The 124,997-nt window shown below is 50.9% G+C and overlaps 3 protein-coding genes and 1 long non-coding RNA gene across 62 annotated transcripts; 2 read left to right on the top strand and 2 right to left on the bottom strand.

The window, feature by feature from the left end:
• Positions 1-27,495: 27,495 nt before the first annotated feature.
• SPINDOC (spindlin interactor and repressor of chromatin binding) lies at positions 27,496-39,770 on the top strand. Of its 2 annotated transcripts, XM_081532819.1 has the most exons (7): positions 27,496-27,930; positions 31,382-31,464; positions 31,594-31,711; positions 31,786-31,917; positions 32,066-32,203; positions 32,351-32,551; positions 39,020-39,770. In XM_081532819.1, exons 1-7 carry the CDS (start codon positions 27,804-27,806, stop codon positions 39,202-39,204), a joined length of 984 nt encoding a protein of 327 aa, XP_081388945.1. In that variant the 5' UTR covers positions 27,496-27,803; the 3' UTR covers positions 39,205-39,770. The 2 variants fall into 2 exon arrangements, with proteins under 2 accessions (XP_081388945.1, XP_081388943.1); XM_081532817.1 differs by having other exon boundaries at positions 31,382-31,711.
• A 17,990-nt stretch (positions 39,771-57,760) lies between these two features.
• Positions 57,761-111,595, top strand: MARK2 (microtubule affinity regulating kinase 2). Of its 50 annotated transcripts, none has more exons than XM_081532763.1 (22): positions 91,404-91,908; positions 91,997-92,189; positions 93,716-93,760; positions 96,166-96,345; positions 96,585-96,638; positions 99,544-99,592; positions 99,908-99,973; positions 100,063-100,133; positions 100,351-100,407; positions 101,072-101,308; positions 101,746-101,865; positions 101,964-102,063; positions 102,141-102,253; positions 102,932-103,064; positions 103,316-103,494; positions 103,807-103,904; positions 104,679-104,840; positions 105,468-105,725; positions 106,771-106,797; positions 107,499-107,684; positions 108,771-108,815; positions 109,449-111,595. In XM_081532763.1, the coding sequence occupies exons 3-22, from the start codon at positions 93,758-93,760 to the stop codon at positions 109,807-109,809; spliced, it is 2,499 nt and encodes an 832-aa protein (XP_081388889.1). In that variant the 5' UTR covers positions 91,404-91,908; positions 91,997-92,189; positions 93,716-93,757; the 3' UTR covers positions 109,810-111,595. The 50 variants fall into 50 exon arrangements, 47 of the variants coding, with proteins under 47 accessions (XP_081388885.1, XP_081388883.1, XP_081388891.1 ...); XM_081532762.1 differs by having other exon boundaries at positions 103,313-103,494; XR_014066328.1 differs by lacking the exons at positions 91,404-91,908; positions 91,997-92,189; positions 93,716-93,760 and adding exons at positions 57,761-58,196; positions 108,080-108,167 and having other exon boundaries at positions 109,449-109,786.
• On the bottom strand, positions 87,626-92,727 carry LOC145523057 (uncharacterized). Its single transcript, XR_014066331.1, has 3 exons — positions 92,446-92,727; positions 90,499-90,581; positions 87,626-89,826 (listed from the first exon to the last, which is right to left on the bottom strand). It is a non-coding gene; the product is annotated as an uncharacterized LOC145523057 (long non-coding RNA).
• A 195-nt stretch (positions 111,596-111,790) lies between the features above and the next one.
• On the bottom strand, positions 111,791-119,920 carry RCOR2 (REST corepressor 2). Of its 9 annotated transcripts, none has more exons than XM_081532816.1 (12): positions 119,896-119,920; positions 116,185-116,425; positions 115,417-115,473; positions 115,052-115,132; positions 114,762-114,814; positions 114,513-114,674; positions 114,277-114,401; positions 114,114-114,186; positions 113,810-114,028; positions 113,409-113,486; positions 113,216-113,273; positions 111,791-113,076 (listed from the first exon to the last, which is right to left on the bottom strand). In XM_081532816.1, exons 2-12 carry the CDS (start codon positions 116,309-116,311, stop codon positions 112,415-112,417), a joined length of 1,695 nt encoding a protein of 564 aa, XP_081388942.1. In that variant the 5' UTR covers positions 116,312-116,425; positions 119,896-119,920; the 3' UTR covers positions 111,791-112,414. The 9 variants fall into 9 exon arrangements, with proteins under 9 accessions (XP_081388942.1, XP_081388934.1, XP_081388938.1 ...); XM_081532808.1 differs by lacking the exon at positions 119,896-119,920 and adding an exon at positions 118,072-118,151 and having other exon boundaries at positions 114,114-114,183; positions 116,185-116,419; XM_081532812.1 differs by lacking the exon at positions 119,896-119,920 and having other exon boundaries at positions 111,791-112,729; positions 112,847-113,076; positions 114,114-114,183; positions 116,185-117,121.
• Between the last annotated feature and the right edge of the window lie 5,077 nt (positions 119,921-124,997).

The following is a 124,997-nucleotide window of genomic DNA, read 5'->3' as shown; positions in this document are numbered from 1 at the left end:
TTAAGTCTGTGTTTGGTGAGAGCCCTAGGATAGCTTCTGGTTTTAGTGGATAGTGAGGCAATGTAGGCAGGACTTTGGAATGTTCTGTTTGGATTTTTTATGGATTCAGTGCTCTTAATTTTGCCTATGTCACTTGAGGAAGAAGCATACAGGCATTCAGGCACTTCTGAGAGTTAAAGGTTTTCATACTTTAGAATCTCAGTAGCATCAGTTCCTGCTTGCAGAGAGCAAGACACCTCAGGTTCAGGGGGTCAGAAAATTCTAAGATCGTTTTACCTTCTGAGTTAAATTTTCTATAGCTCTTCATTTTTAGAAAGCAAACCTCATCCTAACAGGCTTATGGGGGCCAGGTCACACAGAAGGAAAGTATGGTTTCCCAAAAATGTCATCTGGTTCAGTTTAGGTTAGACACAAATACATTTTGCACTTGGTTAGAAAATCCCAATATGGAAATATTCTCTTTACTCCAAGGGAGTTGCTGTTTTATGAAAGGAAGTTTTAATAGCGATAAAGTGGCAATGGTAAACCCCAATACTGTGTAGTATTCTCCACTGTTTATCTTAGGTTCTGTTTGCTCATTTAGAGGAATCCTGGGGAGCAACTTACAGGAGGACCCCTCAGAGCCCCATCGGTGTTTATTATCATGTCAGTAATCAACTTTTGAATTCTCTCAATGGAAAAGCAGTCTGGATTAATAAATGGAGGTCTATTAAACAATGGGTTCTGCCGGGGGCATTGCTTTTTTCAGTGCCCCAGTTGTGCACAGTGAAAGGAGACACTTCAGAGCAGAGTACTCCTGAATGGGGGATCTCTGGGTTCTGGCTTGAAGTGTGTTTGTGGAGGTCCCCTGGGCCCTTGGAGCTGTTATAACTTCAGGGCCATAAATTGGTTGGCTTTTTAAATTTTATCTTTCCCCAAGGTTTTTTCAAAATGCTTAGCTAGGTCTATTAATTCAGCAAGAAAAGTAGCTTCCCCGCCCAGCCATGTCTCTTAACTAGGCTACTTGGTTCAGCCAGAGGTTCCTAATGAATAAGGAAGTAAGAGTGTTTTCTGAACCTGCGTTTAATAAAGAATGTTTCAAACACAGGGTTTCCAATTTTTGTCTTATAATCTGAGACTGCTTCATTCTTTTCTTGTTTGTTTGCAAGACTGATAGACTAGTCAGTCTCTCTGGGAAATGCCTTTTCCATACTTTCAAGTAGGTGTTCAGCTATTTTTCTAGTGCCTTTTGGGCCATCTCTGGCAAACCACAGTTTGTATGTAGGTCTTTATCATCAGTCTCAGGATCTTACCATTTGGCTTCAGTCATCCATTTGGGGGCATTGCCACATCCTGATTCATTTGAATAAACTGGCAGAGGTCCAGGAGCCCCATATGATAGGCTCTAGTTGGACTTCTAAATTCCTCATAAAAATTTTTGAGGATTCTCTTGAGGGTCTGAAGAACTTTGATGATGGCCCGGATTCAGCCTTTGACCAGGAGAAAATATGGTTACATTTGGTATTCCAGGCTTAGCAAAAGGCCTCACTTTAAAAGGTAATTGAGGGGACGTCCCTGGTGGCTCAGCAGTAAAGAATCCACCTGCCGATGCAGGAGACACAGGTTTGATCCTTGATCTGGAAAGATCCCACATGCCCTGGAACAACTAAGCCCACAAACCATAACTACTGAGCCCGTGCTCTAGAGCCCGAGAGCTGCAACTACTGAAGTCCACGCACCCTAGAGCCTGTGCTCCACAGCAAGAGAAACTACCGCAGTGAGAAGCCCATGCACCGCAACTAGGGAGTAGCCCCTGCAACTAGGGAAAAGCCCGTGCAGCAGCAAAGACCCAGCACAGCCAAAAATAAATCAGGTTATTAAAAAAAAAAAAGACCACTGAGGGACTTCCCTGACGGTCCAGTGGTTAAGACTCCATGCTCCTAGTGCAGGGGGCCTGAGTTCAAACCTTGGTCAGGGAACTGGATCCTGCATGCCACAACTAAAGATCCCATGTGCCGCAACTAAGACCTGGTGCAGCCAAATAAATAAATGCATGCGTGCTCAGTTATGTCTAACTCTTTGCGACCCCATGAACTGCAACCTGCCAGGCTCCTCTGTCCATGGAATTCTCCAGCCAAGAATACTGGAGTGGGTTGCCATGCCCTCCTCCAAGGGATCTTCCCAACCCAGGAATCAAGCCCACATCTCCTGTTTGGCAGGCAGATTCTTTACCACTGGGCTACCTGGGAAGCCCAAAAGAAAGATAGACACAGCCCTTGCTCCCAAGGAGGTGTAGACTACTGGGCATAAATATGTCGTGATCCTGGACCGGTTCCCTGCAAGGTATTGATGCTGATGTTGTTCAGTCTCTAAATTGTGTCCGAGTCTTTTTGCGACCCCATGGACTGTAGCCCACAAGACTCTGCTGTCCATGGGATTTCCCAGGCAAGAATACTGAAGTGGGTTGCCATTTCATTCTCCAGGAATCTTCCGGACCATCTCCTGTGTTGCCAGGTGGATTCTTTACCACTGAGCCACCAGGGAAGCCGCCAAATAAATAAATATATTTAGAAAATAAAAGGCAATTGAGTAAAGGGATTAGTAGGTTCAGGAAATTTAGGGAGGGGAGGGATACCAGAAGGAACAATTGGAGTCAAGTCAGGCCGTATGCACTTCTTTTTAGATTCACCATCAACTTGTTGCTTAAACTTTTCAATTGTGTTTTGTAAAGAACCTTTTAAAGAGGTAATTTTGATTCCTTTCATTTTTAAGAAGCTTCTGAATATCCATAAAAAAAAAGTGCACCACACTGTTTTGGGGGAGATTTGGAACTCTTTTTTTCTCTGGAGCACCTTGTAAAGATATGCTTATCTAGGTTAAAAATTTCCTTCTATAGCCACTGTAATTCAAGGTTGTCTTTGATAAGATAATCCATAATTTTATACATGTAGTTAGCCAGCACCACAGGTGGAGGAGTCCCAGATGTTTTGGACTCAAGGAAAATTTTCTTTCTATCTCTCTTTTTTCTTTTATGTTTTGTCCATGACACGTGGCATGCAGAATCTTAGTTCTCCAACCAGGGATCAAACTTGTGCCCCCTGCAGTGGAAGCAAGGAGTCTTAACCACTAGATTACCAGGGAAGACTCCCCTAGTCCAGTTCCTTTTAAGTCAGTTGATCCCCAGGCCTAATCCAGAGAAAGAAATCCTCAAATAAATTCAGAGGGTTCTTTCAAACACAAAAACTGCAAAGCTCAAATAGGAAAGTAACTTACCTACAACTTCCAGAGGTAGCAAGAAAGCAGTGAGCCCAGTGGGCTCAGTGGGTAACTCTGCCTGGTTGCTTGCTCCTGGGGCAATTTGGCATCTCCTTTGGATTCCACTTCTGACACCAGAACAGTTAAAAGATAAACTGAGGCATACTAAATTTTTAGGAAATTTATTTGAGCAAAAATATATTCAAATAAGGCCGTGCCAAACTGGAAGCAGTTAGAAGTACTCTGTTGATAGGAGCTGAAGAAAAGCTTTTACAGAGAAAAACTGGAAGTAAAGTAAGGAAAGTATTGATTGGCTATAATTTTAAATGTAGTTGGCTCTTTGTCCTTAGGTTCTGCTTTCATAACCTTGAGGTATTCACAGGCTTAGATTTGGCTTTGCTTCCGTAGATGATGTGGGCTTCCCTTGTGGCTCAGCTGGTAAAGAATCAGCCTGCAATGTGGGAGACCTAGGTTTGATCCCTGGGTTGGGAAGATTCCCTGGAGAAGGGAAAGGCTACCCACTCCAATATTCTGGCCTGGAGAATTCCATGGACTGTATAGTCCATGGGATCACAAAGAGTCGGATACGACTGAGTGACTTTCTCTTTCACTTCACTTTCACTTTCCATAGATGATGTAGCATTAGAGCCCCCTCAGTCTAATGGCCTCCTTGTTGAACTGATTTAACACCATCATCTGTCCTCCTCTATCTCCCTACCCCAGTGTTGTCCCCTGCAACCCACTCTGCACGCAACATTAGAATGATCTTTCTAAAGCAAATCTGGTGCAGTATCTCCCTTGCTTAAAGCCCCCCCACTGGCTTCCCATTGCCCTCAGAATCAGAATCCATTCCTTCACAGCCCACCTTACCCCTTATTCTTATCTCACCACCAGCACTCCAGGACCCCTCAAGGAGGAGGCTGTGTATATACAGAGCCCTCTGCCTGGAGTGCATTTCTCTCTCTGTTCCTGGTTCCAACTTCCTCATCCTTTAGGTTACCTGAAGGGCTCCCCAGGTGACTCAGTGGTAAAGAATCCACCTGCCAATTCAGGAGAGAGATATAGGTTCGATCCTTGGGTCTGGAAGATCCCCTGGAGAAGGAAATGGCAACCCACTCCAGTATTCTTGCCTGCGAAATCCCATGGACAGGGGAGCCAGGTGGGCTACAGTCCCTGGGGTCACAAAAGAGTCGGACGCGACTCAGTAACTAAGCGAGGCATTTCAAGGACCTCCCGTGTCTGGGATGGTCTGCCTGTGCATGTGCATGCTCAGTCGTGAGTCCTGTGCTCTTTGTGAGTCAGACTGACACCTTCACTTCTTTCAATTGCCTTCTTATTCGTATGTCAAGATAATGTACTGAAATGTTGATTTGCCTTTTGTTCTCATTGCTGTGGGAGAATTAGCAGGTCATTGACTTGAAAACTTGGGTTCACAGAAGCAAGGTGGCAGGATTGTCCCAGAGGGAAGGGGTCTCGACTGTTGAAGGGAATCCTGGTGGGATTCCAGGGGAGGCAGGGAAGAAATCAGTTCATCATCAGTTCAGTTGCTTCGTAGTGTCCGATTCTTTGCAAACCCATGGACTGCAGCACTCCAGGCTTCCCCGTCCATCACCAACTCCCAGAGCTTGCTCAAACTCATGCCCATAGAGTCTGTGATGCCATCCAACCATCTCATCCTCTGTTGTCCCCTTCTCCTCCTGCCTTCAATCTCTCTCAGCATCAGAGTCTTTTCCAATGAGTCGACTCTTCACATCAGGTGACCAAGGTATTAGAGCTTCAGCTTCAGCATCAGTCTTTCCAATGAATTGAAAAGGACTGATTTCCTTTAGAATTGACTGGTTGGATCTCCTTGCCATCCAAGGGACTCTCAAGAGTCTTCTCCAACACCACAGTTCAAAAGCATCAATTCTTCGGTGCTCGGCTTTCTTTATGGTCCAACTCTCAATCCATAGATGACTAGCTGTGGACATCTCCTAGGTGTTGAGAGCAATGGGGAGGGTCTCTGAGGACAGGAAAAGACTCACCTGCAAAGCAAGGGTAATACGGAGATCTGAAGGCAGGGCAGGAGTGGGTAAGGGGAATGGAGATGGAGAAGATCATTCTAGGCATCCCAGCATGTACAAAGGTTCTGTAGTAGAAGGGGGCAGACTCATATAAGAGGGAAGTAGCATGGGTGAGGTATGGCTTGAGGCACGGTCAAGCACACAGGGTTTTAAAGGCTTTGTTAAGGATTTTGATCTTTTTTCTAAGAGCAAGAATGTTAGGGGAAATACACTGACTGAAACTGCCCACCCAGACTAGGCACCATAGTAACCATCTGCAAGAGTTACTTTACGACAGGAGGTCCTGGTAAGGAACTCTGAACTACTAGGAGCTAATAAGCCACCACCAACTGGAAGAATCTGGGAAAGGTCAAAAGGAGACTCCACATGTCCTACCTCCTCCCAGAATCCCTCTCACTGGCATCCATCTTGGCTGAGCAATGTGCACACCACCAAGAAGGGCCCTGAGTCAGAATGTTCGGCCAGAGCCAACCTGGAAACTAATCCCATCAATATAAAACCTGAGACTGTGAGCCATGCGGCAGAGCAGTTCTTCTGCGATCCCTTACTCTCCTGCTCTCTGCCCAGGGACCCCTTCCCAATAAAGTCTCTTGCTTGGTCAGCACGTGTATCTCCTTGGACAATCCATTTCCCAGTGGAAATGAGCCCCCTTTCAGACTCTGGAAGAGATCCCCCTTGCTGCAACAAGAGGAGGTTTTAAACATTCGCGGGGGGTCAGGATGGGGCAGGGGTTGACCTTATCAGATTTATATTTAGAAAAGACAACTGTGAAAATATATTGCAGGGGAACAAAGAGTAGAGGCACGCGGTAGATAGAAAGCCTTTGAATTGGACCAGGAGAGAACTGAGGAGCTTCCAGCAATACAACAACATACGTGGAAATGTTAAAAGGAGGCAGAGTCCACAGTTCCTGAGGATAGTCAGCAAAAATGGGGGAGGGAAGGGGGGAGGAGAGGGAGGCTCCAGTGATGACACTGAAATTTTGGTTTGCAGGAAGGGAAAGGTGCTGGTATTATTCACTGAGCCCTGGGACCTCAGGAGAAAAGCAGGCTGGGGCTGGGGAGGGGGCCGGGGAGGAGCAGATCAACTGGGGAGCGTGTGTCTGCAAGTACCAGAAGGCGGAGGCTGAACTATAAGAGTGTCTATTGTTTACAGAAGAATCCCAGAGATTAGAGTTTCCTGAGGTTTCTCAGACTCTTCCCACTATTCAGCTCCGTCCCTTCTTGCGGGCTGGTTTTTTAGTCCTATGTTTGTTGTCTCATGACTGACATAGCTCCAAATATCATGTGCTCACACCAGCGTTACAAGTAAGAAGTGAGGTGCAGGGGCTCTGTCTTTTTATCTGGAAGGCAAGATCTTCAAAAACTCCCCAGCAAATTTCCCATTGCCTCTCATGGGCCAGAATTGGCTGCCTTACCATAGCTGAACCCAAAGGAGCTAGGAAGATTTGTATTAGTGACAAAAAGTCTTCCTTGACAAACTCCAATCAAGCTCCTTTGAAGCCTCTTCTCAGCTGTGCCCTGACTTTTGGACTTGTGTGTTCATCTCTGCACCGTTCATTTTTAACAAGAATCTGTTGGGTCGGTCTAGCCAGAATCTCGCCCTTACCCCCTGAGTTTTTCACTTAGTAATTTTCCATCCACTGACCCCCACCCTGATCCTTGGCTGTAAAACCCTACTTTTCTTTATTGTGTTTGAAGTTGACCCCTAATACACACCCTCATTGTAGTAGCTCCTTGGAAAAGGCCACCTGATGATCATCAACAAATGTAACGATTGATTTTTTTCCTTTGACATCAATCATTTGGCAAAAAAAAAAAACAACATATATATATATATATCATTGGTAGTTTAGAGTAATCATAATTTATCCCCCAGGCCGAGGGCAGAGCCTGTACTCCTAAAATCAAGGGAGCCCATAAAGGAGATGGGGATGGCTAATGGGTTGCAGTGAACTGGATGTACACAGACAGTGTCAAGGTCAACTATCATCTGTGCAGCTCACATCCGAGCTTCTTTCTGGAAACAGCACTTCCACTTTTTCTTTCGGGATTGTGTTTCTCACTCCCAAACTAAGTGGGTGTGGCTGATCTCGTCCCCCACATGGTGGGGTTGGTGTATGACCCAGGTGAGGTCGCCAGCACAGGATCCAAACTTGGGACGTATGGATCTTCACATTTTATTCATTATTTATCTAAAATTCAAACGTAGCTGAATGTCTCATTAAAAAAATTTTTTTTTATTGACATGTACACACTGCTTTATTATTTTTTGTCTGTGCTGGGTCTGCATAGCTGCACATGGGCTCTCTCTCGTGGTGAACAGCAGGGGCTATTCTCTAGATGCGGTGCACGGGCCTCTCATTGCGGTGGCTTCTCTTACTGCGGAGCGTGGGCTCTAGGTGCATGGGCTTCAGTAGTTGTGGCATAGATGCTCATTAGTTGTGGCCCCCAGGCCCTAGAGTGCAGGCTTCAGTAGTTGTGGCACATGGGCTTGGTTGCTTGGCTGCACGAGGAACCCTCCTGGACAAGGGATCAAATCCATGTCCCCGGCATTGACAGGCTGGTTCTTACCCACTGCACCATCAGGGAAGTCCTGAATGTCTCATTTTTTAAAACTTTTTATTTTATACTGGAGTATACCCAATTAACAATATTGTGATAGTTTCAGGTGCACAGCAGAGCAGCTCAGCCATACCTATACATGCATCCATTCTCCTCCAAACTCCCCTCCCATCCAGGCTGCCACCTAACATTGAGCAGAGTTCCCTGTGCTACACAGTAGGTCCTTGTTGATTATCCATTTTAAATATACATGTGTGTACATGTCTGTCCCAAACTCTCTAACTATCCATTCTGCCCATCCTTACCCCTAGCAAGCATAAGTTCCTTCTCAAAGACTGTGAGTCTATTTCTGTCTTGTAAATACGTTCATTTGTATCATTTCTTTTTAGATTCCTCATAGAAGGAATATCATATGATATTTCTCTTTCTCTGTCTGACTTACTTCACTCAGTATGACAATCTCTAGGTCCATCCATGTTGCTGCAAATGTTATTTCATTCTTTTTGTGGCTGAGCAATATTCCACTGTATATATGTACCACATCTTCCTTATACTCATATTTTTATTCATTAAATCTGGCAACTCCAGATCCAGGCCTACTAACAGGACACTGATATCGATTTGGAAAAGACCGTGAGTCCTAAGCCAGGCTGATGAGAGTCCCCCTTCAAACATTTGATGGAGCACTCAGGAAAAAGACTTTTTTAATTCCACTGGGTTGCAAAGCTAGAAGAACATAACTTCAGCTGCAGGAGTGGACCTCAGACCTAGATCTGGCCCGTCCAAAGATTCCTTCTCCAAATTAAAATGACTGGGTCATAACTAGGCACAAAATCCAAGCAGAGTCAACATGACACAAGCCTGGAGCTGATGATGGAATTACTGGGATAGAGAAATCTCGGTTTGTCTGCTGGATATGCTGAGCTGGAAGCATGGAAGCCTGTGATGCCGGTGATTATCTCACCCCCATGTGAGGGAGGGTAAGCGTAGACGTTAAGTCAGCAGAGGGGATTCCCTGGCAGTCCAGTGGTTAGGACTCTGCGTTTCACTGCTGAGGGACTGTGTCCAATCTCTGGTCCAGGATGGAAGAGCCCACAAGTGATGTCAGCAGGGAAAAAAGCAGAAGCAAGAGATGGAAAAACAGATACTGAGTCCTGTCAATATCATTGAACCTTTAATATCAATCAGCCAGGCCTCAAACCATCCTTCCTCTGGACTTTTCAGTTACCTGAACCATTAACTTTGGTTTATGGCTTAAACTAGTGTGACTTGGAGTTCTGTGACTTGCCACCAAGGGAATACTGATTAGGGGAAGGTCCCTGATTCAATTCTGGACATGCTGAGTTGCCTCTGATGTCAAGTAGCCTGTGTTGCACATGTGAATCTGAGCTAGAGGTTTAAATTAATAAGGCTACTTTGCATAGATGGTGATGGAATTCCCCATGCCTAGAACCCAGCTAGGCAAAAGGTAGGCATTCAATGAATATTTGTTGAATATGTGAATGAATGAATATAGCAAGCTGGTTAATTCTTAGTAGCCCTTCAAAACCAGAAGTGCTGATCAGTCCAGGTAAATAGGATAAATAGAATGAATACCACTGAAGAAAATGTTAGTGAACAGGAAGACCAAATTGAATAACTTTCCCAGATGGGAGAGTTTTTAAAAATTAGAAAATATAAAAAAAAATTTATCCTCTGTATCTATAAGATACAGAGGATAAAAGTAGAAGTAAAAATATCCAGATAATAAGATTTCAGAAAGAGAAATATAAAGTTGGAGAAAAAAATATTTGAAGAGATAATGAAAGTAAATTTACAGAATATAAGAAAAGATCAAAAGACTTCTGTTTGCAACCAGGATATAGAAATTTTCAGCAGGCCAATGCTCCCACTGCAGAAATTAGAAGAAAAACGAAACAAAAAAACAAGAAAATTGCAAGAATCATCTTTTTGAAATCAGCAGAGTTACGAATGCAAAGCTATGAATGAATGAGATGAAGATTCCAGACATGAACCTACATTCCTGAATAGGCTGAGAGTCACAGGTCAAATATTTTTCTCTGGAGGCATTTGCCAATTCTGGGGAAAAGCTTAGCTCAGGCAAAGGAACACTATGGGGAGGAAGAGAAGCCAGCAGAGCTTTGGGTGGTCATGAGGAACTGGAGATTCCTGGAAGTCCCTAAACTTGGGAGTGAAGTCTTTTGCAGTCTCATGGGTGTTCAGGAGACCACAGTGTTTAGGAGACCATGAGACTCCTAAATTAGAGAAAGAGGGCCTGCCTCAAACAAAGGGCACTTGCTATGTTGTAAAGATGTGTGGGGTGGGAGATGGGAGTTGTTGGTGTTGGAGGTGGGAGAGTTAAAGCTCAAAACTTCCAAAGGCAGAATAAAACCTCCCACAGCCCAAAGGCAAGACAGAGACCTTCAAGGCTCTCATTCAAAAGCCCCAGAATGGAAGATTCCCTGGTGGTCCAATGGTTAACAACCTACCTTCCAAAGCAGAGGGTGCTGGTCAGGGAATTAGATCCCACATGTTGTGGGGCAACTAACTCAGTGTGGGCAACTAGAGAACACACACACTGCAACTAAGACCCAACACAGTCAAATAGTTGTTTTGTTTTTTTTTTAATTAAGTCTTTAAAAATAAAAATAATAAACAGAAACGGAAGTCCAGAATGCTCATGCCTAAGAAACAAGGATGAAACAAAAGTAGATAGAATATTCATAAAATTGAAATGTATCCCCAATTTGGTTAATCCTTAACTAACTAAATGTGATCAGTCTTAGTGCAGGAGCCCCACAGAGTGAATGCAGTACATCCTCTAGTGGAGGATAACATTATCTGTATAAAAGATCATGGTCCTTTGGGAAGTTGCTAGTCTGTCCTAACAGCAAATAGAAAGCTGAGCAAACTGAGAAATCAGCAACTCTTCTTAGATGTGTAAAAGAAGTGAGGTCACCGCAAGTGACGGAAGGTCACACAGGGCCGGGGACCTGTGACAGTGAGGTTGCAGAAGTGAGGGCAGCAAACTGCCGTACCCCAAGTTGGAGAGACAGACAGGTGAATACAGAGAATCAGATCACCTGAGCAGAAACCCACAAGCTGAAAGCTCCATGTGAACCCATGCCAGGTAGGGAAATCTGAAGTGTAGTTGATGAATTGCTAGCAGTTCAGTGTGGATGGCCATGGCATCACCGACTCGACGGACGTGAGTTTGAGCAAGCTCCAGGAGTTGGTGATGGACAGGGAAGCCTGGCGTGCTGCAGTCCATGGGGTCACAAAGAGTCGGACACAACTGAGCGATTGAACTGAATGGGAATATTAGAAAAAGGAGAAAGAGTGAAAGGAGCAGAAGAAATACTGGAAACAACAATGACTTTCCCCAACTGAATGTCAGATACCAAACCAGTAGACTTGTCATTGCTAAGAAATGTTAAAAGAAGTTCTTCAGAGAAAAGGAAAATAATATAGGTCAGAAAGTTGGATCTACATAAAGAAAGGAAGAATATGGAAGAAAGAATAATGAAGGTAAAATTAAAACTTTCATTTTTCTTATTCTTAATTGATCTAACAGATAACAGTTTGTTCAAATATATATACATATACACACACATAATGTATGTTTATATATAAGTGACATGAATGACAGTGAAGGAACAGGAGAGAAGTTATGATTATTTTGATATTATAGGAAACTCGTTACTGAGACTTCCTGGTGGTCCAACAGTTAAGATTCCAGGCCCCTAAGGAAGGGGGCCTGGGTTCTGATCCTTGTCAGGGAATTAGATACTACATGCCTCAACAAAGATTGAAGATCCCAAATGCTGCAGCTGAGACCTGGCACAGCCAAATGAAAAAAATGCTAAAAAAAAGAAAAACTCATTACCCATGAGGTTGTATAGTGTTATTAGAAAGTGGATCTGGACTTCCCTGGTGGTACAGTGGATAAGAATCTGACTACTAATGCAGGGGACATGGGTTTGATCCTTGGTCCGGGAAGAGTCCACATGCCACGGAGCAACTAAGTCCGTTTGCCACAACTACTGAGCCCGAATGCTGCCACTGCTGAAGCCCTTGCAACTAGAGCCTGTGCTCCCCAACAAGAGAAGCCACTGCAATGAGAAGCCTGTGCACTGCAAGGAAGACTAGGCCCCTCCCACCACAACTAGAGAAAGCCCGCACCCAGCAACGAAGACCCAGTGCAACTCAAAATAAAACTAACTAAATGAAATTTTTAAAAAAGAAAATGGACCTGGATTCGTTGTAAATGGATATTGCAAACTCTACGGCAACCACTAAAAAACTAAAAAAAAGATTTTTCTTTATGCTGGGAAAGGAGAGAAACTGGAGTCATATAAAATGCTCAGTTAAAATCATGAAAGGTAGGAGAAGAATGGAATATAAAAATAGGAATAAGGAAGAAGGGCAATAAGTAGGAAACAGTAGCAAATACGGTACATATGAATACAGCTATACCAGTAACCACTTTTTGAATGTCAGTGGTCTAAAGGAACTAATCAAAGGACAGATATTGTGAGAGTGGCTCACACCACTGATGAGAAGGGAAATGCAAATAAAAACTACAATGAGACACCACCTCATATCCATTAGGATAGCTACTAATAAACAAACAAACAGGAAATAAGTGTTGATGAGGATATGGAGAAATGGAACCTTTGTGTGCTATTGGTAAAAATGTAAATGGTACATCTGTGGAAAACAGTACAGCATTTGCTCAAAAAATTAAATATAGAATTACCTTATGACCCAGCAATTCCATTTCTGGGTATATACCCAAAAGAATTGAAAGCAGGGTCTTGAAGAGATATTTGTACACCCATGTTCATAGTAGCATTATTTACAATATGTGGAAGCAACACAAGTGTCTATCGACAGAAGAATAAGTGAGTGGGGTGTATACATACAACAGAATATTACTCAGTCTTTCAAAAAAATTTTAATTGATGTGTGATTGACATATAACATTATGTTAGTTTCTGGTGTACAACGTAATGATTCAATGTTTGCACATTGATAAATCATCACCACAATAAGTCTAGTTAGCATCTTTTCAGTCTTCAAAAGGAAGGTAATACTGATATATACTACATGGTTGAGCCTTGAAGATCTTATGCTAAGTAAAATAAGTCAGTCACAAAGGGCAAATACTGTTAATATATGATTCCCTTCTGTTTATATGAGAGTAGAAGGGGTAGTCAAGTTCATAGAGACAAAAAGTAAGATGGTGATTGCTAGGGGCTGGGCAGAAGAGAAAATAAGGGGATTTTGTTTAATAAGTACAGGGATTCCATTTTATAAGGTGAAAAGATTTATGGAGATGAATGGTGCTGATGGTTGTATAACATTATGAATGTATTTAATACCACTGAACCATAAACATAAAATGGTTAACATGATAAGCTTTATGTGTATTTTACCACAATAAAATAATTGGAAAAAAAAGATCTATGAGAGGAAAACTACACAATCTGATGAAAGAAATCAAAGAGCTAAATAAATGGAGAGATATTCCATGTTCATAAATAGGAAGACTCAGTATTGTAAAACTGCAGTAATCAAGACAGTGTATTATTGATGAAGGAATAGACAAATAGATCAGCAGATCAGAACAGAGAGCATATAAACAGACCCCCATAAATGTGGTCAATTCATCTTTGATAAAGGGGCAAAGGCAATACAATGGATGGAAGATAGTCTCTTCAATAAATAGAACAACTGGACATCCACAAATAAAAAAATAAAGACACAAACCTTACGCCCTCCACAAAAATTAACTCAAAATGGATCACTGACCTCAATGTAAAATGCAAAGCTATAAAACTCCAAGAAGATAACATAAGAGAAGATCTAGATGGCCTTAGGTTTCTAAATGACTTTAAATATGACCCAAGGGCACAATCCATGAGGAAAAAATTGAAATCCTGGGCATAATTAAAATTAAAAATTTCTTCTAAGTAAAAGACATGCTTGGGACTTCCCTAGCAGTCCAGTGGCTTAGATTCTGCGCTTCCAGTGTGGAAGGTGGGCAGAGGCTTCTCTGATGAGGCTCCAACCTGTGCCCCTGCAGAAGTGCAGAGTGTTAACCACTGGACTGCCAGGCAGGTACCATCACTCATTTTCTCAGGGAGGAACATATTTCCCAAGGGTCCTCAGCAGCCTACCCTTTATGTTCTCACTGGCTAAATCCAAGTCACAACCCACAAACCAATCACTGCAGTAGGAATGGGATTCCAGGCCTTTGTTGTTGTTGATGTTCAGTTGCTAAGTTGTATCTGACTTTGTGACCCCATGGATTGCAGCACACCGGGCTCCCCTGTCCTTCACTATCTCCTGGAGCTTGCTCAATTTCGCGTCCACTGACTCAGTGATTCCAGGGCTTGGGTTAAACCAATTATGATTCATGCCCTGCAGCTGAGTGAGGGGCTCTCCTTCCCTTAGCTTCTTGCTACCCAACAATATTTGGATTCTGTTAGCAAAGAAGAAGAGGAACACCTCTATTTGTTAGGTGATGGCACATGCCATATCCTCCTCTTAAAATAATGTCATCCCAAATGTTCTCTGTAAATATTCATACATCACTCTCAAAAAGTGATGAGAGTTCAACTGGGGTGACCCAGTTGGGTGACCCCACCCCCAAGCATCAGGAGTGGACAGTAAGCCACAAGGGTGGTCCAAGGATGAGCATATGACCTATTCTCACTGATAACAGGCATCCTCTGAACTCCCCTGGAACTTTCTGGACAAGCATTCACTCTCCATCGAGCTTGCTGAACTACCAGGTTATAAACCTGAAGGCACTATGGTGTTTCATCTCTGCCACATAGTAGATTCTCCCTGAAAAGGAAGCCAATACAGAGGACAGAGCCTGGAGATGGAGGGAAATGACATTCCCAAAAACATGTGTACTCCTGAATCCAGCTGTGCCTGAAGTCAGTGTTGTTCAGGACTTTTCATATACTTTTTCACCTGACCCAGTGACAAAGAGAAAATCGGTTTCTGTCACGTGCAATTGAAGAGTCCTAACAAAACAGAAGACAAGCAGGGGCCAGATCATAAAAGGCCTGAGTGTGAGGCTAATATTCATCGGAAGGACAGATGCTGAAGCTGAAGCTCCAATACTTTGACCACTTGAGGCAAACAAGCTGACTCATGAAAAAGACCCTGCTTCTGGGAAAGTTTGAGAGCAGCAGAAGAAGGGGGTGACAGAGGATGAGATGGTGGGATGGCATCTTCAACTCAATGGACTTGAGTTTGAGCAAACTCTGGGAGATAGTGAAGGACAGGGATGCCTGGCGTGCTGCAGTCCATGGGGTCACAAAGAGTCAGACACAACTTAGCAACTGAACAACAACTGGGAAACATGGATGAGTTTTAAGTAAGGGAAAGACATGACCAGATATGTGAGACATGGTCCCTATTGTAGAAACTGGGGAGCCTCTCCCTCTGCCCTTGAATAGGCCAAAGTCAGATCTGCCACACGTTATACTGTTTAAATCAGGAAAGTGAAAATGTTAGTCGCTCAGTCGTGTCTGACTCTTTGTGACCCCATGAACTATCCAGACTCCTCTGTCCATGGGATTCTCCAGGCAAGAATACTGGAGTGGGTTGCCATTTCCTTCTCCAGGGGATCTTCCCAATACAGGGATCAAACCTAGGTCTTCCACATTGCAGGCAGATTTTTTACCATCTGAGCCAAATCAGGAAGAGGTACCAAATTTCCCAACCCCACCACTATCAACTTTACCAGAAGACTCTAAATCAAAAGAATTGAATGAAAACCACTCCCTGAGTCATAAGCAAATTAGCCATTGAAAGTGGGTATGGATTGGGACTTCTCTGGTGGTCCAGTGGTTGGGACTCTGAGCTTCCAGTGCAGGGGGCACAGGTTCAGTCCCTGGTCAGGGAACTCAGATCCTGCATGCTGTGCAGTGTGCCCATAAACAAACAAAGGAAAGTGGATGTGGATTAAAGATGCCCCCAAGACCCAGGCAGTGCAGGAAGGAATACTTTCTGAGAAGAGAGCTAGCCATGCAAATGGGGAAAACATCTTTCTAGACATATATCTTTACTGCCTCTAGAAACTTTTTTTTGGTGGGGGGGAGGTCTTTGAAAGATGTTCTTACTTAGGAAGAAATCTAATAAGGGAGCCAGCAGGCCCTGTAGCTTTCACTCTTCCAACTGAGTTAAAATTGGTGGGTCCACTGAGGCATCCTTGCTCTGGGTCCTGGAAGCCATTCATCACCTGGGTTGGACTAGCAGGAAGCAAACATCAGTGCCCTTCCGGCTGAAGTGCAGGACCCTGCTCTCTTTAGACCACAGGATACAGGAAGGAACCCAGAAGCAAAACCTTCTCCCGTGGAAAAGGAACGGAGCCTTCCTTCGGAAGAGAGCAGTCATCTTACTGAGACACTTGGAAGGAAGTTCATGTACATAGGCTGGGCGTACCTAGGATGGGGATGCCAAGTCAGAAGAGATGAATGACATAGAGATGGAGACAGACAGTCATATAATGCTGTTTTGTGACACAAAGGAATGCTCAAGTGTGCCAGAATTGTAATCTCTGCTCCTCTTATAATGTAAATTCCTTCAGAAAATGCCCTAATTCTATGTTTTGCAAACTTTTCTTAAGAGTGCATAGGAGTCCCCTACAGGGCTTATTACACATCTAGATTTCTGGGATCCTTCTAAAGATTCTTTTTGAGTAAAAAACGTGGGTAGCTGTTGTTTATACCTGTTCAGCATCCTTCACCCCTTCCTTGGGTATCCTTGGGCAAACAAAGTGAAGGACAAATGCGTAAGCACTTATTCACTAGCTTCCATCCCTGTTGGTCAATCATGGCTCCAGGGGCATCCATTCCACCCACTTCTAGGATGTGCAAGTGTTAGGGCTGAATAGGGCTCCAGGTACCCGCCACTGAGGGGTCAGAGAAGCGAGAGGTGCAAAGTGTGGGCAGGGTGCAGTCAGGCTGCTTCTGTATGAAGGGAAGTTGGCAACAGTGACTGGAAAAGAGGTGTAACTGATAAGATGTGAAGTCATGTGCCAGAGTTTCCTGTATGGTCCACATCCTGAACTCTCAGATCTGTTCAGGCCCTCCATTAAGTCCAATCCATTATGAGGATACACAGAAGAAGCTATATTAATTGTCCTCCTGGTCTATCTTCATTCTTTTTTAAAAATTTATGTATTTATTTCTTTGTGGCTGCACTGGGTCTTTGTTGCCGTGTGCGGGCTTTCTCTCACTGCGGTGAGCAGGCTTCTCATTGCGGTGGCTTCTCTTGTTTCAGAGCACGTGCTCTAGAGCACAGGCTCAGTAGTTGCGGCACACAGGCTTAGTTGCTCCACGGCATGTGGAATCTTCCCGGACCAGGGATCGAACCCGTGACCCCTGAATTGGCAGATGGATTCTAAACCTCTAGACCACGGAGAAGTCCCATCTATCCCTGTTTGTGATTTCTCTCACCTACACCCAGCATTGGTATAGAATTGATGCTTTTGAACTGGGGTGTTGAAGAAGATTTGAGAGTCCCTTGGACTGCAAGGAGATCAAACCAGTCCATCCTAAAGGAGATCAGTCCTGAATATTCACTGGAAGGACTGATGTTGAAGCTGAAGCCCCAATACTTTGGCCACCTGATGTGAAGAACTGACTCATTGGAAAAGACCTTGATGCTGGGAAAGATTGAAGGCAGGAGGAGAAGGGGAGGACAGAGGATGAGATGGCCGGATGGCATCACCAACTTGATGGACGTGAGTTTGAGCAAGTTCCAGGAGTTGGTGATGGACAGGGAAGCCTGGCGTGCTGCAGTCCATGGGGTGGCAAAGAGTCGGATACGACTGAGCGACTGAACTGAACACTCAGCATTGTGCTCACCTGGCAGTGACCCTGCTGCTGCTGCTGCTGCTGCTGCTAAGTCACCTCAGTCGTGTCCAACTCTGTGCGATCCCATAGACGGCAGCCCACCAGGCTCCGCCATCCCTGGGATTCTCTAGGCAGAAATACTGGAGTGGGTTGCCATTTCCTTCTCCAGTGCATGAAAGGGAAAAGTGAAAGTGAAGTTGCTCAGTCATGTCCGACTCTTAGCGACCCCATGGACTGTAGCCTACCAGGCTCCTCTGTCCATGGGATTTTCCAGGCAAGAGTACTGGAGTGGGGTGCCATTGCCTTCTCCGGCAGTGACCCTAGGGTAGAGAAAACACCATCATTAAGTGGTAGCTCTAGTGGGGATTTGAACCCGCGCAGTTTGTCTCCAGAGCAGGGGCTTTTAACCACTACAGAGCCTATAGCACAATGTCGAGGAAAGCTTCAGGGTAGGTGGCATCCAGTTTCAGTGATTAAAAAACCCCACCATAACTGCTTAGGGATGTTGACTACGAACGAGGAAGCTGGTAGACACACCACCAAAAGCAAAAGTGACCAAAGGAAAATAGATTCATTGGACCACATCAAAATTTAAAACTTTCTTGCTGCAAATTAAGAGAGTAAAAAGGCACCCTCACAGACGAGAAAATATTTACAAATTGTATAGCAGAGAAAGGTCTACTTTCCAGAATATATAATGAACCCTTACAACTCAAACGTACAAAGACTAATAACCTAATTTTAAAATGAGCAAAGGATTTGCATAGACATTTTTCCAAAGAAAGTATACAAATGGGGAATGGGCACACGAAAAGATGTTCAACATCATTAGTCATTTAGAGAAATGAAAATCAAAACTATGTTACACCAGTGTGTGCCCACTAGGATAGCTGTAATAGAAAAGATGGACAATAACAAGTGTTGGCAAGGATGTGGAGAAATTGGATCCCTCTTACACTGCGGGTAGGAATCTACCTCAGAGCAGCTGTAGGAAACAGTTTGGCAGCTCCTCAATCAGTTAAACATAGAATTACCATATCACTCAGCAATTCCACTCCTAGGCATACACCCAAAACAACTGAAAACAGATGTGCAAACAAAGACTCCTACATAAATGTTCATACCAGCGCTATTCACAGCAGCCCAAGGTGGAAACACCCAAATGTCCACCACTGATAAACAGATGAGTAAAATGTGGTCTATACATACAACTGAATTTTTCCCAGCAATAAAAAGAAATGAATACTGATACATGTTACAACAAGGATGAACCTAGGAAACATTATGTTAGTTAAGAGAAAAACAGTCACAAAAGGCTGTACTGTCGGATTCCATTTACATGAAATATCCAAAATATACAAATTGACAGAGACAGGAAGTAGATTAGTGGTTGCTGTGGGATTGGAGGGGAACAATAGGGAGTGACTGCTGATGAGTCTGGAACTTCTTTTAGGAGGAGGGACAAAAATGTTTTAAAATTAGATTTTTGTGATGGTTGTACAACTCTGTGACTATACTAAAAAAAACATTGAATTGTACACTGTAAATGTGTGAATTGTATGGGATATAAATTCTATCTCAATAAAGCTATTTTTGAAAATCTGAAAGTCCTATGTCCTAGGAAACCCCTCAATCATTCAGGAATACCAAGATGGTTGTTCCCCCTAATGCCACTCTCAGCCATATAAAATTTTATTCAAAAAAGAACAAGGGGCTTGGGGAGAAAAGGCAAGGTCTGGGGTATTAGTCAGCTTCTTGCTGTGGCAAGGCTGTGTAACAAACAACCCCAAAATGCAGTTGTTTAGAAAAGCAAACATTCATTTCTCGCTCATGGGTCTTTGGGTCACCTGTGCCTCTACTGGGCCAGCTGTGCTCAACTGGACTTGGATGTCTCCCATTCTAGGACCCAGGCTGAAGGAGCAGCATTTCCCTGGGGCATGCTCTTCTCATGGTGGGTGGCACAGGCAGAGAAGGCCAAGGCGTGCCACACACAAATGCAGGAATCCTCAGCTAGAATATAGATTATCTCATGCCTGCTCACATTTCATTGGCCAAGGCAAGTCCCTCTGCCAAGCTCAAAGTCAGTGGGATGGGTAAATATTCACTGCCTAGTAAGAGGCGCTAGAAAGTCTCCAGGCATAGGGGCTAGGCCTGTAATCTTATTATAGGGGGAGTGGAATAGTTGGAAATAAGCCAATCTACCACAGTTACTGGGCCAAATTCTTGTCATTCCTGCATTATGAGACATTTGTCTAATATCTGCTGCATTGGAAGTCTTTTTTCTTTAATAGAAGTGACTATATTTTAAATTCTGATTACAAAAGTAAATCATACAATACAGAAAACTTTAAAATATAAAAACTATAATCCCACCATTCAGGCTTAACCAGTGTTAACAGTGTTTATTTTTATACAATTTCTTACATATACATAATCACACTGATGTTTTAACATAATTATGATGTACACTGTGTTGCAACTCTCAGTTAAAATTTCATGACTACCTTTTTATATAACAATGTATATCACCGCTATTTTTTATCACTGCTGTTTTTAATGTTCATGTGAATTTCATGATACTTACATATTTTGATTGTTTACATATTTTTTCACCAATAATTCTGCCATCATAACAGATTTATTTCCATTTCTCAGGTTTACCTCCAATCTGTATTAATGTTATTCAATGTTTTGCTTCAACATAATCATAGTATACAGACTTCCCAGGTAGCGTTAGTGGTAAAGAACCTGCCTGCCAATGCAGATGTAAGAGATGCTGGTTCAATCCCTGGGTCAGGAAGATCCCCTGGAGGAGGGCATGGCAACCCACTCCAGTATTCTTGCCTGGAGAATGCCATGGACAGAGGAGCCTGGCAGGCTATGGTCCATAGGGTCGCAAAAAGTCAGACACAACTGAAGCAAGACTTAGCACGCATGCATGTAATCATAGTGTATAGGTGATCCCCAGCTCACGATGGTTTGAGTGAAGATGTTCAACTTTATGATGGTTGAAAAACAATATGCATTCAGTAGAAACCATACTTTGAGTTTTGACTTTTGATCTTTTCCCAGACTAGCAATATGCAGCCTCTGTCATGATGCTGGGGAGTGGCAGCCACCGCTCCGAGTCAGTCATGCGATCACAAGGGTAAAAAACTGATACACTTCCAACCATTCTGCACCCAGATAACCATTCTGTTTTTCACTTTCAGAACAGTATTCAATAAATTACATGAGATATTCAACACTTTATTAGAAAATAGTTGTTATTGTTGTTCAGTCACTAAGTTGTGTCCAACTCTTGTGACCCCATGGACTGTAGCCCACCAGGCTCCTCTGTCCATGGGATTTCCGAGGCAAGAATACTGGAGTGGGTTGCCATTTCCTTATCTAGGGGATCTTCTCTACCCAGGAATAGAACCTGCATTCCCTGCAAGTCTCCTGCATTGCAGGTGGACTCTTTACCTCTGAGCCACTGGGGATGCTCTTGACATAGCCATAGCACATGACAGAAACTGGTTAGAACCAGCTAGGTCCAAGATGGCAGACAAGTTGACTTCCAGTAGACCTTGAGCCTCAAATGACACACCCATCGGGACCAGGACAGTTCAGAAGCTAACCATAAAAGGCCAAAAAGTGGGTGATGGCCCAGTCTCTGGCAATCTCCATCCCCTTCCTAAAATAGCCAGAATAATCCTCCCATTTGTTGGCCTATGAAATTATGCAGCCCATAAAAACTAAGCACATTGTATTTTGGGGCCTCTCGCCTTTTGAGATAGCCCACGCGCTGTCTATGGAGTGTGTTTCTCCCAAGGTCGTTCTTGCCTTTTGAGACAGACTGCATTCTATCTGTGGAATGTGTATCTCTCTAAATAAGTCCACTTCTTAATAAATCGCTTTATCTCTCACTGAATTCTTTCTGTGATGAGACATGAGCAACCTGAGCTTCATTAAGTCCTAAGACCAGGTGTGTTATCTCAATGAAAAGACTCAGATTAAAAGACAATCTGAGTTGTACCATTTCAAACTTATGATAGGTTTATGGGAATAAACCTGTAAGTCAAGGAATATCTGTGTATGTTTGTGGGTTTGCACACTTAACATTATTCCATAAATGCTTTTCTATGTTGTTACAGTCTGGAAATTTGTTCTTTGTGGTGCTATCACACCATCATTTAATTAGCCAATTCCTGTTACTGGCTGTTGTGATTTTTAGTATTTTACAATTATATTAATTTATTCCCAAAATTCCTGTTGCATTCGAATGGCTATTTGTTTTTTTAATATTTATGTATTTATTTGGCTGCATCGGGTCTTAGTTGTGCCTCGTGGAACTTTCGTTGAGTCACGTGGGATCCATGCCAGACTCTCTAGTTGCCCTTTGGCATGTGGGATCTTAGTTCCCTGACCAGGGATTAAACCTGTGTCCCCTGCATTGCAAGGCAGATTCTTAACCCCTGGACCACCAGGGAAGTCTCTGGCTGAGTTTTTCTGCTGCCTTTTCCACCATTCTTCCCCTCACGTCAAGTGGAGGAGGGATGGCCATTGGCAGTTTCGACTGTTGAGTTCAGCAGCTGTGTAGTAGATCAGTGGGAGGAGTTGTATAAATACACTGCTATAGATGTGTACGTTCATAGCCACTTCCCTGTCTGGTTACTAAGAACGGTCCTGAGTGGGCACAGCTTCCAGAAATTCTCCGAATGCCCACTAAGCAGACTCGGCTCACTTTGTGACACCAAAGTGCAGGATCAGAAGTCTTCTGCTGATAAGAGTGTGTTCTACAGCGCCTGGCACCCAAGGCGCACGTGGGCAGTGGAGGACAAACAAGGTTTGAAATGTACCCAGTCCCTGGTGTCTCAGACAGTAAAGAGTCCGCCTGCAATGTGGGAGACCTAGGTTCGATCCCTGGGTTGGGAAGATCCCCTGGAGGAGGGCATAGCAACCCACTCCAGTACTCTTGCCTGGAGAATCCCCATGGACAGAGGTGCCCGGTGGGCTACAGTGCATGGGGTCGCAAGGAGTCGGACACGACTGAGTGACTAAGCACAGAAGCTAGTAGATAGGAAATGGTGGGAAATCTCCTGCTATGTTGGGAAAAAACGATCTACAAGGAGAGACTAAGGCTGATGCACAGAAAAAGGCAGAGACCAGGAACGGAAAGACTGGACTGCTGGTGTTCGCATCCTGCCTGTCTCCCTGCCCTTTGCATGATCGAGTGCTCAACCCGTCCCTGAATTCCATGAGCCAATAGATCCCCCATTTTGGTTTTTGTTTATTTCCTTATTTGACTGTGCTAGGTCTTCGTTGCTGCCTGGGCTTTTCTCTAGTTGTGATGAGCGGGGGCTACTCTCCAGTTGCAGTGCTCTGGGTTCTCATTGCGGTAGCATCTCTTGTTGCTGAGCACAGGCTCTAGGGCGTGCAGGCCTCAGTAGCTGCAGCTCAAGGGCTCAGCCGTTGCACTCCTGAGCTCTACAGCACAGGCTCAGTAGTTGCAGTGCATGGGCTTAGTTCCCGGGCCAGGGATCAAACTCGTGTCTCCTGCATTGGCAGGCAGATTCTTTTCCACTGAGCCAGCAGGGAAGCTGCTCCCCGACGCCCCCACCCTGCCTCCTGCCCATTTTGTTTGAACAAGACCCTTGCAGTGTAGGCACCAAGCTGGTGCTAACACCACAGCTTCTGGGCCAGGGCTGGAACTAGAAAGGTGGATGAGAAATGGACCTGCCCTCTGGCAACCCACAGACCAAGAGACTGGGAGATGCTGACAAGTGATTAGAGCAGGAGTTTCACAATAGAAGTGTTGCTATGAGTACAGAATGCCAAGTCCGTTAAAAGTGCAGCCCCACACACCCACTTTTAGCCTTCAAACAGCCCTCTCTTTACTTAGAGCTCTGGCTGGCTTTATTTCCCACAGCAGCCCACTCCTTGTCCCCTCTCATCACCAAGGCCCCAAATGCCAACAGTAAGAACTGGATCAAAAGGAAATGCTTCTATTCAATGTCTAATAGTAACCTATCATGGAAAAGAATCTGAAAAAGTATATATGCAAATGGAATAATATAATTAAAAAAAAAATATATATATATATATATAACTGAATCGGGGCTTCCTAGGAGGCTCAATGGTAAAAAAATCCACCTGCAATGCAGGAGACTTCCAGGAGACATGGGTTTGATCCCTGGGTCAGGAAGATGCCCTGGAGAAGGGCATGGCAACCCACTCCAGTATTCTTGCCTGGAGAATTCCAGAGACAGAGGAGCCTAACGGGCTACAGTCCATGGGGTCACAAAAGTCAGACAGGACATCGTGAGTAAACAACAACATAAGTGAATCACTTTGCTGTACACCCGAAGCTAACACACCATTGTAACTTAACTATACTTAAATCTTTTTAAAAAGTTAAAAAAAAAAAGGCAATGCTTCCTCCCAGCTTGGGCCTCCAGCCCCGGGGGTGACGTGGGGAACGGCCTGGAACAGCTAACTACTGGGACAGAGGCCACTGTTTTCACGGCTCTAATCTCCAGTCCGTCCTTCCCCTGCTCTAGGAATCTCATAATCCAAGGCCAAATTCACGAGTTGCAGACATACTTGCCTAGCAAATCTCTACCCTCTCTCCTCCACACAGGCCAGCTCAGCAATTCAAGTCTCAATTCCTTCAAAAAGGACTCAGCACAGACTATGTGTCCGATAGATGGGAACTGGTAACAGCTTCATTTAAGCTGGTCCTGGAGTTTCCCCTCAGATGCTCTGTGCAGGGAGGGCTCCCTCACCAGTAGGTATGATGGAAAAGAGCCCTGGCTTGGCAGTCAGAATCGCTCTGTGACTTGCAAGCTGTTTGATCTCAAGTGACTTATTTCTCTTGGATTCAGTTTCTTTGTATGCATGTATCAGAGCTAATAATATCTACCCTTTCATTCATTTAACAACTATTTAAAGTTCCCAGTGAGGTAGTGTGGTGCTGTAGTGGATAGAGCAAGGCCAGTGGATGGGTAGAATGGGCAGAACAGGAGTTGAGTCCTGCTTTTGCAACTGGATTTCACTCAATAGAGCCCAAGATGTAAGATGAACCATTATTTTAGGCAACCCTAAAAAAAAAAATGCTGCCAAGTTCTGACACAGTGATTTCTTATCTCTTGGAATTGTATAGTTATTTAAACAGCTCTTTGAGACTGACATCATGACATAGACTTTTATTATGTATCACTCGTTATATGTATAAAAATGGAAAATGTAAGCAAAATGAATTGGTTAAGGTTGTCAAAGCCCTTGACCAAAGACCACTAGAAACACACCTGTAGTCAAAAAAAGTCAGGTTTATTTAACTTGCAGGCAGTTAGGAGAGCTTATCCTGAGAACACTGTGTGTGTGTCTTTAAATGTGGGCTTTTCCCCCTGGTTCTGTGGAGGGATTAGCGAAGTGGGGACCAGGCCTGGATTGAAGGCTATCAAGAAGCAGAGGCAATTCAGAGACTGGGTATCTTTACAATGCTTACCTAGGAGGCAGGAAGATTCAAACAGGGCTAGATTTGTATCTTCGGTAAAGAAGCACCAATTGGGAATTCCCTGGTGGCCTAGTGGTTAGGATTCTGGGGGCCCCGGTTCAATCCCTAGTTGAGGAACATCCCACAAGCCACGTGGTGTGGCAAAAACAAAACAAAACAAAAAAACCAAAAAAAAAAAAAAGAAAACCACCAGCAATCACTCAGAGAAAGGCCAAGTCATTTTTGTGGTCACAAAGTGGCCCCATGTGAGCATCTAAGCATGTCTCATTGTAAGCACTGATAAATAACAAAATTCAACTGAGTAAATTTGAATATTTAATTGGCTTTATCTAATGATTCAGCATCCCATCTAGGGAACAGAAAAGTGCTCCAAGGAACTGTACAAAAAGGAAGGGTTTTACAAAAGGAAGGAGGGGTGAGTGGGGAAGTTATTAGCAAAGAAAGAACTTTTTCAGCCCAGGTTATCGTCTTTTCAGGAGAAAGGGGACAGAAGGGGTCTTTTATGCAGATTACCTGACTAGTACTGATCAGGAAATTTCAGATTTTCTATTTATAGATCACATTCCTAGGAAAGGATGAAACTGCAATTAAGCCTTGATTTGCTGTCCTGAGGGCAAATGGCTCCATTTTGGGCCTGTTTCTTACTCTTCTTCTTAAAATAGCAATGGTTTATGTTCTGCTGGAATCATCACTATATCTGAATATCAGAAGGGCCATCTTATGCTTTCTTGATAGTCCTAAAACTTCCCACTGGTGTCCATTAGAGAAAAAAGTACCCCCACTGCAAAGATGTTAAAATGCAGGGGGAAATGCTCATGCTAGATTTGATGAAATAGGATTCATGCTGATTAACTTGGGCAAGTAATAAAACCCTGTAAGGCTCAACTTCCTGGTAGGTAAAATGGGAACAATAGAATCTACCACATAAGACTTGTAAGGTCTAAGAAATAATGTCTACAAAGTGCCTGGTATGATACTGGGTGTATCACTCAAGGTCCAACCAGGCAAACAGGAACCACTCTAAGTAGGTAAACCAGAAAATCCAGTGCCCCGTATTGGTGACACAATGACAGGGGTGATGGAAGGGCTGAGAAACCCAACAGGGGACAATGAAGCGACCCAAAGATTAGCAAAAACAAGAAGCTGCCCACACTCCTAAACTGGAGGGACAAATGGAGGAGGCGGAATTAATGGAGAGTGGGGGAGAGGGTCATCCTTGAAAAGCTGGCACCACGGGCAAGAGAAATAACCTGGCTTTTTCCTGCCTTCTACCTTCCAGTCTCCTGCCTCTGTCTCCGTTTCGCCAAACCCAAGGCTGAAGGAAGGCAGCTGTCCCGGAAGCCTGAGAAACTGCACCCTGCAGGGCGATACAGAGCAAAGCAGAAAGGCAAGGAAGGGGTCTGCAGTAAAGGGAGCGAACAACCTTAAGATAGAATTAGAATAAACAGACTTAGTAATACCCTTATTCTGATCTGGTACAGTGGCATTTTAAGAAGGATTTTCAGTGTCAGGCATGTCCTCCACTGAATTCTCCTGAGGGCTTCTACAGCAGATGGAGATGCCCATTCTCTGTCGCAGAGGTCAGAGCTCAGCCAGACCGGAATCATGATACAGTAGCGTCATGGCAACTGGACTCTGGTCCGGGGCTCTCAAGGGCTCCCGAGTGACCTTAGCGGGGAGGAGCACGATGTCTGGACTCAAGTTTAAAAGATGGAAATCACAACCCTCGGCCGGTTGACGCGCGCTCACAACACTCCATTTGGCATCTTCATCCTTGCCCAGAAGGCTCCACAATGGTTTTTGTTTATTTTTTTTTAATAAAGGATAAAATAGTCTAAGAAAACAGATAATGTACCCAAGGTCCCAGAGCTGGCAAATCTTAAGGAATTCAGTCTCTACTCTTCCCACGCCACAGCCCTTTCCGCTCCCCTACCGGTTCTTCCCTCGTCCGGGGGCATCTTCTGGCTGAGGAAGGCTTGTTCAGGGAAAGGCTAGAGTCGGGGTCGATCAAAACCGTGGGGCGCCTGGTAGCGCTCTACGTGCAGACAACGTGCCAGATCGGCGTCTCAAATGGCGGGAGACCTGTCAGGCTCAGCTGGCCGGCTCCAGACGCTCCCGGCCGCAGGAGCTCACGGTCGTCTCCCGCGGGCCAGCGACCCCCACCTTTGCGCCCTGGGGCAGCCGGAAGCCCGCAGGTCCCGGGGATTCTAACGGAGCCGCGTGCCCGGGGCGGGGCCACACGCGATTGGCCGCGCGGAGTCGGGGGCGGGCCCGCGGCGGGCCGGCCGGGCGGGCGCCGACAATGAGCCTCCATAAAAGGGAGCGGCGGGGGGCTGGGGCCCCGGATTGAGCCCTCCCCCCCCCACTCCTGGGGTCCCAACGGTCTAGGTCTCTGGGAGGCCCAGACGCACCCGTCCGCAGGCTGGGCCGGCGAGCGGCGGGCGGCGGGGAGGGGGCCGCACGGGGCGCGAGGTGGCAGCCGCCCTCGGCGCCCAGGCCTGCCCGTCCGTTTTCGGCGTCCGGTCACCAAGATCCCACCCCACCCCACCCCCCCGGCCGCGCCATGGCCCTGAAGGCCGAGGGCGCCGCGCTCGACTGCTTTGAGGTGACGCTCAAATGCGAGGAAGGGGAGGATGACGAGGAGGCCATGGTGGTGGCCGTAATTCCGCGGCCCGAGCCGATGCTCAGAGGTGAGGAGGGGAGGGACCCCACTTCCGCGTCACGGTCCGGGCTCGGCGTCCCCTCCTCAGTCGGGGGTCCGGGTGCCCCTCCCCCACCTCCAGTCTGGTGTCCAACCGCCCCGACCCGACTCCAGCCTGAGGCCTGTGCGCCCCCTTCCTCCTAAAGTCTGAGGCCCTGGCGCGCTTTCGCTCCACCCCCACACCAGGGTTTGGAATCTCAGGCCTCCCCGAACTCCCCCTCCCCCGCCCCTGCCCGGGGTCTGGAGCCTTCGATCCACGCCCGGCGCGCTCCGGATCTTCCGGTGCCCGAGCGGCCCCTCGCCCGGGCCCAGCACGACGGCTTCGAGGTTACGCTGGCGGGTCCCCCGCCCAGGGAGGCGGAGGCAGGCCCGGGGGCCAGGCTGTGTTCTAGGCCGAGGGGCGTCAAGGCCTCCAGGCCGGAGGCAGGGGCCCTTCACCTCGGGGTTCGGAGCGACTCGGTGGGTGGAGGCAGGCGCCGGTGTAGCCCGGCGAGAGGTGGGTTTTAAGGGCGCTCCAAGCCTAAAGCTTTCCTGTGCGTCCCCGCCACCATTCCCAGGCCTTGCACACTCATAAGCCACAGGTGTCAGACTCTGGCGCTAGAGGGGTGAAAAGCATTGCTTATGGCACCCAGTTTTGGAAAAAAAGTGTTTGCTACAGGCGCCCTCGGCCACTCTAGAGGGAGATGGGCCTCGAGAGGGGATTTGAAGAGCAATGTGTAAGCACTCACTTTCCCTTCCTCCTCCACCGGTTTTTCCAGCCCTCAGGATGTTGAGGGCCTTAAGAAAACAAAGGGCCACCTTTGTGGAAGACATACTATTCATGAAAATGTAGATCTTTGCATTCCTGGATACCTACTCTCTTAGTGGGGACAATATCCAAAAGCTTGAGAGGAAGGCCGTTCATTTAGGTTCAGCAGAACATAATGACGTCTCCCTACACCGCTTCTCCTCCTTTTTGGAGGGCTTTAAAATGAGGGAAATAAAGCATTTTCGAGCTGAAAGAGGTTCTCTCCCTACCTTTGCTAGTATTTATTGAGTGCTCAGTGCCAGATTGTCTCAGTTAACCCTCTCAACAACTGCAAGAGCATCCTTCTTCCCCAGAGAAGTGGATTCATGCAACAAGTATTTGGGGACACCTCTTAGGTGTCAGGGCTTCCCAGGTGCCACAGGGGTGAAGAACCCACTTGCCAGTGCAGGAGACACAAGAGACGTGGGTTTGATCCTTGGGTTGAGAAGATCTCCTGGAGCAGGAAATGGCAACCTACTCCAGTATTTTTGCCTGGGAAATCCCATGGACGGAGGAGCCTGGCGGGCTGCAGTCCTCGGGGTCACAAAGGGTCAGACACGACTGAGCAGGCACACTTACATGACAAGCACTGTTTTAGGCTGGGCATGCTAATTAGCATAAACAAAGTTGAAACCCTGCTCTTCTGGAACGTATGTGTATATACTAGTGACCAGAGATCGATGACTATAAATAAATGTATAGCCTGTCAGATGGTGATGGGTGGTTCAGAGAACACTGAATCAAAAGAAGAAGAGAGAGAGTGGTTTATTTGGAGTATCAAGTGGTCAGGAAAGTCTTCTTAATAGGGTGAATTTTGAACACAGACCAAAGGAAGTGAGGAAGGGAACCCTGTAGATAATTGGAGGTAAGGCATTTTAGGCAGCGAGAACAGCAATTGGAAAGATCCTGAAACAGAAGCTTTTTGAAAGGTTTGGTGCAGGGGATAAGAAAAACACAAATTCAAGGTTTTTGGCTTGAGTGACTAGAAGGATGGACTTCCCATTTGCTGAGACAGGAAGACTGAGGGGGAGGCCTGTAGGAGGTTACAGTTTGAACAAGGCAAGTTTGAGATGCACATTGACGCACAGAGGTCCAATGAGAAATAAGACACGTGAATCTAAATTTCCTGGGAGTGTCTGGCTAGAGGTGTAGACATGGGAGTTGTCAGCAGGCAGGCTTTGGGGCAAGACCACCAGAGGAAGGAGGTGGACAGAGGAGTCCTAGGACTGAGGCGTGGAATGCTCCAGGGGTTCCAGCTTAGAGACTGAATCGATCCTTACCAGACATTGCTGAATGCCACAGCATGCCAGGCACTGTGCCAGTTGCTGGAGATACAGGTGTGAAGAATCAAAAAATCCATGCTGTCACGGACCTGCAGCGAAGTGAGGAGACACAGGGAACAAGGAAAGCACATGTTTCATCAGGCAGCGTTGTGTGCTCTGGAGGAGATGAAGTGAGGGGAAAAGGATGCTCAGGTGGGGCTGATGGCTGCTTTCTCAGGGATGGCAGACAGACCTTGGTGAGAAGAGGGTTCTCTCGTAGAGAAGGAACTGGCACGGGTGCCTGAAAAAGAGCCCCTGTAAAGTAAGAGAAGAACCAACACAAAGTGGTGCCCTGGAAACCAGGTGACAAAAATCAAGATGGAAGAAGTGATCTGTCAGGGGATGAAGTTGAAGCGCTGACCACTGGGTGTAGCATTGGTGACCTTGACAAAGCTATTTTGGAGGAGTGGTGGGAAAGAACTGCAGCTACTATCACCTGGAGGAGAGGTACCACTCAGCCTTGGAGCTAAACCTGAGACCAAGCCAGTTCTCAGACCTGTTTCAAATGCCACCTCTTCCAGGAAGTCCCCAGGTATTAGGACTTCTCATGTTTGTATTTTGCCCCATCCTCTCAGGTGGTAGAGAGGTGCACCCACAAGGGATTAAAAGCTCTGAGCTGCCAGGCTTACGTGGATCTGAGCGTGCATCCTTTGCTAAGCTGAGAATGGTTCCCACCCTGTCAAATCTTATGGTCCCATGTGCACAGGGAACAGGTGCTGGGTCCACCCTTGGGGATGGACAAGGTCACCGCTCCAAAGGCTTTGGCGGGGAGGCCTCTTTGACGGGGCCCCAACGAGTGGAGGACCAGGCCTGGATGCCCTTCGCTGACCCAAGGCTCATCGAGCATCTCCTCCCTTGCATACCAGGCCCTGCAGGAGAATAAGATGACAAAGTTTGCTGTTCTTGTTCTCGAGGAAGTGAGCACTGTCAGAAGTCAGATGTGGATACAGTCAACTGCCGGGGGGTGGGTGGTCGGAAAGGCTTCACAGGGCTGAGGATTTGAGTAGGGCCATGAAAGAAGTAGAGGAGTTTGTCAGACTGATGGGGTGGTCTGAACAGGTGTGCCCAGACCAGAGCCATGCTGGAATGCAGTCTGTTGGAAAAACCTGTTGGACCTGTGGTCAGAGACTAGATTGGGCTAGTGGGATGTGGTGGCATGTCGGCTGTGTTTATCGTGACTAGTGCCTTGTGGGCTCCAGAAGGGGGAGAAAAGAGACTCAAGGTGGGAAAGGTCCTTCCCTGCACACACCGCCAAGCTTGGGGAACCCTGTTCTCTCTTGCTGGTGTGGGCACCTCTTCTGATAACACCTTCCCCCTCCTCTTCTCCTTAGTGGCCCAGCAGGAAAAGACCCCTCCGCCCAGGCCCAGCCTGCTGGAGGCGGGCAGCGATGGCCTTGAGGAGCCCAAGCAACAGGTGTCTTGGGAGCAAGAGTTTCTGGTGGGGAACAGCCCGGGAGGCAGCGGGCGGGCGCTATGCATGGTATGTGGGGCTGAGATCCAGGCCCCCTCGGCCGACACGGCGCGCGCCCACATCCTGGAGCAGCATCCTCACACCCTGGACCTGAGCCCTTCTGAGAAGAGCAACATCCTGGAGGCCTGGAGCGAGGGGGCAGCCTTTGTGCAAGACTTAGGAGTGGAGCATCCGTCCCCACCCCACTCAGGTAGTGGGGGCAGGGGTGAGGGCAGAGGGGAGAGTCAGAGGTCGTGGTTGATGACTGGCGTCTGCCTGCTTCAGACTCAGGCCAGGACTCCGACCGGGACCCTGCCAAGATGCCAGCAGAGATCGTCGTTCTCCTCGACTCCGAGGACAACCCATCCCTTCCCAGGAGGACCCGGCCCAGGGGACTTCGCCCTCTGGAACTTCCCGGTCAGTCATCCCGAAGCCAGCGAGGCTGAGTTGGGGTGAGGGTATCATGAGCCCTGGGAGCTGGGTGGAGACAGGCTGCTCAGCAGGTACCCTGAGGCCCCAAGGTTGCAGGAGTCAGGCCTCTTAAAAAGGTGTTAATCTTTTGCAGCGACCCCTGTCCCAGAGCCAGTAAGCAAGAAGCCCCGTGGTCAGAGATGCAAGGAGCCCTCTGGAGAAGTGCCGGTCAGAAAGAAAAGAGGCAGACCTATGACCAAAACCTTGGACCTAGACCCAGACCCTGACCCAGGTGAAGGGGAGGAAGGTGTGGGCTCCAAGGGGAAAGCTGGGGCTGGAGGGGTCGGGGTGGGGGTGGCAGGGGTCACGTGCACCTCAGCCAAGGCCCAGCCGGGCCTTAGGGGTGTAGCTTCACAGTCTCATCCCGTCCTTCCTTCAGAGCCCCTCTCGCCAGACTCACCCACGGAGACCTTTGCCGCTCCGGCCGAGGTCCGGCACTTCACGGACGGCAGCTTCCCGGCCGGCTTCGCCCTCCAGCTCTTCTCCCACACCCAGCTCAGGGCCTCAGGCCGCAGAGACTTGCCCAAAGAGGGGAGAGGGGCCGGAGGAGGTCTTCTCCAGCCGGAAAGCCCCTCCCCAGGTGAGCGCCTGAGCGGGGGTGGCAGGTGTGCAGGGTTGGGAAGGCCGCGTCCCTGGGCTGGAGCCCAGGGCAGAGGTGACTGGTGCTCTGGTCCCTGGGTGGCTGGGCTGAGGGCAGGTGGATTTGAATACAGCAGCCGGCCTGAGAGCTGAGGTTTGGGCATGCTCCTTGGGAGCATCCTGGTCGTTAGGTTGAATTAGGCCAGAGTTCCCCAAAGCCCGACACCCGTCACCACACTCAGACTGGAGCCTGAGGTGCCCACCAGGGGCCTAAATGGAACTGAGAACAGGAGACGGGGGTCAGCGCTCCACAGACCCTCAGCTCAGGGTATGTCTGGTAATAGCAGTGAGCACGTGTGTTATATCATGTTCTCTGATTTTAAGAAGCTTTTATATGCAGCTCATTTGGCGCTTATAAAAGTGTCTTTCTGAACGGACAGGCTGAGTCTCAGAGAGGTAGTTCCTTTTCCACATCCATGTGTTCCCTTCCTGTGGCTGCTGTAACATTACCACAAACCCAGTGACTGACAACAACACAGATACACTGCCTTTTAGTTCAGGAAGCCAGAGGCCTGGTATGGGAGGTGTCAGCGGGCTACAGGCAAGGTGTTGGCAGGGCCAATTCCTTTCTGGCTCCTAAAGAGGGGGTCTTGCCTCTTCCAGCCTCTCGCGGCTGCTTGTGTTCCTCAGCTTGTGCTCGCCTTCCGTCTTCAGAGCCAGCCGTGGCCGGGCTTTCTTAGGATACCATCTTTGGTTCTGGCTCTTCGACCTCCTCTTTCCTCTTTAAGAACCTCTGTGGTTACACTGAGCCCGCCTAGATCATCCAAGGCTCCATTTAACTTTAAAGTTGGTTGATTAGCAACATCAGTTCCTTCTGTAGCCTTAATTCTCTCCACTGTGAACGTACCATATTCACAGCCCTGGGGATTAGGACGTGGACATCTCTGGGGGACTGGTACTCTTGCTAGCACAGTCACCTGACGCAGCAGTAGCAGAATTGAGATGAGACTGGTCTGTGTTCCAGCGGGGCACCGGCTGAGCCTGGGTTTGCTCTCTCTCCATCTTGCCAGGCCAGGCCCTGCTCGCAGCACCTCTGGTGCAGAGAGTGGTTCTTGAAGGAGTGAATGTGACACACAGAGTACCTCACCCTGGCCTGCCTGAAACGGGCACTTGGAGCTGAAGCCCCAAGAAAGATGGCACACGGGGTGCTGGAGGCTCCCCAGAGCAGGGCTCCCAAAAGAAGGTGTGCTTCTTGCCTAAAGAAAAAGCTTCACTTCCCTTCAGCCCACATCACTCAGTGGTGACCACTGTCAAAAATGTGGCTTATGTCTGTCCAACCTCTCACAAAGCTCTGCGTGTAAATAGGTGCCTGTATACTCCTGTCTATTTATTTTTTACCCAAAGGGGCTCAGCTTTTTCCAGTCTGAAGGCGGGCCTCACCCCTGTGAGGTTTTAACTGTCTCAGGTTTCAGCTTAAGTCACCTTGCAGTCCTGCCTCCCCAGGACCACGCTGTGCCTGGACTTATGTGTTTCCTGGTCCCCCTCGTATTGTCAGCAGACCCCTGCTGTACATAGCTGACCTCTCCCACTGGCTGGTCGGTCTTCTGGTTTCCGGGGGCTTCATTTCAAGCCTTGGGGTACCCTGTGCCCAAACTCCACTAGTCTGGAGTGACCAATATCTGAGAAGAGCATCCTTGAGGTCTCGGTTCATTTGGGGTCAGTGGGCAGAGCCTGAGACTTCGGGGTTCAGCCATCTGAATGATTTGAAAGGGAGGGAGGCGCTGAGCCATGTTCTGGCAGCGGCAGGGACCTATAGAGGTTGGGGACAGTCCAGAAACCGCAGGAGATGGTGAGTGACACAGCGGTACATGTGCCTGCAGCCCGACCCAGGAAGCACCCTGAGAAATGACACAAGTGGCCCAGCTTTGTCCCCAAGAAACTCTCAGTCTTCTGAGGGGCCCAAGCCAGCAAATACAGACTAGTAGGGTGCCCACAATGGTTCTCTGCACAGCACGGGCTCCAGACTAGTGACTGCAGACTGGTTTTAGATTTTAAGAACCCAAAGCTCAGATTTCTCAAAAACCTGTGAGGCTTCAACCAAAATGTTCTACTTTGAATTGTTTAATTTTTTGAAGTTCTCCAAAGGTCTTATTGGACTAGAAATCCAACCACTTTAAAAAAGAAAATTAAAAATCAAGGATTTAGAAGTTGGGAGTGGGCAGGAAGTCACTGTGGTCAGCTGAGCTGATGGACATGTGTGTGAAGCCATCAGGGAAAACTTGCTGGACATCCTGGGGCCTTACAGGATGAGGGTGTCCAGGCCAGGAGAGGCAGTGAGCCCCAAGGGCCCACTTGCAAGTAGTGGAGAAAAGCCTTGCTGGTGTTTAATTAGAATAAGACTTCGAGACCTGCCTTAGGATACCTCAGCTAGACCAGTGTGTTCCTGACTGGACCAAGGAGAAGAAGGGGGGTGTGTGTGTGAGAGAGACTGGACCAAGAAGAAGACAGGGTGTGTGTGTGTGTATGTGTGAGTGGACCAAGGAGAAGAAAGAGAGTGTGTGTGTGTGTGTGTGTGTGTGTGTGTGTGTGTGTGTGGCTGGACCAAGGAGAAGAAGTGTGTGTGTGTGCGAGAGAGAGACTGGACCAAGGAGAAGACAGGGTGTGTGTGAATGGACCAAGGAGAAGAATGTGTATGTGTATGTATGTGTGAGTGGACCAAGGAGAAGAATGTGTGTGTGTGTGTGTGAGAGAGAGAGAGAGACTAGACCAAGGAAAAGAATGTGTGTGTATGTGTGTGTGTGACTGGACCAAGGAGAAAAAAGTGTGTGTGTGTGAGAGAGAGACTGACCAAGGAGAAAAAAGTGAAAAAAGTGTGTGTGTGTGAGAGAGACTGAACCAGATAGAAGACAGGGTGTGTGTGTGTGTGACAGGGTGTGTGTGTGTGTGTGTGTGTGTGTGTGACTGGACCAAGGAGAAGAAAGTGTGTGTGCGTGTATGTGACTGGACCAAGAAGAAGTGAGTGTGAGTGTGTGTACCAAGGAGAAGAAAGAGTGTGTGTGTGTGTGTGTGTGTGATTGGACCAAGGAGAAGGAAAGTGTGTGTGTGTGTGTGTGTGTGTGTGTGACTGGACCAAGGAGAAGAAAGAGTGTGTGTGTGTGACTGGACCAAGGAGAAGTATGTATGTGTGTGTGTGTGACTGGACCAAGAAGAGTGTGTGTGTGAGTGTGTGTACCAAGGAGAAAAATGTGTGTGTGTGTGTGACTGGACCAAGGAAAAGAAGGTGTGTGTGTGTGTGTGTGTGTGTGTGACTGGACCAAGAAGAAGGAAGTGTGTGTGTGTGTGTGTGTGTGTGTGACTGGACCAAGGAGGAGAAGGTGTGTGTGTGACTGGACCAAGGAGAAGAAAGTGTGTGTGTGACTGGACCAAGAAGAAGGTGTGTGTGTGTGTGTGACTGGACCAAGGAGAAGAAAGAGTGTGTGTGTGTGACTGGACCAAGGAGAAGAAGGTGTGTGTGTGTGTGAGCTTCACGAGTGGCAGGCTTTGTTCACTCCTGTATCCTCCGCACTGGGAACAGGGCATGCACAAAGAAAGTCCTTGGAAAAGATTTACTGACAGATGAGTGGATGGCAACTGCCTTCACTTGTCACTCTGGTGGTGACATTTCCAGAGTCTCTGCTCAGAGATGAGGCTTAGTGAGAAACGAGAGATGGGTCCTAGCCAACCCACTGGAGGAGGTGCTCACATTGGCACACACATGCACAAGTGTGGAGGAAGAGAAGGGGGTTGGGGGAGCAGAGGGATTTGGGCCGGGCCAGGAGGCAAGTGGGGGCGGTTCTGGGCTCGGGGTGCTAAGCCCCCATTTTACAGAAGAGGAAACCAAGCCTCAGGCAGCCCGTGTGTGTTTCGCCCCTGCAGCACCCAGCCTGCCGCGAGTGCCAGGGATTAAGTCTCTGTTGGACCACGAGCTCTTCTTTCCTTCAAGTCTTCCCCATCAGCTTACATAGAGATGTTATTTCTCCCTTCTTAACCCTCATCCATCATAGCCTCTGTCACATTTGTCCTCAAACCTTTTCGGCAGAGCTGGAGAGCTTTTCTCTACCATCTGCAGTCTGTCTTTGGAAGCCACTTGATTCAAACTCATGCTTTCCACCCACATGTCTTTTTTGGCAAGATTGCCACTGACGTCCATGAAGTTAAACCCGGTGGTCAGTTCTCAGACCCTGTCTTTCCTGATCGGCAGAAACAAGGAGCCTGTCCCGCCTTCCTTCCTGGAGGCTCATTCTGCCCTTGGCCTCTCAGGCAGCACCATGAGGGGGTTGCCCCTGCCTCTCTTGCCTGTTCACTTCCAGCTCTCAAAGTTGGATCCTATGGCGGTTTTACTTCCTGTTTCTAGAGTATTATGCTTCCTTGGGTCTGGAAGTTTGCCTGTTTCATTCACTGTAATATCCCCAGTGCCCAGCCCGGAATGGGTGCTGTCTGTGTATTTGGCAAATGAATGAATGACCCAACCGTGAGTCAGGATCTGTACCCACGCCCTGGGTGATCCTAGGCTCGAAGCTCGTCATGGTCCCACCTTCCCCTCCACCCCGGGCCTTTCCGTTCAGTTCCAGCCTCTCTTGCCCAGTCGATGTGTCTGGTTGATTGTATAAAAGATCCCCCAAACTCGGTGTTTCTGACAGCGTTTTTGAATGGAACCCCCAGTCTCCTCCCCTTACCCCTAGCCTCTTTACTCCCCCCTCCCCCGGCTTCCCTTCCCCAGGAAGCTGGCTGCCACATTCTTCAGTTTGCTTAGACCAAAGCCTCAGAGTCGTGTCATCTGTCTCTCTCAGACCCCACTTCAGTGTGTCAGCAACTTCTGTTAGCCCCACCTCCAAGATGCTCAGGTTTGACACACACACAGACACACACCCTGTCACTACCTCTACTGCTGCTACCTTCATCCAAGGTTCCTTGACAGCCTGTCTCCTGGCTTCTGATCATTGCCTGCTGTGGTCAGTCTCCTACAGCAGCCAGAGCCCCTGTTGAAAACACAAGTGGGATCCTAGCACTGCGCTGCTCAGAGCCCTCCAGCGCTGTCGCTGTCCCATTCCAGATAAAAGAGTCCTCGTGGGGACTGGTGGTCCTCACCTTTCCTGCTCACCGGGACATCTGCATGTCCTCTTCCTCCCACCAGGAATGCTGTTCCCCAGCTAGACACTGTGGACTCCTCATTTCCTGTACACTTCTGCCCATGGGCCACCTCCAGGTCACCTCTGTGAAACCCTCCTGTCCCCTACTCTGGTGTGCTTTTTTACTTTGCTTCCATCCATATATATCACATTGCAGTTTTAATTTGTTTATCCTGTTTATTGGCTCTCATCACTGGAACATAAATTCCAGGAAAGCCACTTGCTCTGCCCTGTGTCCTGGGGAACCCTCAGCAGCTAGACTAGTGTTGTGCATAGTGTGGTTGCCCAGTAAGATACTGTTGAATTAAGGAGCCCAATGAGTGGGCCCCACCTGTCCTCAAGGAGCGTGGAGTGTGTCAGGAAGGCAAACCAGCTCATGTGAAAACAAAGCAGAGTTTGTTCAGTTGTACAACCCAGTGGCAGCCATTGAGTCATTTTACATCCCACCAAACGGTACAGCAAAATTGTACCCGTTTTCCCTGCCACGTTTTCCCTGCCAAATCACTAAGTCTCTGGAAACAGTAAAGGCAAAAACCACAAGTAACGCAGACACCTCAACAGTTGCAGTCACCATTTTCTGTTTTCTGGTTTTGCTTTTTGATGGAACTTTTAGACCTGCTTATGCAATGCACAGGGCGGGGTTGGTACCTGACAGGGCTGTCAGCAGTTAGCTTTCCCATCTTAAGATCCGATTTTACCCATTGTGAGTAGCTTCTCCATGCTGATAATGTGGACATGTGACCCCTGCATGGTCACCACTGACTCGGGAGATAAAGAGCCTGGTCGGGGTTGCAAAGCAGAGCTGGATGTTAACCCCAGGACTCTTCATGCAGTGCTCCCTCCTCCACCCTGCATATTCACCTGGGAGCTCTTTTGTGGGCTCTTTCTCTTTCTCCTTTTGGGTGTTCTCCATCCTACCACCTCTGCCCATGCAGGGCAGATCCCATCAGGCTAGGATGCCCAGTAAGTTTTAGGTGAAACAGAGTCAGCTGAAGATAAAGAGTTGAAGGGAGTGGAGGACAGCACCAAGCATCCATGTGTGGAATACACACAGGGAGGCCGCAGAGGGCTGGTGGCTGATGCCCCAGGAGGCGTGACGCCCCTGTGGCCAGCGCTGGTCCTCCGGTGAACCAGAAGCGAGGCCTCTCACTGCCCCTGGGCTTCCCCTCTGACTGCAGGTCCAAGGCTGTGGAATGGAAGGCCTGGAAAGGGGGGTGTGGTTTAGAGACCTTCCAGGAACATCCCTGAGGCGGATGGCCTAGAGGGCCCTGACTCTGCTCTCTGCCCTCACCCCTGCCCAGCTCCCCCTCCAGGGCTTCGCGGGACGCTGGATCTCCAGGTCATCCGCGTGCGGCTGGAGGAGCCCCCAGCAGTCAGCCTCCTGCAGGACTGGTCCAAGCACCCCCAGGGCGCCAAGGGAGTGGGAGCGCTCTCGGAATCCAGCAGCACTGTGGGGGCGCAGCCAGAGGCGGGGAGTGGCCTGTAGGTTTTTGCTTTTCTGGGGTGGGAGGGAGGGAGGGAGGAGGCAGTGTCCCCTTTGGGCTCATCACTCAGAGCCCCCCAGCTCGGCCACCTGACAGAGAGTAGAACCAGGTGCCAAAGCAGGGTGGAGGAGAGGAAGGTGGGTAGCATTTGCCATGACTCGGGGCGCTGGGAAAACGTCTCTTCGGGGCAAGGCGTGAGGCTGGGCCCTGAGGGGGCCGGGGGGCCGATGGCTGTCGTGTGGTAGGGCATTGGGCCTGTGGAGAACACCCACCCGATCCTTTTGCTGACTCCGACCTCTACTGTCCCCCCGATCTCCTCCCGCCCTCTCAGCAGCCCCCCATTCTCCCTTGGCACAGTGCCTTACACAGGAGGTGGTCGTGAATTGAGCCCCACTACCTCGGGGGACGCCTCTCCTCCCCCCCATGCAGGCCCCCAGAGCAGGAGGCCTCCATTACCTCTTCCCGCTCCATCCCCACAGGTGGCTGACCGGTCACTCACTCTCCTGTTCACCTCTTTTCCTGTTGTATATATCTCCTTTGTTGACAATAAATTATTTTTTTTTATTAAGAGAGTTCCGTCTGGGCCATCATTGGGGGGAGGGGTTTGCTAGCAGGCTATCCGGCCCCCTAGAGCGACCCTGAGAAGCAGGAGAGCTGAGAGGGGGTCCTGGGTGTGGGCCGGAAAGCTGCAGCCCCAGAGGCTGGAGCTGGGTGGGGGCAGGCCTTGTCAGAGGGGTGCCTCAGCCCCTCCCCTCACCCCTGCCCTCCAGGTGGGGTCAGGAGTGCCTTTTACACATACCTTCTGACTCACTTGGTGAACCTCTGTCCAAGACAGGCCACCCTGGGGTGCCCAGGGAGGAGCTGAAACCTAAAATCATCTTTCCAGAGTGCCCTGGCTGTGGCCAGCGTGCAGGGGCACCGATGCCTCCTCCCCATACCCTGCCCCAGGACAGGAAGGAAGGAAGGCAGGCCTCCAACCTTTCAGCCTTGCGGTCAACCCCCATCTCCTTCGCTTAATTACAGCAAGCCTTTGCCTGGTTTTCTGGTTCCCTGAACCAGGAGATAACCCACTTTGGATCTCTTCCCCATATTCCTTACCCCTTCCCTCCTAAACTAGCCATCACCAGCCAAACCTGCGCAAGGTTGGCTTTTCCCTCTGTGGTGATGGGGGCTCTCAAGAGAGGCACAGAGAGAGCTCTCAGATCCCTAACTGGACTGTCCCATGTAGAGTCCAGGGGTGGGTGGGGGAAATAGGGCCGTCCACCCTCTGCCCCTGGCCTGCTCCACTGCTTCTGATGGGTCTCGTACATCCGGGGGGCGGGGGATGGACTCGCAGGGCAGTTGTTCCTGTATAACACTGAGCCCAGCAGGTTCTGAGACTGACCAGAAAGCTGGTCCCTAAATCAGGAAGAGTCTGGGCTGAGCAGGCTGTGCTGTATGCCTGTCTGAGCTTATGTCACCCATGGGCCCAACCAGGTGTGGTTGGCTCATGGGATGTGGCCCTTTCTCCCCATCTGATGAGCTCGAGAGAAAGAGTCCGAGGATTCCAGGGGAGACCAGATGTGTGGTGTGGTGGAGGAAAACTGAGCAAGGATTCAGGACCCCTTGTGTCTCGGGCGACTCCACCAGTGCATGAGGGCCACAGAACCCCCCCGTGTCTCTCCCACCATTTCTGCAAATTGGCAGAACTTGTATCCTACCGAATAGGAAGGAATAAACAATGCTGAAAGTCTGGCTCTGAAACAGACTATGAATTACTGCAGGTGGTGGCTGTCTTGTCTTTTCAGTCGTGTGACTGTTTACATTTATGCCAATGTGCTTTTAAAACAACGTGGCTGTGTTGTTGGGTGTTGACAATTGGGAGAACTTAGAGAAAAGCTCGTTGTACAATTGTGAAGCTAAATGCATCTTGGCAGCTGTTAGTTATGATTGAAGGTGTGGCCCGCTAGACTGTGAGCTCCTTCTGGGCGAGGGCTGGTTTGCATTGACTTCATTTTCCTGGTGTCCTGCATAGGGCCTGGTGCAGAGTAGGTGCTCAATAAATGTTTGTGAAGTGCCCTGTTGGTGTGTGTTCCTTTGTGACATTTTTCCGGTGTGGGCTGGTCCTCAGTGTGGTCCTCTGCTGTCACGAGGTGGCTGTCAGAGTAACTGCTGGTCCATGGCTCTAGTCCCACATCTCAGGTGCAGGGATCCGCCCAGCTTCGGCTGGGACCTCTGGGACCACAGGGACTCTACAAGCTTGTGTGGCTGGAAGCTGCCTATGGGCATCTCTGGACTTCAGGGAGAGGCAGAGAGTGGAGCCCGGGGGTATGGCTTCACCCAGAGTGCAGAAAGGTTTCTGAACACCGGTGAAGGATTGCTTGGGGTCCACCACCTGGGCCAGAGTCACCGTCCTAGAGCCTGCAACACTAAGGAAGCCTCCCTCACAAATATCAGTGACCCGGGGGCTGATGGTTGCAGCTTTCTCCAGGTGCGATGCTAAAGTCCAGCCACAACCAAGAGAAGAATCAGGCAAGGGTGCCACCACCCAACCCCCTGACCCATGCCCCTAGTCCCCAGTACTCCTTTGCGCTCTCAAGCCGGCCACCTACCACCCTTTACAACTGCCCTCCTTGGTGTCCAGGTCAGGGAGCTCTTTTTGGAGACCTGTGGGCAGAGCCAGTCTGAGAGAGGGTAGAAGCACCCACTTCTCTCCTTGAAGAGAAGCTGAGCTGTGGTTGGACGATGAGGGTCACTGGCTGGGCACCTGTGTAGCACCCAATTCCATCATGGCTCTGGTCCAGATTGTGGCTCCTGCAACCTGACCCACCTTTTCCAGTGTCCCCCACCCCAGCTTTTTCACACACGTGCACACGCACACACACAGCCAGGCTGCAATGTGGCTCAAATGAGACTGCCTTCCGGCCCTCAGTGAACTGGGAAGTCCTGCGCACCCCAGGTGTGGGGAGGTCTGGGGTGGGAGAGCCTCTCTGAGGGGATCACAGCCTCTCTGTCTGTCCCCCGGCCAGTCTGTTGTGGGGGGGCACCCAGCTGACCCCGAGGCAGCACAGGCAGGATGGGAGCTGCCATTGCAGGTGCGCTGACAGGTAAGGTGACCCCACCGCAGCCCGTGTGTCTGTTGCCCACCTCCCTGGAACTGGTTGCCTTCACATCACTGAATCCAGCCAGTCCCTTTCTGACCTCATTCCGTGGACAGAGCTCACCCACCTCCAGACAGGAAGCAAAGCCGCCATTTTGGGCCTCCTCTCTCCTCAGGCCCCACCTCCAGGAGGCCCAGGGCAGCGGGAGCAGCACGGGAGCCGGGACCTGGATGAGCACCCTGCAGGGTCAGACCGCACAGCTGCGAATGAAGGCCCCGGGCAGCCCCAGTGCCGGGAACTGTGTGTGTGGACAGGACACCGCCCTGGTCCCCACGGCGGGTCACCCCACGCTGTGCCTGTGATACAGATGAGGAAATTTGGGGTGCCTCCAGCTACACATGGTACCTCGCCTGCCACCCCAGAGCCACTACAGCAGCAGAAGCTGGCCAAGCCCAGGTCTGTCTGACTGCAGAGCTGCTGTCTCTGGCACCCCGCGGCCTGTCTGTGCCCTAGGGAGGCCTGACACATCTTCCCTCCAGAGCCTGAGGACCCTCGGTATGTTTGGGGCAGGAACGGACTCAGGAATCGGGAACCGCACTCAGGATTCGGGAACCGCATTCAAAACGACAAGCACTCACACCTTTTTTTGCTTTTATAGTTTTATATATTTACTTATTTTTGACTGTGCCGCATCTTCATTTCCCTGAGGGCTTCCCTCTAGTTGTGGTGCACAGGCTTCTCATCGCAGTGCTTATCTTGTGGAGCATGGGTTCTAGGGCACCAGGTCTCAGCAGTTGTGGCTCCCGGGCTCTAGAGCACAGGCCCCGTAATTGCAGCACACACGGGCTTAGTTGCTGCAAGGCAGTGGACCTTTCGGACCAGGAATGGAACCCGCATCCCCTGCATTGGCAGGCAGCTTCTTTACCACTGAGCCACTGGGGAAGCCCACTCATACCTCCTTTGCTCCAGGACCATGATAGTGGTGCCCAGGGCCCTGGTCGTTCCAGAGGCCCCCAGGCTCTGGCCCCTGCTGGGATCATGCCCTGTGCCTGGCAGTGCCCACTGGAGGGGCTCACCATGATGTGGAGGGGTGCTCATCACACTTGTATCAGGCGATGATGTCTGGGAACCAAGCTGAAGGCTTTGAGGGTATGGGGAGTCTTGTTCCTCACCAACCTCTTCCTCCTGAAAGCTACCTGGGCTCCTGGGTGGGTCCTGCCTGCTGCCCTGGCCTCACTCTGACCTCTGACCCTGCCTCAGGCTGGTCGTGGTATTTGGAGGCTATAAAAACAGTGACAGGATGTGATGTCCACATGAACTGGGGCTCCCCTAGGGGACAGGGCATAGGGAGGGGCTTCTCCTTTCCAGACTCTGTCCTGACCTGGGCCCACAGCTGTCAGCTGGATGCGAGGCGTTCACTGTTCCAGTGTTTTGAATGTAGTCATGAACAAGAGACCGTGCTGCAGCTCTCCCACACCCTGGATGGCAAACTAGGAACTTCTCCGGTGTCTAGCAGGGATGAGCACCGGGTGAAAGGGCACTGGTTTTTTTCTCTTTTCTTTCATGATCATGGACTGCTTTCTTTTTCCTCACCTCTCAGTTTGTGGGATCTTAGTTCCCCAACCAGGGATCAAGTCCAGTGAAAGCATAGAATCCTAACCACTGGACCACCAGGGAATTGCCGATCACAGACATTTTCACACCCACCCAAAAGAAGAGAGAGAGGGAAAAATGAACCGTGATGTATCCATGACCCAGTTTCAACAAATATGGTCAATTTGGGTTTATCTTTATCTTCCCCTCCCTTCCGGATTATGTAAAAGCAAATCCCAGGAGTTCCCTGGTGGTGCAGTGGTTAAGAATCCTCCTGCCAGTGCAGGGGACACAGGTTCCATCCCTGGTCTGGGAAGATTCCATGTGCCCTGGAGAAATGAAGCCCACGTGCAGCAACAACCGAGCCTGCGCTCTAGAGCCCACAAGCTGCAGCTACTGAAGCCTGTGTGCCTAGAGCAACAAGAGAACAAGAGAAGCCACCGCAACGAGAAGACTGCGAACTGCAACTAGAGAGGAGCCCCTTCTCTCTGCCACCAGAGAAAGCCCACGCAGCAATGAAGACCCAGCACAGCCCAAATAAATAAATGAATAATTTTTAAAGTGAAGAAGAGCTAAAGAGCCTCTTGATGAAGACAAAAGAGGAGAGTGAAAAAGCTGGCTTAAAACTCAGCATTCAAAAACGAAGATCATGGCATCCGGTCCCATCACTTCATGGCAAATAGATGGGGAAAAAGTGGAAACAGTGACAGATTTCATTTTCTTGTGCTCCAAATTCCTGCAGATGGTGCCTGCAGCCACGAAATTAAGACACTTTCTTCTTGGAAGGAAAGCTATGACAAACCTGGACAGCATATTAAAAAGCAGAGACATCACTTTACCGACAAACTCTGTAGAGTCAAAGCTATGGTTTTTCCAGTAGTCATGTAGGGATGTGAGAGTTGGACCATAAAGAAGGTTGAGCATTGAAGAGTTGATGCTTTGGAACTGTGGTGTTGGAGAAGACTCTTGAGACTCCCTTGGACTTCAAGGAGATCAAACCAGTCAATCCTAAAGGAAATCAGTCCTGAATATTCATTGGAAGGACTAATGCTGAAAGCTGAAGCTCCAACACTTTGGCCACCTGAGTGAAGAGCCAACTCATTGGAAAAGACACTGATTCTGGGAAAGAATGAGGGCAAGGGGAGAAGGGGAGAGGATGAGATGGTTGGATGGCCTCACTGACTTAATGGACATGTGGACGTGAGTTTGAGCAAACTCTGGGAGATAGTGAAGAACAGGGAAGCCTGGCATGCTACAGTACATGGGGTCACAAAAAGTTGGACACAACTTAGGGACTGAGCAACAACAACAACAATTTTTAAAAAAAAAAGTCACAGATATTGTATCATTTCATCTGTAAATAAGTGTTTGTATCTCTCAGAAATTCAGACTCTTTTCAGTAAAACATATCATATCGCACTTCCAAAATTAATAATTCCTTAATGTCACTTACCTTGGATGTGGGGTATCTCCTCCTGGCCACCGCTACTGACCTTGGACGTGGGGTATCTCCTCTTGGCTGCCCACCATTCCATTGCCACACTTTGTTGGAGCAGCCGTGAAGAGATACCCCACATCCAAGGTAAGAGAAATCCCAGTAAGACAGTAAGTGCTGAGAGAGGGCATCAGAGGGCTGACAGACTGAAACCAGAATCACAGAAAACTAACCAATCTAATCACATGGGCCACAGCCTTGTCTAACTCAATGAAACTAAGCCATGCCGTGTAGGGCCACCCAAGACAGATGGGTCATGGTGGAGAGTCCTGACAAAGTGTGGTCCACTGGAGAAGGGCATGGCAAACCACTTCAGTATTCCTGCCTTGAGAACCCCATGAACAGTATGAAAAGGCAAAAAGATAGGACACTGAAAGATGAACTCCTCAGGTCTGTAGGTGCCCAATATGCTACTGGAGATCAGTGGAGAAATAACTCCAGAAAGAATGAAGGGACAGAGCCAAAGCAAACACAACACCCAGTCGTGGATGTGATTGGTGATAGAAGCAAGGTCCGATAATGTAAAGAGCAATATTGCATAGGAACCTGGAATGTTAAATCCATTGAATCAAGGCAAATTGGAAGTGCTCAAACAGGAGATGGCAAGAGTGAACGTTGACATTTTAGGAATCAGCTAATTAAAATACACTGGAATGGGTGAATTTAACTCAGATGACCATTATATCTACTACTGTGGGCAAGAATCCCTTAGAAGAGATGGAAACCAAAGAGTCCGAAATACAGTACTTGGATGCAATCTCAAAAACGACAGAATGATCTCTGTTCGTTTCCAAGGCAAACCATTCAATATCACGGTAATCCAAGTCTATGCCCGGACCAGTAATGCTGAAGAAGCTGAAGATGAACGGTCCTATGAAGACCTACAAGACCTTTTAGAACTAACACCCCAAAAAGATGTCCTTTTCATTATAGAGGACTAGAATGCAAAAGTAGGAAGTCAAGAAACACGTGGAGTAACAGGCAAATTTGACCTTGGAGTACAGAATGAAGCAGGGCAAAGGCTAATAGAGTTTTGACAAGAGAACGCACTGGTCATAGCAAACACCCTCTTCCAACAACAGAAGAGAAGACTCTACACATGGACATCACCAGATGGCCAACAATGAAATCAGATTGATTATATTCTTTGCAGCCAAAGATGGAGAAGCTCTATACAGTCAGCAAAAACAAGACCAGGAGCTGACTGTGGCTCAGACCATGAACTCCTTATTGCCAAATTCAGACTTAAATTGAAGAAAGTAGGGAAAATCACTAGACCATTCAGGTATGACCTAAATCAAATCCCTTACGATTAAAGAGTGGAAGTGAGAAATAGATTTAAAGGACTAGATCTGATAGACAGAGTGTCTGATGAACTATGGACGGAGGTTTGTGACGTTGTACAGGAGACAAGGATCAAGACCATCCTCAAGAAAAAGAAATACAGAAAAGCAAAATGGCTGTCTGAGGAGACCTTACAGGTAGCTGTGAAAAGAAAAGAAGCAAAAGGCAAAGGAGAAAAGGAAGGATATACCCATTTGAATGCAGAGTTCCAAAGAATAGCAAGGAGAGATAAGAAAGCCTTCCTCAGTGATCAATGCAAAGAAACAGAGGAAAACAATAGAATGGGAAAGACTAGAGATCTCTTCAAGAAAATTAGAGATACCAAGGGAACATTTCATGCAAAGATGGGCTCAATAAAGGACAGAAATGGTATGGACCTAACAGAAGCAGAAGATATTAAGAAGAGGTGGCAAGAATACACAGATGAACTATACAAAAAAGATCTTCATGACCCATATAATCATGATGGTGTGATCACTCATGTAGAGCCAGACATCTGGAATGTGAATTCAAGTGGGCCTTAGGAAGCATCACTATGAACAAAGCTAGTAGAGGTGATGGAGTTCCTGTTGAGTTATTTCAAATCCTAAAAGATGATGCTGTGAAAGTGCTGCACTCAATATGCCAACAAATTTGGAAAACTCAGTAGTGGCCATGGGACTGGAAAAGGTCAGTTTTCATTCTGATCCCAAAGAAAGGCAATGCCAAAGAATGCTCAAACTACAGCACAATTGCACTCATCTCACATGCTAGTAAAGTAATGCTCAAAATTCTTCAAGCCAGGCTTCAGCAATACGTGAACCATGAACTTCCAGATGTTCAAGCTGGTTTTAGAAAAGGCAGAGTTACCAGAGATCAAATTGCCAACATCTGCTGGATCATTGAAAAAGCAAGAGAGTTCCAGAAAAACATCTATTTCTGCTTTATGGACTATGCCAAAGCCTTTGACTGTGTGGATCACAATAAACTATGGAAAATTCTGGAAGAGATGGGAATACCAGACCATCTGACCTGTCTCTTGAGAAACCTGTATGCAGGTCAGGAAGGAACAGTTAGAACTGGACATGGAACAACAGACTGGTTGCAAATAGGAAAAGCAGTACGTCAAGGCTGTATATTGTCACCCTGCTTATCTAACTTATATGCAGAGTACATCATGAGAAACACTGGGCTGGAGGAAGCACAAGCTAGAATCAAGATTGCCAGGAGAAATATCAATAACCTCAGATATGCAGATGACACCACCCTTATGGCAGAAAGTGAAGAAGAACTAGAGAGCCTCTTGATGAAAGTGAAAGAGGAGAAGTGTTGAAAGTGAAAAAGTTGGTTTAAAGCTCAACATTCAGCAAACTAAGATCATGGCACCTGGTCCCATCACTTCATGGGAAATAGATGGGGAAACAGTGGAAACAGTGGCAGACTTTATTTTTTTTGGTTCCAAAATCACTGCAGATGGTGACTGCAGCCATGAAATTAAAAGATGCTTACCCCTTGGAAGGAAAGTTATGACTAACCTAGATAGCATATTAAAAAGCAGAGACGTTACTTTGCCAACAAAGGTCCAGATAGTCAAGGCTATGGTTTTTCCAGTAGTCACGTATGGATGTGAGAGTTGGACTATAAAGAAAGCTGAGTGCCAAAGAATTGATGCTTTTGAACTGTGGTGTTGGAGAAGACTCTTGAGAGTCCCTTGGACTGCCAGGAGATCCAACCAGTCCATCCTAAAGGAGATCAGTCTTGAGTGTTCATTGGAAGGACTGATGTTGAACCTCCAATACTTTGGCCACCTGATGCGAAGAGCTGACTCATTTGAAAAGACCCTGATGCTGGGAAAGATTGAAGGCAGGAGAAGAGGGGGATAACAGAGGATGAGATGGTTGGATGGCATCACCGTCTCAATGGACATGAGTTTTAGTAAATTCCAGGAGTTGGTGATGGACAGGGAGGCCTAGCCTGCTGCAGTCCATGGGGTTGCAGAGTCGGACCCAACTGAACGACTAAATTGAACTGAATGTCACTTAATATCCATTCAGTGTTCACATTCCCCAGTTGGTCCATGAACATCTTTTTTTTTGTTTTAATATTTTGATTGTGGGAAATACACATAGTAAGTACATTCATATTGTTGTTCAACTTGTCTCCATAACTCTGCCAGGAATCTTTTTAAAGCTGATTTCTTTGAATCATGGTCTAAGTATGGTCCATGCACTGCATTCAGTTGACAGGTTTCAACCTGTAACAGCCTTTCTTTTCTCTTTTTCCCTATGCTTCTTAAGAACACATTGGCTTGCTCTATGGACTGAAATGCCTCCATTCTGAATCCGGCTGATCACATTCCCATGATATCCTTGCAAGTTCATCCATCAAGGGATGCAGTTTTGAAATGGAGGCTTGAGAGGACGTCCTCTGGAGACATTTAAGCAGAGAGAGAACACGTAGTTACTTAGGGAGGGGAGTTCTGGGAAGGGAGACAAGGAGGGCCAAAGCCTTGTGGATTTTGTTTCCCGGGGGTTCACAGACACTGTTGGAAGCACTAAGGACACTGCTCAGGCCAGAAAATGTCCCTGCTGTCCTTGGGGCTGGGGGCCTCAGGGATGGCCCTCCCCAGGGAGGGTGATGGTAAGGAAAGTAGGAATGTTTCCCTGGACACTCCTGCTGCCAGCCAGGAGCAACCCTGCAGCTTTGGGCACAGTGATGAGTCATTGGTCACCCTCCAGTGCCCCCCTCCCCCTGCCCACTCTTGCTTTCCCCTCTGCTTCCCACCAGCGTTGCTTCTGCCAACATGGCAGCCTGACGCTCAAGGCATTGAGGATGCTCAACCTTCTTAGCCATGGAGGTGGCAGAGCCCTGCCTGTGGACAGTGCCCCCCCCTCCTCCGGGAAACCAGTTAGAGCCCTGGACACCAACTGGTACTGACTCCCCTCTGCCAGCTCCAAGTCTAAAGCTGCTCTTGGCCCATCTGACATCCGCACGAGATGAGATGGGAACTCCTTGAGGGCTGGCTGCCTGCGGGCCCCCCATGGGCTGCTCCAATTGCTCCAGTCCTTCCTTGCAGTCCTTTGCTTATCCTGGGGACCTGATTCAGCATCACCTTCTCTAAGAAACCTTTCTTGCCGCTTCCTCCAGTCCCCGTGCTCCCACAGGCCCCAGATCATCCACTTAGGGTATCCCCCTCTGAGACCCTGGAAAACCTGCCCACTCTTGCTTTTCCCTCTGCTTCCCACCAGCATTGCTTCTGCCAACATGGCAGCCTGATGCTCAAGGCATTGAGGATGCTCAACCTTCTTAGCCATGGAGGTGGCAGAACCCTGCCTGTGGACAGTGACCCAGTATGGGAGTGTGGGTGGTCCAAAGGGCACCTCTTACCAGGAGAACAGACTCTGAAGGTGGCCTCCAGGCCTGCTGCACCTGCCCCTCCCCACTTGCCACCCCAAGTTGGTATACAGTGGCCTCCATGAGCAGCTGGAATTTCCTGCTGCACTGGGTACATATGAGTGAGGCTGGTAGGGACACGGTCTCCTCCACCCCAGGCACAGTCCTGGGCGAAGAAGGCCGAGAATGACATGGTCACGGCATTAGGGTTTGAGACATTGTCTCAGACTGTCCCAGCCGCTGTCACAAAATACCATAGACTCATGGCTTATGGGCTTCCCCGGTAGCCTAGCAGGTAAAGAATTCGCCTGCCAATGCAGGAGACGCAAGAGACACAGGTTTGATCCCTGGGTCGGGAAGATCCCCTGGAGAAGGAAATGGCAACCCACTCCAGTATTCTTGCCTAGGAAATTCCATGGACAGAGGAGCCTGGTGGGCTATAGTCCATGGGGTCATAAAGAGTCCATGCACACATGGCATACAATAACAGAAATTTATTCCTCATGTCTCTAGAGGCTGAGAAATCCAAGATCACGTTGCCAGATTCAGTGTCTGGCGGGAGCCTGCTTCCTGGTTCATAGACAGCTGTCTTCTTACCGTGTCCTCACACGGTGGAAGGGACGAGGGAGCTCTGTGGAGTCTCTTTTATAAGGGCCCTCGTCCTGGGACTTCTCTGGTGGTCCAGTGGTTAAGAATCCACCTGCCAATGCAGGGGACATGGGTTTGATCCCTGGTCCGGAACTGAGATTCCATAGGCCGCAGGGCAACTAAGCCTGTGTGCCACAACTGCTGAAGCCAGAGCATTCTGCAACCTGTGCTCTGAAACAAGAGAAGCCGCCTAATTGAGGAGCCCACGCACTGCAACTAGAGAAAGCCCACGTGGCAACTGACAGCCCCTTGCACCGCAGTGAAGACCCGGCACAGCGCATCCAAAAATAAATAAATATTTTTTAAAACGAACCCTCATCCCATCCCTTCCTGACCTAATTGCCTCCCAGAGGCACACCTCAAATACCATCACCTCAGGGATATTGTTCAGTCACTCAGTCGTGTCTGACTCTTTGCGACCCCACGGACTGTAGCACACCAGGCTGAGAGAGAAGTTACCCAATCACTCACCTGATTCATTAGTGACAGAACTGGGACCAGGATGGGCTCTCTTGCATCTGATCCAGGGTTGCTGTTCTGAGAGGTGGGGAGAATACAGTAGAGAGATTTAATAGAAGACTCCGGAGGCTAGGTAGAGTCTGCCTAGTAATGACAGCAGCCCACACAGCACTGGCTGTCCACCCGGCTCTGTCCCGGCACGTTTCATGTATTATCTCATTATTGCCTCACAAATCAACCCTGTGAGGGAGGTGCTTTTATTACCCCCATTTAACAGATGAGAAAATTAAGGTAGAGCAAGGTTAAGAGGCTTACCTAAGATTACACAGCCGCTAAAAAGCAGCCTGGCAGCAGGGGCTATGTTTTTGCTCACTACCCTGCACAACGTGCCTCTCGTGGGCTCAGAAACCTGAAGTTCATTCCCATGTTCCTACTCCCACTGGCAAGGGACCAAGCTTCTCTAGGCTTCGATTTCCTTCTGAGTAAACCTGAGGAAATAATAGTGCCTCTCGCTTGTAAATGTGATTAAATCCACATAGGACCCAGTGTGGGTTAGCCCTGAGAAAAGGGAAGGCGCCTGGGAGTTCCTGTCCTTGTGTAGCTGACATCCTGGTGGAATAATAAACGTATTCTATTCCATCAATTCTGAGATGTACATTTTCCTACTGTCCTAAATTCAATATGAAAAGTGAAAGTCACTCAGTCGTGTCTGACTCTTTGCGACCCCATGGACTGTAGCCCACCAGGCAGATTCTTTACCAGCTGAGCCACCAGGGAAGCCCCAAATTCAATATGGTGTATGGTAATAATGCTTCCCTGGTAGCTCAGCTGGTAAAGAATTCACCTGGAATGCAGGAGATTCCAGTTCAAATCCTGGGTCACGAAGATCCCCTGGAGAAGGGATAGGCTATCCACTCCAGTATTCTTGGGCTTCCCTGATGTCTCAGATGGTAAAGAATCTGCCTGCAATATGGGCGACCTGGGTTCAATCCTTGGATTGGGAAGATCCCCTGGAGAAGGGAACGGCTACCCACTTCAGTGTTCTGGCCTGGAGAATCCCATGGACAGAGGAGCCTGGTGGGCTACACTCCATGGGATCGCAGAGTTGGACACGACTGAGCAACTTTCATTTCACTTTCAATCATGATAAAGTGCGTGATGAAAGTTTAGAGACATCGAGAGAGAGAGTAAAGCTCAGTGAGATGGGAGGGTCTCTGGTGAGTCAGAGGGCATGCATGGGTCTTGCCACACCCTGTCATCTGACTCTTGACCAGAGGGCAATTCTGGGCTGCTCTCCTCACCCAAAAGGTGGCCTGCCTGGAATGAACAAGTTCTCTGGCTCCCCTGATTGGGAGGAGAAGAAGGAGGACAGTTGCAACAGTTCACAGGGGTGAGAATCAAAGTGTCTTCCATCCAGCACTTCGGGCTCCCCTTGGCTTTTCCTCTCCTGGCCGTGGGAGGGACTGCTCCTCCAAGCCCCTGTGACTCTGCAGCTGGGAATCTGTAATCCTTGCCTTCTCCAGTGGGCATCACAGCTGCCCTGGAGCATTGCTCCTATTGGCTGACTTCTACCTGGTCTGGGGCCTGTGAGAGATGCCTTTATTCTTGCATTCGTTTTCACTTGTTCAGGTTGGAAAGTCTGGAATTATCCTTAACTCTTCTCTCTCACATATGTCCTAAACCAATCCATCAAAAAATCCTTTTGGGGACTTCCCTGGTGGTCCAGTGATTAAGGCCCCAGCTCCCAATGCAGGGGGCCTGGGTTCAATCCCTGATCAGGGAACTAGACCGCACATGCTGCAACTAAAGATCCCACATGCATGCCGCAACAGAAGATTGAAGACCTTAAATAAATAAATAAGATTTTTTAAGAAAGAAATCCTGTCGGCTCTATCAATCCTATTAATAAACCACTACTTCACTGCTGCTGCCTTGCTCCGAGCCATGGTCATTCCTCACTTGAATTATCCTAAAAGCCTCCTTCAGGGTTTCCAGATTTCTGCTCCTGCTTTGCCCCTTCACTCTATTCTTTTTTTTTTTTTTTTTTACTTAGTTTATTTTCTATTTTTTAACTTTACAGTATTGTATTTGTTTTGCCATACATTGACATGAATCCACCATGGGTGTACATGTTTTCCCCTTCCAGAACCCCCCTTCCACCTCCCTCCCCATCCCATCCCTCTGGGTCATCCCGGTCATTTTTTTAAATAATTAAAAAATAATTCCTGTATTTATTTATTTGGCTGTGCCGGGTCTTATTTGCCACTCTTAAGATCTTTAGTGGCAGGACTTGAACTCTTAGCTGTGGCATGTGGGATCTAGTTCCCAACCAGGGATCAAAGCCTGGTCCCTGCATTGGGAGCTCGGAGTCTCAGCCACTGGACCCCCAGAGAAGTCCCCCTCACTCTACCAGCAATCTGGCAACCAGTCAGATTGAGTCACTACAGTGGCTCCCCACCTCGCTCCAAGGAAAAGTCGAAGCCACGGCCCACCAGGTCTGGCTCCACATCACCTTTGACAAACCTAGACATCGTATTAAAGAGCAGAGACATCACTTGGCCGACAAAGGTCCATATAGTCAAAGCTATGGTTTTTCCAGTAGTCATATATGGATGTGAGAATTGGACCGCAAAGAAGGCTGATCACTGAAGAACTTATACTTTTGAACTATGGTGTTGGAGAAGACTCTCCCTTGGACAGCAAGATCAAGCAGTCAATCCTGAAGGAAATCAACCCTGAATATTCATTGGAAGGACTGATGTTGAAGCTGAAGCTCCAATACTTTGGCCACCTGATGTGAAGAGCTGACTCACTGGAAAAAGACTCTCATGCTGGGAAAGACTGAAGGCAAAAGGAAAAGGTGGCTGCACAGGATGAGATGTTTAGATAGAATCACCAACTCAATGGACATGAATTTGAGCAAACTCTAGTGGAGGACAGAGAAGCCTGTCGTGCTGCAGTCCATGGGATCGCAAAGAGTCAGACAGGATTTAGCAACTGAACAACAACAACCTCCTATTCACCCCCATGCTCACTCTGCATCAATCTCACTGGCCTCCTTGTTCTTCAAACAGCCAGGCCTGCTCCTGCCTCAGGGCCTTTGCACCCTCTGCTCAGAATGCTCTTCCCCCAGATAGCTGCAGAACTCCCTCCCTCCCCTTCTTCCAGTCTTAGCTCAAATGTCACCTTCTCAGTGAGGCCTGCACTCAGCATCTAATACTGCAACTTGTTTTCCATCCCCTCACCTGACCTCTGGAACCCTGATCCCCCTTAGCTGACTCTAGTGCTTTTTTTTTGGCATGTAATATTAACTATTATGTATGTTGTTTATTAATAGTTAATAATATTAACTATTATTATATGTTAACTATTATGTTTGTTTCCCCAGTTGAGATGTCAGTTCCCCAAAGGTGGAGATCTTCGACTATTTTGTTCACCGATACACCTGAAGAGCTTAGAACTGTGCCTTGCACATATTAGGTGCTCAGTAGAGATTTGTGAATGAGTGAATTTGCAGATTAGAGAGAAGTAAATGTGTGGCAATAATTAAATCTTTGAGGAGGTTAGGTGGGTTCGGGGGTATGAGAAGATGATATTTGAACTGGATCTTGAAGTATCACTACATCCTGAATTCCAGATGACATAGGTTATGGGCAATTGATCAGCCTGAACTGACTGGCAGTTGATCAGAATGAAGGCGAGAGAGCTCGGTGGCAGGGCATGAATTACAGGGAGGTGTCAACCAGTGATAATGTAATTAGAAAGGATATTCACAAGGTAAGTTGAGGTCAGATTGTATCAAGTTTTCTTTTACTTTCTTTTTTTTTGGTTGTGCCATCTGGCATGTGGAAACTTAGTTCCTCACCCAGGGATCAAACCCACATCTACTGCAGTGGAAGCAGAGTCTTAACCACTGGACCACCAGGGAAGTCCTGGGCAAAGTTTTCAGTGCAGGCTAAAGTCTTTTCCTACTGCCAGGACCAGCTACAAAATCTGTGTGGCCAAGGGCAATTTGAAAATGCAGGGGCCCCTTGGTAAAAATTTCAAGAGGGGTGACAGTAGAGCATTATATCAAATTTTCAAGAGGGGTCACAGTAGAGCATTATATCAAGCTTCAAGCTTAAGGCCCTTCTAAGAGTGACTTTATGAGACTGCACAGGTCATAGGCCCACAAAGTCAGCCTGCCTAGCCCACAAGGGAGCTGGTGAGAGCCTTCTAGCAGAAGAGATGTAATGGAGCTGGACTTCAGGAAGATTATTCTGGCTTGTCTGGTGGGGCAGGTTGGAGGGAGTCTAGGCAGGGAGATTGGTTAGGCAGCCTTGTGAGGAAGAGGAGAGAATGTAGGATGGGGGCAGGGGCCAAGGGGCAGAATACAGGGATGAGAACTCGAGGGGAGTGGAAGCATGCAAGAGGCAGAGTGAGCTTAGTCAAGTCTCCTTGGACAGGGGCCAGGGAAGCCCGCTGAGTGCAGCTTCATTTGCTTCTCCAGCCCTTTCCCCTTTTTCCTTATTGCAGGGACCCCAGCCTTTGAGGTTATCTCCAGCACAGGAATCAGCAGTGAGTCTCCCTTTGGCCACCAGAGGGCAGATCATTCTCATGGATTTTCAGGATGAATTTGGGGTGGGGGTGTGTTCTCTGGCTTCACCTCTTTCTCTTTTTCCCTCTCACCTCCTTCTGTGTTCCTTCATCAGCTTCGTCCTCAAGGGCTGGACGTCTGAATGAAGCTGAGGTGGAGCATGGGGAGGTGTCCTGGAGTCCCATGCATTTATTAGGACTTAAGTCATACTTGTTGCCTTAGGAAGTACATTCATACCATCCTCTCATTGCTCTGTCTGGCTGCCTATTGATCTGGTTGACTCAGCCAAAGGTTCTGCTCAAAATGGTGGACTTGGAGTTGTAAGTCAAGTGTCAGAGGTCCAATCAGCACTCTTTCCCCGCAAGCTGTTGGGCCTCTCTTTTCCTGTACCTTCTGCGGACTCGCTGCTTGAGCTTGGTCTTTGGCTCTTGTGGGGATTCTGGCTTCTGGCTTATTTCTACCTTAAACTGCTGTTGAACCTAGGGTAGGTTTGGGGGGATGGTTTTCCAACATGTCTGGGGTACAATGGGTGGGGGCAGCCAGAGGAGTCAGACCTGCCAGTCTACTCACTGTCTTTGGTGAGATGGTCTAGAGGGGAGTGAAGAGTGAACTTAAGTTGCCACATGGACTTACTGTTAAAGTAAGGGGCTCTCCAGAGATGAGAAGGACCTCAAGCTTATGAATAGTGACCTCTACTCATTAATAGGAAAACAAGCCCAGGAAGGAAAGGAAAGTCTCCAGTTGTTCATTCTTTGTGCCATCCTGAAGAATCCTCATTTTCAAACAGTTTCTCTCATTTATTTTCCCCATGAGTTTCCTTGTCTTAGAAGGGATAAGTGAAATGTGATTTAAGATGAGAATGTCTCTCCTGCCCAACCTCAGAGGGATATTTAAAAAGGGAACTGGCATGACTCAATATTGCCATAGTGCAATGCCGTTTCATGCTATTTTGAACAATTAGAAGACTTTTTGAAAGCAAAAAATAAAAAAGGTAACAAATCCAAAGATATTATTTAGAATGTCATCACTGGAACAAAGGCATGGATTCTTTCAAGATAGGGACGTTGAGGAGCTAAACAGAGATATTATGTGATTTTTTTCCAAGATCCCATTGCCTTTTCACTGCAAAGAGCTGGAGGTAGCATGCGGGGTTGAGGGAATCTCTGAAGCCTTTGGCAGCTGGGAGCCAAGGACGTTTACTTGGTGTTTGGCAGGGACCTTGAGGAGCCCTGTGGATTAGATGTGGGATACACGGATAGACAAATAGAAGCCAAGATGGACGACAACAGGTGATGAACGGTAGGTAGACAGGTAATAGACTAACGCTGCATCTGACAGGTGACTCACGTGTTGATAGATAGGCCGGATGATAAACGAGATGTATTTAATGAGCTGACTAACAGGAACGGACACACAGATAGGAAGTTGCTTTAGAACCAAAGGATGTCAATAGCAGGGCTTAACAGTTTTATTTTCTACTTAGTCAAATAGTAACACGCACACGTGATCTACGCTCCCTGTTCAAGATTTGCAAATACCCGAAAACTGACGGAAAGAAACGAAGAGTCAGACATTGGGTACCATCCGAGGGAATGACCCGAGGCTCGCCCGATCTCGGGTGTTGCCGGAAATGGCCGACGACCGCCCTCCGCGGCGAGGAGGGATGGGGGCGTGGTCCACTCCCAGCGCGCGGAGCGGCTTCGGGTGTTTCCGGAAACTGCCGAAAACCAGCTTGAAGTGGGCGGTGAAAGGCCTGTGGGCGTGGCTGGAGTACCCGGAGTCTCTTCGTAGATTTCCGTAAACAGAGCCGAAGCTTGCTCTTCGGAATCGCGGAGCCGCGCGCGTCCCCAGGATTACCTTCTTCGGGTGTTTCCGGAATTCACCAGCAGTCGGTGGCTGGGAGGAGAAGGGGCGCCTCCCTCCCGTTTCTAGCCGCTTCGGATGTTTCCGGCTGCTGCCGGCGGAAAGAGCCGAGGGCCGGCGGTGGTGGCGGCCATGTTGGGAGCAGCAGGTCCGGCGGCGGCTGCCTGTGTGCCGGGCGCGGAGCAGTGCCGCTGAGGGCAGGGGAGGAGCGAGGCAGGCGGCCGGCTGCGGCGGCAGAGAGTAGGCGGAGCGGCGCGGCCCGGCCGAAAGGCGGCACGGCCCAGCCGGGGGTCGGGGGGGTGCGGTCCGGAGCTGCTCGGAGCCGGCGCGGCCTAGCCCGAGCGGCGCATCCCCGGGCTGGCGTGAACGGCAGCCCGGCCTCCCCGCACCCCCGGCCGGGGCCCATGCGGCGGGTGCTCCTGCTGTGAGAAGCCCCGCCCGGGCTCCGCGCCTTCCCTTCCCTCCCTTCCTCCAAGCTTCTCGGTTTCCCTCCCTTGAGATACCGGCGCCATGTCCAGCGCTCGGACCCCCCTACCCACGCTGAACGAGAGGGACACCGAGCAGGTAAGGAGCCCTGAGGGCTCCCCACATTCTTTGGCTGGTCCCCTGCACCTTGCAGAGCCTCCTCCCTCCTCAGCTCTCCTCGAGCCCCGGCTGCCACCCCGTAAGCCTTGGCTGCCCTGTCATCTGGCTCCTGGCCCCGTACACCTCCCTTCGGAGTCCTGTCCGGGGACCCACCTCGTCCGGACTCCAAGCTGCACACTTGTCTTTCTGCCGACCACCCTCCCTCCCCCCGGCCCTTCTCCCTTCACCGCCCTCCTGCGCTCTTCCGTGTTACCTCCCCAGCTTCCTCTTCTCTTCCCTTTTTCTCTCAGGGGCCTTTTTGGTCTTTCTCCACCCACGCTGAAAGCAGCCACCTTCCTGCTCCTCGACCAGCACCCTGCGATTTACCCCAGATCGTTGTCCACCTCTTCCTCCATCCCTCCAGCCTCGCTTCCCCTCCGCCCGCACCGGTTCTCCCAGTCCCAGTTATCACCCTCAGGGTCCTTGCCCCGGACTGTGACCTCGATCCTTGTCCCCTGTCAGTTCCCCGGCTTTTTACCCTGCCTCCTCCTGTTCCACATTGTGCTCGCCCTCTTGCCTGCAACCCACCAGCTCCACCCTCATCACCTTTCCAAATCGCTCGCCTACTCTTTGCTCATCACTTTCCCTTCTCTTCTCCAGGAGCTCCCTGGTGCCTCGCGCTGGCATTTGTTGCTTCCGTGTTTCCCCGTACAGCTGTCATGCGCATAGTTTTCCCACAGGTTGTCTTTGGGGTTCCAGTCTTCACTCCCTTCAGAGTCCTTAGATCCCTCACGTTCTCTTCCTCTGGGGCTTTTTTTTTTTTTAATTTTGGTTTGGTCTCCTGTTTCTCACTGCAAGTGCTGTACAAGCCTTCTTCCTGGGCTTTTCCTGTGGAGGGAAAGACTCACTATTTCAGCCCTACTTCATTAACACCACCTGTTGCAGCGGTCCTTTCCCAGGCCTCGCTTCATCCTGGTCCTTCCCTTTCTGTCTTCTTACACCACAACACAAGCCAAGCCGTGATGCTTTCCTGTTTCTTCACTCAGGAATCTGTCACTTAGTATCTTCCCCTTTGCTTGTTGCCTTCCCGTTTCTCTTCCCTTACCCCATCTTACTTAGTACCATTCCTCTTAATCAGGATTGCCTTTCATCTCCATATTCTCCAGCCTTCTTCATATCATATTTATTTCCCCCAGGTATGCCCCTGTCCATCCCCTTGTGATTAGCTAGCCTTTGTGACTCCCCAGGCCAGGAGTTCTGCATGCTAGTTTCTTGAGCTGCTCCCTCTTCCCTCATCCTGGCAATCACTGCTATCATTTGTCACCCAAGCCTTAGCCTTTTCTGTGTCATCTCACCTCTCAGCCGAGAGGCATCCACTTTCCACCCCTCCCCTTTCTTTCACCGTCTCTAGTGTTCCTTGCTGCCTGCTCTGGAGAGTCCCCTGCCTGTCACACCTTTCTTGGTGGAGAACTTTACTAAGCAAAAAAAAAACCTCGAAAAAAGAGCTCTTCACCCGTGGGGCTTGCAATGCTTTTTTGCATCCTTTTCTCTTGTTACATTCATTATGTTTTCCTCTTGTTCCCTTCTTTTTGGCTAGCGCAATAGAACCATTGTTATATTCTCTTGCATATTAACATCTTAAAAAAAACTTCCCTCTTTTCATTTTTCCAATGCTTTTCTCTTTTGTTAGCCCCTCTTTCTCTGTCATCTGGACAGTCAGGAACTCAAGAGGAGTTCTGGATAAGTTTTTTCTGCAGTGGTTGATCCTTTCATAACGTATGGATTGACTGACTGCTTCTAGGGGGTGAAACGGGTTGAGAGGGAGAGATGGTTGAGTTCCATTTTATCACTGGGTTTGGTATGGGACTGAGGTCTTTAGAAACAGGAGCATGGTCTCCATCTCAGTCTTGCCCTCAAATGACAGCTGTTTCTCTCCTTCCTGGGAACCACTTTCTCAAGGCCCTCTCGAGGTTACCTGTTCCATTCCTTTTCCTATCACAACTTTTATTTAGCAGGTAAACCCTGCTTAACCAGAGGACTTTCCCAGAGTGTTGATTCTGAGCTGGTAGGAGGCGGCCAAGTGACTGACTGGCACCCTCAGGCATCTGGGGCGTGGCGGTGGAGTGCCTACTCTTTCTGCAAGGCTGTGGGGGGCATTGTGTTCAGCAGCGCAGAGTAACTGAGTGCCTCATTGTGGTTTCTTTGTGTTTACTCAATGTACGTGTATTCTTGCCACGGTCTTTTTCTTGTGATGTGTGCGTCGATATCCTCTCTTCCCTTCAAGCCTCACACACCTGAGCATGTTGTAGGAACCTGGTGCTCGCCTCCCACCGATTTTATGATAGCCGAACTCGGTGAACCATTTGGGAACGTCAGCTGCTTCTTGATAACTTTGTCTAGAGAACTGGCTGCATACATTGTCATCTTGTTCCAAATTATGAATTACTCATCCTGTTTCCACCCTATGGATTTAGGTTCCCCTGAGCCACTTCATCGCTTCTGCTGTCATTCTCAGGGTAGCCCCACTACGGACTTGATGTTAAGTCTTATCCTAGAAAAAGCATAGATTTTGAAAAACCTTACAAGCAGATGTGGTATTTTTTAAGATAATAAAAAATATGTAACAGCTCTTTGGGTCATAAGGCCAGAGAGACCTGAAGCACTGGCCTCTTTTGGACTCGATCATGTTACCAGGTGAGGCCAGAAAGCTCTTCTCAGTCCTGTTGTGAGTTTAACTAAAGTGGTTGTGGTAGAAGCCTTAATGTTGCAAGATAAAAAGCAAGGGATGTGGTTGGGTTGGTTTCTTTCCCCCAAAGGTCCTCTGTTACCTTACTTAGATTTAAATAATTTAAGTTGGTTTCACTGAAAAACAAGTAAACAGATTCTACTGGTTGTCTTCAAACTCCAGTCTCTTCTTACTCTTTCTCTCCCCCTTTCTTTAAAACATGTGGCTGATGAGAACCTGTTTCTAGGAGCTCTTTGATCACATCTGAATTAAACACAGACACAGAGAGAGAAAATGTTGAAGCATAAAAATAAACCTGGTGTTGCAGAGACATTGCCTGTTTACTGTCGACTCTGCTTCTAACAGTGAAAGGAGGAGATAAAACAAAGTTAACCCCCGCTGTTATTGTGATTTTTGTGGCACCTGATTGCAGATATGCTTTTTCATAGTCGTGGACTCTTCTTGTTGCAGAAGGAGGGTTATAACCTGGGACTGGTAGTTTGGGGCATTCTTAATCTGTGAGCTGAGCTTTCTCTTCACTTTTCCAAATGGCTCTGTTGGCCCGGAGGCTTGGCAGCGGTGGAAGCAATCAGCAGGATGACTGTTTGTCTTCCAGCCAGCAGCAGCAGAAACAGGCAAGTGCAGAGGGGTCCAGCGTGCAGTGTCCACCTGCCGCTGGCAAGAGCTTTCTGTAATACCTGGTGGAGGCCTGCATGGCTCCAGGCCTGCCCCACCTCTGGGCCTCAGGAGCCACAAGGGAGGGCTCCTGTGAGAAAGAAGGAGGCTTTCACTGCCAGCCCTGCTTCTGCCCCTCTGCAGTGGGCGAGGGTGGGGGCTGCTGTCTTCCTTCCAGGGAGTGAGTGGCATTGTTTATTCTCTCAGATGCTTCTGGGAAGAAGAGTTTGGAAGTCTGGGTGAGAGAGCAAATCTAACTTTCAGGATCCTATGAAGAACCACCGAGCCACTCCAAACACACGTAGCTCTTGGCTCCCAGGGTTGATTCTGGCTGAATGTTTCACTGAATAATCTGGTTTTAGTGTTGTCTCTGCAAGAGCGCAGTTCCCTCTCGTTTCACTCCCTGTCCTGCAAGCTGGGTGGCAGGACCCGTGCTCTGGGTTCTGGCTCTGACCTCTGCCCTTTGACTCTGGCAGGGGCCCTTGGTGGTGCTGCCTTCTGGTTAGAGGTGTGGGTGAATTTCAGACCATATAGTCTTTACTTTCTGCTTTACCCCTGAAATGAGGAAGGAGGTTAGAGCAAGGACACTAGTAGACCCTGAAGTTCATAGAGTTGCCATACGACAGCTTTTGAACCTGGTAAAGGTAACTACCTAGTAAATTGTAATAATTTCTCTCTAGTCTCTGGACTTTGGGAAATAGCTAAGACAATGGATACAAGGCAGTCATTTGGCCTGCTTCAGATTACATAGTGACCAAAGATTGGGCCTGATATTTTTTTTTCAGAATAAATGTCTTAAACAAAGTTGGTGTCTGTGAGGTAGGGAGAGACTGAGAATTTGTTTTCTGAGAGGTTTGCATGGTTAGAGCTCTTGGGAGTCAAAAACTTCTCAGACTATACTGCTTCCCCTTTGGACAGAACAACCTAATTCTCAGTGGGCACTTGACCAGGACTAAGCCATGCCTTCATGAACTCTTTCCCATGAGCACTTAGCCACCTGGCTGGCGTTTCTCTTCTCCCAGGAGCTTCCATGACTCTCCTACGTATGTATTATGTCGACTTAAATGAATATTTTATGCCTAAAGTGCAGCTAAGCCTCAGACTTTGTGGCCCATTATCGACAAGCGAGGTGGGGGCTGGGCACCACCCTTGGCCCCATGATAGCGTCTCTGCTAAGTGGACTCCCCCCAGCAGCACTTTGAAGCCCATTAATGGATTGGGATGAGGTAACCTCAGCAGATGGAAAGGGCGAGGAGGGTGGTCATCATTCTCCGAGGCTGCCTGATGAGGCTTTCCTGCAGCTAGCCAGGTCCGGCCCCAGCTTCCTCCACTTGGCTAAGCTGTAGACTGACCACTAGGCCTCTTCTTTGAGAGGAGTTATGGAAAGACTTTGGTTCTCTCTTCATCATGGTGATGCTGCTGTTATTTGCCACTTTCCTGTCAAAGCCAAAATTGAGAGGGATGTGGAAAGGGTGGGTGGAGTTTAAACCTAGCCCTTCCTCCCTCAGTGGAAGTTCAGCAAAATGACAAATCATAAAGGTGGCTGGGTTTCCTTTTCTGCATGGTAGATTCCAGCATTTGTACATTTTGCACTTGAAGAAGCTTGGATTCTCTGGGCTTTCTCCCAGCCTTCATCAAACAGGCGTGAGTCACTGAAGTGTTATCTATGCAGGTTCCCCTTCAGTCTCAGCAATGGGAAGAGTAAGCCTTTACAAACCCCGTGGGGGAGGAAGCCACCCATTTCCCACTTGTGGCCTGGGAGAAGGCCATCTATCCCCGTGTTAACTCTGAAAGTTCTCATCACTCCCCCACCGCAGCCCTCTCAGTGCAGGCTATGTAATTTCCTTGCTGTTTTTTTAGACTTGAAGATGGTACCTCTGGTTCTGAAAAAACACCAGGAGGAAATCTGGCCCCTCGATTTCCTATTATCAGTCGGAGGAGGAGGGATCCCAGGTCCTTCTCTTGCCCACTAGACCTGCCTTTCTGTTGGGCCGTGTAAATAGGCTAGATCCTTTCATCTGAACGTCTAGAGGGTTTGAAGTTTCCTTGGTCCCTGTAGGGAGTTCTTCACTCATTCCCCCTTACTTCCATTGATTCTTTCTCATTAGAAAAGGGTGAAAGTTGAAAGTGAAAGTGAAGTCATTCAGTTATGTCAGACTCTTTGCGACCCCATGGACTGTAGCCCACCAGGCTTCTCTGTCCATGGGATGTTCCAGGCAAGAATATTGGAGTGGGTTGCCATTTACTTCTCCAGGAGATCTTCCCTACCCAGGGATTGAACCCCGGTCTCCCACATTGTAAGCAGACGCTTTACCGTCTGAGCCATCAGGGAAGTTACACAGAATACATGCCTACCAGGCAAATCCTATGTAGATGTCATTTTAGAAAAGGGTGAGTGCTCCCTAAGTCGCTTTAGTCGTGTCTTACTCTTTGCGACCCTGTAGACTGTAGCCCGCTGGGCGTCTCTGTCCATGGGACTTCCCAGTTAAGGATACTGGAGTGGATTGTCATGTCCTCTAGGGGATCTTCCCAATCCAGGGATCGAACCTGAATCTCCTGCATTGCCAGGCGAGCTGTTTATCTCTAGCGCAACTTGGGAAGCCCAGAAAAGGGCAAAAACATGTATCAGTATATTTCATCTTGTGCAGCAAACTACTGATTTTAGGCTTACAGAGTCATAAGAGTCACAAGTAGGTAGGAGAGAGGGTGAGGTGGACCCTTGGCTCGGTGGATCCTGTGGGACAGTGGAGGGTAGGGGAGGGGTGGGGTGGCTTCAATGACTGGCTCCAAGCCACGTTTTTCTTTTTAACATAAGGAAGGCGGAGCAGACCAGCGACTTCTCTGTAGAACCAGTCAAGCTGGTTTTGAGCCACCTCGGCCTATTTTCCTCTGTGCTATTTGGGAAGTTGGCGATTCAAAGATCTGCCTGCTCTGGGCTCTGCTTATTGAGGCATGAGTTTGGACGATGTCTGTAAACAACCCCCTTCCCTCCCCTGGTCTCTGAGCTGGGCCTCTCCAGTGAGTGGGCTTTATCCATACCTCATGCTGCTTTGTCGTACACACCTTTCACCAGCATCTCGAAGGTACAGCTTCTTTTCTTTGCAGTTCACAGCTTGGCAGAAGGCCCTCCACCTGGCCAGGAGGCCTGTGCTTGGCTCCCCATTTGTGATTCTGGAAGGGAATCTGGATTCCTGCCTCCTGGCTATTGTGCCCTGGCTGCTAAATCCAACCAGACCCCACACCTTTTGGATTGGTGCATAGGAACTGTCTGTCCAAGCCCACTGGAGAAGAAAAAAGGAGAGAGAATAGTTTTTGGTCTTTGGCAGCTCAACAGGTACTTCAGCTATGGGGAACAGTTTGGTTGTCCTTGATGGAGGTCCCTGTAGGAAGCGTGGGAGACTTCAGTCACCATGTGCTGGCATTTCCTGAACACAGTAGGGAATCTCTCTCGGAGGAGACATAGCAGGATTCTGAGGCCCCTGCGACTGGACTGCTACTGCTGCTGATGTAGCAGGGTTGTTTTCTCAGTCTCCCGCTAAGCAGAAAGCTCCCTGGTCCACAGCCTGGTGATTAATGAGTGAAGCTACCTGCAAGCAGTGCTCTAGCTTTTGTCCTTGTTGCTGCTGCAGTGGTCTCCTCGTTGTCTCTCCTGAGCACCATATGACTGAAGGGTTTTGTGGTGGGTGCTGATGATCCAATATGCAGGGCACCCCCTTTTTCCTCACCTTCTGTAGACCTGAGGGTCTGCTGGTTTTCCCTCACCCCCTCACATCCCCACCTCCTCTCCACAGATGGGCACGTTTTGACTGTCTTTGCACAGAGCATTGGCAGCGTCTGTGGCTTGTTGCTTTTCTTTGCCCACAAAAGTTTGAGGTACTGGTTCTCCAGTCACAGGAAGTGGGGCCCCTCGGGCCCTTTAGGTCTAGCGTAGCATTCTGATTGAGTTGAGTTTATGGCAGAGTTGAAAGGGGATCCCAGTGCCTTTGGATTTCCAGTAAATGGTGTCGCTGTGGTCAGAGTGGGTGCTACCACTAGAGTTCCTGAGCTGGAATCTTGGGATAGGCCATGCTGTGACCTTGGGCTTCCTCTGTCCCTGTGGGGCTGTTTGTTCTTCTGTAAAGAAAAAGGAGTTAAAATAGTAGTCTTAAAGGTATAAGATTTTTTTTTTTTTTTTTAATTTTACCAGTCAGCTATCTGAAAGAAAATAGGATGCACTTGGAGAGATTTAGGAGGAGAAGGGGACGACAGAGGTTGAGATGATTGGATGGCACCACCGACTCGATGGACTTGAGTTGAAGCAAGCTCCAGGAGCTGGTGATGGACAGGGAAGCCTGATGTGCTGCAGTCCATGGGGTTGCAAAGAGTTGAAGCAATTGAACTGACTGACAGGAGAGGTTTATATACTTTTGAAAGCACTTTTTGTAAAGTTCATGTATTGACAAGATAGCAATATTAGGCAGCTTTATTGATTAAGGGAAAAAGAAACACACGACCCTCTGCCAGCCCAAACTTGTGTGTTGTGAGTGGTGGTGGTGGGTGTGCAGTCTCTTCATCGGCTGGAAGGCCAGATCTAGTCCCTGGAACCCCGGCTTTTCTGAGTTGCTGGAATCTGGGTGTTAGAGGGAGGCCCCACCTAGCGCCAGGATTGGATTTCTTTCCTCAGGTTCCTTTCTTAACGAGCAGTGTCTACCCTTTGGCAGCAGGAGAAAGCTCCCTGTTTCTCTTAAAGACCACATGGGAACCTAGCAGCTGGTGATTTTAGGTTCCTTTTCCGCTAGCCGAGGAGCCTGCAAGGGCAGGTTCTTGTTACCTTTGTTGGCTTTTCTGAAGTGAGAAGAAAGCCTCCCCTTTGGGAGCCCTGGGAGGGTGACAGCCATTTCTCAGCCGTTCCTGTGGATTTGTGGACTTTGAATCTTGAGCCACGGTTTTGGTCTCAGTTGGCTCCTGTTGATGTTCCTTGCTTGCACTTCTAGAGCCTAAATGCTTTATCAGAGCCGCAAGTTGCTTGGTTTTTTCATGTTGCCACTGTGGCGGGAAAGGTAACGGGAAGAAAGGTAACAGTGTCGCTGCTGCAGGGCTCATCTCAGAATATTTCTTTCACTGCATTGTCCTCTTCCTTTTGACCCCTCTGCTGACTTGTCTCACTTCCTTTTTTTTTTCCTGGCTGGTTTCTTTGAACTCTGTTCCTTCCTTATCACTGTTCTTGGGTTTTCATCTCCATGTCCCACTGCCTTACCTGTTTGTATGCCTCTTTTGTGGCCTGGCTCAGAAGGGGCATTTTGATAGTCTGAGATCTCCATGTATAGAATCCCAGAACCACCCAGTCCTTTCTTTCTCCTATTCCTCTGATTTGTGTCAAGTTAAGAGCTCCCTGCTTTGGAAAACATTTTCTTTTTTTGTCTCTGGAGCCACTTTCCTCAGTGAAGCCCGACTTGGCATCCCAGTTCCCCTGGTGACGGGGTCTAAGCTAGTTCTGGGCAATCAGGAATGCCAAAACTCTAGACCATGTCTTGGGAGAGATCTGAGGAGGCACTTACTACTTTTGGTAGCACTGTGTTGGTTCTCAAAATTTAGTCTGGGGACCCTCGGGGTCCCTAAGACCTGTTTGGTGCTATACAAAATCTGAATAATTTTCCTTGTAACATTAATGCTATATTTGCTTGTTTCACTCTCATTCTCTCACCAGTATACAGTGTTTTCCAGAGGCTGTGATGTGTATTGACGTTATCACTCTTGGCTAATAGAGTATGTGCAGCTTTTTTTTCTTTTTTTCAGTGTGTGGTTCTTTATTTTTGTTTTTCCTAGAATTTTTAAGGTAGTACTTTAAGGTGTAAATATGGAAGTTTTTGGTGATGAACTTGATTTGTTCTCATCACTTCTTCTGTGCTCTTACTAGCTTTCTTCAGTATACCTGTTGTAATTTCTGTAAACCTCATTATTGTCCAATAAATAGTTATTTTAAAATCTCAACATTTTCCTGGCACCTTTGAAGATACACGAGAAGTAAGTACAACTTCCAGCACTTGTAAAAATTTTGGGGAAAACTGATAATTCTTAAAATTATACTTATAACTTACTTTAGCACTTAATTCTGTTTTATTCTAAAATAGAGGAGAATTCATAGTGTTTTTCTTATATTTAAGGATGAATTTTTGGCTTAAAAAAGGAAGGTTGGAAGTTTTGCTTTCTCAAACACAGCTGCTAGCTCTCTTTACTGCAGTTAGAAACGAACGTATCAACAAGTGAAAGGGAGGGATCTACTCTGAAGAAACTTGACAAAACTATAAACAAGAAATGAAAAAAAATTTAAAAGAAATGAAATCATAATGAAAGGTATCTTCTCATCTTTATAGATGCTAATAATGTAGCTTATTGTGTATACTTAATTTTTAGTGTTTTCATGTAGTGTTAGGGTGCTGGTTGGCCTTCCTTGGTGGCTCAGACAGTATAGAATCTGCCTGCAATGCAGGAGACCAGGGTTTGATCCCTGGGTTAGGTACATCCCCTGGAGAAGGAAATGGCAACCCACTCCAGTATTCTTGCCTGGAGAATTCCATGGACAGGGAAACCTGGCAAGCTACAGTCCATGGGGTTGCAAAGAGTCAGACATGACTGAGCAACTTAACACTACAGCTACTACTACAAGGGTGCCAGTTAAGTTGCAGCATCATTCAAGAGCAGTCGTCAGAGATTAAAGAGAAAGGAATTACGTGTTTCAAGCGTACATACCATAGTCTCTTTAAAAACCAAAACTTGTTCCAGCGTTTCCAGCTAGAAATGCCGAAGTCACTGAAGCCTCTTAGAGGATGAGTTACTGCTTCGTCCGAAGAAGCCCACCCAATAGCTGAGAGACTAATAAAAAGTTTTGAACAGCTGACGTTCCTGAATGCACACTGGATGAAAAGTCAGTAAAGTTCGGGGCAGTGCCACTTCATGTTACTGTGTTGTTGAATTGAAGATTCAGCTGCAAACATAAAGACTGAGTTAATATCTTGTTTATAGAATTTTACTTTCACCTTAGAAATGAGCAGATGTATAGGCATGGCTCAACTTGTATCACCACCAACTACACTTCAAAAAATATTTTCTCTTATGAGAATGCTCAGCAACAAAACACAAGTTGTGGTAAATATGCAAAGGATTGAATGACTTTTGGCTCGCTTGGTTTTTCCTGGAGCAACTTTGTTTCCAGTTGCATTGTCGGTACAGAAGCAGCGAGCGGCAGAGAAAACTGCTGGCGCCATAACATGAATCAGGGTAGGGGCACCAAACTCTGCTGGTGGTCAGTCGTGGACTTCCCTCTACGCACTTGTGGTTTAAAAAAAACAACTCATTGTCACTTATGAATGTCCTGGATGAAGCACTGAAAATTGTGTGTTTGGTTTGTTGTTTTTTTTTTTAATCTCAGTCCTCCAGTAAAGGTCTCTGATATTCCCAAGTGATGGAGTGCAGGGTACCCATGGAGCATTGCTGCTCTTACCATAGTCCAACTGTCTGGGGAAAATGCTCTTGTGTGTTGGAGCCAACCCACCTGAGAGGATCATTTTTACTTGAAATAACAATGGATGGACAAACGGTAGTTATTCATACTTCAGTGTTTAGTGGACATCTTCTTGAAATTGAGCAGAACGAGCCTGTCATCGTCGCCAGTGATAAAATTGAAGTTTTCAAGCAAAAATTAGAATTTTGGAAAACTTGCATTTGTCACACTTTTTTTGATGAGGTTGGTGGTAAGATTAATGGAGTATGGTTTTTTGATATTGTATGAAATCCCAGTATTTGGAAATTCTGCGTAGTCAGTGAAGGAGTATTTCCTTGGTTCAGTTCAGTTCAGTCATTCCACGTCCGACTCTTTTCGACCCCATGGACTGCAGCACTCCAGGCCTCCCTGTCCATCACCAGCTCCCTGAATTTACTCAAACTCATGTCCATTGAGTCGGTGATGCCATCCAACCATCTCATCCTCTGTCGTCCCCTTCTCCTCCTGCCCTCAGTCTTTCCCAGCATCAGGGTCTTTTCCAATGAGTCAGCTCTTTGAATCAGGTGGCCAAACTATTGGAGTTTCAACTTCAGCATCAGTCCTTCAAATGAATATTCAGGACTGGTTTCCGTTAGGATGGACTGGTTGGATCTCCTTGTCATTTCCTCGGTTATTGGTAGGTAAAAGAGCAACTCAGAGTGCAAGGTGACTGATGGATTTTAATGTAAAAGTACAGGAAAGATTCATTGATAAAATCTCAGATTACACATTGCAGCTAGCCTTTAAAAAGAACCACTTGTGGAGTTTTGGTCTAGTATCGAAGAAAATCCTCAATATTTGAAAGGCTATTAAACTTCATTTTCCAACTGCACATCTGTGTGAAATGAGTTTTTTGTATCTTTCAGCCAACCTATGGAAACACACTGAATGCAGAAGTAGATACAAGAAATATCTCTTTCATTAAGCTTGATGTTAAAGAGATGTCTTGGAATATAAAACAGTGCAACTCTTGTTATGAATTTCATTTTGTTTTAGAAATAGTTTCTGCATTTAAAAAATGGGTTATTTATTTGTGTAAACAGGTAATGGGTTTGTTATTTTAAGTGAATAAAAATACTTAAAAAAATCAGTTTCAGTTTTTAATAAGGTAACTGTTGACAGCTATGACCCCACATAAACAAAAGATCTTTGCAGTCCTTCATAAATTTTTTAAGAATGTGAAGAGTTCTTGAGACCAAAAAGTGAGAAAAACCTTTGTTGTAGACAAAACCTGAGTTGACTGTCCTCCGTCTTGGGCTGGTTATCTGCGATGACTTCATAGGGAGCCCTTGTTTGCAGTTCCCAACCCCTGTAATCATGCCTGCCTGGACCTCAGAGACTTTGACCCCAGTGAGCTTATTTCCTTCTAATATGTACAGCATTGGCCCTATGAGGTTTTTTGATTGTTGTTTTTATCTGTGGTTTGTTTATTTCCCCCATTTTTTTCTCTTTATTCCCTGATTTTTTTCTTTTTCTCATTTTCCCTTTCTTTTATTTGTAATTTTTCTCATTTTTTCTTTTTCTATTCTTTGTTAGGTTTTTTTGGTAGGGGAGTCTGGCATTGTGTTTTGATTGCATTATAAAAATCAGTTCAAGTGGACTTCCTTTGGTCTGTGTGAAGTTGTGATTTGGAAAATACTTTTTTTTTTCATTAAAATTAAGTAAGTAATGTTTACGTGTAATGGGTTTATTAATGTTCTTTTAAATGAATGGAGATAGGTATGATTCATACAAACAGAATCTTTTGGGAGATTCAGGTTATTTTTGGTACTGCAAAGACTTTCTGAAACCAAGACGTGTAGGAACCACAGTTGTAGACAAAACTTAAGTTAATTCTTCCTGGCTTTGTTTGGTTGATTTCTTGGTAATTTCATAAAAATTAAAAAAGAAAAATTTTTTTCCTGCAATTCCCAGAACCTTTTTAGTCCTGACTGGGCTCACGAAGGCGCTTGCTGGCTTGGTTTGCTGTCATTGTATCTGAGAAAGCTTTCTCTGTGACCAGGGGGACTTTGACCAAAGTTGGGTCATCTCCTCCTACGAATACTTAACTTTGACCTTATGAGGGTTTTTAAACAGTTAAATTTGATTTCTTTTAAATTTTGAACTTCGGAGAGTTAAGAAAAATAATCCAAAGAGTTTTTGTATGTTCTTCACCCAGCTTCCCCTTATGTTGACATCTTATATAACCATAGAACACATATCAAAACTGATAATTAGTCTTGGTATCATACTGTTAACCAGACAACTTCAGATTTCATCAGTTTTCCTACTGGTGTACTTTTTCTGTTTAGGATCCAGCCCAGGTACCCATATTGCATTTAGTTGTCATGTCTCCATAGTCTCCTCAGTCTTTTCATGTCTTTCATGACATTGACAGTTTTGAAGAATGCTGGTTAGTTATTTTATACAATGTTCCTCATTTATGGTAGTCTGAAATTTCCTCATGGCCTTGTGCTTTGTTTTTTCATTGTGGTCAAATATGGGTAACACAAAATGTACATTTTATTAATTTTTAAGTGTATAGTCCAGTGGCATTAAACCCATTAACAATGTAGCCAGCACCACTATTTGTAGAACTTTTTGGTCATCCCAAACAGAAAATCTATATCGATAAACAGTAACTCCCCATCTTTCCCTCCCCCAGCTTTTGATAACCTTTTTCTGCTTTCTCTATGAATTTGTTTGTTCTGAACACTTCTTATAAGTAGAGTCATACAGTATGTGTCTTTTTGTTTCTGCCGCATTTCACTTGGCATAATGTTTTCAGGGTTTCATCCTTGTTGTAGGTTTAATAATTAAGTTTTAAAAGTTAACCTAGATTTTACTGTGATGATATGTATTAACTTGATATGTAGGAAGATAGTTATTAATACATAGTTGCAATGAATTCAGTAATATATTTTAAATGAATTAATAGATTAACATTTTCTCAGTTTAAGTTATAATACAGTAGCTCTAATCTGCATCAACAAAAGCTATTTGAGACCCTTAGTAATAAGAGCATAAAGGGTTTTCCAGGAGTGTGAGAATTGCTGTTGTAGACAAGTGGGGAGTTGACCATCCCTGTCCTTGATTGGCTGGTTACTGACTATGACCTCATAATGAGCCTTTGTTTTGCAATTCCCAGAGTCCTGGCTGAACTGCAGGAAGGCACTTGCTGCCTTGGTTTGCAGTGTATCTAGCTAAGGAAGCTAGACTTTAACCAAGTTTGGCTCATTTCCTCCTTCTAATAGGGGCATTGGCCTTTTTTTTTTTTTTCCATTAAAAAAATAATTTGGCTTACTCGGGTTTCATTATGACAGTAGTTTGTGTATTTTTAAGCTTATATATTGGCTATTGGTCAATTCCAAATTTGAAAACTGCAAAGCTTGCATAGCCTCTATCCTTGAAAAACCTTGGTACCGGTAATAGCTGAAGGCTGGTCGGCTCCAGGCACTCACTAAGGCCAGAACACTCAGCAGTCTCCAAGTGGCTGCAGAGCCTGCACACTTGGTTCCTATTTCTTCTGTAACTTAACTCTTTGTTAGCCCTGTTTCTCAGTGAAACTTGCCTGCCAAATCACACTTTTATGTAAGTGTTCTTTGTTTTCTCTTGGAAGAGGTTAAGCGGATTTGTGTGTATGTAATAGCGTGTGGACTTTTATCTTTGCTTGATGTATTTTTAAGAGATACAGTTGCAGTAAATATATTTCTAAACTACTGTTTTCCACCTTATTCCTTTGTTTTTATTCATTCTCTCACTTAACGAAGCACCTCTCGCTTTTAAAAGCTTCTCTTAGTACCGCTAATAGTAGACCTTTGAGCCTCTAATAGTCACTTGGATCAGCTTTAAGCAAATCTGCTTACGCTCATCTCATTTGCTCAGGATCACTTCTCATCAGAATCATTAAAAAAGTTTAATCAAGTGACTACCTTATATCAGTTTGTGTCTACATATAGACTTGTGGGATTATAGCTCTGTTTCCCATCACTCAGCAAGCCCCATAATCCTCTGCTTTTTTACACAAAGCATATTTCTTTTCAGATACACATGTGGCTTTCACTTCAATTCCAAAAGTGAACTTGATGTGCTTTTTTCTCTCTCTTCAGCCCCTAGTCTGTATGGAAGACAGACTTTTGCTTTCAGAGGAGATTTGTTCACTCTATTAGCTAAGGCAGTGACTCAGTAACGGTGCCTCCTGGATGGCCCTCTAAGTACATTACTCTGTTCCAAGTGGTTGGGAAACTCTTAAACGCAATAGACTGAGTACTTGAAGAGCAGACAGTGCCCCCACCCATTCCCACGGGGTGCCATTTGCTCTGAGGCTAGTGTCTTTAGTTGTCGCATCATAATAGCCAGCACTCATTGAGCACTTTGTCCCAGACGCTTGTTTAATTAGCTGTTTTACATTCATTAACTCATTTAATCTTTGTGAGATGTAGATCTGATTATTTTCCCCACTTTGCAGATGAGGAAACAGGCCCAGAAATGTTGAGTAACTCTGTTTAAGGTAACAGACTCATGTAGTCCAGAGTGTGTGTTGGTGTTAGAACAAGACTTTCTTGACCATAAAGAGCACTTTGGCTCTGGCTTCAGTTGTGTCCAGACAGTAGAAGGATAGATACCTTAGGACTAGCTCCCAGTCAGTGTGGGGCAGAACATGCCTCCCAGGCCGGCTTCAGAGTCCTCCGTGGTCTCTCTGCCCCACATTTTCTTTCTGCCCTCTGTGGCCTGTTGTAAAGGTGGCATGGTGTGGAGATGCAGCTCTCTGGGTTTATCTCCCTTGTCTTAACAGCTTATGGGAAACTTTTTTTTAACCTTACTATTTAATCCTGGCTTCCGATTTTCCTGTTCATCTCTTCTCATCTGGAATTCCAAGAACCTCTTTAGAAAAACCGGAGTCTTAAGACTTTAAATTGGTAACCAGCAAGTAAGTAGTCTCGGATAGTTTGGATTCTTAGATTTACCTGTCCTGCTTGGTAGCACCTCACTCCCGCTGACCATCCCCCCCCCCCAAGAAAACTTTTGTTTGCGGACCTTAACTGTGTTTTATCCTTATGAAACTAATATTTTCTTTTTATATGCCATTATGTACCAGTTTCACACGCAGAGGCCCAGAGCTGCTTGCATTTGGCCTTGACTGCCAAGGACACTGAGCACTGTAGCTGGTAGTGCCAGGGCCCTGTGTGTGTTTGGGACTTGCCAGTTCAATCCTGGGAGCTGAACTCTGGCCATCCTGCTGTGTCTCTTTATCCCATTGCTTGTGTAATATGCCACTACTTCCTGTTTGCCTTTGTCAGTCTTTTGATCACTTCTCTCTCCTGAAACTCTGCCTGTGGTCCTCCTAGATTTTAGGAGTTGTCCTCAGTGAGAGTGAATCTCTGGAATTTCAGTTAACTTAAGTTTGTAAGTTTGTGGTATGATTTACTTGCATGTCACTCCTGGTATGATAGTGTTTTTTCTTTTATACTGTTAAAGGTTTTGATTTTATTAACTAAAATCTGAAATTTTGAGCTGATTTTTTAAGATCCCAGCGTGGGGCAAGGGTAAAGGGGTGGACTGCTGCCCTTGATTCAAGCATCACACTTCCCCTCTTGCGCCCCTCTTGCTGCCCCTAGTAGAAAAAGAGTTCAGCTGTATGATTGTATTTGTGTTCAAACCTGTTTCACTTTTCTAAGATCATGGTTATGTGCCATTTCTCTGTTATTTGAGAATCCATCCTTTTGTTACAGTGGAAAGAACACAGTCCATGTGAATTATGGTAAGAAGCGCAGCCTGTTAGGTTTTTTGAGTGGTTCCCCACCCCCTTGCTGCTGCCAGCACATTTTTATCTGTCCTCAGAGGTGGCTGCTGTTCACACACAGGTGTTCTGTAGTGATACAGGCCACTGCTTCCTTGGAGAGCTCATGGCAGTGTTCTCTCTCTAATGAAAAGGCTGTCATAATGGGTTAGGTCCTTAGGGGCTCTGCCCTTCTGTACTTGTATTCCCAGGGAGAAGAATCTCGCCCTTAATTACCGCATCAAGCTGAGCAGAGAGGTGTGGCTGCTAATTGATTAGATGACCGTCCTTCGAGTTGCTGAGGTGCTGTGGAACTGTTGGGTGGTTTTGTCTTTAAATAAAGTAGATTTGAGTCAGTTAAGTGTATTTTGAAGAGATGAAGATTTCCTTTTATCAAGCTCATGTCTTTAGTGCCATCCGTATTTTTTAACTTGGTCATAAGAAGTGCTAAATTGACTTTTAGCATTTTGCTGCTGGTGGCAAACAATGTCTTTTCCTCTCCTTCACCTCTGGTGTGCTCCCTTTATGTTTGGTGGCATCAGAATCCTTTATTTGGTTCAGTTTTCATTCCCTTCTTCTGTCTTGGAGTAGTTGAACCCTGTCCTGAAATATATTTTTTAAGATAGTGTTTAAAAGCAAACACCCTGCCTTTCTTGAAACCTCAGAAGCTGCTTGTGAAACAGCCGATAGGGCAAGCTGCCAAATCTACAGTTAAAACCGATCCCTTAATGACGAAATGTCAGACATTGATGTTAAACCTTCATTATGATTGTGGTGTGAGGATTTTTCTCATTAATAAATGTTTAGGTGCTGAACTCCCAGTTTCACATTTGGAATGCTTTCTCTTATAAAATTCTTCATAGTAAACCATCCCAAAAGACTCTCACATGGCTAATCTGCTATCTGCTGTAGGGAAGATTTTCAGCAAGCCAATCCCCATTCTCCTTCACCTACTTATTTATTTTTTTTATTTCGGGAAATGATTTTCTTTTGAGTGACGTGGACCAAGTCTCACTAGCTTCATCATTTTTAAGATAGAACTATATATAAAATATATAAACAACAAGGACCTACTGTATAGCAAAGGGAACAATATAACTATATTCAGTATCTTGCAATAACCTATAATAGAAAATAATATGAAAAAGAATACGCATATGTTTGTGTACACACACACATTTAACTAAATCACTTTGCTGTACGCCTGAAATATTGTAAGTCAACTAAACTTCAGTTTTTGTTTTGTTTTTTTTCAATTTATTTTAATTGGAGGATAATTAACTTAACAATATTGTGGTGGTTTTTGCCGAACATCGACATGAATCAGCCACAGGTGCACATGTGTCCCCGCATCCTGACTCCCCTTCCCACCTCCCTCCCCGAAACTTCAGTTTAACCAAAAAAAAAAAAAAAGAACTAGCTTCAGAATTATTTTTCTCCCAACAGAGGAGGACTGGGGCCTTAATCTTTATTCCCAGGCCCTGAATTAATTTTGTTTTGTGTTTGTTTCATTTTTAAGATGATATACAATCTTCTGTTTGTCCAGGGAATTTCTCAGTACTTTCAGGAGTGAGTATTCATTCCTTCTTACAACCTTCCAGAAGAATTCTGATGCTACTGGTAGCCTGCTGATTAAGAATACAATTTAAAAACTGATATTGGTGTACAGCAAGCTATAACATTGATTGAATGAATTGATGAGAGATACCAGGCTTGACAACCTATAATTGGGAGAGAAAAGGATAAATATTTTAACGTGCCTCCGCAGTCACAGCTGGCACTGAGATTCAGGGCTCTGGATACAGAGCTTTAGGAAGTCCTTCCACACTTTCACCAAGAGCACCCTATTCTGTTCTAATGCCAGGGGCATTGTTTGACTTGATTCGCATGACCTTAGCCCCGAACAACTTTTTTAACTTTGTGCTTAAGCCTTTCCTGTATCATCTTTGCTTGTATATTGAGCCTGTCTCTGGTTTCTAGATGGGGATGAGACAAGGAAGACTGAATGACTGATTGTTCAGTGCATCTCCCCGAGTTGATTTCCTCTTAATCAGCATCTCACGGCTTTCATCACAGCCCACTCAGTGGGCAGGCATCCCCATTCATTGACGTCTCAGGGTTTAGATAGATCCTGGCAGAACTCATGGTCCTAGCTAGAAGCGGGACCTGGGGATCTCTAAATCTCTGAAAAATGACAAAGTCCTGACTTAAATTGTTCTATGTTCTTGCTACCAGAGGGGCTTCCCTGGTGGCTCAGTGGTAAAGAATTTGCCTGCAGTGTGGGAGAGGCAGATTCGATCCCTGGGTCAGGGAAGATCCCTTGGAGAAGGAAATAGCCACCCACTCCAGTATTTTTGCCTGGAAAATCCCATGGACAGAGGAGCCTGGTGGGCTACAGTCCACGTGGTTGCAAAGAGTTGGATACAACTTGGTGATTAAACAACAAGAAACTTCTAGTAAACTGGAGGCCATAGGCAGACTGTAACTCTAGTTCCTGGATTTGGTCCTGTGTTAGGCAGTGTGATTTGTGCTTCCCTCTCCTATTAGGTAGGCAGCTTTTTTGAAGGCTGGGCTGTATTTTATCCTTCTTTGCATCCCTTTCTTCCCTAGAGTCTATTAGAGTGCTTTGCACGTGATCATCTCTCAATGAATTACTTGTGAAATAAAAAAAAAGAAAAATTACAGCATGGGTATTATTCTTCACTTACCACCACCCTTGGGAAAGTGTGTCCATATTGATTTGTGAATCAGACATCTGTCTATTCAGTTTTTGACCATGTAAGTCACAGGTCTTAATAGGTTCAATAATGACAAAAAAGAACAACTTTTTCAGGATGAGAGGATAAGGAGGATGTTTTCCCCTTTCACTGGATTGTCTTAAGAACCCAGAGAGGAAACCACAAGGAGGGCGTGCACTGCTGAGGAAACCCTGTATGGCTTCCTGAAGTAGGGAGCAGAGCTGAAAAGAAGCCCTCCCAGCTTTGCTGAGTTATGTTCTTGCCTCGGACACACAGCATCTCTGGCTGCGTTGTTGTCTCTGGTTATAAATTGGCCTCATCTTCCCCGCTTTTGCGATGGGCGAACAGAGGTACACTGTTGGGAATTCAGTCCAGGGTTAGAGAGGTCATGGGGTCTGTATGAGAAGACTGGAGTTATTTTTAGTGGGAGAGCCGCTCAGGAGCATGGCACCGGAAGAACTGACTTCACACCGCCTCAGCACCTGGTGGTGGCGTGGACCCAGATTTTTCTGTGAGCGTCTTGGGGGGGAGATCAGTTACTTTTCTGAATTGACCAAGACCTGTGAGGTCAGGGACTGCGTTTCCCAGGACTATTGCAAGTAGGGCAAGAATGAGATGGCCATTTTCTGTTTTCTTTTTGATTCCTTGGTCTTTGTGACTCAAGGTGTGAGAGCTCTAACTGACATTTGCAGCTCCTGGTTTTGAAGCAGTGCAGAAGAGACCAGCTGTGTAGGGTGGTGGGAAAAGGACCTGTTGGACTAGTCTGCTTGGACCTGCCTTCCCCTCCCCCCACTCTGGGCAGGGAGGGTGAAACTGCTGCTTGCTGGCTTTGCCAAATGGGTTTCTCCTCATGGATGGGCTACCATGGCGGGCAGGTGGGCAGGCAGGCAGCTCCCCACCCAGGAGCCCCCCAAGGACCCGGGCTGCTAGGGAGTCATGCTGAGAGGGGTGGGGGGCAGGTGCTGAGCACTGAGTGTGCCACCTTGCCCTGCCAGGGGCTCGCCTACTCGGAGCTGCTGAGGCTGAGGCTGCAGAGCCCTCGGGTCTGCTGGGAGGACTGTCAGTCACTGTACCTCTCCTTGCACCTTGTGGCCACATTCGTGGTGTGCAGAGAGGCTGGGAGTGGTGAGGAGCTGGTAAATTGTGGGTAAATGAAGTCTCGAGAGGAAGAGGATTCTGGCCTAGGGCACACTGAGTTCAGGGTTGTAGTGTTTCTAAGTCCGGAGTTGTCACCTTGCTTAACTTTAGTTTTCTCAGCCCTAGGAGGAAGAGGTTTTCCAGTGTGTGAGCTTGGTGTCCAAGACATGTTAGGTGAGGGTTAGTTCCGGAGCCAGACTTTCAGGCAGGTTGACGCAATGTAAGACAGGGTCAGGATGTGGTCTTCAGAACGTGCAGACCATGCCCACTTCCTGCTGGAAGGCTTATAAGCACAGAGACACCGAGAGCCCTCACATCCACCTAGGACAGACCCTCACTGTGCAAGTGGGGAAACAGGTCCCAGGACGGGGAACGACTGGCTCAAGCAATACAGCCTGTTTGGGTGGTGCTGCATCTAGACTTGCTCTCTCTTGGCGACTTGGAGCTGTACCCACATTGCTTCACTTCAGAAGCAGTCCTCTTGCTCAGCAGGCCTGTGCAGGGGCTCCCTGCAGCCCTCAGAGCAGAGGGGAGGCTGGGAAAGGACAGGTGGAAGGGCAGTCCGGCTCCAGCTCCACACACTGGCCACGAGCTCTGAAATCCTGCCAGAGACTGCGTCTGTAGAGGCACCAGAAGGCCCTGGAGAATGGCTTGAAAGCCACGGGCGCCAGCTCTCTAGCCCTGGCCTAGGTTGAAGCAGTCACGTGGAGCAGAGATGTGCTAAGAGCTGTTGGGTAAAGAGTCACTCTGAAAAAGGCAGAAAGACCCTGACCCTGGCTTTCTCTCATGAATTAGAAAAGCATGTCTTGAAAGCATGTGAGGTGCTGGGCACTGAGGACACAGAGTTGACTGAAGCCCTGGAACTTCCCTTAGGTCGTGCCCAGCCTTGCACAGTGGTGAACAAGACAGCCACCTAGAGTTGTGAAGGAGGCCGGCCGTTCCTCAAGAGCCAAGTGCTAGTGCAAGAAGGCTGCTGTCCTCAGGACGCCAGGAGTGACAGGTCAGGACCCTGGAGGGCAGGGAAAGCTTCCCGGAGGATGCGATGTCTGAGCTGAGGCTGACCAGGAAGGAGAATGGGAGCAGAGGTTAGAGGCAGTGTTCCAGGCAGTAGGAGGTGGCGGCAAAGGCTGGAGGTCTGGGAGGACATGAGAAGACAGGTGGCAGGAGCCCAGAGTGAGACTCCAGGAAGGGACAAGGGCAGCGAAAGGGAGCCAGCCAGGTGAAGGGGAAATCCAGCAACTGTGGATCTGAAAACCAGTTTTATGTATATAGGTGCACTTATTACACATGTGTATACATATATGTATACTTCACTGGTGTATGTTTAAGGGGAGCTGTGACTAGGAAGCCATATAGTGAAGTTCCCAGTGCTAGGTGTCCCGCAGCGATGACTGTTGCTGTCCCCGCACTTGTTGTAGTGTTAAAGAGGGACTGGTTTTTCTACATGCGGGTGTGGGTGGAGGGTAGGCCATCCAAGGTTTCAGCCCTGGCAGGTGGGACTGGTTTCAGCTTTGGGGCCTGGCTGGCTCAGGACACTGTGGGGCTTCTTCAGGCTCAGGGGTCAGGCCCCATTTCCCTCTTCTCGTGGGGGAGTGACTCACGGGTCGTCGCTGCCACTGGGTTGGGGGGGTGGTTCTGCAGGCTTTTCAGAGGCAACCTGTGGCGGATGAAGGTAGTGGCTGGTGAGAAAGAGGAAGTACCTGGTGGCCATTTCTCCTGCCACTCCTGACAGGTGTTTCTGTCTCCCCTGTGTGGCAGCCTTGGGCTCTGCTCCCGCCAAGGAGGAGCATTTCCTGTCCGGGAGAGGGGCCCTCCTCTGTGGCTGAGGCTCTGCCCCTACAGCCCAGCCCGCAAGAGGCCCCCTCCCTCCTGTCATTGGCAGTCAGGCACAGGCATTTGGGTGGTGGGCCTGAACTTTCAGGGTCGTGGAGATGACCATGCTACAAACTGTAGAGTTCAGGGCACGGCTGGCAAAGTGGGTGAAAGCCAACCTAAGGTTAGAGTGGACACCGTCTGCCTCCAAAAGAGGTAACGGGACAGCGCTTCACTTGCCGACATGGTGGCCGTGGTCGTGGCCTTGCAGGCAGCTAGGCTGTCTGCTCGCCTGCCAGGGAGCAAGTTTCGTTCCCATGCTAGTCCGGCTTTTACTGTTTCCCCTCCTGCCTTTCCCCAGAGACCATAAACCTGCCTACCTCCTGTTATGTTCTAGTTCTGATAGGAGTACCATTCAGAGTTCTTGGCAGGAGACCAGCCCACTTCTCTCCGGGTTGGTCTCCCCTCCTCTTCCCAGCGTGTTGGATGTGTTTGCTCCCCAGAGTTCTCTTATGCAGCTGGCTGGCCCCGTAGTGCCCAGAGATTGGAGCGCTCCTGCAGCGGGAGCCCAGCTGCTTCCCTCCCCGGTTTTAGGGGCTGGGCTTGAAAATAGAGACTCATAATCTCCCTTCCTCCTCCTTCCCCTCCTCCTCCCCCACCACACACCAAGCAAACCGGAGTGACCGGCTTGGGGGCGCAGAGCGGGACTCAGCCCGCCTCAGCGCTCTGCATGGCATGACAGCAGCAATCTGGAGGAAAATTAATGGATGCGTGAGTATGTGAACTCTGGGGCACGTTACCGTCTCAGACTGGCCCTTGGTGGCAGGTGTGGACTCATTCTGATGTTAGGGAGACCAGGGCTCCTTCGGGGAGATGATGACCCAACCAGGTGTGTGTCTGCCAAGGCCACCACCCTTTCTCGTGCGTGGGGAAATGGAAAGTGCTTCTAAATACCCCTGCTCTCCAGAAGAGCTAGGTGGGTGGTTTGGAGAGTTTATTCTTGGAATCCCTTGCAGCACAATATCCCTTTCTTCCCTTAGCCATGTTCTTTGGCTCCTCAGCTGGACTTAATACCTTCACTTCTCATAGGATGGGCCCATGTCCCTGGCCTCGGTGAGACCGTGGGTGGAAGGTTAGTGAAGGAGTCACTGCTCTTTTGCTAGAAAGAGGAGGTGGGGGAGAGAGCCCAGGTTGCCAGCAGGTGTTTCGTGTCCCCCTCTGGCTGGCTAGAGAAGGGTGCTACCCTAGCTCCCGTCTGCCAACCTCTTCGGACAGCCAGGGGAGCACCCAAATGGAGACTATCCTCTTGCTGCTGAGGCCTGAGTGCCCAAGGCAGAGAGCAGATGGTAGCCACCCAGGCCTGCTAAGAGGGGAAGATTGGTTATTTCGGGGCTGTGAGAAGCAGTTTCGTAGAACAGCACCAGCCAGGGGCCGGTTTCTGCAGTAACCCTGTGGAGAGGCCAGACGGCCGGGAGCTGCGGGGCCACAGGCGCAGGTGCTGACCACCGTCCCCTTCCTGTGTCTGGTGGCTAGTGATGTCGTTGTGAAGGTAACCCCCTGGTCAGAGAGGACAGCCCTGACACCCTGCTGCCTGAGCCCCTCTGCCCTGGAGTTATACCTAATTGGTCTCCCAATTCTAACTTTGATTCGGGCAAGAAGTGGTCATAGGAAGTTCTCTTTTGGCAGTTTGACTTCTGATTGAGCATTTAGGCATCTGAGAACTGAGTGCTTTCTTGATGCAAAAGTACCCTGGAAACCCCTTTCTTAAGCCCCATGCTACATATATCTTGGTGAGACAGAAAGCCTTTGCTTGTACATTAATTTGGGACTCTTAATAGGGTCCTCTGTTGCTCATCCCTTTAATCTCTCTGACTCCCCCCACCGCCCCCCCTAAAAAAAAAGCCCAACCTTTTATACAAAGAACTTCGGGAAAATGGAGCAGTGCCTCAAGGTCACTGGATCATAAGTGGTGTTTGGCATAGTGAGCGGGTTTGGTGTTTGGTGAGAGATTTATGCTTTTTATTTGAGCAAAAGATTTCTTGGTGGGAGGCCTCTGTGCTGTGTTCCCAGTGCTTGCACTGTGTACAGGGTTTGCCCCCTTTCCTCCCCGACAGGTCGTTTTAATCCTCTTGCCCATAAACAAGTGCAGCAGAACGTGTCTGGCCAGCTCACATGACCTCGGTTATCTCTTCATGGGGTAGCCAGCATCAGCTTTGGATACCACAGTCACTTGACGTGGTAGAGCTGTCAGGGTCAAGAGGTGGGGATGCCAGGAGGAAACCTGGCTCCTCCAGGAACGGGGAACAGGAGTGCCTGTGATTCCTTAGGACCAGGTCGGAGAAGTCAGCTCTCGTGGGACAGGAGTGAGAAAAGGACAGCCAGACCGTTTCATTCTGTCTTGCTTTTTTCATCCCCGGATTCCTACTTCTGGTATCTCATTTCTCTTTCTCCTGTATCTCAGATCCTGTCTGCAGGGGCCCAGGACATGCAGCTGTGTCAGGAAACTGCCCCTGAGGCAGACACGTGCCAGCTCGTAAGATACAAAACCCGACACTGAAAATCCCATCTTCCCAAACAGCGATCTCGTTCTGTTGTGTGAAGGACAGCAGGTGGTGGGGGCTTGGCTGCCACAAGGTGCCGCGTCCCCAGACCAGCACAGCCCAGGAGCTGGCTGTGCGGCTGGGCTTTCAGCCCCACGCGCACCCCCACTGCCACTGCTCTGAGCTTCCATGTCTCACCACGGAAGAGGTGGGGCTCCAGCCACACTGTGTGTGTGCGCGCATGCGCATGCTTCTTAAATACTAGTCACATTTCCCATTGTGACTGTTAATTTGTAACATTTCCAGTTCCATATACCTAGAAACTCTTGGCAAGATTGTTGACATTGTGTATTTCAAAGCTGTGGTGTACACTCTGGGTTTTCCTAGGGTTGGATGTGTGTGTGTTTCAAGTGCTTTTGATCAGGGCAAGTAGAGTGGCCTTTTATGGAAGGGATAAAACAGTTGAGCTGCTGGAGCCCTTTCTGGCTCTGCCAGAAAACCATGTCCAAGTCCGAGCTGTGCAAATAGATGACCAGAACTTGGTCTTCGACTCCAGCACTCTCCTAGGCCAGTTCAAAAGATCCATCTCTCTCTCTCTTTTTTTTTTTAGAAAATAGAGAATTTGTGGTAAGCGTTGGGTAAAAAGTTAAAGCCAAAAGCCGTGTCTTTTTCTGGCAACCTGCAGACTAAGGAAAGCATGTGGAATTATAGTAATAATAGCTAGCATGTCATGAGCATTTAGTATATGCCAGGAATTGTTCTAAGTGTTTTGAATGGTGTTGGATGATTCTGACTATAGCTCTTCGTCTTCTCTTGATAGAACCCCCTTTATGCCTCTGGGTTCTTTGTCCTTGTCCTCCTGGTGGCGTGGACTAGACAGAACAACAAGTTGGGAAGCAGTGGCCTCCTGCAGCCAGGCATGTTCTTCTAACCGGAGTCCTGGCAAGGGGGTGAGGGGGGTGGGTTTCAGTCAGTCTTCAGGTTTTTATTTAAGCCAGCATGCCGATTGGCAGTTAGAGCTGCCCTTCAGGATTTGTTGGGAGAGGATCTGTATCCCTTTTGCAGCCATCCTTTCTTCCCTGCCCTCTCTGAGTGAATTTGAAGGTGGAAAGCTAGAAACTTGGCTGCTTGCCTCCTTCAGAACAGCCAGCATTCTCTTGTCTGCAGTCTATGTAATAAATAGTGCATCTCACAACACCCCGAAGTGGCCCCCTTCCTCCCCAACACCACCAGTTGACGGTTCTAGTTCCTGAGGGCTTCCACCAACACAGGAGTTTATCTGTACCAAAGAACCCTGCTCCTAGGTTCACATCACAGACATTAGAAAGCTTAGCACCTCCAGCAGTGTCATCTGAACCCACATCTCCCTGTTGCCTTGGCCAGGGCTAAACTGGCCTTTTCTGGACTACTCCTTTCTCTTAGAACCAGTACAGAGTCTCTTTCTTGGATTCTGTCTCTGAAAAGATGAATTAACTATTAAAGTGCTTTTTAAGAAGGCACTTCCAATGGAAAATGACTGTCACCTCATTTACCATACTCTCTGCTCCTAGGGCATACACACAGAGAGCTAGAGCACCCTGGAGTAGAACCGTTGTTGCCGCCAGAAAACAAACAGGGTTTGGCTTCACAGGCAAACCTAGGCCCAGTGTCAGCAGCTGTCACATACTCAGTCCCAGTGAGAAGCTTGTGCTTTCCAATCTTCTCCACCCAGCTTCAGACAGATGAGCCCTCCTCTGTTTATCCAACATGCTAACCAAGGCACCAGCCCATGCCATGGCCATGCCATGTAACAGGATTCAGCAGCCTCTGCCCTTGGCCTTGGTTGAGACTGCAGTGGCAGCATTGGGCCCAGTGCAGTAGAGAGGAGGTGTGTCTGTGACTTCAGTTACCAAGCAGGGAAGATGGTTCTGAAAAGTGTTTGCCCCTGCTATGTCAGGGACTGTCCCAAGCTCCCCTCTGCACCTCCTCTGCAGAAGCTCTGCTTGGTCTTCCTTCCTTAGCCCTTCTCTCCTGTGAGGCAGTGCCCGTTCGGAATCCCTTTCCTCCAGCCTTGTTCTTCATCTCCACCTGGGTTTCTGTTTCCTTAGACCCTCCCTCCTGCCCAACCACCCTCGATGTTCAAGTCCTCACCTAGAGTTTGAAGGTTAAGAAACCCCAGTCTCTACTGCCCATGCTCCTCGGAGAGCAAAGATACGTTCCTGGGTCCCATGTTGGAACACTGAATCCACTTTGCTATTCTGGACTCTGGTTTAAGTGTTGTGTTAGTTGCTCATTCATGTCCGGCTCTTTGCGACTCCATGGACTATAGCCCACCAGACTCTGTCCATGGAATTCTCCAGGCATGAATACTGGAGTGGGTATGAATTCTCTTCTCCAGAAGATCTTCCCAACCCAGGGATTGAACCCAGGTCTGCACTGCAGGTGGATTCTTTACCATCTGAGCCACCAGATTTAGGTGTTAAGTATGGTTAATATAGTACTTCAGAGACAGTGGTGGGCCCTGATAAGATGGGCTGGCCTGAGAATATAACCATCATTTGTAAGATGTTCCTATGGGAAAATGGTTCCTCCTCAGAATGGAACTTTGGGTGAGTTGGGGGTTTCTTGACTAATACGCTACAGCAGATTTGCATGTGCCTGGAGCATTCTCATTACTTGTAGTCATAGCGCTGTCTATCACAAAAGTAAGTTGTCTTTCTAGATGCCAAATTCCAAAGATAAACATGCACATACCACTTCCTACCCAGAAAGTTTTCTGGAAAGCTGTGCTCAGCTCCTGCAATTGTTCTGGGCACAGGTGAGCCTGAACTCTCCATTCTGACTGATTTGAGCCATTGTCAGTTAGCACCTGTTCAGGGGTGGCCCTCACTCCTCAGCTTGTTTGTCCTTTCCTGCTTGGGTTTTTAGTGATCTGCTGAAGGAGGAAGATAACACCTCTACCTGCAGGAACAGCCCAGTGGGCAGTTAACCATGGGAAGAGCAGCCAGTTGGATTTTTCGTGGTCACTTAAGTGGAACCGCCACCTTGCAGCCTGGCCAGGTGGAGACGGGTGCTGAGAGTGGTGGTGCTGGCCTTGGTGGTTTCTGTTCTTGTCCTGCTTGAGCTCCAAACTGCTGGCCACGGTGACTTCTGGACAGCAGACTTCAGTCCCAGTCTTTCTGACGGTTTCCTCCTCCTCCTTCAACTCCCTCTTTGAAACTGGAGGAGTCGGGAGGTAGCAGTTTTTCCACTTTCAGAGGAAGATGCAGTGGGAAGAGGCACGTGTCTTATTCAGCACCTTCCAGTGTAGGGCTAGAACCAGATAGAATCCAGAAGGCCTGTTTCCGAGCCTCATGAAGACATTTGAAGGAAACTGCGTCGGAAGGGCAGAGACACAGGGTTAAATCTGCACCCAGGTAGAAAGGCTGTTGCATAAACACTGAGAGAGGGTTTTGTTTTTTTTTTAAGATCTCGTGCTTCTTTTTTACTTTGTGTTGGCAAAAACCCCAGGAGAAGATGGGAGATTCTGGGAGGAGATGATTATGCTGGGTGGTGAGTCAACTGAGCTCCCCAGCTGCCGTTTTTAGTTTCTCTGCTTTTCTGTAACAGGAGGCAGTTTGAGGAGGAATGGGAGGCAGGGTGGGGATGCTGATTTTTACAAAGAAACGAGGCAGGTGTGTATGGGTGATCTCTAGGGTCGACTCAATTCATTGGTTCAAGGAGGAAATACTGAAGCAGAGCTCTCAATGTGGCAAACACTAAGGAAGTGTCTCCTAAAGTCTCTATCACTTCCACAAATCAGTAGCTCTTCGAGTGGCTTCAGCTGCCTTACATTGTCACAGCAAGACACCGTGGTTTTGACAGCAGAGCAGTGGAGGAATTGAATGTGGAGAGGCAGGGAGAGCTGTGTGAAGTGGGAGGGCCTGGGGGTTGTGGGGCAGCAGGAAGTTCAAGGATAGGGAGCCCCCTCTGGGATGAAAGGAGCCAGGGATGGGAGTGGGGGGCAGCTGGTGCCCGGCTCTGCCTATATTCTGTATCTGTCTCCAGTTCTCCTTGATGACCACCCTGGCCTTGAGCTTTGTGAGAGATGGCGTACCAAGGGCCCTGTCCCCACCAAAGAGAAAGCTTGTTAGTGGGACTAACGCTCCACAGATGTCACCCATGTTTGGGGCACCCAGTCCGTGGCCCATTGCCCGCTTGGATGTTGTCTGCAGGGTACACTGGTACGGGTTACTGGTGTAGATCCCAGAAGCTGTCATGAAGATACCCCAGCATGTTTTCTTACTTATTCATTCATACGCATTTTTTCATTCATTACCTTACTGAATGCTTCCGCTCTGTGCTATAGGCATTGTTGTGGGCCATGAATCAGACAGACCAAGGGCCTTCCCTGTATGGTGTAGTCTAGTGAGAAGGATGGACATTAACCAGTCAACTTCAAAGGGCAGTAAACGCCCTGAAAGAGGGGAGGGGGATCTTGCAGCCAGAAGCTTTGATCTTCCTTCCTCTGCCCTTGCTTATCTCCTTGAGGGAGGAGGGGAGCAACTTTAGGGATCACAAAGCTGTACCACTTTTATTCTGTATAATTTCTGTAAGTATTATAAAGCAGGGGAGCTAGGTGTGTGCCCTGTTAGGCACTCAGGGCACACAAGGGTGACCTCTGACTTCTCAGAGGATAAAGAGTGGGGTTAAGGCATAGAGGCCCAAAGTCAGAAGAGCTGAGTGGGTACAGACAGGGTGCTGTGAGAGTCAGAGAGGGAGAGGTCACTCTCAGCTAAGAAGGTGTCTGGATAACTATTTGAATAAAGGGATTTGGGATAAACAAGGGATAAGAGGGTTACTTACATGGACCACTTAAAAGAAAGTGTTACATGAGAGCCGGAGCCTTTCAGTATGTGTATCTGTAGCTCTCCACACCACCATTGCGATCTGTTCCAGTCCGTTCCCTACACAGCAACCAGGGTGGTAGAGCAAGGGTCCCACCGCAGGTCTGTCTGACTCTGGAGGGACACTCTGCACCACTTTGACGGCCAGTGTGCTCAAGACAAACTACTGGGCAAAGAAAAGGAACTTAGAGGGTGGCCCAGGCACCTTGGCTGCCCTGGCTAGTGTCCATCAGCTCTCCATGATCCTGTATCAAGAGAGCCAGACCTTTGTGCTGCAGACTGCCTTCTGCCTCCCCCAGAGCCCTGGGCTGCTGGCAGGCTGGCTGTCCTGTGATATGGAGGAACTTGCTGGTCTCCATGGTTACAGTAACCCACTGGTGCGGGAGGAGCCGAATGGAGTGCGAGGCTGGCAGTGTGCACTTCCCCCAGCCCTTGGCACCATGTGGTACTGGTATGTCGGCATCTCTTGGACCTCTTCGGAGAGGAAGGAGTTAAGAAACTGACAAGGCCAGGAGGAGCGGGCACACCTTCCTCCTCTTCTGGGCTGCTCCGAGGAGGGCAGAGGCGAGGGCAGAGGCGTGGCTGCCTTCTCATTCACCCACTTCTCCTGACAGGAGTGGTTTTATGTTAGGAAGGAGGGTCCTTTCTGTCTGACAGCCTGGCCATGGTATGAATTTAACTTTTCCTCATTCTAGAAGGAATACCAGCTTTGCCGCACTTGTAATCAAGTTCTTAGAGATTATAGCTCTTCTCAGAGCTCAGAGAACCCCTGTAGATGGGAAACAAAAGTTCCTACCTGAAAGTGGAGAGAGATCACAGAAAACATGGCCGAGACCTTGCTGCGCACCAGACTCCGTGGTCAGCACTGGCGTGGATTTTCTCATTTCCTCTTCATACTAATCCTGTAAAGTGGGAGCAGCTAGAGTCCTCATGTGTAGAGATCTGGCGGCTCCAAGTGTTCTTGCTGGTGGTGTTCTGAGCTGGTAAAGAGCAAAGCAGGGCTCCTAGCAGGCTCTGCCATGCCGTCCACAGATACATCGTGAGTCTTGTGTACAGTCCCCCTCCTCTCAGTCTCTAGGAGGCAGAAGCCAAATCTCTCTGGACTTTATAAACGGGCTCCAGCGGTGGGCGCTCAGTGAAGGTGTGCTGAACAGGCAACAGTAATTGGAGATTGAAACAAAGACCAGGCCCCAGGTGTGCGGGTGCCCAGGGATGAAGTGGTGTGGAAACTTCTAAAGCTCTGGTTGCTCCACAGAATCCACCATGTTTGAAGAGGAGCCCAGCATTTCATGTGACTCAGAAGACAGGAGATTTGAGGGTGGGCCTTGCACGGTGGCTTCTGTGCATGAAGGAGTATGAGCTGGAGGGTGGCTCAGCCCGGCTCTTACTGTGGTCAGTTCTTGCCCACCAGACTTCCAGGCAGGCACTGGCTCTGCTGTGGCTGCTGGGAGGCGTGTGGACTCCCTGCACGGCCTGGGCTGCAGTGCTGGTCTCCCACCCTCGGGGTGAGACTTGCAGCTCAGACAGCCGGACGACAGCCAGCCACCTTGCTTTCAGCTTGGCCTCGGTCGCAGGCCCTGCTGGCCTCCTTTGTCGGGGAGGCATCTACCGTGGCTCGGAGAAGGGAGCAGTTTCATACAAGCCCACCTCCCCTCTGCAATGGAGTGTTAAGGGATTGCAGGGGTTCCTCAGGCGGAGGGTCACAGTTCATGGTTGGGGGGGTGGCAGGGTGCGTCCAGGCCCTCCACCCGTCAGTGCCAGCTTTCCCAGAGTTCTCCTACCCAGCACTCTCTGCTGGCTTATTGACTCTTGGCAGTTGAGAGGGACAGTTGCTCAGGATGAAAGGGTGCAGAGAAGGCTCCTGGGTGCCGTGAAGGAGGAAGGGTTAAAGAACTAGTGATTTGCCTTGTGACATGTCAGCTCAGTCCTACCCTGTCTCTCCCCAGCCTCTCTGTTTGAGGTCAGTGCCCGGTACTTCCTCAGTTTACAAAACTTTCACTGCCTCCCACAAATACGGTTGAGGAAACTCCCTGTGTCACATCGCAGAATCCTGGAGCCTAGAAAATGAAGCCATTTGATCCCACTCTGGCGTCTGAGTGGAGGGGCAGGCCTGACTGAGCCCAGGGTCCAGAATGAAGCCTGATCTCTTCCACTGAGTTGGGTGCCCACTTTGAAGGAGTGAGAGGAGGGGGTGCTGTGAAACAGCCCCCAGCCTCCAAACTGGCCTTAACCAGACATTGGTGCTCCTGCTGTTCCAGGCACCTTTCCTAAATTGTCACATCTTTCCCTCCTCCTAGCCTGTGAACGAAGAGCCAGAGACTTCTGCTTCTTTGGGGAGAAATAAGAGCAGATTAGTCTTCAAGAAGGGTTGAAGGGAGGCTGGTAAATGCAGCCATGAGGAACAGCAGAGTGCTGGAGTGGGCACGAAAACACTGGGCCCCAGGCCCAGCTCTGCACTGGCAGGCTGGCCTCGGGCAAGTCTCTTAACTTCTGCGCTTAAATCTCTCATATGTAAAGTGAAGGTGCTACCTACCCTGTAGGTTTATGGTGTGGAGAACATAGGATGTAGGTGCCGGCAGACGGTGGTCCCAGGGATGTCGCATCTGTTGACCAGGGCTGTACAGAAGGTGAACGCAGAGTAGCACAGTCTCCCGTGTGTCTGTGCCAGGTGCTGTGAGGGCACTGGGAGCTCTGCCCCTCCCTCGAGGAGTTTATGGCCTCCTGGCATGAGAGCTTTAAAAAGAGTTGCCTAATGGGACAGATGCTAGCCTAGAGTAGTGGAATGAATGTGAAGTGGATCTGGCAACCAGAGGAAAAGCCAGTACCAGAACCCAGAACACAGCAAGGAGGGCTCAGCAGGTGCCTGGACCGCAGGGTCTTGGCCAGAGAAAGGTGTGAGGCATGGCTGCCCCTGCTGCGCCCAGGCCCTTGGGGGAGGGGGTCACTGGGGGAACCTGGAGATCGTCTCCCAGAATCGGGGCTGGAAGGAATTAGAGAAACGTTTGGTTTGTTCCCAACCTTTGGGCAAAATTTAGGATTAAACATCTCATTCTCTATCAGTGACGAAGGTTCTTAATCTAGAATCCATAGACCTAAGGGGCTTCCCAGGGTTCCTGAATCTCCTGATACTATGTCCAGAACACTCCATACAAGTGGAGTGTGCATTTTTCTAAGGTTGAACACTGCTTTCTGGGAAGTAGGAGGTCCATCTGCCACTGTTGGATGGATGGTTCCTGCTCCCCCCACCCCCACCCTTGGTCCTGATGGCGGGTTTGCCGCCGCTTTCTGGGGCAGCCTGTCTGATTCACACGGAGGCCTCCCCTCCACTCACAGATGTGAGCCCCTACCCAGTCCCATCTGCTGCAGGTGCTATAATGGCTTTATGACAGCCTGGGCCGGAGTAGGTCTCCTCCTCACCCTCTCCCAGCTGTTACCAGCAGAGCACCTTGGGGAGGGTGGGGCAGCCCACTTCCGGGGAGGGGGAGGGAGAAGGAAGTTGATCTAAACCCGCCTCTTTCTCTCTCTGTCTCCCTTCCTTCCCATTCCCCTCCGGCCCCTTCCCTCCCACCTTGCTCCTGGGTAGTGTCCGAGGACTGCGTGGGTTTCCTGACCACCAGGCCCTGGCCTGCAGGAAGCCGCGGGGCTCTGTCCCCGTCCCTCTCCTTGCCAAGCCCGGGCTCTCTCTGCTAGTGGTGGTTTCGGTTGCGACACAGTCCAGGTTCCCAGAGCCGCTCGGCCTGGCTGCTGCGCTCTTTTTCATTGAGGAGGTGGTGGAAGGTGTCGCCTGCTTCAGCTGAGTAAGGGTGGCTGACGGCGCCAGCAGCCCCCGCCCTGGGCCTGGCTCTTCCCGGCCTCTGTACTTTGCCCTCGCTGCCTGACAGGTTCTGCTCTGGGCTCTGCTGAATGGAAGTCGCTGGTAGTCCTTGTCCCTTTCTCCAGCCGGGTATGTTTCCCCCTGTTTTGTTTTGTTTTTGTTTTTGTTTGCCGTGGAATTGCCCCCTCCTCTTTCATCCCTCCCACCCCAAACACAGGATCTTTGAGGAGTTGCTAAATGGATCCAGGCAGTAGCTAGCACAAGGCGGTGCACTTCCTGGGAAGAGGCACAGGCTAAGAAACGAAGAGGGACGTATCCCCAGAGAAGAGTCGACCCTTAGGTGGAGTCAGCAGGCCTGGCCAGGGTGAAAGGAACGGAACGAGGCCCAGGGAGGGTGCACGAGTGCCACGGTGAGGGGAGACAGCGGGGGCGGCCACCCGGGGCCAGTGCCCGAGGGACACCTTTCCTCCATTCCATAGTGCCCAGGCGCACTCTGCCTCTAGCCAGGGAGTGCCTGTCACCCTTCCCAGCTTGGCCCCTTCCCGGCCCCGGGGAAGTCTCGGGACACTCGAGGCCAGCCCTGAGTGCAAGGCCCCAAAGCGTGAGGTTTTCTCGGGAGGAACTGTTGGTCGGAGCCTCCAGCGTTAGGGAAGGGGCCCTGCCTACCTGAGTCAGCGCTGGGCCGCTCGGGGTGGAGACTGTCTTCCGGGCGAACCTGGCAACATGCCTAGGCCGGGTTCTGAGATCCCAGGTTGAAGGGCCCACTGGATAGAAGATTTTTTTTCCTTCATCTTCATGCCCTGAGTTCTGTCCTCTTCTCGAGTGAGGACCCCATAGCTGCTTAGGCCCGACTTCTCGGTCAGGCCTGCTAAGTAACTTGCGTGTTTTGCTATTTGGTTCCAAATCCTGCCTCCCAGGGTGACCCCTTGTTCCTTCTGAAAGCTGCCTGAGGGCCATGGTGTCTACTTTCAACAGACTTCCTGAGACCGTTGGGGCCTGCCCGTTCTGTGATGTTGGCCAGAGCTTGGAGGATGTTGTGTTCCGTGTCTCTGTGCGCAAGGAGGGTGGAGGTGGGGGGCAGAGCGTGGTTCTGGCCAGATCCTGTTTAGTTGGCCCAGAAGGACAGCCAGTCATCAGCCTCCCACCTTGTTGGTGAGATCTGTGTCCAGGTTACGTGGGCCTGGTCAGAGCCGTGGAAGGGGCCCTGTCTCCATGGTCGTACCTGCACCCCTACCTCTGCTTCACCCTTCGAAGAAGCCACCTGACGCAGGGCCCTGGTCCAAGGAACATTTCTTACTGAAGACTTTCTCCTTTCTCTTCTTCCTCCCCGTACCCTCTCCTCACTCTGTCCCTCATCCCTGCTGTGGGAACTGTGTCTCAACATGAAAGAGGCAGAAGGGGTGAGAGAAGGGCTGTGTCCTTGGCATCCTGAGAGTTGGGTGGTTTGGTCAGAAAGGGGAGTGTGTGACTTGTAGAGCTGGGGAATCAAAGAACACGCCCCAGCGTTTTCTGCTGCTTTGGGACCCAGGTAGGCGGAACCTTCTCTTTGACTGTCCTGGAGACCTCACTTAGAACTAACCCTTTGCAGCTGCCCTGGCGAGTCCGATGCCCAGCAGGGACATCTCCCCAGCGGGGGGACCCTACATCTCTTGGTCTCCATCTGAGCTGCAGCTGGATTAGAAGGACTTGACTTAGATGTGAAAGTCTTATTGACCATGAGACTTCTGGCTCTGCAGACAGGCTGTGTAGCATTTGAAGTAAAGTGAAAATCACTCAATCGTGTATGACTCTCTGCGACCCCATGGACCGTAGCCTTCCAGGCTCCTCTGTCCATGGAATTCTCCAGGCCAGAATACTGGAGTGGGTCACCCAGCCGTTCCCTTCTCCAGGGAATCTTCCCAACCCAGGAATTGAACCCAGGTCTCTCTCATTGCAGGCGGATTCTTTACTGTCTGAGCCACCAGGGGAACCAAAAATAATGGTAATTGTGGTTGTTCTTTATTAAGCATTGGCTAAGGCATTTTATATGTTTTCTGTTACCTAATGAATGTGAAATAGGACTGTTTTATCACCGCTTTACAGATAAGAAACTAACACTAGTAAATGCAGGAGCCTGGACTAGAACCTCGGTCTGTTGGGCAGAGCCCCTTGGCACCCACTAGACCATCTGCTGGCACCCACACATGGGATCATCCCATGTCAGTCATCTTTTAGGATTTCTTCCTGCTTTGTAGTCCTCTCATCTCCCTCTTAAGGGTGTTGATGATAGTAAAGTTAACACGCGTTGAGTAAGGGGCAGATTTGGGACCTGAACCTTGTTAGTTTGTCTCTCCACCTGTCCTCTCAGTCACACCTCTGTGTTCCAGTATGGAGGACAGTTGCTGCTGCTGCTTGAAGATAGTGTGCAGCTGAGCCTGGGAGTGAGGAGTGGGGAGAGGGTGCTGGCCTGCTGTGCCGCACAGAGCAGCCCCCGGGCTGAGAAACATGGAGACAGAGGGGCAGAGCTCAGGATGGGCAGTCGGACACCCAGATTTAGCTTCAGGGAGTGAAGGACCCAGACCCTCAGGTCGACACTGAATTCTCATTCCAGACTCTGAGGACTTGGTGACTGCCAGGCTCCCGCTGCCTTTGGCTCATAGCCTCAGAAAATAGGAGAGTGACCAGAAACTTAGGAGGTGAATTAGAGGTTGCCAAGGAAACTTTGCCACCCATCTTCCTCTCTTGGAAGTTGGGGCAGAGGGAAGTTTTTCCTTGTTTGTGGCCCCTTAGGGCTGAAAAGCAGCTGGTTGGGGAAGCATGCTCCTTGCCAAGGAACCCTGGACAGTTCCTTGAGTGGCAGCAAGTCATTTCTTTGTGGTTTTTGAGGGTTTCACCGAGAGCCAGAAAGGACCGTGAAGGAAAGAACTTTGAGGCACACTTCTCTGGTCCCACTGCTCCCTTCCAGATTGTATCCTTGAAGTTTCCAGGGCACCTCTGGATGGTTCTGGGACAAGGCTCTGGCTGCCCTTGATCCGCATGATGCTGGAGCAGTGGCATCAGGTGCTCTGGAAGAGGCAGATCAGGGCTCTTGACCAGTGTTAGACCAGACTCTTAACAGTTTGATTGAGATGTAATTCACATCCCATACAGTTCACCCTTTAAGGGGCTTTTAGTAAATTCATGGAGCTGTGTATCCATCACCACAGTCAGCATTTCATTAGAATTTTTTCATTACTGCAGAAGGAAACCTCAGCCCTTAGCTGTCATCCCTAAGGCCCCTCACCTTTCTCAGCCCTAGACTCATCTCTTGGATTTGCCTGCTCCAGAGTAGGCATGTCATATAAAGGGAATTGCACAGACTGCAGTCCTTCGTGGCCAGTCTTGTTCACTTAGCATAACATTTGCAGGGTTCATCCGTGTTGTAGCATATGTTGGTACTTCTTTTTCCTTCTTTAGTTGCCAATGAGTATTCCGCTGTGTGGATATTTCACAGTTTGTATATCCATTTGTCAGTTGATGGACATTTGTGTTGTTTCCACTGTTTGGTGGTTGTGAATGTGGGATATTATGAACGTCCACGGGTGTACAAGTTGTTCTTGGGTGTGTAGTTAGGAGTGGATCACTTGGAACTCTACATTTAGCCCTCTGAGGGCCATACAGGTCTTCATACAGTTGGATGTTGTCATCTGGACCATGCCTTTTTTGTGTTATGTTTATATGCCTGTTGGTGCCAGTTGTTTTCATTTCTGCTTCCTCACAGCCTTATTTGAGCTAGAGGGTATCTTAAGGAGGGCCTTGCTCAGACCATCATTCCATGTTTTCATTCCACAAGTGTTCATTGAGCATCTACCGTAATCCAGTCTATCTAGGTGCTGGGTTGTATCAGTGAATAAGTGATACGTGCCTGCTCTCATGAGCTTCCATTCTTATCAGATAGACAACAAATCAATAAAAAGTCATATGCAGTAAAGATAAATGTAAAGTACTGGGTGTTGAGTGCTTTGCAGTAATTCTGATCACGTTGCCCCTGTCATTCTTGAGTTTTGGCCATGATCAAAGTATGAACAGGCAACAGGGAGGGCAGTAGACGGCACTCCCCTGCACGAGGAGGAGGAACTGTTGGGTTGTTCACGGGGGATGTATTGCCAGAGAGTGGAGCCAGTGATGGGACAGCTCGTGGTAGGATGCTGACACTGGACCCCAGGCTGTGCTCCTTTGGAGTGGAGCAGGGCTCGCTTTCCCTCTCCTCTTATTCCCCTGCCTTATGACTTTCTCGCGGCACGCCTCCCAGCCTCCTGGCGTCTGCCCCCATGCCCCAGCCTCTTAGTTTTTTGCCAAGAGCTGAGGGCCAGGGTGTGGGGAGCTGAGGGGAGGCACACTTCAAGGTGTGTGTGTTTCTGCCTGCAGGCCCCCTTGGGACACCTCGACCCCAAGCCCAGCAGTAAGTCCAACATGCTGCGGGGCCGCAACTCAGCCACCTCTGCTGACGAGCAGCCCCATATCGGCAACTACCGGCTCCTCAAGACCATCGGCAAGGGTAACTTCGCCAAGGTGAAGCTGGCTCGGCATATCCTGACTGGGAAAGAGGTGAGCACTGGGCCTGGGGACATGGCATTATCTCCGACTGTTGATACCCCAGCAGTAGTGGTAGGGCTACTCCCCAAGGCAGCCCTCTGTTTATCAGGCGGAAATGAGGTCTGAACAGAGAGGGATGCTCAGAGGGATAGGGCCAGAAGAAGGTGGAAATACAAAGGAAGAAGCATATTTGAATCCTGATCTTAGCCTGGTCAAAGAGATAATCTTGGGCTTTTTTGTCTCTTGTGCAGGTAGCTGTAAAGATCATTGACAAGACTCAGCTGAATTCCTCCAGCCTCCAGAAAGTAAGCTCACAGTACATCCTGTTCCTTTCTAAACCTTTGTTAGGAGTCACTCATCTGCTGATGACCTCCTCTTAAACCCCTGGGCTTCCCAGGTGGCACAGTGTAGGAAATGCGGGTTCAATCCCTGGGTCGGGAAGATCCCCTGGAGGAGGAAATGGCAACCCACTCCAGTATTCTTGCCTGGGAAATCCCATGACAGAGGAGCCTGGCAGGCTACAGTCTGTGGGATCCCGAAGAGTCAGACATTATTGAGCACACACACAGACACTTGAACCCCTAGTTCAGGTTCTCCTGTTATTTTGTTGTCCCCACTATGCCTCTCCATGGCTCTGCTATCTTCAGGGTTTTGTTGGATCCTCTGTGCTGACTTCTCCTCCTTGGGCTTCCTGGCCTCAGGCACTGGCTCATTAGTCTTTCTGCCCTTTCCCAGCCCCTCGGCCTACCTGTCTGACCTGCTTCCTGCATCTTGTTATTTTCTGGCTTGTGACCAGACCGTATGCAAACACACATGTATACAGCCATTACTCGAAACACAAGCAGTTGCTTTAACATCTGGAATGATCCAGGGGAGTGACTCTAGAAGTACAGGGATAAGAGGAGGCAGAGAACCTGCCCCTGGATTCTGGGCCAGCTCCATTTCAGAGAATGGGAATGGAGAGCTGGGGTTTTTAGAAACTGAAATCCAGTTTCAAGCCTCTTGATAGTACGAGCAGAGTAAGGACAGGTACTCCTAGTTTTCCTTCTCACTTTTAGGCTCCTCCTGACTAACAGTTGCAAAGTCGTTTGCATGTAGTCTTTGCAAGGTAAAGCTTTTGCTTCCCTTGACTTACAGTGGAAAGTGAGGTCTTACTAGCTGGTCAGGGAACCCTCCAGGTGGCACCACATATGTAGGAGTGAGGAAAGAAGGCTTTCGTTTGCAGAGGAGGGACAGCTTACCAGTGACTGGTGGATGTAGAGCTGGAAACAGCTCTCTCCCCACACGCCCTGGGCTCAGGCAGTTAGGGGAAGGAAGAAATCTCCCATCGGACTCCCAGAAAGCGGCCCCTTTTCAGGTCCATCAGATTTCCTCATTCTCTTAGATGACCCTGGCTCAGATTTTCTGACCTTGATTAACCCAGATCTCATGGCAGATTGAGCTTTTCTTTTCATGAGGACATTGTGTTACTTGGGTTAGGAGTATAACCTCATGCTAACAGAGCCGACTACAGCGAGATTGGGAAGCTTGGGGCTCGGGGCTGGGAGCTGTTACTGAGAGAGACACTCACAGAATTAGTGTGGGTTGAGGTGCCATGACACACTGACTGCCAAAACCAAGGTGTTTCCTATTTTTTTTGTTACCCCTGGGGTCCCCTCAAGGTTCTTTGAGTCAAAGGAAACGTGGCTGTCATCACCAGGGCTTCCCTACTGGGAGCTTTCCGGAAGGAAGGGAAAGAGGGCTACTCTTGACACGTTGGCTCAGACCCCGACACGTTGGCTCAGACCCCAGAGAGCAGAAGCCAACTTGGTGTGGGCCATTTGGTCTTTGGAGCATCTCAGCCTGCCAGCGTCAGCTCGGCCATCCTATTTCCCACCTGTCTCTTCTCCCTGCCTCTTCCTGACTGGCTGGAAGACACCAGCACCAGACAAATGTCGCCTTTTAACACACTCCATGGCCAAGGCCAAACTGATCCTGGCCAAATCACTCTGTTTAAATTCAATCCCAGCAGCAATCCCTAAACGACACACCTTGAAGAAGCTAGCCTCTTCAGGGCTCTAACCAAGCTTAGAAAACTCCACGCTCTCCCAGGAGGGCACTCTGCAGGCCCAGCGAGTGCCCTCGGGGAGGAGCCCTGGCAGCTGCATTCAGGCCCCATCTCAGTGCTGCTCCCCACTGCTGCCCCTGAGGTGGTGTTTAGGACTTTTTGCCCCTTCATCCAAGATATCTCCTGGGCCAGAGAAGAAAGCAAGGAAAAACCTGGGCTCTAACAGGAAAAGGGAGTGAAGGTCAGAATCAGGTTCTCAAGGGTTGGAAAACCTGTCTCCCATTTGCTTTCCAGCTCATGAAAGCTCTGGGACTTCATTAAAGGGAGAAAAAGACAGGTTGACTTTCTCCCCATAAAATATAGCCTAAATTAGGTCTCCATACCCCCCCTCAAACAAAAAAAAAACCACAACACAACTGGATCCGCTCCTGTGCAAGTGGGAAGGCCTAGAAGTTACCAAAACCCCACCCCCGATTTTCTGGCCCCCGCAGAGGGGATGGGGTTCATTTCTGTCCTTTTTCTCTATAGAAATGTATGGTTTGGAGTCCCTGATTTGTTTCACAAAGAGAGCGTGAGTGTGTGTAGGTGGATTTGATTAAAATTGGCATCAGCTATATATAGGAGTGGCTTCTTCTGTCACCACCCCGAGGCCCAGGAGAGAAAGGCGCACCCACGAGTGCCGAGCCCTCTGACTTCTGTACGTCGGAGGACGGTGGGGTCCCCCTTCAGAGCTCCCTGCCCCTTCACACAGACCACACTGGAGTCTGCTTCGTCTGAACCGTAGGAGCAGCTCAGGTTCTAAATATTCATGTCCATGGGCTCACGCCCCCTCCTTCGGAGGCACCCAGCCAAAACTGTCTGCTTGTTGGGGGGCTGGATCTGAGTAGACAGTGCCTAAGAGAGCAGCTGGCTCATCCAGATGCTGCCCCTGAGGGTACAGGTCAGGAGAGCCCCGCTGACCTCACACTGACCCTTCTTGCTCTCCCCCTCGGGTCCTTCTCAGCCCTTGGGGACGGGCATGGAAGATCTGGACTGCCACACTGTTTCTTCACCCTGCCTGTTTGCTCTTTCGGGAAAAGCATCCTAGCAATGGATCTGTTTGGAGGGGACCTGAGGGGAGCAAGCTGAGCGGGCATGACCCCTGCTGCTGTTTTATTTTCCAGCTGTTCCGTGAAGTAAGAATAATGAAGGTTCTGAACCATCCCAACATAGGTGAGAACCGTTGTCGTTCCTCCCCCTCCCCCACCGCGCGACTCCAGTTCCCACACGTAGTCCTCCTCCCCGAGGCGCAGTGCCGTCGGGAGTCTTCAAGGATGCCTCTGGGGAAGCCCAGCTCAGTCCGGCTCTGCCCCTGGCGCTCAGGGCTGTCCTTAGCGGTGTGGCTGCCACGAGGGGAGCTTGTCCTCGGGAGAGCAGGAATGGGAGGGGAGGAAGTGTTTGTTCTGAGGATGCCCCTGTGCATGTCGGGGCTTGACGTGTGGCCCCCTGCTGCTGCTCTGACTCAGAGCTTGGCCTTTTCTCTTGCAGTTAAGTTATTTGAAGTGATCGAGACTGAGAAAACTCTCTACCTGGTCATGGAGTACGCCAGTGGAGGTAGGTATGGAATTGCCTCTTGCTCCTGTGTCCCTGCCTTCCCCAGCCCCAGCCAGCTCTGATGTAGACCCCACTCCTGTCACTTGCAGGAGAGGTGTTTGATTACCTAGTGGCTCATGGCAGGATGAAAGAAAAAGAGGCTCGAGCCAAATTCCGCCAGGTGGGTGTGACTCCCTCCCTGGACTGTGGGCCCAGCCTCTGCTCTGGGGGGTTGGCAAACAAGGAGTAGCTGCCTGTCTTTCAGCAGCCTTGGAGGGTCCTTTGGGCTTTGCTTATCAATGTGGCAGATTGGAAGTCGGTCACAGGATCGCAGCTCCACCAGCCCGTGTGGCCCACCTTCAGGTGCCTCCGGGCTGACCCCTCTTCCTTCCTTTCAGATAGTGTCTGCTGTGCAGTACTGTCACCAGAAGTTTATTGTTCATAGAGACCTAAAGGTAAGTCATGCTCTCATCGCCCGTGTCTTTTGAGTCAGGGCTGGGTCGTTCAGCTCTGTCAACAGTGACAGAACCGTGACACCCTGATGTTTGGGGAAGCTCTAGCCTGTGATTTTTTGGAGATGATGAGGAAGCCCCTAGGGCTGCTTCTGACACAGGCCTGTGTGGCTGGACTTAGGCTCCCATTCCCACCATCGAGCAGAGAGTCTCTGCCATTTCACCTCTTCCAGTGCTGCCAGGCCTGGCAGCCAGCCGAGGAAACAGAGTTGACTGTCCCACAGCTGCATCACAGCTGCTTTGCAGATGTGAGCGCTCCCATCTCTGTCCCCCAGACGTTAGTGTGTGAGACTGCCTCTGGGTCTTCCCGGCCCCCGAGTCCTCGCAGGTGACCACGAGTGACCCAGGCGTGACAGGGAAGCTTTCCACAGCTCACAGCCGTCAACCTTCAGATCCCAGCCCTCACACAGCTCCCTGGGTGAGGAGTGGCGTTTGCCACCCTCCTCCAACCCAGCTCAACCTCTTCACACAGATTGGAGGCTGCCCTGGAGTTGGTGGGAACAGTACTGAGAATGAAGATGGCTGCTTCTTTATTCTCAGCTCCGTCCTGTCCAGCGCCTTGGTGTGGTCCGCTTGGTTCCTTGACATTTTCCTTCTTACCTCCCAGGCAGAAAACCTGCTCTTGGACGCTGATATGAACATCAAGATTGCAGACTTTGGCTTCAGCAATGAGTTTACCTTTGGGAACAAGCTGGATACCTTCTGTGGCAGTCCTCCTTATGCTGCCCCAGAGCTCTTCCAGGGCAAAAAGTACGATGGACCCGAGGTGGATGTGTGGAGCCTGGGAGTTATCCTATACACACTGGTCAGCGGATCCCTGCCTTTTGATGGACAGAACCTCAAGGTGGAGTAAAGTGCAGGCTTAGATCATTTGAATTCTCATTTCTTCTCTTGGCCTCTGGTCTTGTCCCCGACCTCTCACCTTCACTGCTTTTATACATTTTTCCTGAGCCAGAGCTTCAAAGGGCTTACAAAAGGTAGCAGCTATTAAAAGGCATTATGTACCCAGCGTAATAATCTCAGGTCTTCTCTTGAGGGCTGGGATAAATTGTATGTTTGTTCACCTCTCCAAGGCACTCAGAATTGCAAGCCTTGGGCTCCTGAAGCCCGAGGGCGTGGGGTATCTGACAGCACTGCCTCTCTAGTGAGGGGCCTTGTCCCAGGCCCTCTGCCTCCTACCATATTTCATTTCTATCTGCCTGGACAGTCAAACTATCAGGAGCCTGGATGTTAGGTTTCTTAAACCCTTGGCCTTGGGTGATTTAAATTTCTCTCCTACAGGAGCTGCGGGAGCGGGTACTGAGGGGGAAATACCGTATTCCGTTCTACATGTCCACAGACTGTGAAAACCTGCTCAAGAAATTTCTCATTCTCAATCCCAGCAAGAGAGGCACTTTAGAGGTGAGCAGCCTGAGACTGTCTGGCCAGGTCCTGGGTCCCAGGGAAACCTCCAGGCTGAGTTCTCCCTCTCTGCCCTTCTCCTTCCCTTTGCTCCCCAGCAAATCATGAAAGATCGGTGGATGAATGTGGGTCACGAAGATGATGAATTGAAGCCTTATGTGGAGCCACTCCCAGACTACAAGGACCCCCGGCGGACAGGTGAGGCTGTGCTGGGCAGTGAGGTTGAGCCTGCCTGGGACTCTGGACCTGCCTTAATTGTGTGCCCTCCTGTGCAGAGTTGATGGTGTCCATGGGTTATACGCGGGAAGAGATCCAGGACTCACTGGTGAGCCAGAGGTACAACGAGGTGATGGCCACCTATCTGCTCCTGGGCTACAAGAGCTCCGAGGTGTGTGCCCCTGCTCCGTTCCCATGTGTGCCATCCTCTGTCAGCAGCACCCCTTGCTTCTAGCAGCTGTTGAGGGCAGACGTGCATCTCCGAGTAGCTATGTAGCTCTGCTCTCTACTGACTGATTTTAAGCCCCACCTCTGGGGGCGCTAAGGCCCCTCTGGCCTTTGCTTTCCCTGGTGGTGTCAGACTCCTTTTCTTGATTCTTAGCCTGCTCAGGAGGTATTGGAGGATGTCTTTGAGTCAGAATGCTCATTCTTAACGCACGTGTGTGTGTGTGTGTACGTCCGTCTGTGGGCAGGGGTCTTTGTGGGGAGGTCAGTGTCACTTTCCCCTTTCATGCACTGGAGAAGGAAATGGCAACCCACTCCAGTGTTCTTGCCTGGAGAATCCCAGGGACAGCGGAGCCTGGTGGGCTGCCATCTATGGGGTCGCACAGAGTCAGACACGACTGAAGCGACTTAGCTGCAGTAGCAGCAGCAGCAGCAGTGTGTCTTTGGCTGTTTGTCAGGGTCTGCGTTGCTACTTGTTTTTCTCTGTGTTTATCTAAATGCACTTTGGTCTTGCAGTGGGTATGTCTCACGGGAGCCCAGGTGGATTTGTTTCAGGCAGGAATGTGGCATGGAGGTGGGATCATCCACAAAGAGCTCTTCATCCCTCCCTCTTGTGTTCTGGCAGCTGGAGGGCGACACCATCACCTTGAAGCCCCGGCCTTCAGCTGATCTGACCAATAGCAGTGCCCCTTCCCCCTCCCACAAGGTACAGCGCAGCGTCTCCGCCAACCCCAAGCAGCGGCGCTTCAGCGACCAGGGTGAGTACTTCCGAGAGTGGCAGGTGTGGGGCTCACCCCTCTCCTGATGGGTTCTGGGGGCTTCGGATGGCACAGCCGAGTTTCAGTCCCTGTTCAGCCCTTATTAGCATGTCCTTGGGTGATCACTGTACTTCCCTCCACCTGGCAGTTCCCTTCCGCTGGCAGCACGGTAGGAAGCATGAAGCACGTGGTGGGTGTTCGGTGTGCCTCCCTCGCCCTTACCCGTTCCCACCGTACCTCTGGCCCAGCAGCTGGCCCTGCCATCCCCACTTCCAATTCCTACTCTAAGAAGACTCAGAGCAACAATGCAGAAAACAAGCGGCCTGAGGAGGACCGGGAGTCAGGACGGAAGGCCAGCAGCACAGCCAAAGTGCCTGCCAGCCCCCTGCCCGGCCTGGAGAGGAAGAAGACCACCCCCACGCCCTCCACGGTGAGCCACGCCCCCTCCCTCCTCCTGGCCAGCCGTGCCCTCTTTCCAAGGCCCCCACCCCACCTTCTTGCTATGGGGCCTGCCCTCTGCAGGCAGCTCCTTCTTTAACCAGACCCAGCTTCCTTTGGCTGCCTACCTGACCTTCCCTCCTGGCCCACTTGTGCTTACTGTAGAAAACCCTGCCCCCCAGAGTCAAAGCAACATCCTTTCTCCCCACCCCCCCCTACTGCTCATGGTAGAAAGGGGAGAAGGGAGCCAGTTTTGTGACCACTTGGTTTTCTGTGATGCAGCTCTTGCCCTTCTTTCCCACAGAACAGCGTCCTCTCCACCAGCACAAACCGAAGCAGGAATTCCCCCCTCCTGGAGCGGGCCAGCCTCGGCCAGGCCTCCATCCAGAATGGCAAAGACAGGTAAGCGGCCTGGCCTGCCTGCCACCCCCAGATCCACGCCCCCAGCGGCAACGTCATCAGCAGCCCCCTCCCCTCCCGCTCCTGGAGTCCCGTCCTGGCTCTGTCCAGTCCAGCCGTCCACATACCAGCACCTCCCTGCTCTCCCCCCCATCTCCTCCTCCCTGTGCTCCTGTGACCGCTTCTTGCGGGGTACCCAGTGTGGCTCCATGACCATCTCAGCCACCTTCCTGCTTCTTGACCGCAGCCAGGGCATGGCAACTGTGCTGTCTGGGCATCAGTGCCCAGGGACCCCGGCTCAGGGCAGAACCCAGAGATGCCCACCTGAAGGGTGTACACTGAGGGTGACTCCAGCTGTGCCTGTGAGAACAGAAGCCCCTAACCTTGACCGTCGGTGTTGAGTTCCTGGCTCCTTGTCCTCTGAGCGTAATGAAAACTCCCCTTAGCAGCACCCTGCTCTTTCTGGTGACAGCACATCCTTGATCTTAGAATTCCTAGGAGACCCGTGCAGCCCGGGGGCAGTGGCCTCCTGTCAGCTTTCCTGCACTCTGGGTTTCCTTTCCCAGGCTCTGGCCCACTCGCCTTCCTTGCCCTGCCCTCCGCTCCCCAGCCTTGCCTCCCTGGGCTCTGACTTGTGTCCCATTGCTGCTTCTGGGCCTGACCTGCATCCTGCCAAGGCTCCCCTCTGGCCCTTCCCGCCCCCGCCTTGCTTCCTAACCAAGCCTCCTGCCCCCACCCGCCCCTAACCCAGGCCTCTCCGCTGCTTTTGTCTCCTAGCCTAACCATGCCAGGGTCCCGGGCCTCCACGGCTTCTGCTTCTGCCGCGGTCTCTGCGGCCCGGCCCCGCCAGCACCAGAAATCCATGTCGGCCTCCGTGCACCCCAACAAGGCCACTGGGCTGCCCCCCACGGACAGTAACTGTGAGGTCCCGCGGCCCAGGCAAGTGCACTGGGGCAGTCGATGTGCCTGCCGCCCCCAGCCTGCCCCCTCCGCCCCCCTACAATTCCTTCCTACCTGGGGGTCCTGCTCTGTTCTTGTCATCTTAGCCACAAGAGACGGCTGTCTCCTGCAGCCGGGAAGTAGAGGGAAGCAAAAGTAGCTTACCGCCCCTCTTCTCCTCCAGTTCTCCCTCTCAGAACAGACATGCACGAAGCCGCCCCGAGGCTCCAGAAGGAAGCCTTTTTGTTCTGAGCCTTCCTGGACTTCCTTAGGACCCAGGGACAGTCAGCATCACAGGGACTCAGTCCTTGAGGGTTGGTCAACATTGTCCCCTGGAGGTTCCAGTCTGCCTAGCTCCCAGGGAGCTGCTCCTCTCCAGCCTGTACTGCTCTCCACACATGTATCCTTCCCTGCCTCCCTCCCTCCCCGAAACCATCTCCTTCCCCCTCCACCTTACCGGCGTCCTCAGTGGTCACATCCCTTCCTTCTGTGTCCTCTGTGATGGCTGCCTCCCTCTGCCCTAGCTTCCCCCTTCCCTTTTCCCACCCCAGGGCGCTCCAGCCGCTGGCGGGGGCCGCCTTCTTGTGCCCTGATGCATTTCCCCCACCCCCACCTCTTTTCCCACAGCACAGCCCCCCAGCGTGTCCCTGTCGCCTCCCCCTCCGCCCACAACATCAGCAGCAGTGGTGGAGCCCCAGACCGAACTAATTTCCCCCGGGGTGTGTCCAGTCGAAGCACCTTCCACGCTGGACAGCTCCGGCAGGTGCGGGACCAGCAGAATTTGCCCTACGGTGTCACCCCAGCCTCTCCCTCTGGCAACAGCCAGGGCCGGCGGGGGGCCTCGGGGAGCATCTTCAGCAAATTCACCTCCAAGTTTGTACGCAGGTGAGTAGGGGCCTAGGGCAGCAGAGAGGCTGAGGCCAGGCCCTCCACCTGCCTGGGGGAGGGGATGAGAACACCTGGGGTTAGAGCTGGGATTAGGTCCCTAGGGGGTTAGCAGCAGCCTCAGGAAGCCTAAGAAAGGGAGCCTTGTTGGCACCTGAGGCTCTCAGACCTGTCCATCCCTCTCAGGCCTCCCCAGCTCCTCATACACACCCCTTGTTCTCTGGCCCAAGCAGATGGCCGATGCCGCCTCCTCTCTAGGAGAGTGTGAACTCAGATGCTAAAATAAAAGCCCCCCTCTTCTCTCCTGGGTTCCCATGGAAACTTATATTTGGTGACGCAGCTGCAAAGTCATGAGGCCTGAGCCAGGCTGGGCCGGCAAGGAGAGTTTCTCCTGGTCTCTTGTCTCGCCCCGTTTAACCTCCTTGCTCCCCACCCAGTTGGTTTTGTCTGTCGCAGCCATATTCATCTGCTGGGCTGGAGGCGGGGTGGGGGCGGTGTGCCATGATGAAGGCCATGAATTAAGTAACTGCTGGGGGCCCGGGGTGGCTCCCATGCAGCCTGCTGCACTCTGACGCTTTCCGGTGTGGGAACCAGGGTGGAGATCCTCTTCATGAGGTTTCTCACTCCTGGCCCCTAATGACCCATAGAACAGCGTTCATCCTTGAGGTGCATCCAGCAGTCCGGCCTTGTGGGGTGCTCCCTGTCTCCATCCCCCTGCTTCCTCAGCCACCTTAGAGTAGCTCAGGATACAGCAAGCAGGAGGCTTGGAGAGAGGGGGTTTGCCTGCCCTTCCTCCTGTACTTTGCTCCACTCAGCGTAGCCATGCTGGGCCCCTTTCCACCTCGGATACAGCTGTGGGGCTGCAGGGTGGGGCGTGAGCAGATGGGGGTGTCTGGGACTCTAGTCTCGCTGAGCGGCTCTTCCGAAAGTGGGGGTGACCCTTGAACCTGTAAAGCCCACTCCCACCTGCTTATCCACATACTGTCTTGTTGGTTTTTTTTTTATTTCTTTTTTTATTTTGTCTTTTTTTGTTTTGTTTTTTTAGAAATCTGTCTTTCAGGTTTGCCAGAAGGTAGGCGTTGAGCCCACTGTGTGTGTGTGTGTGTCTGTGTCCTGTGTCCTGCCTCCATCACTAACGCACCTCTTCTGGCTCTTGCGCCCTCCTCCATCTGCTAACCATGTCCGTGTGACATTCTCTCTGCCATCTTAAAGGGAAGACGACGGCCTCTGACAGGGTGGCCCACGAGGCCACGTTTGCCCACTGAGGGCAAATGGCTCTGAAAACGATGGGCCCGTCCCCCAACAAGGGGGACCTTCTCAGGGAATTCTCCCTTTAAGATTGTCTCCTCCCCCCGGCCCCCTACCCCGGGTTTTGGTCACAAACGTGATGGGCTCCTCCTCCGGCCGTTTCCCGTGTCTGTGCATGCGCTCTGAAGAAGCTTTACCCGGGTGAGAAGTGTGTCTGGGATGGTGTCTCCCTCTGGGTCTCCTGGGCCTCCTCTTCCCTGGTGCCCTGAACCACAGGGCTGTGTGGCCTCTTGCCCCGGTCCTCTGGGATGGCAGGACTTCAGAGGCCCTGCAGGGACACTGGGGTGTCCAGGCTTCTGCCTGACGCCTCAGGCCCAAGGAGCCTTTGCCTCTCGAGTGGGGCACAGCACCCCCTTCTGGCAGCTCCGTGGAACAAGCCCACGCCTCCCCCACCCCAGCAGACCTAGGGCCTCCAGCCTTTTCTGGGCGACTCGAGCCGCATCCTCTCTGGTCTGTGTTCTCCAGTTACGGCCTGTGGCTTCCCAAGAGCCAGGAGCTGGGACGTCCTACCCCTGAGCCCTGGCAGCAGAGGGAGATCCCCCCGCACTCAGGCGCCTGCCTTCCTGGGCCGACTCCTGGTTCTGCTGCCCCCAGCCCTGCTTTCGTCCTGTCTGGAGGCCTGGGTGGGCCGCACACCAAGCTGAGGAGCAGGTGGGAGCCCTGGTTCCCCAAGGCCGTCAGCCCAGGCCCTGCCCTGGGGTGGGGACATCTGACAGGCACCCGGTGCCCGGCTGACAGACAGCCAAGACAGGGTCTCCAGGCTTTCCCCCTTCCGCCCACCGCTCCCCACCCAGCTCTTCACTGCATGGCTGGCTGTTGACTCATGGGGCCCCAGTGGGGGCCTGCCCTGCAGAGTTCCTCCACCCACAGGTTAGGAGCCAGGTGGGGCCGGAGAGAGCAGCCCGGCTCCTTCCCCTGCTCAGCGCAGGCGCCTGCTTGCAGCGCGCTGGTTTGCGTTCGTGTGTCTGTCGTCTCTTTGTGTTCCTTTTACATGTGCCGCTGCTGCTCTCTCTCTCCTCCATCCTTGCTCTCCTCTGCACTCCCAGTTCCCCGGCTCCAGGCACCCATCTTCCGGCCAGGAGCTAAAGAAGCCGCTCAGCGGGGCCAGACCTCTTCCCCACCCACCCTTCCAAGGTGTCTGCCCTGCCCTGCCCTGCCCTCCGTCTCCCTTCTGTATCAGCAGATGGCCTGGCAGGCAGGGGAGTTATAAAAGAAAGAGGGAGGCAGGCTTGTCTCCAGCAGGCCTCAGGGCCCTTCTCCCCACCATCCAGCCCCAGGCACTGAGCCCCAGGCACATTCCCAGCAGGTCTTAGCTCTTTGAGCCTCCCAAAAGAGGCCTCTATTTATCCCCTCACCCCTTCCCTCTAAGTGGAGCACAGTTCTGAGACCCAGCCCTGGGGCCCTAGAGCAGGAACCCCCTCCCCAGAGCCCTGGCTGTGGGCTGTGTGCTCCATGAGCACCGGCACGTCCACACCCTCCTCCCCGGCTCCTCCTCACTGGCATGGATCTCCGTGTGGGGAGGGGCAGCTCCACCCCCCCCACTGTGCTGGGCTCCCTGTTGGAGAGGGACAGTCAAGTTGCCAGCGTGAGGGGCTGCGGGCCACCGAGCCTCACGGCCTGCCAGTGATGGCAAGTGGCCTTTTGGGCTTGGGTCCTGCCCACCCACCGGTGGCACCTCCCCGGACCCGCCCTCTCAGAGGTTCCAGCACTAAACTCTCCCTCGCTCTGTTTTTTGAGGAACCTGAATGAACCTGAAAGCAAAGACCGAGTGGAGACGCTCAGGTGAGAGAGGGCTGGAGCCAGCGCCGGCCCTGTCGGGCCACCGGGCTCGCCACGAGCCTCCTGCTCCTCTCTTCCTTCTGCCGCACGGCTCTTCCTCCCGTGCTTCTGCCCTGTCCCCACCCTCGTGGGGCCTCCCTCTCCTCAGAGCACCCCTCACCCCCACTGCAGCAGGTGTGGGCCCTTCTCCTGAGATCGGTAGATTCTGGAAGCAGGAGCCCCAGGCCAGGTGGTTGGGGCTACAGACTCCCACCCACGGACAAGCTCAGCTCTCGTGAAGCAGCCACTTCTCTCTGTCTGGTCTGTGAACTGCTCGGGGCTACTGTGCACTGCTCCCCGTTCTTCCCTGACCCTCCCCTCTTCAAAGGAAAGCATGGAGCTGTCACCTCATCACCCCTGGCCAGGGGCTGGCTTCGCCTCCCTGCTCTGCCCTGAGAGACGGGGGTGCAGGACTGCCCGCCCTCCTCGCCCCGCTCTGCTCCCCGGGCCAGGTCTAACCTCCCTCTTCCAGCACTGCTGCCTCCGGGGCACCCTCCCGCTGTCCTCTCTGGTCTCAGGGTCCATCTGCCAGGGGGGCGCTTCCGTGGGTGGGACACCGCAGCCCCTGCCTGACGCCCGCCTCTGCCCTCTCCGCAGACCTCACGTGGTGGGCAGCGGTGGCAACGACAAAGAGAAGGAAGAGTTTCGGGAGGCCAAGCCCCGCTCACTGCGCTTCACGTGGAGCATGAAGACCACGAGCTCCATGGAGCCCAACGAGATGATGCGGGAGATCCGCAAGGTGCTGGACGCCAACAGCTGCCAGAGCGAGCTGCACGAGAAGTACATGCTGCTGTGCATGCACGGCACGCCCGGCCACGAGAACTTCGTGCAGTGGGAGATGGAGGTGTGCAAACTGCCGCGGCTGTCTCTCAACGGTGTTCGGTTTAAGCGGATATCGGGCACCTCCATGGCCTTCAAAAACATTGCCTCCAAAATAGCCAACGAGCTTAAGCTTTAATAGGCTACCAGGAGTGGGGGGCGCGGAGGCGGCCAGCTGGACTTAGCTGCTGGGGCCGGCGCTCCGCCCGCCCCGGGCCAGACTGCAGAGATGGATCGGTGTGTCTCCCCTGCTGGCACTTCTCCTCTCCCCACCCTTCTCAGTTTTTTCTTCCATGTTTGTGGGGGATGGGAGATGGTTCTCTCCCCCTCCCCACGGTTACCCCTGCCCAGATATCCCCCCTTCCCCCCCCCTCCCACAGGAGGCAAAGGAAGGGGAGGGAGGGGTGGGGGGGCAGGGCTCCCCCTCGGTACTGCGGTTGCACAGAGTATTTCGCCTAAACCAAGAAATTTTTTATTACCAAAAAGAAAAAAGAAAAAAAAAATTCCCAGCGGCCACCTTTCCTCCCTGCCCCATTGGGACAGTCGAGACTGGATCTGTGGGGTTTCCCGGGAGGGTGGCTCAGGGCTGAAACACTCTCAGGCAAGAGTGGTGGAGTTCCCTGTCAGGCCCTCCGCCAGGCCCACTTTGGGCTTCTCCCCTTTCCTCTCCTTCCCCTCCAAGCAAACCACCAGAGGTGGCCTTCCCCTGACCTCAGGCCCCTGGGCTGGAGGCCTGGGTGGCTGGGGGTTGGGGCGGGGGTGCCGCACAGCCCAGAATCGAGGGGCTGGCGGTAGCCTGGGGCTGGCAGGCTAGGCGCGGGGCTCGGCCTCCCTCCACACTGTATCCTCTGCCCCTCCTTCCCCAGAGGCTGGGCATTTCCTTCCACAAGCTGCTGTGGGGACATTTGTTCCCCTCCTCAAAAAGTCTGTGCCATCTTCTCCCACCCCCCTCCTGGGTAGAAGGCGGGGCTGACCCCAGGGCTGGGAGAGGGGAGGGGACCGCAGGGCAGATGGACTCCTCTGCCCCCAGGGGGCCGCCTGGGCTGCTAGTCTCCGGAATAGAGACGATGGCATTCTCCTTTCTGGGAGAGCCTTTGTCTGAAAGCACAGCCCCCTTGCCGGTCCTCTCCCCACTGCTCCTCTTCATTGGCATTAATCTGGGCACCAGCTCGTTCCATAGCAGTGACTTCCCTCACCACTCATCTCTTGGCCTTGCCTTCTCTTCCTCACACTGTCGCCCCTCCTCTCAGGAGACACTGCCCAGGGCCGCCTGGCCGAAGCTGCGGAGGGCAGCGGGGCCGGGAGCCTCTGCCCTCCACGGGGTTGGGGGACAGATAGGCCAAGGGCCTCCCAGCTTGCTGACCTCCGCAGCCAGTGTGGGAGTGGCTGGTTATGGGCGCTTGGCTGGTGGCAGCCGCTGCATCCCTTAATTTATTTCTCTGCTGTTTCTGTTCTTGAGAAGTTGAGGGGAGGGGGTCCTAAACAGAGGCTGCCTCTACCCTCACCTGAGTTGTACATTTTTTGTGATGGGTTTTATTTTTTATTTTATTATTTTATTTTTTTTTTTTGATTTATGATGACTCCACCCCTACTCATCACCCCACTTCCAGGCCTGGCTCCATGGCAAGTCGAGCCCTTGGGTCCCAGGAAGGGGCCTCGCCAACCTCAGCCCTCCCGCCCCAAGCCCTGACTGTGGGCTCCGGCTCCTACCAAGGGCTCCCGTTCCTCCTTCCCTCCCCCTTCCTGCCCTATGGAACAGCCCGGGTGCTCCCAGGGGCCCGGAGGGCAAGGCTTGGCTCCCAAAGGGGGTGGTGGCGGGGGGGGGGGGGCTCCCAGGCAAGGTGGCCCCTCCCCACCCAGCCCCCCTTCCTGCACTTAAGTTTCTCCCCTGGATCAAACACGTAATAAAGAGAATGTTTGGAATCTGAGCTGCCTCCTCCTGTTTCTTATCCCAACTGGGCAGGGACCTAGTCCCCATGGGCAAGATATGGCCCAGCCCACCTGCCTTGCAGGGGAGAACTGATTTCTGTCTGGGGCCTGGGCAAGGGACAGTGTTGAGTGGACCAGTGGCCCTGACAAAGACACTAAGCCTGGGACCCTTAAACCAAAAGAAGATTCAGTGAGCTTGAAGGTTTTATTTTTAAAAAACATTGAAAAATAAACCCATGTCTGCATATGTTCCCAACCCTCCTTTCTCTAGGCTCGTGGGCAGGGGGGCGCCCTCAGAGCTCCTCAGCACTCCCCACCCGGCCCCTGAAGACAGGAGAGCTACCTCTCTGGCCCCAAGGGACCTCTCTGCCCACCTCCCCCCTCCAGTGCCCTCCCCACCTCACCCAGACTTATTGCTACAAGAAGGGAAAGAGGAAGAACAGTCAACACATTAAACTGTCCTCACCCCCAGCCCCCACGCTATGGTCACTACCCCTACACACGAAGGGCAGGACCAAAGGCCAAGCCCTGGCAGCCTACGAGGCAGCCATTCCAGTCCCAACCAGGAAAAGAAAGTACCCTCAGGCCAGCTCACAAGGCCCCAGACCCTGGCCGGGGTGGGGGTGGAAACAGGCTTGGCCACCAGAAACAATGTGCAGAACCCACAGGGCCAGCTGCGCCCGTCGCGGCAGCTCTGGGTCCTCGAAAGACCTGGCGCGAGGTCTAGTCCCTTCTGTCCTTGGTGAAGCCGGAGGTCCCCAAGGACGCCCAGCCAAGGGGTTCTGGAGCCTCTGGTTGGTGGAGAGCCTTGGGGCTCAGAGCGAGGGTGCTGGAGGCTCCAGAGGGGCTCCAATCAGGGTGGGTGGGGGCTGAGGGCCAGGGCGGGCACTGTGGCGGGAGGCAGCCAGGGCAGGGCGGATGAGAGGTGGTGGCGGCTGGTTGGGGGCCAGACGGGGCTGAAGGAAACGGCCCTGCTGGAGTGGGGGTGGCTGGCGAAGCAGGGTGGGGGCCGTGGGCAAGGGTGGCCTCAGCAGTGGGGGCGGCTGGGACAGCGAGGTGGGAGGTGGAGGAGGGGGTGGCGCAGGGGGCCCCGATCGGGGTCCCGACGTGGAGACGGATGTAATCTGGACCTGAGAGGCGACAGAAGGGTGAGAAACCAGGTTCGAGCGCGCCCTCAGCCCAGTCTTTAAGGACGGAGATGGCTCCTCTCCTCTCTCCTCTGAAGCATTTCTCTCTCCCCTTCTCACCTCATCATCTTCCTCTAGGGCTGGGGCTGACAAGGGAGCCCCTCTCCTAGCCTCCTCCATGGGGATCGGGGCTCCAGGGGCCCCATCCTGCTCGGCCTCCCACTCCTGCAGCACCTCCTCCAGATTGAAGCGGCGCCGGTAGCTCACAAAGAAGGTCTTCACCTGGGTCAGAGTCTTGTTCCCAATCACCTCTGCAATAGCCCCAAAGTCTTTGCCATACCTACGGATGGCTGCAAGGGTCAAAAGGGCAGCAGAGTGTGAATACCGCCTTAGATCTAGTTACTTCCCTGATCCTTCCCCTCTGCCCCAGCTCCCTGGGGGGAAGGAGACACTCCTGGGGCCCTCTGTTCTCCCCCGAGCCTCACCCACCTTGTACGGCCAAGAGCTGCTCATCCGTGGTCCAGCGGGAGTTGAACTTGGTATTGGCCTGGAGAGCAAGGCATGGGTCCTTGAGACTCAAAAATAGGGGAAAAGAGGGCCGCTCTCCAAACAAAACTCCCCTTTTCTTGCTCTGCCGCCAGCCAGAGCCCCTCCTGCCCCTAAATGTGAAGAGCAGCCTCACCTCAGGGGGGCGGAGTGGATCAATGCCGCCCTCCAGGGCTTGGCGGAGGCTGCTGTTGGTCTGCTTCATGCTTTGCACCTGGGAAGGTAAGTCAAGGGAGGGTCATCAAACTGCACGCCAGGAGCCCATCAATAGCAACCCTCACCCAGCCACCTACCTTATCCCTCCCTCACAACCATTCAGTAGGGGAGACGCTGGGGTTGGCCCTTTTTCAAAGACCAGTGTTCTTATTTTTTTTTTAATGCCCAGAAAAGAACATCAGGTTACCCAGAAGCCCAGAGGATGGGGAAGATGCAGGCTTGGCCACCACACAACCTCCCTTACACCTCAGCTGCCCCCAGTCAAGAGTTCCCAGCTGCCGACTGTCCCCTCACGGCTCCTCCTTTCCCTGGGCCCCCTACCTGGCGCTTGAGGGAGATGAGCTGGGAGTCAAGGCCTCGAAGCGTGAGGTTGGCAAGGTCCGGGCTTCCTGACACGGCAGTGAGGCCCTCGGGGCTAAGGTACATGCCTTTGGGCGGGCGCCTCCGAGTTCTCAGTGGATGGTGGCGGTACTGGGAGCCCTGGGCCTCCTTCTTTCCTGGGCCCGGGCGGGCATTCAGGGGCCGAGAGGGCAGCGGCTGCTAGGGAAAGGAGAGGCGGTGGGTGGTGCAGACCCCAAAGAAAGGGCGGGCCAGTGGGCGGGTCAACAGAGTTCTGCCCCCTCACCTCTCTCTTGGGGTCTGCAGCGTCTGGCTCCCCCTCACTCACGGCTCCTCGTCCCTCTTCAAGCTCATCACTGCTTACACGGGGGCCAAGGAGTGGGTGAGGCAGGGACTAGGGCCTGCAGGAGCACCGTTTACCCCCACCCACAGTTTCCCCAGGCCCCCACCTGTCTTCCTTGTCCTTTCGGCCCCCTAGCCGCCGAGCCTGTCTGTCCATCACACTGGTCCGGCTGCGGGTCTTCTTCCAAGAGTAGTAATACTTCACCAGGCTGGGAATCAGCTTGTCAGGCAGCTGGGGGTGGGGGGGGGCAACGCCAGAAGCTGGAGCCCACCTAAGACTCCAGGCCCCGGGAAGGCTTATCAGAAAGGGGCCAAGGAGCGTCGACGGGGTAGAGGGCTTTACCATCTGCTGTATCCGCTGGAAGCATTTGCCATGGAAGCCAAAGGCCTGTTCAAACAGCACCTTGTCCTCTACCGTCCACTCATCCGGGAATGGGGTGAAGTTGGCCAGGTCAGCCAGCGACTTCTCTACATCGTGTTTATGCCACAGGAGCATGCCCAGCGCCTGGCCCAGGAGAGAGGACGACTCAGGCTCAGCTGCCCCTAGCACCATACTGTCTCCTCCCGGAATCCCTGCGGGGCCGAGGCTCACCTGCTCGATGTTGTAACCGTGTTTCTCCTTGGCCATCGCAATGTACTTGTCAACTGCAGGGGTGGGAGGAGCCAGGTCTTGGAGGAGGGGTTACAACTCCTAACCCAGGCCTGTCCAGACAGGGGTATGCCCCCAGAGGCTAGGCCCCTGACCCTGAGCCCCAGGGCAGGGGTTGAACCCACATCTCAGCCTCTAGCCCACTTCTGAGAAGAGCCGGCCAGCAACTGATAGGAGAACCAGGCCCCCAGCTCCCAAGAGTATGCATGAACCCAGGGTCCCACCCCACTCACGCTTGGCATCTGACACACAGTGGTTGGGGGACCACACCAACATCCCCTTCAGCTCCTTGTTACTGTAGCGTGCGGGACTCTCTGAAAGGCAGAGGACAGAGAACACTATCACCCGGGTGGCGCTGGCCTGGACCCATGGCCAGAGGGCAGCGGAGTGAGGCCTGTGAGGTGAGGCCCAGAGGAGAAGGAGGGGCAGAGAACCAGACAGGAAGGCAGAGCAGGAAAACGAACCATGCCACAGGGCTAGCCACCCACCCCTGCCTGTCCCACCAGTGGGTGCCAGTCAAGGGCTCCCCCAGGTGGGGCCCAGGGCCAAGCCGTGGGCCCTCAAGTCCCCTCCCTTCACAGCCTGTCCTGCCACTCACCAGGCTTGCACTCCGGAATTACGGCCTGGTAATTGGTTCCAACGCGGATCATGCTGTCTGTGGAGCCAGGGGGAGGCAGTCAGGACTCCAGGGAGGGAGGGCGGGAGGATGGGAGGATGTGGCGGGGGAGGTGGCTGGCCTGGAGTTCTCCTTCCTGACCACCCAGGGCCCCCACCTTCCAGGAGGCTCACTTTTCCCTGATCATCTCCTCAGTTACCCTCAGTCACAGAAGGAACTGGAAAAGGGAGAGACCTTGCCTAACTATAGCCCTAGGGGGGTGGATAGGGGAGGTTAGGGGCCAGTTTTAAAGCCCAGGCCCAGCAGAGCCCTTTGTTCTGACTTGGGGGGGGGCAGGGGGGTTGGGGGGGTTGGAGGGCTGCCCCTAGACCTGGACCACAGCCCTGCAGGGAATCCAAGGCTCCTCCCCACCACATGAGCCTCACGGCTTGGTGTGGAGGTGTCTTTCCAGCTCCTGCCCCGGCCAGACCTCAGTCCCCTGCAAGGTGGTAAGGTATGAGGAGCTGCGAAAGGGAGGGACGCCTGAGTACCTCGGAGACTGAGGGCAGGGAGGGGGCAGGCAGGACCGCCTCCCCGGCAGCTAGGGGCCCAGCCTCCAGATTCCCTGTGCCGGCTTGGAGGGAGCAAAGCAGAGGCTCCGATTCAGGGAGGGCAGAAACCATGCCTAATAGTACCCCTAGGGTCGGCAACTCTCCCCCGCGCCCCCCGCCCCAGGCCGGTGCGCCTTTAACCCCAGGCTGCCGGGCTCACCGTGCGAGTGCTCCTCCTCGCTGCTGTCATCCTCCGAGTGCGGCTGTCCGCCGTTGGGCGCCGTCTTGGCCCGGCTGCGGGATAGGATCCCGGAGCCCGCGCTCGGTTTCTCCATCACCGAGGGCATTACCCCCGCCCAGCCGCCCCGGGGGGGGCGCGGGAGCCTTCGCAGAGCCGCGGTGGTTGCCGCGCTCGCCCGGAGTGCCGTGCCCAGCCCGGCCTGGAGGGGTCGCCACTGAGGCTACGAGAGGCAGGAGGTCAAGCGTGGCTAGGGTCCGGCGGGGCAGAAGCCCAGCGGGCAGCCCGGCGCTCTCCGCGACCCCCAGAGGTGAGGGCGTCAGAAAAGTTTGTGTAGAAGTGGGGTACGCGGGGGAAGAGCCGCAAGGTCCGGTGCGGCTGCGGCGCGCTCGCTCGGTACGCCCCCACGGAATTGGGGTCTCCCCAGAGAAGTCGGGGCAACCTGCCCTCGGGGCGCCCTGGAGCCCCAATTGCCCGCCTGCCCACGCAGTTCAGCGAGCGGGCGCTGCGGCGCAACTGCCGCCCGCCCCCGCCCCTCCGCGCGAGCTCCGCGTCTCTCGGCTGCACCAGGACGCCCCAGTCCCCGTGCGGGGACCCCCGTCCGGACCAGACCCCCCGCCTGCGACGGCAGCCGGCGGCGGCGGCGGCGGCGGGACGGCGCGCACGGCGCGCGGCGCTGGGGCAGAGTTGCCGGGAGGCGGGGGAGCGCAGCCGCGGGCGCCGCCTCGCACCCTCGCCGGCGCGCTCGCTCGCTCGCTCTCCCCGGCGCGCACGGGCTGCTCGCTCGCCCGCCCGCCCGCTCTCCGCCGCCGCTCGCTCCTCGCGCACACAATGAAGCTGCTGGCAGGGAAGTAGTGCCGGCTGCGGCCTCAGCACCCCTCCCCCAGCCGATGCCTCCGCCAGCTGAACATCTGGCCCTGGGGTGGGAGGCAGGGCCCGGGGGGCGGGGCCTGGGGGCCGGGGCTAGACCTCCGGGGGGTGGGGTCAGGACCCGGGTGGCGCGCGCTTCCCTCTGCCGGCCCCCGGGGCTGGCAGACTTGCCCCCCTGGGGGAGACCCTCTGCCACCCCACCCCACCCCCAGGAGTAGCCAGGGGTCAGCCCCACCCACGCGCACACCAGCCCCACACAGCAGCGGGCTCAGGTTACCGCCGCCTGCCCCGGGGGCCCTGAGGCCGCCTGCCCGCCCGGGTGGAGCCCAGCTTTTCCTTCCATTTCCCTTCCTGCCAAGGAACTCCCCGCCCCCCCTTCCGCAGGGGGGGACCCCCCCACACACACACACACTTCATGCGCCCTTGGGGGCCAGAGCGGATGGGAGGCCGGACAGGCGAAGATTGAATTCCTCCAAGAGCTACCGGTCCAAGGAGCGTGGCTTCTGGTGTGCATCTGTGGGTCCCTAGGGGTCACCTCAATTCCCTTTAACGGCTGCAGTGCGCACCCCAAAACAGTGGCCCATGGGGTTGCGGGATGGGGCGTGGGAAGTACAGGGGAAGACCTGGACTGCAGAGTGAGGGGGAAGCTGGGGGTCTGTCCTCCCCCCCCCCACGCCCGCCCCGAGTTCACTGTCACCCCAGCTGGGAGGAGAGCCCCCTCCCCCAGGACGAGCACGGGCAGAGTGACAGACCGGGAAGCGGGTAGCGCGGCACAGACGGAGAGGGGGGAGGGGGTGGGCAGAGACTTTCAAAGCCAGACCCAGCCACCCTGCCAGGCACACAAAGAGCCAGCACACACACCGGCGGCGGCGGCTCGGAGCCTGCGAGCCGCGCCGGTGCCCGTCCCCGCCGCCCCAGGCACGTGCTGCGGCGCACACAGGCCGAGGCCCCCTCCCGCCCGCGGCCCCTCCCACCCGAACCCCGGACTCCCAGACGCACCTCCGCCCGGGCACACCCCGCTGTGCCCAGGCTGAGCCGAGCCGGCGCTCGCACCCTCCTCTCCCTTCCCTTCCCTTCCTCGGCCACTCTGTAATCAGATTCCTAAATTTAGAAGCAACCCCGGGCCCAGCCAGGGGTCCCCGCCCCCACACGCTGCCTGCGGCCAGCCGGCCCGGGTCCTGCGGTCGGGCCACGACCCGGCCCGGGCCTCCAGGTCCCTGGGGCTCCTGAGGGCGGCCGGGCAGAGTGAGGCCCGACCCCACCCGGCTGCGGTGCTGTCGGGCCACAACTGGGGCCACCCAGCCGGCGGCCACGTTGCCCGCCACACCTCCGACCAGAGCGCTGGGACCTTTTTCCTCCTCTTAAATCATGGGTTGGGCACCAAGCCCCAGGGTGGGGAGGTCTGGATAGAGGAGAACGAATAGGCCAAGGGCAGGTCTGAGCTGTGAAGTCGGCTACAAATGAAAAGAGCCTCCTCAGCCTAAGCACTCCTGAGTGGCAGGGTGCCACCCCACCCCCAGCACCTCCAATCTTTAGGGAGCCTCTGTCTCTGTCCCCTCCCGCCTGGCAGGCAGCCAGGGCTGCTCACAGCTCTCTCCTATGATGGAGTCTTCCATTTTGCCCACAGCAGCCCCCCATTAGGCAGGGCCTCGGCTGGGTCCCCCAATTCCCCCTTGCCTCTTTTCCATGCTCGTACTCAGGGTCCAGGGCCCAGCATCTCACCTCACCCCCAGACCTCAGCATCGTTCTTATTCTGGCCTCCCTCCTCCCAGGCTGCCCCAGGTACCCCCAGCCACCAGCATCCCTCCAGCCTTTGCACTCTGCCCCCCATAAGGAGGTAGCTGTGTTCTCACTTCTCCCTGGAGCCTGGAGCTCAGGGCCAGAGAAGATTCTACTCTGGAGGTGGGGGCAGGGAGAGAAGGTTTATGCCTTGGAGTTGCAGAGGAGGGGGGGAGTCCGCAGACCCTGGTGTGATGAGGCTTCTGCCTAGGAGGTGGGACGCCACATGGGAAGGGTATCCTAGGAATTTGGGGATGACTGTGGGGGCCACGATGTCCAGAGAGGAGGTACATTCCTAGTGAGCAAACCTCCCCAAGGGGCATCCTTGCAGGGTTAGGAGGGGGAGGGGCAAGGCCCCACCCTCCCACCTGCTGCAGCCGCCCCCCCTACCCAGCTGGCCCCCTCTTTTGTGCAAAGCCACACAAAGGACAAGGGGCCCCGGCCGGCCTGGCCATCTGCTCCCAGCAGCCAGAAGGCTCTTAAAGAGACAGCACCCCCTCCCTGCCCTGGGGCTGTAGGGTGCGATAGAGCGGGCACTCCAACCAAACCTGGTCTCAGCGGTGCCCCACATGCCGCCCACTTTTCCCTGGCTCCCCCAGCCCCAGGTGAGAAATCCTCCTCTCCCAGAGCACCGAGGTGCCACGTGGCCTGGAACACAAGGGTGTGGGAGGGGGAGCAAGGAGGCAGCCAGGGACCAGCCCCTCCTCTCCTGCCTTAGGCGGAGGGGCCAGGGGAGCTCAGCACGGGGGTCCCTCGGCTCCCTGAGGCCACCTCAGAGCTTTGTGAGGGCTGGGCCGCCGGTCTCCTGGAGTGCCCTCCCTTTGCCCTTCCTCAGGGAGGATGCTGGTGCTTGCTTTTTGAGGCCTGCAGGCCGCTGGGCAGAAGCCCAGTGATCTGATCCGGGCACATTTATTTCCTGCGTTTTCCAGTTGAGGAAACTGAGGCTTGGCACAGCCCCCACAGGGGCCTCCACAAAACTAAAGCCACAGGCTGTGTCCGAAGGCAGGCTCCCACCGCCCACCCAGGCCAGATAAGGCTCCTTACCCCTGAGATCTCCAGGGAAGCCAGAGCCTTTGCCGCACTGCTAGGGATACAAGTTTACAATATTTGTGTGATTGTTTATTTCTCCACTGTCTCCCTGCTGAGCCACAGGCGGGGGATTAGGTCCTCTGTGTTCACTGCTGTGTTCTCAGCGCCTGGTATATAGTAGGCACTCAATATTTGCTGAATAAATAAATGCCAGAAGCCCCCAAATCCTTCCTCTTCACTGTTCCTCTGTCCTCTGCGTGTGAGGCATCTCACCCCCTCCCTCCTCCTCGAGGTGAGGCAGAGGGGACAAAGGTCGAAGAGGGATGCTGAGAGAGAAAAGGAGGGTGACCTTGAACAAGGCATCCACCTCCCCTCTCCCTCCTCCCAAAGGCGGGGGCGGCTCCAGCCAATCCCGAACCCGTAGCCCTGCCAGACAGACTGGGACTGTCCTGAGCTCTGGCCAGGCCAGCCTGGCCGCTGCGGCGTGGTGCCTGGGACCCTGGCCAGGCCCTCGGTGGCCACAGCCAAGGGGCTCAGCTTGGGGAGGGTGGCAGGCAGGCGGGCCCTTGGGTGGGGGAGGGAGGGTGGCAAGATCTCAGGAAAAACCTGGCTGAGCAGCTGGGGGAGTTGGACAGGAGGCCGGGGGAGATGAAGCTGGGGAAATGGAGAAGGTGGGCTATAGCGCTGAAGGAGCGTGGGGAGAGCGGGGGCGGGGGCTCCCTCCATGGCCCACATCCCCTCAACCTTCCCAGACAGGACCTTGGTTCCTCCCTCCCTCCCAGGCCTCCCCCCTCACCGGGCCCACACTCCCACCGGGGGTGAAGAGACTGCGAGGTGACAGAGGTGACAATCCGGTGCTTGGCACTGCCTCGGCACTGTGGCCGCGTGAGGAGGGCAGGGAAAGGAGGCCAGGCCTGCGCATCTGTGAGCGGCGCTCACCGAAGCAGGAGCAGGCCCGAGGTCAGCAAGGAGAGACCCCAGGCTTCCTGACACCCACACCAAGGAACTCTGACTCCCCCGAGCAGAGCAGAAATGAGGGTGGAAGTTCAGAGAGACCTTAGCGGAGAGACAAGAGAAGGCGACGGGGTCTCCCTGGACCCACAAGGGGGCAGCTTCCAGACCTGGGAGCCAACTCTGTTCCTCTGGAAGCCAGGAAAGGAACCTCCTCCCCTCGCCCTCACCTGGGCCACAGCTGGCGCCCTCTGGCGGTGACAACGTGGACCAAGGGGGCCCACCTCAGCCAGGCCACAAATGTCTTCCCAGGGAGTCTGAACACGGGCACCCTGAGAAGCCCACTCTCCGGGAGACAAGTGTGTGGGGTTAAGATCCTCCAGGGCCGACTGAGCTTTCTATCCAGTCCCCAGTACCTCCCCTTGGCCCGTAGCCCCCCAGAACCTCCCAGAACAAAGTGGCGTGGAGCCGAAACCCCTGGAGAAATGGCAGAGGAGAGGGGGAATCGCAGGGAAAGTGCAGGAGCTCCCTGCCAGCCAGGGAGCTCAGACCCGGGGTGAGTCCTGCCTCTGCTTCTTGCTTGCTGTGTGGCCTGGGGTGAGTTACTTGCCCTCTCTGAGCCTCAGGTCCTCCATCTCTCAGAGGGAACAGTAACTGTGACCTCATCTGATTGTTGGAAAGGTCCAAGCATCATCTCAGATGGCATGTCATTCAAGTCTCCATCAAAGCTGGCTTCCTTCTCAAGCAAGGGTCCCCTCTTGAACAGCCCCCAGCAGAGCTTGAGAACCCCCTCACGGCTCTGTGAGGCAGCCCGTGCTCTCTGGACCAGCTGAAGGCCATTGCTATGTGGCGTTCCTAGGCCTCTGAACTAAAAGGTCTTTCTTTGTGACCTTTGACCCTTGACAGCCTCCCTCTGACTGCTCTTCTGTTCCAGATTCCTGCCTTCGGTGTGATCTCTCCATGGAAATATAGCTGGAGAAAGATCCTCAGATACCGCTTTGATCAGGCCCCACTCTTGCTCAATAACTTTCCATGGTTCCCTATTGCCTTCTGGACAAAGTGGAAACTTCTCTCCCAACCGAGTACTCAAGGACATTCCAGCCTGTATCTGATCCAGCTGAGCAGATCGAGCCCTACCCCAGAATACCCCATCCCCCCTGCAGACCCTGGCCCACTCACTTGCACGCCCCCTGCCCGGCTGGTCCCTCGAAACTGCTGGCTCCTGGTGGCTGGCTCTGCTCTGACATGGCCCATCCAGGGCTCCTGGCTTAGCTGTGAGCACCCCTCCTGCCCTCCCCCCAAGCTCCCCTGTTCATGCTCCCCTTCCACCACCCCAGCCACTGCATGGCTGTTAGCCCGTGACCTGGCCTCTAGCTTCCAGAGGGAATCGAGGCCTCTGGGAGAAACCCACTCCAAGGCCTGCCCTTGTACCCCAAGATTTCACTCCTTCCCTCTGACCTCCAGTTCCCCGTGTGCCTCCCCCCTTCAAAGCCAGCCTCCCTCCCAGGCTCTGCATCTCCCAGACACACACACACACACACACACACACACACAAACACACACTCTCTCTCTCTCCTGTGAGTACTCAGGACCTAGTGCCTTGGTTTGGTCCTCATTTACCTCTCCTCCTTCACGGTTGTTTCCCCTTCAGCACATTGATCTGGCTAAGGCCCTCCATCCCAAGACACTCCCATCCCCCATGTACACCAACACACTAACACACAATCACCCCTTCGTCCCAAGTTCACCTTTAGCTACTCCTTTCAGCTGGGCTTCCCTTGTGGCTCAGCTGATAAAGAATCCACCTACAATGCGGGAGACCTGGGTTCAATCTCTGGGTTGGGAAGGTCCCCTGGAGAAGGGCAAGGCTACCACTCCAGTATTCTGGCCTGGAGAATTACTTGGACTGTATAGTCCATAGGGTCGCAAAGAGTCGGGCACCACTGAGCGACTTTCACTTTCACTTTCAGCTAAAGCTACTGCTGCCTTTTCTCTCTTTTAAAAGCTGGGCTTCCTTAAAAGGGCTGTTTGCACGCTCCATCCTTGTCCTCACCTCCCACTCAATCCGCAGCCTGCTGCAGGGTTCTGCCCCCTCAACCACTCCACGGAGACCGCTCCTGCCAAGGTCACGAGTGGCTGTCACCTCTAAACCCAAAGGACCTTTGATGGGCCTGGACTCAGTCCACCTCTGGGCCAGACAGACAGAGAGGGTCACCCCTGCTCCTGGACACGAGCTCCCAGCTGACTCCCATCCTCTCTGCCACCAAACCCTTGTCGGTGAGAATTTGGTCCCAGGCCACACCCTTAACCCCCTGGGCTGTGGACACTGCAACCTCCATCTCTAGCCTTAGCCTCTGCCCCTGGCTCTGGACCCCATACCCTACCAGCTGCCTTCTGGACTTCGGGGCTCAGTTTTCTCTTAGACGCCACAAGTTCAACCTGCCCAAAATGGATTTCCACCTTTATATTCTTTTTTTTTATTTTTAATTTTTTAATTAGTTTATTTTCTATTTTTTAACTTTACAATATTGTATTTGTTTTGCCATACATTGACATGAATCCACCATGGGTGTACATGTTTTCCCCTTCCAGAACCCCCCCTTCCACCTCCCTCCCCATCCCATCCCATCCCTCCGGGTCATCCCGGTGCACCAGCCCCGAGCACCCTGTATCATGCATTGAACCTGGACTGGCGATTCGTTTCACATATGTTAATTTACATGCTTCCATGCCATTCTCCGGAGAAGGCAATGGCACCCCACTCCAGTACTCTTGCCTGGAAAATCCCATGGATGGAGGAGCCTGGTAGGCTACAGTCCATGGGGTCGCTAAGAGTCGGACACGACTGAGTGACTTCACTTTCACTTTTCCCTTTCATGCACTGGAGAAGGAAATGGCAACCCACTCCAGTATTCTTGCCTGGAGAATCCCAGGGACGGCAGAGCCTGGTGGGCTGCCGTCTATGGGGTCGCACAGAGTCGGACACGACTGAAGCGACTTAGCAGCAGCAGCAGCAGCATGCCATTCTCCCATATCATGTTCTGATTTCCACCTTTAAAATAGATAGATTCGTTGTTTGTCAGACACTCAAAGTCATGTCAGACTATTTGTGACCCCCATGGACTGCTGCATGCAGGCCTTCTGTGTCCTTCACTATCTCCCGGAGCTTGCTCAAACTCATATCCATTGAGTTGGTGATGCCATCCAACCATCTCATCCTCTGTCATCCCCTTCTCCTCCTGTCTTCAATCTTTCCCAGCATCATGGTCTTTTCCAATGAATTGGCTCTTCTCATCAGCCAAAGTATTGAGATTTGCTTCAGCATCAGTCCTTCCAGTGCATATTCAGGATTGATTTCCTTTAGGATTGATTGGTTTGTTCTTCTTGCTGTCCAACGGACTCTCAACAGTCTTCTCCAGCAGTAAGATAGATAGATATAGATATAGATACTTAGTTTTCTTTATTTACTTATTTGGCTGTGCCAGGTCTTTAATTGCAGACGCAAGATCTTCCATCTTCACTGCAGCCTGGGGGATCTAGTTCCTGACCTGGGATCGAAGCTGGGCCCCTTGCATTCAGAGGAAGGAATGTTAGTCACTGGACCACCAGGGAAGTCTCAGATGTTCGCCTCCTGACTACCTGTTTGCACTGCCTGCCCCCTCTCCCCACCAGTCCCCAAAGTAGAAACTTGGAAGATGCCCTGGACTCCTTCTTCTGTTTCACTTCCAAGTCCAACAGTCTCCTATTTTCGTCAGTCTCTTCCCCCACGGCCACTGCCTCTCACTCCATGAATGAAACAGCCTCCCAGCAGGCCTCCCTGCCTCCTCTTTTGGCCCCCTCTAAACTATTCTTTCTTCAGCAGCCAGGGGAATCTTTCTCAAGTCCAATCTAATCAAGTCAGCCCTCTGCTTTTCAGTACCTTTTGATAATCTCCTTCAAAACCGGGCCTGCTGACATCCCCTCCCCCTTTCCCTTTCTCCTTTGGGGATCCATGTGGTGCTGTGGAGTTGATCCCACCCCAGTGTCACCCCTGGGTATCACGACTGGTTCAGAAGTGGACTAGACACCTAAGCTGGCCCAAACAGCGTGTTACAAAAATGGACGAAGGCCAGGAAGCTGAGTCAAGAGGGCACCAGGAAGAGATGGGGAAAAACTGGTTTCTCAGT

This window comes from Giraffa tippelskirchi, chromosome 10 (assembly GCF_054371585.1).
Source record: "Giraffa tippelskirchi isolate mGirTip1 chromosome 10, T2T-mGirTip1v1.2.pri, whole genome shotgun sequence".
NCBI classification, from domain to species: Eukaryota; Metazoa; Chordata; class Mammalia; order Artiodactyla; family Giraffidae; genus Giraffa; species Giraffa tippelskirchi.
Note: the sequence above shows the minus strand (reverse complement) of the source record. Positions and strands in the feature narration are given on the sequence as shown.

Bases quoted from the DNA above. Each gene is read 5' to 3' on its own strand.
- SPINDOC (XM_081532817.1), top strand. From the start codon at position 27,804: ATGGCCCTGAAGGCCGAGGGCGCCGCGCTCGACTGCTTTGAGGTGACG. The intron at 27,931-31,381 runs GTGAGGAGGGGA...TCTTCTCCTTAG, and splicing joins GCCCGAGCCGATGCTCAGAG to TGGCCCAGCAGGAAAAGACC. The intron at 31,918-32,065 runs GTCAGTCATCCC...AATCTTTTGCAG, and splicing joins TCGCCCTCTGGAACTTCCCG to CGACCCCTGTCCCAGAGCCA.
- MARK2 (XM_081532757.1), top strand. From the start codon at position 58,143: ATGTCCAGCGCTCGGACCCCCCTACCCACGCTGAACGAGAGGGACACC. The intron at 96,639-99,543 runs GTAAGCTCACAG...TTTATTTTCCAG, and splicing joins ATTCCTCCAGCCTCCAGAAA to CTGTTCCGTGAAGTAAGAAT. The intron at 101,866-101,963 runs GTGAGCAGCCTG...TTTGCTCCCCAG, and splicing joins GCAAGAGAGGCACTTTAGAG to CAAATCATGAAAGATCGGTG.
- RCOR2 (XM_081532816.1), bottom strand. From the start codon at position 116,311: ATGCCCTCGGTGATGGAGAAACCGAGCGCGGGCTCCGGGATCCTATCC. The intron at 114,402-114,512 runs GTAAAGCCCTCT...CCCCACCCCCAG, and splicing joins TCCAGCGGATACAGCAGATG to CTGCCTGACAAGCTGATTCC. The intron at 113,077-113,215 runs GTGGGTGAGGCT...TGACCCTTGCAG, and splicing joins GCAGCTCTTGGCCGTACAAG to CCATCCGTAGGTATGGCAAA.